Raw genomic sequence first — 133440 nt, 5'->3', positions numbered from 1 at the left:
AATGCCCGAGGCCCGCAGGTGACGCGGGCGAGGCAGGGGGCGGGGCCGTGGACGGGGTAGGGGACGAGGGAGGGGAAGAGGTCTTGATTACGGCACTGCTCCCTGAAGGGTTGGGCATTACTGACTGTGGAGGACTCCTCCATTGCATTCACATTGAGTGGGTGCTCTTGACACAGTCTTGGGGTAACTGTGCTGTATAGTATAGCTGTATGATTGAGTCTTCCAGGATTATTTATATATATATAAAATGATGCCAGTTTAAGCAATGAGATGCAATGAGTCATTGGTATACTCAAATCTGAGAAAAGTTTTTCGGAGGAAATTTTGATATTTTTGTACAAAGACAGTGAAAAGAGTGAGTGCTGTAATTGCTGAATGGTCTTTCTTGGTCTGTGCTATGTCCCAGTGTTTCAGTACCTCTGCTATGAAATGGCTGTGGTTTAAATATTGTCCCTAATGTTGTTGGGGTTTACTTACATCATGAATATTTCATGAAAATTATGAAATATTGTGCCTTAAATTATTTCAGTTGATTTAGTTCTAAAATATTTCCTTCTAATGCAATCATAGAGTTGGTGTATGAATTATAAGATTATGGTGGATACTTTTGTAAAAAGTTAAACCAGCTTACTTTCTCAGTTCAAGCCATATTTTAGGTTTTTATTTCACTATAACTACTCCAAGTACAAAAAAACAATTGAAGTACATACTTTAACTGTAGTTTTCTCAGTTATCCTAATTGTTACATGCATATTTTATAAATTTTTTCTTACTTATCATTTTTCTGATGTTAACCTACAAAAAATTTTACATTTTTGTTAACTTTATGATTTGTAAACAAGTCATCATCCCTTTCATGCAAAATGAGTTGGAAGTTGATGTTGGAAATTTGTAATAATTGAAAAGTTTCACCATATAATATGGATTCATATTAGATGTATGCTAACTCATACTATGCTTTAAGTGATCAATCTGACCACTTAATTATAGTTGAGGCTGTACATAGGCAAAATAGGTTATTTGCTGTAGTCTGGTTGTTGAAATATGTAAGTGGCTATAATTCAAGTTGACTCATGTACTTTCCTGTAGTAAAAACTGTTTGTACATAGCTTTACAAATACTCAGGGCAATCTGTGTAAACTTATGCTTCGAGATAAATGAATTTTCATGTCATTCGCCTCATCCATTCAATTGTTGTTCAGCCTTGCAGCAATCACTTAAATTATTTGTCAATACTCTGGTTTTTTCCTGTTGCCTTTGAAAAGTATTCTCTTTCCTTTGAAGAAGTGAATTATTAAGGTGTATTCTGAGGTAATTCTTCTCCAAGGCTGTGACTTATTTAAATTATTGGCTGCTAACTATAAAAGCCACTATTTTTATGGATTTAAAATACAGTCTGTGTGTTTTAATTGTATTTGCCCGACAAAATGTCAGTATCACAAAGGTTATAAATCACACTCATATAAGTCCAAGTATTGCAATGTGAAGAATGTGAATTTGCAGACTAATTACAGTCTTTTTCTATAAGCCATTACAAATATCAAATGAATCCCTTTGAAGTGATTGTTGTTTACTGAAAGTATTTTGAAATGGATCTATGCAGTGACTGACCGCATAAAATTCATGTTTTAGAAGTTGGTATTGATTGATCTAAGCTATTGTGACTCTGGACATTCTTTGCTCTATGATTGAACTGTAGTTTTTACAATATAACTGACTTACTGTCAGTGTGTCCAATACCAATTTTTGGTAGCCTACTGAAGTTTTCTAATTCTGCTATTAATAATTCTAATTATCTGTGTACATTGTCATCAAAATATTAGACATCTATACAATTTTCAAAGTAGTAGTAGTAAGAATTTTTTCGCCTTAGAATCATTGTGCGAGTGCTATTGAACGTAAATTGTCCTTAGTATTAAATTTCTTGTGATGTGATAAAGTTATTCTATTGAAGTAATAAACCATATTAAAATACCCTGCATGATTATTAGTAAATTAAATGTAACGGTAAGCCTTGAATAATGAGAATAAATATTCTCTGCAAGAAATTTTAGATTGATCAAGGGTTGCATTCACCCACCATTTGGTTACTGTAGTTTTAATTGTAATTTAATAGAACCATGACTAGAAAGTTGCATGGCATAGAATTTCAATAATTAATGTCTATGATATGAACACTATTTCTTAAATGGCTTAGTAAGTATTTTTTTGGAAAATGTGATCACCCTGTTGGTGACTTTAATATTGAGGCAATATTCCTTCTCAGTTGATGTTATTTAGTCTCCATTTAAATATCGTTTTGATAATGAACATATAAAGGATTTCAAGAAAGCCAAAAAGATCATTCCTGTTTGTGGGGCAATTGGGAAAAATGCTACGCCGTATTTACTGATGTAATACTTTGTACTATGTGTATCAGTGTGTGATTGTGTCTTTGAAAATTTAATTGCAAAAAATTAAACATCTCAGAGTTAAAACCTTCATTTTATTTTGACTGTACTTCTTGATTGGATGCATCTAATCTCAAAGCACATTTAATGCTCTTATATTGTCTTTCAGGTAACGGATGAAAATATGTACATAAGTACTCCATAACTCTATGAAAATGCATAAGAACTTAAACTGATGAGATTGCCGTTGAACGAAAAAATTGTAATTGCACAATTTAAGTCTTGAAGTAGGAACATGATTGCAGAAAAGGGAGGATAATAGAAGTATGTGTAAATATTTTTGGGTCATGTACAATGAACTCATGAGCTTGGCAATGAATTATTCCTGCAGGATGCAGCATTTCATGCCTAATTAATTTAAGTAATTACAGCTAAATTGTGATTCCCATAGCAATATCAATCCCATTGCATATAAGCAATCATTCCTTCTAATGTCATGGATTATTTTAGAGTTGAGGAATAATCTATGAAAGATATTGGCTTTGATGGGAAATCTTTTGTGTTTTCAACTCTGAAAACCATGGTGGAAACAACAACCACATATTATAACAATCCAATTACTAATCACAAAAATAGCTTATGATTTATTAGAATAGAACAGTGGCAAAGAAAGCCCCTGTGTACCTCATTCGCTCCACCCAAATTAGTAATCCTAGTGTCTGAAGCAAGTATAGGTTACTTTTTCATGCCTGCAGAACACATGTGCATTGGTGTGGTTGTTAGGGTGTAAATACCATTAGTTTTAGGAAATAATTTCATGACCAAGCAACTCAATCTTCTCTGATTAAATGAAAGGTTGGTTTGGAAAGGTGAGGATAGATCACATTCTGGAATAAGCATTAGGCATGAGATTTTACACATTCAGGGTTGGGAGGCTAGTTCCCTTCTGTGGACCATGATGGATACAGTGGATTTTTATAAAAGGGTGTCAGAAGGCTATATAGGAACTTTGGGCACTGTTATACAGCCTAACACACTACACATTAAGCCATCATGCTCCTGTATAAATTAACTAATCTTGTGAGTTTAACAATACATTCTATAACTAATCTCTCATGCCCCCTTGGGTTCTATTATAACAGCTAATTGTGCAGGCCATGCTAAAATGTATTTAGGATTAAACGCAGTCCTTGCCACACTGGTTTCTGACCTCTTAGGTAAGTTAACTATGTACATATTTGTATTGTGTAGGCTGCTCACTTAATTGAGTTATTATATTTTGTTGGCTGCTCACTTACATGTCTCCATAAAATTCAAGCAGTTATTTAATTATCAATATGAACTTGTGTGATCATTTTTTAAGGATGAGAGTGCTCCACATCATGGACCATTTATGCTAGGGCTGTGCGGTACAGAAGATGAAGACAAATTCGAAAATTACAATGTTATTAAGACACCCAAATCCTTTGCTTGATATGGTTGAGACTGGCTGGGTTCAAATGGAGATGGGAAGGTAGACAGCTATTCAGCCGAGCTGATTTCAATCATCAGAGCATTTTCCCCAGTGCACTAGTTCTGAACCTTGTCAAGGAAAAAGCCAGTGCCATGGTTCAGAACATTATTTGAGAAAAATCGGTCCGACAATTTGAAACGGTAATCTGATATTAATCACAATGGTGAACTGGTCTGCCAGTTCTATGAAGAAAAAACAAAATGCAGAACCAGCGCACTGGAATACTGCCCAGCCCTACTTGTTCCTGACTAGTCCGAATGGTGGAAATTTTTGTAATTGTGGATGGTCGCAGATTTTTTCTTCGGCTTCTAATACAAATAGCTTTGTTGTGACCGTGGTTAAAATTTCTCTAAACCCTTCAATGTCTTTTTATTTTTCTATATGGAAGAAAAAAATTAATGTAAAAATAATTTCTATTGCCTCAAGTAAATGATAAACCTTGAAATATTGTATTTTACACAGAGTATAAACCCGAAAAATGGAAGTACATATTTGACAAAGTAGAAAAAGTTCAACATATCTTTGATTCATTAAGTTCGGAATTAAACTTTGATTCCTTAATTTTTTCTTGATTCAGTTGAGGTTGATAACTAGTACGGTGTGTTGCTGACTATCCGTGCATGATTTTCACACTACTTCAATGTTATCTACCATGTAATTTCATAATTGTCTAGTTACAGGTATGCAAACATGACAAACTTTCTAAGAGAGTAGAAAGCCTGGGTCCACAGAATTTTTCAAAGCACCGAAGGTCCAAGGTTCAATGCAATGAATATTTTCTCATATGGATTTCCCATGGAAGCAGAGGGGTTGAAAATAATTATGCCCACATCTGTTCCCTCTAGCCTATATATGAGCAAGTTCTAACGCTAGAAACATTACCTCTGGGTTAAAGTGAAGCAGTGGCAGATACTAAAAAAAACTCAAGGGGGCACATAAGGGATAGGTTCGTCCATTAATAGGGTGGTTCCCTATTATTTTTTTATTGCCTAAATCGAAAGACTATTACTTCTGGAGTGCATACTTCGCTCTTTTAGATTTTTAAATGACGATATCCATTTTTCGCGATAAAATGAAATGTGAAAATTTTCAACGTCCCAGTGACGTCACGTGGCATCGCATGGGCGCCAATCTGGCCTTTTTCAAATGAGGTTAAAATTGACCATTAATATTCGTCTGTACTGGGATTTCTAAAACCAAATTATTTGTATATTGTGAATACACTAATGGTAGGTAACGAATCGCAATCAATGCCTTTCGTTTTCTTTGATGGAGGAAACTGTCCTACTACGTAGAGCGTTTAGGGGAGAGAGGGTCAAGACCCAATCTCACGTGGGGGGCAAAGAAGGATCCTGGAAAGTATCGCGTAATTTTTTTCCGCAAGAAACAGAGTAAAATTGGGTTGAATTGAGCAGAACGTGTTTCTCTATTAAAATATGACTAAATTCTGCAGAATAATATTAATCGTGGTTATGCGAGCGTCACAAATTAGCACAGTAGTTCATCAATTGCTTATAGCTACCGGCCAGCCAAGGAGGGTCCACCTTTGCGACATTCTATTTTGACATGGCTTCAAATTATTTAATTTTAATTAAAAATTGTTTCTTTTTATCAATCAAACTCAATGAAGGATAGAGTAACGTATTTACTCCGAAAATACGCACTTTGAACAATCTCACGTTAGATTAGAGGGAGAAGGTCGAGCCAAATCTCACGATTTCTCCCTAAGGAGGGAGGGGGTGCAAAAATGGCCAAAATCACCTCACGCAATCAATGGACGTCCTTGGTATTTCGAAATTCTATGATCAAGCTGTAAAACATAAAAAAAAGCATTAATACATAAAATCTTTCATCGTTTTCCATTGGTCAAATTCACATTCAACGTCAGTATTTTTTAAGTGAAATAGCGGAAATTTAAATTCATTTGAAGTATTCATAAATACCGTTAACAATATCAATGAATGTATTAAAATATTCGGAAAAAAAAAACGTTTCCTTTCGTATTGTTTCGCTGCGGTATGTTCCTCTCCGAGCCCACATCCCGACCTGTGTTGGACAGTGGCGCAGCGAGGGGGGTTTTGGGGGATAAACCCAAAACGTGGCGCCCATATACGCGTGTCAAGAAACAGTTTGATCCATATTTGTGTATAAAAAAGGATGTCTGTTTGCAGGGGAGGATCCAGGATTTTTTTCTGGGGGGCATAAGGCATAAGGGTCTGAAAGGCAAATGATCTTCCCGTACTTGAGATTAAAAACAAGATAAAACAATTACTGTACGAAATATCCTCACACAAAAAAACGAACGTAATGATAACCGTATAAAAAATTTTGTCAATTTTTTTAAGCGTCTGGAGGGGACACGTGCCCCCATTTCTGTAATTACAGCTTTAAATACAAGCTTCCAAAAAGAAGAGGGTGGTCCGCTCAAAAAAATAAAAGTATTTTGTTGAATTGAAGCGATAACACTGAAGACTCACAGGGCAAGGAGCACATCCATACATTGACCTCAGTATAATGAACTTGCGAACTTCAAATAGCCTTAAACATACCATCCGTTTTCTTGAATGAGAATAAATACACGGACATACCAGAATGCTACTTAGACAATCAGAAGAGAGTTGACGTCAATCGATCACAGCGGAAATTAAATATCCAAAGTTTCGGAAAAAGTTCTTCATCCTTTGAAACGGAAGCAATTCCAATGAACAGGAGATTTAAATAAAATATTTAAATGGAAAGATAAAATTCCATTTAAAATTATTTTTACTCCCTCAGGAGGGAATAGGGTGGTTTCCTATTCTTTTTTTATTGCCTAAATCGAAAGATTATTACTCCTGGAGTACCTACGTATTTCACGCTTTTAGATTTTTAAATGACGATATCTATTTTTCGCGATTAAATGAAAAGTGAAAAATTTCAAGCACGCGAAAACGCGACGCGTAAGTAGGAATGATGGGAAAAAGTCCGTGCGACTCACTTCTGGTTCCCCCTCCCGCCTTGTGAGGTGACCTTGATCGAGGCTCTGAGCGCTGATAGGATGCAGGATGCTAGCGGGTAGCTGAGTACCTTGCTGGCTGGTAGCGCTTGGCTTAAAAAAGGTTTATTAATACCTTATCAAACGAAGGAAACTTTCCGACCATAGGCAGTTTTAATAGGTGATTATTAAGGGACGTTTCCCTGAGCTCTGTGCCTCATGCATGCATTGGTAACCTCAGACGATGTATAACTCCTATCCTCTCGTGTAGAAACTAGGTCCCTGTGACGTCACGTGGAGTGGAATCGCATGGGCGCCAATCTGGCCTTTTTCAAATGAGGATAAAATTTGACCCTTGCCATTCGTCTAAACCGGTATTTCAAAAACCAAATAATTTGTGTATTATGAATACACTAATGGTGGGTAACGAATCGCAATCAATGCCTTTCGTTTTCTTTGATGAAGTAAACTACCCTATCAATACTATTGTAACCTTTTCGAAGAGGGCGTGACTTTTTAATGAGCGAGAATTTAGGACTACAGCTTCATTCTATCGCTCTATTTTTTTTGTTGAATGTCATATATGAGACTAATGAAAGATGTAGTTATGTAAATCGATTACTCGATAAGCAATAAGATGTAATATTAAACGCGAGTAACATCCCTTCGAAAGCATTATTGGTGTTTTTTTTAGAAATAACACCGCTAAAGTACTCCCATTTCTTGTCTTTTTATTGTAATCCGACTTCGTCTAGTGTAATCTATTAATGTATGAATCTTGAATACTCGAGTTCGAATACAAATAGCTAATGGAAAAGGATTCACAGAACCACTTAAAGCAAAAATGCTTTTTTTTATTTAAATATACTTTTACACTTTTTATTTTGAGAGCGCGACATTTACAGCGAAAAGGCCTGAGCGAAATTAGTAAATACCAATTATTGAGTGTGTTGGAGTTGAACATCTCATAACTCGAAAAAAAAATAATTAAAATTAATTGTTGAGCTCAGTGTCTAAATGAAAATTTTTATAAGACGCCACATATTAATTCCCAATAAGAATTATACTTACCATGGATTTCTTTCTGTTGTACACAGTTATAGTGAAAAGATGGTATTATCAAATGCGCGCATGTCGACTGAACTTACTTCTCTGTTTAACTTCGGATGCTATGTTAAGTAGAATAATTAAGTTTCTCTCCCTTATCAAAAAAGTTGTCTAATGAAGTTAAATAATAACATCAGAATATTCGAATAATTAATTCATGGATAACGTTCTACCTCAAGATTCTGGTCAGGTTAGGATTATGCTCTAAAGAGTCAAACCCTTTTTTTATCAATTTATAAATGCATACAGATGCATATTGAGATGATTTTAAACGTCACAACTTGGAACGAAGTGCTTTTTTATGTTTTAATTGACTTCAGCCTCGAGCGGTCATTAAATACTCATTCGTATTATTTGCCAGCAAATATCCTCTTTATAGGGGATTCACTCAATGACTCAACAAATCCAACCATTCCAGTGACACGTAGTTTCCGAAGCCCCGCGGAAACCAATTAAGATCATAAAGATTAAATGTCTGTATTTAAGCAAATGATGTACAAAAAGGAATCCCACTCCTGAGGAAGAATTAGATCGCGGTGAATACATTGCGTAAAGGCCGCTTTACACGGGGCACATCATAGCGCAATCTGACGTATGTAAAAAGGCGCAATCAAAACTGCGTCGTGTAAAGCGGTGAATACGGGACGACAAAATAGCCCCTGATTTAATTCCAAGCTCGCATCCTCGGAATTTCAACATGTTTCCAGTGCTAACCTGCGCAATGACGTTCCCCTTGTAAAACAGCCTCAACAAGCTCTGAGTGCTCCCCTCAGGTATGGGAATTGGTGTCTATCTATATCTGGCGTGACTTCATGGAGCCGATTCTTCACGTAAATCATAATACTGACTTTGTTGTTCTCAAAATAAGAAAACTTTATTGAAACGACCCTGGTTTCCAATTAACACTTCGTCGTCAGGCGAACCTCCCGCAAGAGCAGTACTTTTATATTTCTTTTATAAATTGTTTCCTCTATAATATTATAATCTTTTTATAATATGTTGGCATGCGTAACATTTTTATGTCTGTGTGGTGCGCATGTGGTAATCGTCTTGCATGCTGCATGTTGATCACCCCTTGCCAAACACCCTAGAGGTTGCTCGCAGGGCACCTGACGACGTCGCACAGCGACGGAACTGGTCGTTAGTAAAAAAAACATGTGAAATTTACAAAGTTTTTTATTTAAAATGAAGCAATTTCGCCAAGTCACGCCGCAAACCATCAATTTTATACCAATCTTACGTTTGCCATGTCGTGATGATGACTACCGAAAGATATATAAATTTTCATGCAACCACATCTTCGGCAGTATACAAGCCGACGGAAGATTGCAGATGAGGTCGTACACTAGATGTGCGGAAATCTGCATATGTTTCACTTCGCTCGATGTCCCTCACCAAAGCGTCGTACTGATCCTTCCTCAACGGCCGGCACCTCCGCCTGCGGAAATAGCGGCATGGGGGCTCCGTCGTGCGGTAGTAGTTAACTCGTCTGCCATTGACGATACCGGCCACACAACCTCTAAAAACTGTACGGAAGACCACGGTGGGTCGTCTCTCTGGGTAGCCGTATAGGCCATCTCGATAGTAGCGAATTGTGCCAATGCCATGGTGGCACTTCACCTCTGACCGGATCAAGTCGTAAAAGTCAACTTCGCCACTAGTCGCTGTTTCTGTCCAAATTTTGGGCAATCCATTCCTTCGCACAGCTGACCTTTCGCACCACGTCCTGACGTCCTCGTGCGATGGCCACCTCACGTGACAGACAGTGTTGGGTCTCGAGGGATGCTGGAAATCAAGCGAGGCTTCCCAGATTCGGGCGTTTGCGAAAGTGCTGTTCACCAAAGACAAGACGCGAACCTTGCACGACGACTGGTCTCGCGGAATGGTGGAGTCGAGGCAAAAGTAGTCGTCCAAAATGAATGGACCGCTGTGATTGGAAGCTTCTTCTTCTGTTAAAAGGACTAAGAAGACATTTCCCAGCTCTTCAACACTGGCGCAGGCGAGCTGCAGGGAAAGTGCTTGGAGCACATAGAACCACGCTGAGGTCTTCATCCTTCTCTCCCTCGATCTACACTGAAGAAAATGAGTTTTTTCTCGGAAAACGGGTGTTTTCGTTATCTCCATCTCGGTAACCTCGACCCGGGTGGATAAGGACGTTGTTTACGTCGGAAGCGTGGCAAGGATGCGGTATGTTGGGCATGTATGAGTCACCCTTCTCTCGTCCACTGCTACGGTGGACGCGCCGATAAAAAGTTTTGTTATAATACAAGGAAAATATAACTTTTGGGCTATGTCCCCGAATAAAATTTTGGGTGGCCACAACGTTTCCCGACTGATGCTGGTCGCTTTTTCAAAGGAATCTGATGTTACGAGTTCTCGCGACAGTTTCTACGAAGAATTTCGAGGAGGATATTCTTAACGCTGAAATTTAAGATGCGATTCTAGAATTTTGAGGGTCTGTGTTGACGGGATACCCAAGGGTAGGACTACATCCCCCGTAACGATTAATAATAATTAATGAACTCACATAACGATTAATGATGTGGACCTGGGTATAAGCCGTGCGTAGTATACGGAAATCGTTTTTTCAATTTTTTGCTGTTCAGCGTCTTCCGCTCACCACCGTCTTATTTCAATTTTGAGTCAACCGTGGGATAACATTGGAGTCATTTCAACTTAACTTAAAGCTTAAGTTTAACTTTTAGCAGATGCAGTCCTTATGTGTCAAACAATAGACAATAGTTTTAAGTACTATTTTTATATTTCTGAAGTGTTTTGGGAGGATCTATACCCCTCACACCCCCATAGTTACAACACCGCTCTTGTCCGGTCTATCCAGACTCTCAAAACTAGAATCGCATCTTATATTTCATAGCTTTTTGAACATTTTCTTCGAAATTCTTCGTATAAACTGTCGCGGGTACTCGTCATCCTGGTTAAAATCCTTTTTAGTTCCATCAAAATCTCTTATTCTGTACGTACGTATATCACCACCATACCTGCCTTGTTCCTTTGCCTAAAAATCCTGCTACGTTAAAATGAATTCCAACTTTCCCACTTCTCTGGTTACTAACCTTTTCGTGCAACGCCAGGTGGCTTGCTAGTTTAATAATATTTTCTTAAGGCTACAATTTTAGTGGGATCCACTCTCAAATTAAGGAATTATGGTGAGTTACAATTCAAGAGTGGGAGCCTCTCGATTTTAGAAAACCTTTTTTTTAAGTGCTGTTCCTCGGTGACGGGATCTGCTAAAGAGAAAGAAGGTACACCTACACCCGTGGCGTGACTAGGAAAGTTACAAATCCGTGTAACATATTTCGCGTAACACAGTGTTATAAAACAAAAATTCGTGTTATACAACAAGTTTTTGGATTCCCGCTTCGTATGGGAAACCAAAAACTTGTTGTATAACACGATATTTCGTTTCATAAAACAATGCTACATGTAACGTGTTACACGGATTTGTAACTTTTCCGTAAAACATGTTGTAAGTATTTAACTTGTTCCATATAACATGCTTACACAGTGTAAACGCATCTTAAGGCTACTTATGCATCATTACATTTCTCACGGAAGCGCAGTCACTGATCTTCCGTCAAATTTTACCCTGCCGAAGATGTGATTCAATGGTATATTTTCTTTTCCAATGGGGCTATTCGGTCGTTATCGTCATGGTATCTGCAAACCATACGATAGGCACACCACACCCCTACATTGTTCTCTATCTCTAAGCGTTTCCTTGAGGGACAAAATATATTTCCTCTACTGGTCTTCCTTGATCTGCTCCAAGTATTCATCTCTTGGCAGTCATCTGGGCGCTTATGCTTCTGCTATTCCCTCGGTTATGTTCATCTCGAAATCGCCGTGTCCTATGACCTATGTGTGAAATGACCTATCCTCTGGGTCTTTCCCTGGCGTATGTTGCGCCGCTCTGCTATTTCTTCTGCTGTCTTCTGTTGATCTTATCGTTTTGCACTTATTTTTTTCTTTTAAATTTCAGGGAGTTTTAATATAAATAATGAAGCTCTGCGCAAGAAATGGCAAGAAGAAGATCAATTTTGCGTGTGTAGGGGGACAAAATATGAGACAGGAAATTTAAAAAAATATGGTTCCACAAAAGGATAGGTCCAATCAAGTATCACAAAAGTGTGCGCTTGAAATAAGTGTTCAATCACGCTCGCTCCTGCCACATGACCACTTTTAAATACCCTTACAATTGGGAACTACCACTCAATCGCACCAATTAGTAACTTTAATCGCCAATTTGAATCATTATTGAGACTGCAAATATATGTATACAGTATAAGTTACTCTAGTTGATAGTTGGTTTTTGATTCACTATCGGTATAACATAAATATTATGTAAATATTGTTGATATGGAAGTAACATGTAAATGTACCCACATACTGATTTGAAATGAATTTTATGTGAGTGGTTAATGCTTTTTAAAATGAAATTTGATACATGAATAACAAAATAAAACTACTAAGTAGCCTAAAAATTTGCGTAAAAATTCTGTACCCACATTATCGGAGCGAAGGGGCTAGAGTCAGTGGCGTAGCGAGGGGGGGGGGGTGGTTAGAGGGATAACCCCCCACCCCCCCCAGAGGTCAGAGAAATTTTTAAGTTTAATCCATTTTACTTAATGGATTAGTATTGCTAATTGAATAGTGTTAGGATTAATCAAATTTCCCTCAGAAGGCCGTGAAACTCGCCATTTTGAACCATTAGTGTTAAAATTATTCCTGAGGAGGGCCCACGCAAGTCCCACTTACCCTGGCGGGTTTGCAATAGCCCCACTCCCCAAAGTATTAGTTGCGCCTAAACCCCCCTCCCTTAATTCATAGCTGCGCCCCTGGCTAGAGCTGTCCCTCGACATTATTATTATAGTATTCTACCGATTAAGGTAGGTTTCCATGGAGTATTTAAGAAGTGATCTGGGAGCCTCCCTTTCCTTCCAGCATTGCCTTCTTTAATTCATTGTAAGGCCTACTCCCTTTCAATCTATCTAAACATCCTATTCTTTTCCTTCCCCTGCCTCGTTTCCCTAACATTCTACCCTCCAACACCATTTCCAACATCCCCTCACCGCTAAGTACTCGCTCCATCCATACCTTCTGTCCCCTGCGTATCTCATCTAAAAGCTGCCTCTCCTCGCCAACCATATCCAACACTTCGTCGTTCCTTTTCCTCTCCGTCCATTTCACCCTCTCCATTCTTCTCCATACCCACAACTCGAATGCCTCCAATCTTCTCTCGTCTTCTTTCCTCAGTGTCCACGTTTCCGCACCGTAGAGAGCTACACTCCAAATCAAACTCTTCACTAACCTTTTCTTTAAACTTTTACACAACGACCTCTCAGAAGCTCCTTCCTGTCCATGAACGCCTCCTGGACATAGATGGAAAAAAATGATCGCGTGATACAGGCTTTAGTCGTTGGCCGAATTGGTCATCGGTCGGAGAGGACATACAAGTAGGTATTGTAGGTACATACATAAAATCATTCCAATCAAAAACCTAGCCTAAAATGTTGCTAAGACGACTGATGTGGATTCAAGAAGTATGCGCACTTTTTTCTCCCGATCTTTTAATCTAAACATTTCACATAGTCGCCGATGATTTGAGTAACGAAATCTACTACTATCAAATAGATACTGTTTACTGCGACTTCTCAAAGGCCTCTGACAGAGTGAATCACTCTCTCCTAATTTCCAAATCTGAGGCTTATGGTATTTTTTGGTCTTTTATTGTCATGGCTAAAAAGCTACATTTCAGACAGAATTCTCAGAGTAAAGATTTGTAACTCACAATCTTTTGATTTCGTTGCAACAAGCATGATGTCAGTAACTACAGACCCATAGTAATACAGTCTGCATTGGCTAAAGTCATTGAAAGCCTAGTCACTGATAAGCTAAGACCTTTAATAGAAAACTAACTAATGAACAGCACGGATTCACGAAGGGACGCTCAAGAGCAACCAACTTAGCTCTATTCCAGCATGATATTACCATGTCTTTACAGAACTACTATCAAATAGATACTGTTTACTGCGACTTCTCAAAAGCCTTTGACAGAGTGAATCACTATCCTAATTTCCAAATCTGAGGCTTATGGTATTTTTGGTCTTTTATTGTCATGGCTAAAAAGCTACATTTCAGACAGAATTCTCAGAGTAAAGATTTGTAACTCACAATCTTTTGATTTCGTTGCAACTTCGGGTATACCTTTAGGATCCCACCTTGGACCATTATTTTTTCTCTTATTTATTTACGATGTTTGTCCTTTTATTCACCCGGCAAAATGTCTGTTGTATGCTGACGATCTTAAAATTTACCACCCTATTCATTGCACTGAGAATTTCAAGGAGCTACAACAATACCTCAACAATTTACTCATTTGGTGTGGTTCTAACCATGTGCAATTGAATATCAATAAGTGCAAGGTAATGACCTTTTGCAAAAATAATGCCCCTTTTCTTTGTAATTATGTTTTAGCTGGTACCCCCTTGAAAAGAGTAAATTGCTTCTCTGACTTAGGAATATTATTTGAAAATAATTTAAGCTTTAGAATGCATATTGAACATATAACTATCAAGGCATACAAAATGTTGGGGGTTTTTGTTGGGGTTTATAACCGAATTTGTAGGGACTTTAAAAATGTAAATTGCTTATTACTACTTTATACTACCCTAGTGAGATCTATTCTGGAATATGGCACTGTGATATGGAATCCATATTATGAGAATAATATTAATGCTCTGGAAGGGATTCAGAAGAAATTTCTCAAGTTACTTGAATATAATCTTAAGAAATTTAATTCCCTGGAAAATCAGAGTATAAACATGGAAAAATCAAAAAAATATCTTGTTGGAAAAATTAGGGTAATCTAAATACATTCCCGCCTTTAGTTTTATGCAACCAAATTAGTGTGATGAATGATACAGTCGTTTTGACTTTAAATTTTCATTAAAATCGGGTTCGAGATTAGATGAGCCAGTTGAAAGAACTGATTTCAAATTGGTCATCAAACAAATTTTCCCCAAAGACTAATTCCCCAGCTTTGAATAACTAAGCGGAACCAGCCGTGCGATAGTCATGTTTTCAAGGCCAGCACGCAGGGATTTTTTTGGCGGTCCGGGTGGGGCCCGCGGGCCAAAGTTTGAAGACCCTGCCCAAACAGTAGTCCTCAGAATTTTCCTCCATATCCTCTCATCCTCGGTGATGGCCGAGTACAGATGTTCGAATCGTTGGCGAACGCTGAATTGGTCACCTTTTTTTTAGAAAGCATGAGTAGGTATACTTGTCGAATGAAATTTATAATTTTAGGCTGTTATCGTGTAAAATGCTTTGATTTCCTTTCGATGCTGCTATTCATCTGTGGTAGCTTGAATTAGCAAAAATACTCACCATGAAACGAGTGTTGTAATACAGAACACAGGTTCTCCTCGGCCGATGAATAGGATACATTTCAACGACTTAAGTCTGAATCACATCATCATTTTTTTCCGTCCTTCAGATTCACAGCTCCTGCAATAGGTTTTCAGGGATAACAACAGTGATCGCTGGACCAATCATCATTGAATCACAAGGCCACTCCCACAGTCCCGTTTTTCATCGTTTATTCCGTCATATTCCGTATTTAAAGCAGTCATTCAATTATTAACCTACAAGCGTGGCGTTACTATCGAGGGCGGATCCAGATTTTTTCTGGGGGAAGGTTTGGGGGTCGGGGGGACACAAAGGTCTTCTCATATTTGAGAATAAAAACAGCATAAAATAATTACTGTGCGCAATACTCTCTTTATTTACAGATGTAGGTCATTAATGTGCAATTAAATTGTTGAGGATCCGTAATGCACAAAGAGAAACGAACGCAATTATAATAATAATAAATAAAAAACATGGCAGTCGTGGAACTGCCGTTGGAAGTGAGAATTTTTTATTTTAAAAATTTTGAACGTTTGTTGATGTTAACAATGTACAAGAAGACTATGCTAATAACTGGATGAGGAATATAAACTTGGAAAAGCAAAGTTACTAGCCGAAATACAAGAAAATATTTTTTATAACTTTTGCTGTGAACGAAATCAACTTACTATTGTCAACACTAAACGTAGCGATCCTTTCTGCTTCAGAATATATTTTCATCCATGAGGAACGAGCTCTTTCTCTTTTTATTTCCCTCTCCTTCGTTAACAGCGAGGCGGTGACGATTTTGAGGAGACGGTCACGCGAGTTCCGAGTTTTTTTTTACCAATCTGAAAAAAGTGCCTAACGCGCCATAAGAAGTTTTCACTTCAAAAATGTTTCTCCACGTGTTTCCTTTTTTATATTTCTACAATATATAATTGTAAACACTTCACATTTATAAATTAATTTTATGGCACAACATTCGAATAAGCTACTCAAATTGAACGTATAAAAAGAAATTGAGTTATATAGTACCAACCTTCACTATTCTTGTATCGAGTACACTCTCCTGTACGAGACGGTGATGCGAGTCTAATGGTTTGTACCCCTCCACAAGCACTGTGTATATAGCGAGTATATATTGTGTTTATGTAGAATATACACAATTATACATATATGTAGTAGCGGTGACGGTGACGCGAGTCTTTTACGCATCTACGAAAGTGCTCAACGCGCCATAAGAAGTTTTCTATTCAAAATCTCGTCTATTTTTAAGTGTCGGGGGTGGGAACGTGCCCTCTTACCCAAATTTCGCCTATGGTTACAATAGCTGTTAACGGTCGAGAGCTGTGATTGACTGAAGGACGGTGCTAACGATGGTTTCAGCGACGAGAAAGGAGACGTGCCGATTGATGGACAAAGGGATGGGATTTCCATCCCTCGAGCCATCGCGGAAATTGATCACGAGAAACGGCCATTTTTTCCGCCATAACTGGAGCGATCGCTGGAGCCGTCCCTCGAAAAGGATAGAAAAAAATGATAGGGTGATTCAGGGTCGTCTGTCGGAAAGGACATACATGTAGGTTCACGTATAAAGTCTTCGACTGGCAAAAATATGACCAAAAGGCCGTTTTACACGGGGCATGTCATTGCGCAGGTCAGCACTGAAAACATTTTTGAAATTGCGAGAATGCGAGCTTGGAATTAGAGTAGGGGCTCTTTTGCCATCTCGTACCTAGCATTCTAGCAATACACCGCTTTACGTGACGAAATTTTGACTGCGCCTTCGTACATAAGTCCGATTGAGCAAAGACGTAGCCCATGTAAAACGGCCCTAAAACTGTGCTAAGACGGCTGATGTGTATTCACTCCGTGATAGTCATAGTAGACGCACTTTTTACGCCAGATTTTTAATCTAAATATTTCACACAGCCGCCGATGATGTTATAGCGAATATCAATCTTGTTAAGAGCGTGTAAGGAACGTAGGGAAGTTCATATACCAAACGTTTTTTGGCCCTCTACCCTGATTATAAAGGTATCCGCAAACTTTAAACCGTCCATGCCAGGTGTGTCGCGAATTTCGAAAATTGGCGCGTTGGAACTCGACGTAAAAGTGTTAAAAATTGGCAATAAGCGATTGAATATACCTTAACTGATTTGGGTGCTGTGACTATAACTAGGACAAGTTACTTAAAAATTAGCTTGTGTGAATGATGATTTGCTATGGCATGCACAAAGGGTGGTAATATTGAAAATATTTGGTTTGCTAGTCACAAAGCAGTTTAAGGCGAGTATTGGCTGGTGGCGCAGGTGAACCCCTCATTAGCATACTTACCTGGCGTAGAGGTGTAACGGTGATCTCCAAGGCCGTTCCTCCGGGACGAGGCTTGCCCATTGCACTCCGGGCATGCTGACTCCTGCGATTGCCCCAAATGTGGGTAACTCGGGCGCGTAATTTTTGGTAGTAGGGACTGCGTTCGCGCCGTCCCTCAATAATTGGTAACCACGACTAGTACTATTGGCAATCATCGCTATGGGGTGACTCCAAGCATGCTGCAATCATTCTCGCCTGTATCAGAAACGCGCTCGCTTGCCGGGGACAGGGCAAGCACATTAGACAACGATTTATTACAATAAACTATTTACTTCTTTATTAATACTTTACTTAACATCAGTCAGTATTAGTCATTCCAATTGTAGGAAGTCAATAAGAAAAGTACATCTACATAATACCGTGCGAGCCACCTCTAGGGTGTTTGGCAGGGGGTGATCAATCACCAGCATGCAATTGGACTCCCACATGCACACCACACGGTCCAAAACGTCACGCATACTAACAAATTATACTACCACATGCTGTTAGAAATAATAATAAAATTAAGAAACATGCATTAATTTTTACATAGGTTAGTAGGCTACATCTACATCTACAAATTACCCTGCGAGCCACCTCTAGGGTGTTTGGCAGGGGGTGATCAATCACCAGCATGCAGCATGCATTTGGACTCCCACATGCACACCACACCGTCCAAGAAACGTCCCGTATAATAACAAACTATACTACTATATGCTGTTAGAAATAGAATATAGAATAGAAATTCAGAAACATGCATTATGTTTTACATAGGTTAGTAGGCTACACTACAAGTCATGCAATCTATTTACGCGTTCTATTGCTGCCGTTATAATCTCTTATTCTAGATTGCAGAACAGACAGATTCCGAATGTCATTTTTTCCACGATCAATAAGGGACCGTGTGGTGTGCATGTGGGAGTCCAATTGCATGCTGGTGATTGATCACCCCCTGCCAAACACCCTAGAGGTGGCTCGCACGGTATTATGTAGATGTACTTTTCTTATTGACTTCCTACAATTGGAATGACTAATACTGACTGATGTTAAGTAAAGTATTAATAAAGAAGTAAATAGTTTATTGTAATAAATCGTTGTCTAATGTGCTTGCCCTGTCCCCGGCAAGCGAGCGCGTTTCTGATACAGGCGAGAATGATTGCAGCATGCTTGGAGTCACCCCATAGCGATGATTGCCAATAGTACTAGTCGTGGTTACCAATTATTGAGGGACGGCGCGAACGCAGTCCCTACTACCAAAAATTACGCGCCCGAGTTACCCACATTTGGGGCAATCGCAGGAGTCAGCATGCCCGGAGTGCAATGGGCAAGCCTCGTCCCGGAGGAACGGCCTTGGAGATCACCGTTACACCTCTACGCCAGGTAAGTATGCTAATGAGGGGTTCACCTGCGCCACCAGCCAATACTCGCCTTAAACTGCTTTGTGACTAGCAAACCAAATATTTTCAATATTACCACCCTTTGTGCATGCCATAGCAAATCATCATTCACACAAGCTAATTTTTAAGTAACTTGTCCTAGTTATAGTCACAGCACCCAAATCAGTTAAGGTATATTCAATCGCTTATTGCCAATTTTTAACACTTTTACGTCGAGTTCCAACGCGCCAATTTTCGAAATTCGCGACACACCTGGCATGGACGGTTTAAAGTTTGCGGATACCTTTATAATCAGGGTAGAGGGCCAAAAAACGTTTGGTATATGAACTTCCCTACGTTCCTTACACGCTCTTAACAAGATTGATATTCGCTATAACATCATCGGCGGCTGTGTGAAATATTTAGATTAAAAATCTGGCGTAAAAAGTGCGTCTACTATGACTATCACGGAGTGAATACACATCAGCCGTCTTAGCACAGTTTTAGGGCCGTTTTACATGGGCTACGTCTTTGCTCAATCGGACTTATGTACGAAGGCGCAGTCAAAATTTCGTCACGTAAAGCGGTGTATTGCTAGAATGCTAGGTACGAGATGGCAAAAGAGCCCCTACTCTAATTCCAAGCTCGCATTCTCGCAATTTCAAAAATGTTTTCAGTGCTGACCTGCGCAATGACATGCCCCGTGTAAAACGGCCTTTTGGTCATATTTTTGCCAGTCGAAGACTTTATACGTGAACCTACATGTATGTCCTTTCCGACAGACGACCCTGAATCACCCTATCATTTTTTTCTATCCTTTTCGAGGGACGGCTCCAGCGATCGCTCCAGTTATGGCGGAAAAAATGGCCGTTTCTCGTGATCAATTTCCGCGATGGCTCGAGGGATGGAAATCCCATCCCTTTGTCCATCAATCGGCACGTCTCCTTTCTCGTCGCTGAAACCATCGTTAGCACCGTCCTTCAGTCAATCACAGCTCTCGACCGTTAACAGCTATTGTAACCATAGGCGAAATTTGGGTAAGAGGGCACGTTCCCACCCCCGACACTTAAAAATAGACGAGATTTTGAATAGAAAACTTCTTATGGCGCGTTGAGCACTTTCGTAGATGCGTAAAAGACTCGCGTCACCGTCACCGCTACTACATATATGTATAATTGTGTATATTCTACATAAACACAATATATACTCGCTATATACACAGTGCTTGTGGAGGGGTACAAACCATTAGACTCGCATCACCGTCTCGTACAGGAGAGTGTACTCGATACAAGAATAGTGAAGGTTGGTACTATATAACTCAATTTCTTTTTATACGTTCAATTTGAGTAGCTTATTCGAATGTTGTGCCATAAAATTAATTTATAAATGTGAAGTGTTTACAATTATATATTGTAGAAATATAAAAAAGGAAACACGTGGAGAAACATTTTTGAAGTGAAAACTTCTTATGGCGCGTTAGGCACTTTTTTCAGATTGGTAAAAAAAAACTCGGAACTCGCGTGACCGTCTCCTCAAAATCGTCACCGCCTCGCTGTTAACGAAGGAGAGGGAAATAAAAAGAGAAAGAGCTCGTTCCTCATGGATGAAAATATATTCTGAAGCAGAAAGGATCGCTACGTTTAGTGTTGACAATAGTAAGTTGATTTCGTTCACAGCAAAAGTTATAAAAAATATTTTCTTGTATTTCGGCTAGTAACTTTGCTTTTCCAAGTTTATATTCCTCATCCAGTTATTAGCATAGTCTTCTTGTACATTGTTAACATCAACAAACGTTCAAAATTTTTAAAATAAAAAATTCTCACTTCCAACGGCAGTTCCACGACTGCCATGTTTTTTATTTATTATTATTATAATTGCGTTCGTTTCTCTTTGTGCATTACGGATCCTCAACAATTTAATTGCACATTAATGACCTACATCTGTAAATAAAGAGAGTATTGCGCACAGTAATTATTTTATGCTGTTTTTATTCTCAAATATGAGAAGACCTTTGTGTCCCCCCGACCCCCAAACCTTCCCCCAGAAAAAATCTGGATCCGCCCTCGATAGTAACGCCACGCTTGTAGGTTAATAATTGAATGACTGCTTTAAATACGGAATATGACGGAATAAACGATGAAAAACGGGACTGTGGGAGTGGCCTTGTGATTCAATGATGATTGGTCCAGCGATCACTGTTGTTATCCCTGAAAACCTATTGCAGGAGCTGTGAATCTGAAGGACGGAAAAAAATGATGATGTGATTCAGACTTAAGTCGTTGAAATGTATCCTATTCATCGGCCGAGGAGAACCTGTGTTCTGTATTACAACACTCGTTTCATGGTGAGTATTTTTGCTAATTCAAGCTACCACAGATGAATAGCAGCATCGAAAGGAAATCAAAGCATTTTACACGATAACAGCCTAAAATTATAAATTTCATTCGACAAGTATACCTACTCATGCTTTCTAAAAAAAAGGTGACCAATTCAGCGTTCGCCAACGATTCGAACATCTGTACTCGGCCATCACCGAGGATGAGAGGATATGGAGGAAAATTCTGAGGACTACTGTTTGGGCAGGGTCTTCAAACTTTGGCCCGCGGGCCCCACCCGGACCGCCAAAAAAATCCCTGCGTGCTGGCCTTGAAAACATGACTATCGCACGGCTGGTTCCGCTTAGTTATTCAAAGCTGGGGAATTAGTCTTTGGGGAAAATTTGTTTGATGACCAATTTGAAATCAGTTCTTTCAACTGGCTCATCTAATCTCGAACCCGATTTTAATGAAAATTTAAAGTCAAAACGACTGTATCATTCGTCACACTTATTTGGTTGCATAAAAATAAATGCAGGGATCTATTTAGTTTACTCTGATTTTTCCAACAAGATATTTTCTTATTTTTCCATGTTCATACTCTAATTTTCGAGGAAATTAAATTTCTGGCACTGATTTATTTTTTTCATTCCCTCATCCCGCATATATAAATACATAATGTGGCCCTTCTATTGAAAGGTTTGAAAACCTCTGGTATACGGTCATGGCTAGGAGTGCGGGTTAAGGGTGGCGCCCTGCGCCGCAATAACTAGAAAAATATAAAATATGATGAGTCGTCAAGGTGGCTCCGGTGGCTCTCCAATGCAATTTTTTATTACTCCACGTCAAAGAACAATGTTTGAAGACAATTGGAGAATATCCAAAAGCCACTGGTATCAGCAGACGCATTGACGCCGAGAGGTATTGCATACCACCAAGGAGCAGTGGAAAACGGTGACTGCCCCCCGCCCCCCAAAAAACGAACACCTTTGTCTGCCCCTGGTATTGGTCCTCTCAGGCTACGTCAAACCACACATGCACGAGTTTCCATGATTGAAATCCTAGATTTTAGCTTCACCTATCCAAATAATGCAACCATTATTTTTTAGTTGTCCAGCTTATTATAAGTACACAGAGCAAAACACAATATCAAGATATTTATTATAACAGGGGTCTCAAAACTTTTCAAGTTAAGGGCCACGTTATATATTTCCCACATTAATGAGGGCCCAATGAATAAAAAATTAAAATAAAACAAACAAATCAGCAATTTAATATCCTCAAAAATTAGAGTACAAACATGGAAAAATCAAATAATATATTGTTGGAAAAAAATCAGGGTGAACTAAATAAATTCCTGCCTTTACTTTTATGCAACCAAATTAGTGTGACGAATTATACTGTCGTTTTCACTTTAAAATTTCATTATCATCGGGTTCCACATTAGATGAGTCATAATTAGTCATTAAGAATTTATTTCAAATTGGTCATCGGACAAATTTGCTCGATATTTATATTTCACATTGGTCCGAATAATTCCCCAGCTATGAATAATTCAGCGATGCAATAATTATTTTTTCATTGCCAACGCAGGGATTCGTTTGGCGGCCGGGGTGAAATTATGTGTCGGGCCAGATGTGACCCCCGGGCCATAGATGTGACCCATGTATTAAATAGTATGCATTACAGACAAGCTCAATTAGGAAATCAAAGTGTCGCTCAAGGAAATTGGCCTGTTGTGACACCATCGTAACACAAATCCCTAGTGTATAGGTGAGATTTCCCGATGTATAAGGGAACTGTATTTGAAATTAAACAAGAAAGTCGTTCACTCAGAGGCGAAATTTCATATCATCAAAAGAATTCGCGAGACGGTAGTGAAAGATAAGTTACGAAGGAAAAACAATCTTCTTCATTCAGCTTTTCGCCTTTAAAATTAAGATAAAAAGACGGAAAAGATATGGGTCTCTTCACTTGACAAAATCTATCACAGCCGAAAATTGAAAATAAAATTCGTATGCCGTGACGTTAACTGACGGCATTCACGTCACCGGTGACGTAAGGAGAGTCAGCGAACTCTGGCGACCATCTCAAAGCATTTAAGGGATACCTTACGTCACTTCTATAAAATACATGCTCCAATATAAAGGGAAAGGTGAATTCATCGATATTCTAATCGATGCATACTCATAGTATAGGGAAGAAATAAGGAATCCTTTATTTCCAATAAATATTTTATTTCCACAGATACGATGAAAACTGACAAATCAATATTTTTATTAAAACAAGGAGGCGAGTATATGATGTTCCAATATTATTTCTTGCATTCCGCTGTAGAGATCACATCATGTCTGCTCTCAGAAATGAAATATTTGATTTTCCTTGAACAAGCAGGCTTTAAAACTTGACATCAGCCATGCTCAGTCGAAGTACATCGGTTTTCCAAAATATGGGCATTCCCGATGCCATATTGCGCTGACTTCACCATCCTGAGCCATACATTCGTTGGCGCATTTCACCAGGAACATTCCCTGAAATAATAACAAAAAACCTTTTTTAGCATTTTGCATTTTTAAAAAAATTCATCGATCATAGCAAGAATGAAAAACAAGAATGCACATAATAATTGCACGAGAAATACGCCGATAATCTGCATTTTATATTCATATGGATAATAAATCCATTTCAGATTCGTTCCAGTCGTAGTCCATGAAATACCCTTAAATCCAATTAGATAGTATATTCGCGGAACAACAAGTGTCATTAATTTTTCTAAACAGTTCTGACTTCATTGATAAAAGACAACCTAAACAGAATATTACATATAGAGTACTAATAATTGAAAACAGAATAATACATATAGTGTAATGTTAATTGAAAACAAAATGTCACATACAGAGACTAACAACATCAGAGAGTTCAAACACAGACGCAGAGGAGTATCAAGAAAATTTACTTTCAGGGTCCGACCGGCATCATCTACAACGAGTTTTTTTTAAACGCCACGAAAGGGTCTAAGCACATTAGGCTCTTCAGCCTTCGGGTCATAAATGGAGGTGCCATGAGAATCACATAACCTTAATTGCAATATTAAAAATATGCCATTTAATCACGATGAGAAGGATCGGATAGTTAAATTGGAAGGATTCTCGCCAAAGCGGGGCCAAGTGGCCAACCCCTAAATCCCCGCCTGATTGGACAAGGCACTCTGACGTTCAAGGTAATAATTTAAAAAAAGAGGTGAGCTTGCATATGAAAACTTAGTTTGGTAGGCTTCCGAACTCATTTTACCCATCATAGTCATGAGAACACTTCTTCCGTTCAGAGTTAAACTAATGTATAGAATTCGAAGATCCCAACGAGATGCAGAGTAGTTTGAACGTACTGAAACATGGGCGTACCATACATACACATACTTTGGATTATATATGTAAAACATACTTTTTTCACGTATGTATACGTTACATATACATACATAACGTATACATACGTAAAACATACTTTTGCTTGTCGGGGGGGCAGCTGCCTCCCCCCTATAAGCAAAAGTAAATTTAGTTCAAAACGATAGTTTAGAACAAATTTTATTTATAACCAAGGAAATTGATATTAAAATAAAAATGTTTTTTTCCAGCAAATAATTTTAAAACTAATAAGGCGCTAGAGTAAATTTAGTTGAAAACGAAAAAAAAAAACTGTTGAAAAATTTTTCTTTACAACAAGTTTTTTAGAAAGTGTTTCAGCAGCCCTGAGGATGAGCCCCAAGTCGGAGTTTGAAACGTTGACCGTTATGGATAAAGTAACCCGGTGGGAATCCCGAGAAGAGTTTACCCACATCATTCGCCGGGAATGCATAAAATCATATTTAATAAAGCGCTTTCATAATTTTCTTGAAATTTTGGTTTCCTTAATCTTTTCTGGGTTACAACTTGAACGACCACGGCTTGCCACCCTCGAGTTTTGATCCTGAGTACGCCCTTGTACTGAAATAATGAGGTCCAATGAGGGAAGACAGTACAAAGTGCATAAGTTAAAAGGACAGAAATTAAACCCCCGAATCGAGTAATTTCACAAGAGAAATCCATTTCCTAAGAAAGATTACCCGAAAACCCCTCCAATTTTTGTCGAACTGAGCCCAAATACGGCGAATACTGTTTTGTCGCGTCTGCAATGTAGGGTAGATATTAATGTTTGCTTAATCTGGTCTCAAGTGCGTTTCAGGTATTAGCAATGCCTTTAGTTTACGTATTAAGTAGTCAAAATTGCATTATTATTATTAGTATTGCCAATAACAGCCAAAAAGTAGTGAAAATGTCCATTAATTCAACCCTAAACATTTACCACAGTAATGCTAAAATTTATTGAACTTAATTGACTTCCCAAGTAACATTGACCGTTGGGCCTCGGTTGGGGAACCGTAGTCACGGTTGGCTCATTGTGGGTGGATATGCCTACCAAATTCCACTGTTGGCCCAACGCAGATATTGTTCGTCGGCCCAACGAAAGGGTTTATGCTGTTGGCCCAACGGAAATCCCCAACGATGGCCCTACGAAATGAATTATCATTGGGCCACCGTTGGGACATCATAACATTATAGTACGATTGCATACGTTGCAGGATACGGTTCACATGGTTCTCTAGCAACCTAACAACCAAAACTTGTTTGGTTGTTAGGGATTGCTTTTATATGTTAATCATTCACTATGTCTTTGTGATAGCAGTTAAATAAAATAATTCGAGTGCTTCTAACAAAAATAAGTCATTGACCTCATTTGGTAAGTCTTACAAAACTGGCATTCCTAAAATCATGTTACCTTAAACAGATAGTTTCGTGGAATTTTAAACTTTTCATCATTAATTTAGAGAGATCGATATGTATATTTTTTTCAGATTGTGGCATATCTAGTATCAGTGGAAGTTTTAATGAAAACAGTGTTTCAATGGACAAAGTGAGTGATGTAGACCTCTCTGAAGAGAATGAGATTGAATTTGTATGAGTATAAACCTAAATAACATCTGCACAGTTATTATTTTATGGAAAATACATCAACTATTATACTCAATCAGTGTTTCTGTGACTCCTATTAATATCCCTAAATCTTGCACTCATTGTTAGCCATATTCTACATATCCTTTTCTCCACAATGGCATCAAATTCCATTTTGCTTTATTTATTTCTTTCATTATCTATCCAAATCTGCATGTAGAGGTCTCATCTCTCTGGTATCTTAAATAAACATTGCTCATATGCATTTGATTTATCAAATTTTACTTTTCCTTCCCATATAATTTCTTGAAGTACCTATCCCCAGTCGAACTTGAATTTTATTTCATTTGCTTCTTTAATTTTCCAGGTTAAATCATATTCCATATTGTGATTCCTGTATCTTTCATTGCGTAGTGATTGCCAAAGTCGTATTCAATTATCAGTCCATCATTTTAGGCTATCGTTGGTTTCAATGATTTTAGTTTCTTTTAGCATGTGAGGACGTTAACCCTATACAGAACCCATGCCCTGAAAGACCTCTATGGTACATCGCCTTGTCTGGCCAGTCAGGTGACCTTTGCAGAGCTTGAGTGTCCTTTTTGATGTACACCAATGATAGACATCTACATTTGGTTCATGGGAAATCATTAGGTTTGCTGTATACCAGATATAGGCGTCTACATTTGGATCGAATTTGGTATAACGCTAACTTTGTACTCTCAGTAGGGATGTATATCTTATGTAGCTTTTTATAGAAGTTTGCCCAAGTGTTTTAAGCATGTTGATATGATATTTATAATAAATATTTCCATCAGAAAATTTCTTATTAATAACATTTTGTAGCTGATAGTTGTAAGAATTTTTCTTATAGAAAAATTTTATAAGAAATTTTCTTATGTAAGAACAAATTATTGGACATATTTCTCATAAGAAATATGTCCAATTTCTAATAAGAAATTTTCTTATAAGAATTTTCCAATAGGGGGGGGGGGGTTTAGGCGCAAGTAATACTTAGCAGTGTGGGAGTATTGCATACCCGCCAGGGAAAGCAGGAGTTGCGGGGTCGTCCTCCAGGAAAGTTTTAAGAACAATGGTTCAAAATGGCGAGTTTTACGGCTTTCTGGGGGATATTTGATTAATCCTAACACTATGCTATAATTAATCTAGCATTGTGTTAGGATTAATTAATTTATAACTGATCCAATTAAGTAAAATGGACTAAACTTAAAAATTTCGTTACCGAAGACCAGAGAATAGGAATTGTGAAGGCAATTGAATCAAATAACTCAGGGGTGTACATCTTGCAGTGTGACAAGGAGGGTTTCTTTGAATTACCTCTTAGAAGTGGTACCATTGGTATATTTGTAGTAAAAAAATTAGTACCTGGATGCAAATTTCAGTCCACCCAGATTTTATCTAAGTGTGTTCTGTTGCCCTATGAAGAAGATGGACAGTTTTTGTGTGTGCCAAATTGTAATATAGAAAGGTGCTGATGAAATTTTCCTAATTTTGTCCTAATAAAAATTGTCCTAATTTGTGAAAATAAAAGCTGGGGACCTTCTGAACTGATATTGATTTTTTGTTTTCCACTTTTAACCACTGTAACCTTACTTTGTCCCATAGCATTGATTGTTAATGTATTTAATTTCATTTTGATTTATAGGGAGTTAAAGGTAAAGATTCTATCTACCGGTATCGTATCAAGTGAGAAAGTAAATTAATTTAACTTTCATTCTATAAAAATGAGAAATGCCAGTAAAATATAGCTTTTGTTGGGAAACGGATGGCAGAATGTAAAAGGGCCAACGGTATATCGTTGGAGATTTGTTGGCCTTGGGTTGGGAATACGAAGGCCCGACTGTAATGCTCTGTTGGCCCATCGTTGGGGAATCGTTGGTTGGGATACGGTTGGCGAGGTGGCCAAATCATACCATGGGCCAACCGCTGTGTCCCACCATCTGCCAACAGAGGGCCAACCAAAAATGTTACTTGGGTTTAATCTCTTATACTTCTACATTAACACTTTAATTTGAATTGAATCAAGCGTTTTTTATTATATATTCAAATTGTTTTACCCCAAACAATCTGAACTATTTTAATAAGATAATTAATTGATAGAGCAACCCTTGGACGGACAACCAGGCAACGAGACGCTTCCCACTCCGGCATCTCCAGCTTCAATGATTAAATGATGACCAGCGAAAGAACTTCCGTGAATTTCATAACTCAACGGCTTAATTACTTGGACGGGCTTTACCCTCGCAACTTAAATTAGCATTCAGGATGAGGGAAATTACATGGTGAATTGAAAGGATTCAATTACAAAATATTTGACACTATTATACCGTTAAATTAGAAAAAGGGACATCGGTAACATTGCAAGTCGAAAAAGAAGGGGTCTGTCGTAGTGACGGAAATTGTTTCAAATTAATATTCACTACAAATGCTTTCCTAGATATTAATCTATTCTACTGATTTATGTTTCAGCTAAACAAGTAAAACGAAGTACCTCACATGACATGGACTGGATCGATAAGTCAGCAGCAAAGGCCATTAAGTACTATTAATTACACTTCCACGCTAGGGAAGAAGTATTTCGCAAAGCTCACCGCCATCCTGATTCCCATTTACGCTGTTCCCCACCATGTTATTCACGATCGCCCATGCAAGGGCGTTCCCAGGATCATAGATAGGGGAGGGGTAAGGCATGGTCTAGGTGGGGGGGCAAACCAAGTTGTGACATTAGTTTATGAGATTAATTCCTTGAAAAAAATAGTTTTATTTTAGTTACATACCTTGTAATACATAAGGTTTTTCGTGGGTTTAAAGGAAATTTGTTGAATGCTTTCGTTTCAATGCAGTACCTACTGATTTTGCTTAAAGACTTTTGCGATTTTTGCTTCTGAGGGAGGCAGCTGCTCCCCCCCCCCCCCCCCCCCCCCCCTGCCCTTCGCTGGGTACGCCCATGCGCCCATGAACAAGGTGCAGTCAATTTGGCCAGTAAAAAACTTACCTTATAGCAATAATCACAGGTAAAGATACAGATGTCTACGGGATCCAGATCAGGGTGAGAATTCGCTGGTTTGCCTTCACAAGTCAGTATCCCACCGCAGACCAGAAGGAAGAGTGACGCGAAGGCGACATGTTTGGACGACGTTGCGGCTGTAACTAAAGCGGAGAAAGGAATGAGTACAAGCATAGAGTAGTAAGTGCTACTCTGTGGTATAAGTAAGAAACATCTTAACAAAAATACGGATCGATAGTAAACACAATCAACTTAATTAATAGTGGAAAATTTCCCCACAGAGGTTAGGCTCCTTGCACACACACCGATTTCAGACGGCTGCACGGTAAAAAAACCGGCCGATATCGGTGGAACGCAGCTTGCACATACGCCGGATTTGAACCGGTCAAATGATCACTTGCTTGACTTTCGTGATCCATGGTGGCAATGTATGGCCGCTAGCCGGCTTTTTAATCGGTGGCGGTGCGTGGGTGGTCAGTGCGCAATCTCCCCTGCCCTCCCATTGTTCACTATCGGAATGTGGAAGGCTAACATTTTACCGCCCATCCTAAATAGGCGTGTATGCAAGGAGCCTTACACAATTTTTTTGGTTAAGATATATTGGATTCATCCCTGAAAATAATTCAGGATGCTAACCTTTCTCCATCCATTAATGTAATGCTAACGTAATAAAGGCAATTTAATCGGCAAAATCATGAGTAATGATGGCCTGACGAAAACAACTGTCGAAAGACAAGAGGACGGGAAGAAAGGCAAAGAACGGTCCCCAATGAGTTACATACGAAAAGAAATTAAAGATGTTAGAGAGAAGAAATAGGTAAACATGAAAAGTTTAGCAGACCGGAAAGCGAAGAGACTACGTCCACGAATATTGCAAAAAAGCATCCTCAATATTTCTTCTTATTGTGTTGTCGCCCACCGCGCATTTAAATGGGTTTATAAAAGTCGCCACTAGCGTCGCTGACAGACAGAGTGATCCGACTTTCACGGGTAAATAAGGTAAAATTAAGGGTGTCAACCGAAATTTATATGCGTGATGATGTTATTTTTCAAATTCATAACTCTTCAATGCCATTCCTCGCAATCACAAATATTTTACTGCGAACTATTGGAAAAAAGTGGATCGCATAGCACTCATCGCCGAGCCGCGGACATTTTTGAAAAGCGATTAAAATGCGACCGAAGTGGCAACAGAAATTGGCCTTCTATGAGAGGGAATTGGGCCTCAAATATGCAGTCCATTGCTACGTCTAACCAATCATAATATTGATGACTCATAGTGATGATGTCTGGAATCACACGCCATTGTAATCATAAGAACTTCGGCGCATATGAGCAGAGGATAGGTGCACATCTCAAAGTCTCTTTACCACAACTTCCTCGTAACTATGCCTCCCGGAGAACAGCAAAGAAACCTTTTTTAACCGCAGAGAAAGTCACCAAAATGGAATAATACATTTTTACGATTATTCCAAACATTGCATAAAAATGAAATTTCATTACTTTTCTTTCTGCATTACTTGATAATGTAGCATCTCAGGAATTCGGAGCCCATACATTTAAACAAAGGTAATAATTAGTCGATGAGGTGTATTTGATGTATTCTTTCACTCACTAAATATTTTATCAAAAGTTAATTGCTTAAAATAATTACTTTGTTCGCAAATAAAAATCGTTAGGATCGTACATGTAATATTTTACGGGGACAGCCTTATCAATTTGCTGAATTAAATTACTCCGTTACCTACACGAATACAAAACAATACATGCCTAATGAATGTGAGAAAAATTAAACTGTGGCAGACAATCTCGCACAGGTCTAATTCCAAAATGGATCATATAAACTGACGGCAGATTTACGTCTTGGAGAAATCCGCATTCTCACTTTGATCCAGACGAGAGAAGCCTTTTACTCTAGTGTGCACCTACTTCATTCACAACACTTCATAACTGTAAACCAGCATTCAATTAGGACACTCATTTCACGCACCTCACATTTTCGACGCGAGTAAGAACTAGTTCACGGTTGCCTTTGACTCATAGCCTCCGTTCTTGGATAAGCACAACGAAGAATTTGCAAATACCTTTACTTAAATGGCATGAGACCATGCTAATTTTCTCAGTAGGCTATGAATGAAGGTTACGAAGTAAGCACTGCGTACGAGTATAGGAATCTTCCGCGCCCATCATAAGTCTTCGGAAGCCACCAGATGGCGTATTTACCGAGAAAGAATCTTGGAATAATAACATGTTGATACCTTGTATAGCGAAAATGAAAGAAATGCAAAATAAGTTATCTTATAAAATAATTTTCAAGTGCATGGAAACTATGCAAATCCGAATTTCAAGAGCAAAACACGCAATGGTTACAATGTTTCTTTCACGAACACGCCGGCTGACATAGAAATTTTCAAATTTTTCTACACGAAGGGGCTAAGTGAAACAGTAACATCCAAAGTTGATTGAATGTGAACAGAAAAGGACTCGATCATATACGGTGATGGAGGATATTTTATTCTCGTGCGGACGGAGTACTTATTCTCCTATCGAAATGAGGGTGGCTATCAGGCTTTGACAATGTGCGGATAGTAGCAACCACTACGTCTCACCGGTAGTTCGCGAGACAGGATATCAAGGAAAAGAAAAATAGGCACAACGGATGAAAAAAAAATTAAGGCAGATAAAATAATTTTTGAACGAAGGACTAAAGCGATTATCTGAAAAAAGGTACCCGTACACGCAGAAAAATGATGCTTGGACTGATGAATGAGAAACCAAAGTTCTTTTGCCTCATTAATAAGAAAAATCAAACTTATCGTAGACATTATCCAAAAGGAGAATTTGAGCAATGATGAAAAAAATTGTGGAATTTTCATCAGATGAAAATGATTATCGATACCTGATCCAAATGATAGAGCGACTGAACAATTAGTTTGAAGAGCCACTATTTGTGGCATAATTAAGGACCCTGGAAGCAAAGGGGAATACATAGAATTTTTTCAGGTAAGTGGAGATAACGGCTGATGGGGTACACGATATTGTTGTAACCAAGAGATATATGTAAATCACTGAATGTAAATGTAAATGCTTATCATTGATTCACTTGTATCCCTTTCCCACCACGGTATTTTGTACCCCACCAACCATTTATCTGTACTTGCGGAAAAGTTTCTCGGGTTTTCCACCGGCTGATGTTTTCCATGTCTCCCACGCTTCGAGCAGCGACTTGCTGTTCGTCATCAATAGGATCTTCTGAATCTTCTTCAGGGGGGGTTCAGGAGATCCCCTAAAGATGAACAGCAAGTCGCTGCTCGAAACGTCGGTAGACATGGAAAACATCAACCGGTGGAAAATCCGGAAAATATTTCTGCACCTAATACGCCGGGAAAACCTAAGATCATACATTATCTGTACTTATATAAAAAAATAAAAAATCGCACTTATCCTCCTAGCCTCCTAAGATCCTCAATTGTTTATTGCGAGTCTAGTAAGCTCTACCGCTAACGGACTAGTAAGGAAGAACGACTTGCCAATTATGGGAAGAAAGGAGAATTAATCAAAAGCTTGAAGCAAGCCCAGGCTGGCTCTTGATTACCGAGGGCGAATGGATAATGCCGCTTGTAATTACACGCCAATCAGCTCCAGGCAAGCACATACCTGAAATCGATTTCCGCGAGAAGGAAATTTCTCTCCAGGGAACGCAGGCGCTTGATCTTAAGGGAGAGGTTCCATATTTAGTGCAATCCTTCCTAACCAAGGTCTTACCTCGCATCCAAACCAAATGATTAACATCCTCATCTTCGGAAGATGGGATATTTAAGGCGTTCAATGCTCATGAGGATAATGTTATGATAGGAATATCGCAAAAGAGACATCTCCCACAGTCACCGACAGAACTTAGGGACAAATGAGAGAAAAATAACATCCTCTAGCAAACATTCCGTTCCGGGCCTCGGCAGCGAACAATTTCTAAAATTAATCCCCGAGATACTTAAAAAATATTTACAATTATTGAATACCACCGAACGCATTATTAAGGAAATAAAATTCGAACTGCATTCAATTAGGAGGGCAGTTATCATCTTCCCGAAAAAAGTCATTTATAAGGGGAAATTGAGAGAAAAATATGCAGAGTAATTCGATCTCAATTAAACAATTTGTAATACTCAAGGTATTCGAGAGAAGAATGAAAAGAAGACAGATGAAGGAGCATTATAGACGAGGTAAGGTAACTGATAAGACAAATAGGAAGTTGAAGTGCACGCAGAATGTCTTAACTCGCAAAACGAGAAAACTTAAACGATAAATGAATTGGCGAATACCTTTAGAAGTTATGAAAGTAAGTAGTGAGAAAATACTAATGCGAAGAGTGAGAAGTACTCTTTTTCAACGAATCGCGTTACAATAATTATTGTTGTAAAATCTACCGGAACCCATCAGATCAGTTCCATGGAATGTTTCTTCAGGGAACGAATTTGCATAATGACGTCGCATACGCTCAGAGTCGTCCGCGTGGCGAAATGGGCCGCGTGAAAACTTTCGTGGTGCGTGATGGGCCATTTGACGACTTAGAGAGACATTCGCCGGATGAAAATGAAATGCCGGCGCTAGGTCTTCTTGGACCCCGGGCATCAGTCACCTTAGGGTAGGTCCTCCATTTACACATTAACATCAGTCGAGCCAAAGGATCAAAATCACACTGAATTCGAAGCATTAAAAGAATCATGAAAAAAATTATTACTGATAGTCTCGATCCGAGACCCCCGTACAGCAGTCGCATTTTTATAACAACTAGACTACGGCGTAAGTTTTTGTATTTACGTTCAAAAGTCAGTTAAATACAGCAATAATGATTGAATTTTGGTTACCATTTTAGGAACTCCAAATTTGATTTTTATTCATAAATATTACACGAAATACTATTAGTGGTAAAAGAGTAATAAAATTGTATTGTCATCAAGTTCTGACCTATCCTGTAAATTTCAGCGCTCTAGGTAATCAAGAAGTGGTCGAAATTTGAGTTGCAAGATTTTCCCGGACAGACAAACAAGAAAGCGAGTATAATTTAACGTGGTAAAATGAATTTTACTGTAGAAATTCGACAGAACGACCAAAAATTCCAATAAGCAGGAGAGTAGTGGAACAAGAACTGCATGGAGAAAAATAAAAACATAAAATGCACATGGAGTATGGAAGTCTGGACTGAAAACAATTTTCTAAGGATCTAGGTATGGTATAGGAAACCTGAGCCGTCACATCGTGGAAGTCCTTTCCGCTAGAAAAAAGTAGAATTTGTACCATTCCACAATGTTTCTTTTTAAGATTAGGGAATGGGAAAAATCGCCGAAAGATACCACAGGTGGTTGGCGGATTAAATAGCATGACAACTTCAAGAAAACAATAAATTTAAGGCAATTTTACACGGCAGTAGATAATAAGTGAAATGAAACTCCAAATTAAGAAGATAATGAGTTAGCTGTAATTAATGGAAACTTATTTTGATGGAACAAAACGTTACCCTTAAAGAGCGCATCGCATAAAGTTTTCGATGAATGCTCGATTTAAAGTTTTTAACCTACGCCAAGAAATATATGAACAGGTGGTTATCTGAAATGAATTCTAGCGGAGGAGCTACTCTCAACCGAAGTTGGGATGGACGACTGCCGCTCAATTGCAAGTAAACGTTGAAAAATGACTGAGTAGTCGCGATGTAATGGTGGATAATAATAAAATTTATCACGGACCAAGTCAAAAAAATCTACAAAGGGAGAAGATTCATTTGTGGCTCATAAAACACCTGGTGGGAATGCAAAAGGTACGAGTTCGAATTCCGATCAAGTCAAATGATTTTTCGTCTTTGAAATTTTCATACTTTGATGAGTTTTTTCACAGACTCATTTTTTGTGATAATACAGGACATCAATTTGAAGAGATAAATTTAGAATTTAACCCTTAGACTGCGGGAACTTTTTTTTATGCGTTTTGTGCGGTGACTGCGAAAAAATGTTTTTTAAACGTTTGACCATTGCTCGACTACCTTTTTCAGTATCCCAACACATTTATTGCTACCAGGGTAGAGCCCAGCTACACATTTCTACACCGTAGGGGTCGCTATTGAAGCTTAACTCTCCCTGACCATCCCAAAAATAAAAAACGTTTAAAATCGTTCCCGCAGCGTAAGGGTAAAAATAACCACAAAAAAGATCTTGTAAGTTTGACAAAAAAACTTATTCACTGTACGACGCGTTTCAATGCATTCACATAATTATCAAACGCTTTTGGCAGCATTAAGTGTTTCCATCGCAGAGTGAATTAAATTTTTCAGAGGAAATTGCAAGGTCTCCAATATTTATGACGGCCCGTTTCCATCACGTCTCACCCGAATAAAACAGTTTCAAAGAAACGACCATAATCAGAAATCCGCGGACGCACCCATTTTACCAAAGGCATTTCTACGCTCTTTCACATGATTTTCAAACGCTTTTAGCAGCTCCAAGTGTTTCATTCGTATTGTGAATAAAATTTCCAGAGGAAATCGAAAGATCTCTCACATCAATGATGGATCGGTTCAATCAGATCTCACCTGAAACCACCAGCTTCAAAGAAACAACCATGATCACAAATTCGTGAACTTACCCATTTTTCCAAAGGTGCTGCTCTGCTCTCGTGACTGATGTAATCCAGGAGGAAGTGAAACTTGCGCTTCGAGAGGTGTTGTTGCGGCCGACGGTTAATGAATGGGAGACTTGCTCGAGGGAGACGGTTCGCTTCTACGGATGTGGCACCCCGGTGTAAGGTTTTTATACCCGGCGCCCGTCCTCGCCCACTCGTGGGGTTCGCCGAGGGTCCTCACGGCTCCAGAGCACGAAATACAAGGGACGCATGCGCCAGGATCTAATGACACCGTTGGGGAATCAATCTCCCCCAACCCTCGCAAACTCCAGCCGGCAGAAGTGATCGTTTACCACTTCCAGCCCTCTCGAGGGGATGGGCGAGAAAAGAAATATACGCCTCCGGAGCCATCAAAAGTTCTGCCGCCATTACTTTTCAGTTTGTTTGTTACGGAGCTAATCAATCAGTCGGCAATCATGACCAGTTGATCGGATGAGGTGGGGGGGGATGATTTGGGGGGTTAGAGGGGGCCGAAAAATTGACATACCCCTCGATGCCTTCCCTTTAAGGTGGGCGAATACGGAGTGATAGAATGGAAAATAATTAATTTCACATTTTCAGTGCGAGTCTACATTTATACAGGAAAAGGAGGTCGATCAAAGTATCAATGAAAGAAAGAATGGTTTTATTTATACTCTGGGAAACCCATAAGAGCAAAAAAAACATCCCCTTAAATTGTGCTCAAAATACATTAATTATGAAATAAGCATACCACAAACACAGGAGTAATTGAATACAAAGGTTAAACAAATCAAATTAATCAGCACAAAGATTCTTACACTTTCAAACAACAGTGCTACTGTTTTAACAATTCGTAAATATTCTCTTAAAAGATTACGGCGTGGAGGAGCATTTTATTGATGGGGGTAATGAATTCTAAAACTAGGACGCTATAATCAGGAAGGAATTTAGGTAGAAGTTGGTACGGGCTTGGTGCGTGTGGAGAAGGGTTAAGGTCTGCCCGGGTTTTTCTGACGGAAGCAATAGTTCTGGGGGTTCTGGGTGTGAAAGGTTGTAGAGGTATTCAGGAATATAAGTTTCAAAGAGAGAGGGCAGAAAAGATCCCATGAAATAATTCCTTCGGGAGCCAAAAGGTACAGGCAACTTCTTTTACTTCAGGGCAACAAAGTACTCAGAAACGTGATCATCTATGCGGAGATCGAATATAAATCTAATGCAGCTTTTCCACTTACAAAATACACACTTTTCATTAAAAACAAGATATCATTAAATGTGAACTAGTTTTTCGCTATTTGAGGTCGTTATTACATGGCCACAGTCTTATTTTTTCGCATAGCACACATTACTTCTCTCCCTAAACCAGGAGTAGATGATAATTGTTGGTTTTGATGATTTATGGGAACGGTTCATTACTGTTCGCGGCGACTTGGTTTGAATGCAATACCACTCGGCGACAATACTTTTAACGTCTGATATACGTTGTCAAGGTGCTTTTAAATATTTAATAATTTATTGTAAGAGTTCTCAATTAAAGTGGTGAAATAAAAACTTTAATTTAAGAACCTCCTTAAAAATTACAATTCAATTCAATTTTCCCAGAAATAAAAAGGGGGCGGCCGACCCATAAATACGCCACTGCTATCGTATCCTACTCCAAGACCTCAAAGAGTGAGGTCTTTCGATGCACATGCAAATCCGAATACTAGTCGTCTTCCTCAGAATTCTCAACGTGGAATAAGAAAAAAAAACTTTATTATTTGCATCATTCGATTTTCTCAGGAACTAATCCAAAATCAAGGAGTCTTCTAATTAAGTTTGAAAAGTTTACCATCCACCAAATTCGATTGACGAAATTTGTACAGCATAATAACGATGCAATATTCAATGAAGTACCTTTCGTTGCCTACCCTTGTTTTCGCGTGGGTTTTTGGTTGGTTATTCTCTTCCAGATGTAAATTTTCACTGAAATTACGCTACAAGGGCTTCCACTTATCTTTGACTGATAAGTCAAAACATCACTGTTTTACCAGAACCTAAATTTTTCCCGCGGTAAAAAAGTAAAGAAGCATTACTTTTTACGAAAATACGGTATTTATAAATTCAACGCATAATTTTAAGTCACCCCATACCTCTTTCAGGGGCATATATAACGGGTGGCCATAGGGGCCCGCCCCAGAAATGAGGAAATTTATTTGTGTCAACGCATTTTGCCACCCGCCGCTTATGATGCAACTTAGAACTTCTATACATCTGCTAGAACCGTCGCACTTGCTTAATTATTAAAATTCACATTCATTTTAAGCATCAATTATCATAATGTGCTCTTGATTCAAATTACTTAATGTAACCTTATTAATCTTGCCCCCTCGCGCAAGATAAGTATGATCCAAAAATGCTGCTTGTTTTCAAATAAATCTATATCCAATGAAGTACAATTGTTTATTGATCACCTTACAATACAATTTCTTTCTACCTGAAGCGATTTAATATCTAATATTAGTAGCTAATATTAGTAAAATGGGTAGAAAAAACTTACCGAATAATCTTAGAAAATCACGCCAAGCCTACATTCAGCAGCAGCTTTTATCTCTAATTAGACACGACTAATTAGATAAAAATAAACTGGTAGCGTGAAAGCATTAGATTACATATTACAATATGTAAGAGATGAAATCAGTAAGATTTTAGCATAAACTGATAGAACTAATAAAAGAAGTTGGCCTAATAACCTAATTCGCCCATAACACAAGACCGCCATACTTGGCCTATGAATCGGCTCTAGAGCCTTAACTGTCACCAAAGAGGGTGATTGCAACGGCAATGAAGCTTTCTTGGGTCAGCCACGCTAAATAGATCGAAGACTCGGTGCTAGACTATAAGCTGCCTATCAAGCACCAATGTGGACTTTTCCGAGGCGCCTGCAAATCATTTAATCTCAGCGGTAATATTGTCCTATTAAGGCGGCTTTATATGGGCAACTAATACCAAGTAGATAAAAAAAGTAAAGGAGGCACAGCCAATTCATCGCACTAGCCTTTTGACAAGTATCGCTCGAGAAAAAAGAAAAAGAACGCTAAATTGTGAAATGTGGTGCAATTGATAGTATGGAAAATGAACAAGAAGAAAAAAAGAAGATAAGTAATTTATAAATATCGGTCCTTCAAAAAAAATTCCACACAAAACATGCTGTAACCTCCAGCTATGTTCGGAATAATTTCGAGGTGTATAAATAAATAATGGAATATTCAGAAGGCTTCTCTTGCTGTCTCTATAACTAAGATATTAGCAAGCACTAGAGGAGAGGCACGATTAAAATTTAAATAATAATAATTTCGTCTTTATTTTTCAAGAAAATTTAGGACAACATTGACCTCCCTTACAATTAACTTGATTGACAATCACAAACGTCCATGCCCTGGGTGGTGGTCAATCCACTCAGGCGGCATCCGAACCCGCGACCTCTATTTTAGCAGTCGGGGACTTTACCCCGGCGCCACCGAGGCTGGCAAATACACAAACAAAAACTAGTAAAGGTGGACGAATCCTGTTATTTGGAAGCAGGATGGCTAGCGAAGGGAGAATCAAGACAGAAATTACCAGAATAGCCCAGGCGAAGAGAGCATTCCACCATTAGAAAGATCTACTTACACCAGGAAAACTAAACACAGAAGTAAGGAAATAATTCATCGGAACTTACATTTGAAGTGCGCTTCTCTATAGAAGTGATGCATGGACAATGAGAGCCGAGGAGAAATCAAGGGCAGAGGCTTTCGAAATGTGGTGCTACAATAGAATGATGAGGATCAAATGGATCAACCGAGTTAGAAATTGGGTGTTTCTAAGAAGGGTAGGAGAGATGTAAAGCCTCATGAAAACCTTGATAAGAAGACGGAATAACCTTATAAACCATTTCTTGAGACATGATGGCCTGATATAGACAATGTCCGAAGGACGAGTAGATGGCAAGAACGGAAAAGGAAGACCTCAAAAAAATATATGGAACGGGAATAGAAGAATGTGAAAGAGAAGAAATATGTAGGTGTGAAAAGATTAGCGGATAGAACTGAGCGGAGAGTTCAATATTAGGATTGATTTGACGCACTTCTTCAGAGGATTGACCAGTGACAATGAACTTGTCACTATGCTCACTAGAAACGATACCCGAAAGAATAGGGTGGTTTCCTATTATTTTTTTATTGCCTAAATCGAAAGATTATTACTCCTTGAGTACGTATTTCACGTTTTTAGATTTTTAAATGACGATATCTATTTTTCGCGATTAAATGAAAAGTGAAAATTTTCAAGCGCGCGAAAACGCGGCGCTTAAGTATGAATGTCGGGAAGTCTCTCCGCGTGACGTATTTCTGGTTCCCCCTCCCGCCCTGCGAGGTGACCTTGAGGCGAGGCTTAGCGCTGATACGACGCAGGCTGCTAGCGGCTAGCCTAGTACCCTGCTGGCTGGTAGCTCTTGGCTTAAATAAGGATTATTAATAACTTATCAAACGAGGAAAACTTTCCGACCTTAGCCAGTTTTAATAAGTGATTGTTAAGACATGTTTCCCTGAGCTCTGTGACTCATGCATGCATTGGTAGCCTCTGACGATGCATAACTCCTATCCTCTCGTGTAGAAACTAGGTCCCTGTGACGTCACGTGGAGTGGAATCGCATGGGCGCCAATCTGGCCTTTTTCAAATGAGGATAAAATTTGACCCTTGCCATTCGTCTAAACCGGTATTTCAAAAACCAAATAATTTGTGTATTATGAATACACTAATGGTGGGTAACGAATCGCAATCAATGCCTTTCGTTTTCTTTGATGAAGGAAACCACCCTATTATTCAAGAGGACTGCCAAATTCCGAGTTCTCCAGCCGTGTCTATCGTTTTTGATGAACTGCAGTTTCTAAATCCATTATGCTTTTCTTCAGGACGAAGGTGAGAATTCGACGACAACGACTCTCAAAAATCGCCCGGCTTACATAGCCGGAAAAGGGCCAGCTGCCGGTGTGTATATATTGCCACCTCTTCAGCGGCAGCGAATGTGTACAAAGTGCACACGCAGGGAATATATGGCAACAAGTGTAAAGGGACCAGTGTAACCTTTCCAGTGTTAGTGAAGGTGAGAAGTCTTAATAGTCACGTCCTGGTCGCGCCGAAGGCGCGATTTAAAGCTGTACCGGTGAGCCTTGGCTCACCCCAACCAGCCATTTTACAATGATTAATTTTAAAATGGCGCACGTGTTCTGTTGTGGGTATATTGTGTTGTTTGTGTGAAATAGAAACCTATAGCGACCTCACATTAAATGTCGCGCCGAAGGCGCGTTTACGCCGTACCAGTAAACCATGTTTACCACAACCAGCCAGATTACATTACAATTTTATTTTGCGCATTTGTTTGTGTTGTTTGGGGTAGTGTGGTGTTTGTGGTAGCAGAAACTTACATACTAAACAGTTGTTGAATTTTTAAAAAGTATTCCAGAGAAAGTAACCTATATATTTTTTTCCGTTTATTATTTTGATAAAATTTTATTATTTTTTATTTGTTTTGTTCTTTTTTCCATTGATTTGTTTTCATTTTTTCATCATTTTTTAAAATTATTTTTTCAGGATATATCATTTTTCCCATTAACAATATTGATCGGCACAGTTATATTTGAATAAAAAAACTAAATGTAGAAGAAGGAAAGACGGAGGACAGACTCATAGAACAGTAATATTTTCGCCGCCTTATATAGCACTGACCCAAGGTTCATAGAGTAAAGAACCTTGGCACTGACCGTCCTTCCTCCGAGCGCTGATTGGTCAGTATTCCCTTTCATTGGATAATCGGTGAAGGCCCAGCCTCTTGGTGGTGAATTCACTCCCCCAAGAGTGGTTCGCTATTTACTTGGCTGCATAGTGTTCAGGTGATGCTTCGCTTTCACACACGATGGTGATGTGTTGGTGTCTTAGGAAACGGAAACTTAGGAGGAAAGCAAGGGAGGAGAGTAACTTCCCCTTCGTCTTCCTTAACTTCTCATACCTCTTGGACTTGCTGAGAATTTTCTCCCCGTAGAGGATAGCGATATTCATGCGTAGGCTTTCCGTGGTTTTCGAAACTGTAGTCCATCAAAAATGACAGACGCGGCTGAAGAAACCGGAATTTGGCAGTCATCGCGAACAACGCCGCGGAGACCTAGGCACAAATTTCAGAATTATGCAATTTTAAGTCATAATCAGTTTTCACTCCACTGTAACAGAAAAATATCTTCAAATTCGAGACTATATAACCTTGACGAGGATCTGGTACGAAAAAATGAAAGGTACTATTCGGACTAACTGGGAAAGATTAAAATGTATTGAACATAAAACTGAAATAACAATCGTATAAGAAAAATACGATCAGTGGTGAATGAAGGCGAGTTCTGCAAATAGTCTCGCGAACATCATTAGGAGATTTAAAAACGAGAAAATACTCAAGGTAACTCAAATAGTAGAATGAAGCAACAGCGTGAGTTCGAAAAAATGTCAACACAAAGTATCAAAAACGCTATTGCAAAAATTAGGGCTGCAAATATCGCGTAATTCGGAGTACCAAAATAAAGTAAAGTAAAACTGGACTTCTTTCACCAATTCCTGTGAATTCTCCAGTGGTAGCCAAAATTTCACACAAAAACTAAACCTTGGGGTACATTTGAAAGGATGTTACCATTTTAATGGCGCATGCAAAAAGAAAACTGTCAATGCATATCCCACGGATTTAAAACTGCTTAGGCCAAGTAAGAGTTCAGCTAAGGCGAACAAGGAAATTTAATTCTAAAAAAATGGGGAACTTGGATTTAAATCCTGTAAAATAAAAGTAATACGTAATAATAGCCAGTCACAAAATTTAAAAGATGCAAAGATATCTACGCTCAGTATCGCGCAGTGGTATCAAAGTTATACATATACACCTGTGATTCGAAATAAATCGGTGCCATTTCATAAACTTACAATCAAATGTGGCTAATCAACTATTTTCGAAGGATAGGGATACAATTTATTATCAAAACGAGATAGAACTAAGGGTATTCAGAGGAAGTCAGACCTGAAGAACTTATGACAAGTAAAATGATATTTTCTATGCTATTAAAAAATATAAATTTCTCATTTTGGGATAGCGTGCGAGATATTATGTATTTCTGAATTTTACTTTTTCTGTTCAAAATAGAAATACTTTAGAAAGCTTTCATTCATATGATTAAAGACCGTTTCTTATTGTAAATAATTCATTTCACAAAAAAGATTAACACAACCAATGAATACACAGAGCACCTCAAAATAATACTCACTCTGGACATTTTTTCACAGAAGTAACAATTATTCTTCTCAGAATAATGACAAGATATTTGTGACGTGCGTATAAGAATTTAGCCTATTTTAAGCCAAGAGGTACTTCCCGTTGAACGCAAAGATTTTTTTTCGCAATTTACCATTGCCCTGAAAACAGAATCCTTCGCAAGATAAACGGTGCATATAATCTGACTAAAAACAAATTTTAAATAAAAAGGAGGTTTATATATGATTTTGTTCTTTCCCGGCGCATGATACAGGTGAAATCATCTCGGATTTTTCATCGGGTGAGTTTCTTGTACGCAGAGGTAGCTATCGAAACGTCTGCCTACAAGCAGCTCATCCGGTGGAAAACCCGAGAAGATATCACCAAAAGGTGGTTTGTGCTTTGGGATAGGAAAATTTGGAAATTTGTCATTGGAATTAAGGAAGGCAAAATGGGCATCAAAAATAAGATAAATGACAATTACAAAAGAGAAGGCATTGGAAAAAATATTATTTTGCGGATCTAATGCTTATGAACTTGAACGATAACCTCCTGCGCTAACAACATTCTCATTCATGTGAGTGCACGCTCGAGATGAAATGCAAACACTTCAGAGAGAGAAATGTTCACACACTTCTCGATATCTACCTTAATATTTACAATGCTTGTCCACTTCCTCAATGCTCGCATACGATTCAAGTACATGAAGCCCATTACAGAGGGGGTCAGGCACGCATTTCGACGAAATGGGAAACGTCCACCATGACCATGAGATAATGGCTTACGGAGAAGGGGGATGGCTCAAAGCTTCCGTAGGTCAAACCAATTGGAGGCGAAGCAAATTTAGCGGTACTAAAGCAACCGAACTTTTTGAATTAAAGCTGCTCAGCGCAGCGAAATTGGTGGCAACGACTATAAAAATCGTCATATACAAAAATCGTTCCCAGAAGAGCCTCTTTCCCTAATAGGATGTCATGAATCCGTTCACTCACAAGCGTTCTAAAGTATTACATTGTTGACCTCTACCCCATGTAAGCAAAATTAAGCATTTCCCTTGCCCCAAAAGTAAGCAAACTCTTTAAAACCCACCCCAAAGAGTAGCAACGACTAGAAAAATCGTAAAATACAAAAATCGTTCCCAGAAGAGCTTCTTCTTCCGAAGGTTTGCAACGGGAAGGCATGGATTCGTTCACTAAGAAGCGTTCTATAGTAATACATTTTTGACCTTTCCCCCATGAAAGCAATTTTCCTTACCCCAAAAGTAAGCAAACTCTTTAAAACCCACCCCCAAAGAGTGCTTACGCAATGCATTTAAGTAGCCCTAGTTCCAATCACTTATTCAAAACTTCTGCGTATCGATGAAAACATTTTTATCGCGTAATATTAAACAAAAAGAAATATACATCAATCGCAGTCATATTTTTATGCTTATAATTTTTTCCCTCGTATGTTAGGATGAACAGTATACATACATAATTCTTGAAAAGAGTATTAATGAATTTAAATTGTCCGGCAATTTTCCACAAATACTTGAATTTTGTGAATAAAAAATTTAAGTGTTTGAGCAAATTTTCCAGCAACTTATATTTTGAAGTTAGCGAACGAAAAATAAAGTCAACTTGACGGAAGGAAACAATTGTATTTAACACATAGCGGGAGTACTTAATTTCAGCGGATGTACTGAGCTTATGTAGCGTATAACAATTGACATAAAAAACTTGGGATGTATACTAGTGAAGAGGCGCTAACTTCATTCAGCACTTAAATTTACAAATAGATATGTTAGAATTCCACCGCATTAGGCCCGAAACCACTATATCGAAAAAAGTAGTTCATAGAAGACGATAATGAGTTTTCAAGAATGAATGAAATCACATTAAAAGTGTCGCCAATAACGATGTCTGAGTGAGCGAGATAAAAAGTACATTTGTTGAAGATTCTGGTAAATTCAAATATTCCATTCAAATGAACACATTTTGGGAAAAAATATCTCCCTTACCAAAGTAAAACAAAGTTTCAATTTGTTACATCATATATTGACGCATCATCACGTAGAGCAAAGAGGACGTACAACACCCTCTCAACCGGACGTATTTCCTCTTATTTCGCGACGGATTGCTCACCTCAAACGCATGAACTAGTAAATGTTTAGGAAATATATAGTAGAACTCCGCCAATACCTGCGTGTTTAAAAAAAAATCATCCGAGAAATACATACTTTCGCGAATATGTTTTTCAAATTTAAGGATTGCGTTGAAAAGGGTCTATATTATACGCCCGGAAAATTCAAGACGATAAATGGTATCATTCAATTTCCAAACACACCAATTATAATTGTTATTACTGCAAATGAAATATAAACAACGGCGTGTCAGTGACAACTAAAATATAAATTTGATAATCGTAAACTTTAAATTATTCGTCGCGAGGAAAGATCTGTGGAGTGGGAGAGATGCGTCCTCTTCAATCCATCATTTGGCGTTGATCGAGATTATGTAAAAATTCCACGGAGCCTACGATGATTAAAAATGCACAGAACATTAGGCTACTTCAGAATGATAGGAGTTTGCTTTAAAAATTCAAAGACATATTAAGCAATTCTTTTTCCAAATGTTTGCAACGGGATGGCATGGATTCGTTCACTAAGAAGCGTGGTGGTCCTCTTTAAAATCCGCCGTTGGAATCGACATTTTTGCCGCACTAAATTGACGAGCAAAACACCCTGAGAGTGGGCGTACTGCTAAAACACCTATGTGATTCTACGTCCGCGTCATTACATAAGCAAACAGAGCACAGCGTGGCGTCCCGTCCTGCCGTTCTCATATGTCCATGAACGGTGTGGAAATAACTGCCGCGATTAGCGATTTCAAGGGTCGGAGGAAATGAGAACGCTTTGGTGACGATGGAACCATGGAACAGTTGAAATTGGAGCGTCGTGCGCGTTCATTGATGACACTGATTTCCTTCCGACACCATGAGAGCAAAGTTTGTTTTCGTGGCGAGGAAAAAGTGATCGCCATATCTTGTTTCATTAATCGATGAATGGGAAATCCGGATTGAGAGGTTCTTGAGGAGACGAAGATCAATCATATTTTCCTTTCCGAATCTGCAATTCTGCCGTCAGGGTATTCGAGTGATATTTTTGATCGTAATATTATTATGCGAAAAAATGTCAACCATCTTATTCCCTTGACAAAAATCTACTGATAGAATATTTATTAAAAAATATAAATTTTACTCCAAATTATCAGAGGAAAATCAAAGGGGAAAGTATTTGATACGGAAGAGAAATGACGGTAATGATGTCATATAAATTAATGTTGCGATCAAAAAAACTATAAACAAAGCAAATCTTTTTGGCGAACGAGATAACAAGAAATAAACGAATCGCCTCATTGTGGAATTTGAATGATCATTAGCAGAGCGTGGAAAGAAATTATATTCATTTAAATGCCTCATATCACGAAAATTAACTAATTTACCTCCATAATTAAAAGAAGCTATCACAAATAAATAAGCCTCAATTAGATATGCAGTCACGAATACTTCGGAGAATTAAGCATTCTCTTTCCTTTAGCTGCAGGCATGATGGGCATCAGGGGCACAGCTAGGAGTTAAGGCTGGTTGGGAGGGGGGTTTAGGTGCAACTAATACCGGTGTGTATGGGGGTATGGAATACCCACCAGGATAAGCGATAGGTGCGAGGTTAATAAACTGCGGAATTTTAAGTTAAATGGTTTAAAATTGCGAGTTTTACGGCTTTCTGAGGTATATTTTATTAATCCTTACACTATTATATTAGTAATATCAATCCAAATAAGTAAAATGGATTAAACTTAAAATTTCTCTGAGCTCTGGGAGGGTTTTATCCCCCAAACCCCCCCCCCCCCCCCTCGCGGCGCCATTGATGGGCATTACGTCGATGGATCCAATAGGGGCATAATCAACAGCTCAAGTGAAATCGTGCGGTTTCTTCAGTTCCTACTTTATCTCATGTAGCATCCAAATAATTTTCAAAACTACCGAATTAAAAAGTCAAAACTAGTTTGACTTCTCGAGGGTAATGATGATAATACATAATTTCAATTCCCACTTACATACGATGCATCAGCTACCCACCTAACCATTGTTTTCAGTGGCATGCAATACCTATTAAAGCGACAAGAAACGGAAAAATAAAATAGCATAGCGATACAGACGGTCCACAACATATATTTGTAATTATGTATTCCCGATGAGCAAAAAGAACATCTACCTACACGATCCAACGTACAACGGGATTAACTGGGCACAAAGGCATTTGCAATAATAAGTCACCCCGCCTAATCAAAAGACCCTCCACTTATAAACCTTCATTTTTTCCGTCCAACTCTGTCATAATTAGTTTCTAGAAGGCTGACTGAAAGTTTCTCTAAGCCGGCTTTTGGAATTTAATGAACTTCCCCTGATCCCCATTGGCTCTCGACAATTCCTACAAACGAGAGACCTTTCACTAAAGACTGATTTTGACTTCCAGCCTTAAGGTTTTTCTGCCGGAATGATATTAATGTTAAATGACCATCAATTTATTTATCGAAAAGTCATAAAGCACCGAATATCATAATAATTATTAGGTTTATTGTTCTTGGACATTGTCCATTTAGAATATTTGGGGTACCATACGATGGAGCTCAAAATACACAAATTAAAGAATTCGCAATGGGAAAATACCAGGATAAAGGGATATATTACAATGAATATAATATGAAAATATAAAACTGAAGAAGTAGCAAAAGAGGTTATACACTTTAACAGTGGCGTCACTAGGAGTATGCTTTGGGGGGATGAAGGGGCATGGGAGGGGGACCCCCCAGGTAACGGGGGTTCCGGGAAATTTTTGAAAAATGATATGCCAGGAAATACATTTTACATCATTTTGATGCTTAAAATCTAATTTTAAGCAAATTCAGTTACTATAAGTAAAAAATATACAATAGCTTGAAATAATTTTTTTATTTGTCTGAGGCTTTGTGGGGGGGATCAATCCCCTCGCTCCCGTTCCCCCATAGTTACCCCACTACACTTTCAAGGGATAGCAGTAAACGAAAAAATCTTTGCTGGAAAAAAGACAAAGAGACAGAATCTTTTACATCCTTTGTAACACTGTTCCATAATCGTATGACAATAGGGTGGTTTCCTATTATTTTTTTATTGCCTAAATCGAAAGATTATTACTCCTGGAGTACGTATTTCAGGCTTTTAGATTTTTAAATGACAATATCTATTTTTCGCGATTAAATGAAAAGTGAAAATTTTCAAGCGCGCGAAAACGCGACGCGAAGCATGAATGCCGGGAAATCTCTCTCCGTGTGACGTATTTCTGGTTCCCGCTGCCGCCCTGTGAGGTGACCTTGAGGCGAGTTGAGCGCTGATACGACGCAGGCTGCTAGCACCCTAGCAGCCTGCGTCGTATCAGCGCAGCAGCCGTAGTAGCTGAGTACCCTGCTGGCTGGTAGCGCTTGGCTTAAATAAGGATTATTAATACCTTATCAAATGAAGAAAACTTTCCGACCTTAGCCAGTTTTAATAAGTGATTATTAAGACATGTTTCCCTGAGCTCTGCGCCTCATGCATGCATTGGTAACCTCAGACGATGTATAACTCCTATCTTCTCGTATAGAAACTAGGTCCCTGTGACGTCACGTGGAGTGGCATCGCATGGGCGCCAATCTGGCCCTTTTCAAATGAGGATAAATATGGACCATTGCCATTCGTCTAAACCGGTATTTCTAAAACGAAATAATTTGTATATTATGAATACAGTAATGGTGGGTAGCGAATCGCAATCAATGCCTTTCGTTTTCTTTGATGAAGGAAACTACCCTATTATCTTAGATCAGGACATACAGCATCATAATGCATGAGCATACGAAAAGTTACAAAGTTTTTAATAAAAACTCGAATCATGGAATTTCACTCCTACATCACGCTTGCTGTCCGAGCAATAAAAATCCGAACGACAGGGTAGCCACAATCCACATTTTACTCTTGACTAAATATAACAATTTCCAGCGTAAGCATGATTTCTAAAATCTCAAAATGATTTTTTTTTAAATTCACTAAATCGTTCTTAACTGTGTGGTATCCCAGAAATCATCACTATCTAACAAGGGCGCATCCAGGTTTTTTTTCTGGGGGGCACAAGGGTCTGGAGGGCAACGGTCTTCTCATGATTGAGATTAAAAACTACATACGACAATTACTTTACGAATTGTTCTCTTTATTCTAATATGAAAGTTATTAATATGAAAATATTAATAAGTTACATAAATAATAACGACAGTTTTTGAGTCCCTTTCCTACTTGAGCGATGCTATTTTTTCGAGCGCATATTAGCTAATGACCAATGACCGTAAAATCTTCCTTCTTGACTTGTGTTTAAGTCTTAAATGACAGAGGCTCTGTTATACACAAAACAAAAAGAACGTAATGATAACCGTCTTAAAAACCTTGTCAATTTTTCAAGCGTCTGGGGGGCACGTGCTCCCGTGCCCTACCCTACATCCGCCCCCCCCCCCCCTACATCCGCCAATGCTATCAAACACATTGCTTCAGCCAACGGATATTCCCAAAATTTAATACACAAATTGATACTCAATAAACAGAGATGATAGGCCGACCAAATGTTTTCGGCGGAAGAGAACAAAAAAGAAGCAGTGGTGCACTGCAGTGAGGTACCTCGATGCAGTTTCTCTGAAAATGGCTCATCAGAGACAAATTCCGCATGGCTTTTAAACCTAATGCCACTTAAAGAAGACTGCTTGTAAAATGTTAGGATCAAATACATCAATAAGACGGATGTGGAGTGTACTAGTGCAAATGCAGCGATTGCAATGGTATATACGTGGGGTAGAAAGGAAGAATATTCGATGTCAGAAATAAAGAACATTTAAGTGCTGTCAGAAATAACAAGAAGATGAAAAAAGTACTTTTTGTAAACACTTACTGTACTGTACACAAACAAATATAAACTGCCATAGGAGTGATTTTAAAATTAATTTTAAAATCACTCCGCCGTCCTTTTCCCATATTCTGGCGTCCGTTTCAAAATTCATCTCTTCCTCGGTTAGGCAACTAGGTTACAATAATAAGATAAATACACAATAATTTACTCCAGATGATGATGATTACTCATCAAAATCATGGTCACTTTATGTAAAAAAATGTACTGGTATAAGTAAAAGTCAACTAACCGAGAAACTTGACTCGAAAAAATATTTTTAAACGGAAAAAAAACATTCGATGCAAAAATTTACGCCATATCATCGGATCGCCCCCGACGGACGGTTTGGTCGATGAAAGAGAAATTAAAACGTGAAAAGCGAAGTAAATACCACAAAATAGTAGATGGTAAGCTTCACGAAATTACCAAAAGAATATCGGGAGATACGAAAGGAAGGCTGCTCGTTTGAGATTAATATTGTACTCAAGTGGTACAAGTAAGGGAAGATGCCGACTCGGAGAGCGCAAAACTTGTGACTGAGGCAAGACCAAGCGAAAGACTGGGGTAAAACTTCTCACTGAACCCTCCCAAGGCTTATACTGTAAGCTTTCCAGAGCATTTTTCCATCACATAGTGATTGCATGCATAGTTAAATTGTCATTGACGTTTCATTTTAACCAACTCGCTTGAAAATTTTGGGATACAAAATAAATGGATTGAAAATTTTGGGGTTAAATCTAACACCACGCCCGGATTGTTGCTATGCAGGTATACTGACGAGTGACTAGTAGAAAAGAGTTAGAAAAAGCTTGGTTAAGAACTTGGGTGTGGCAACGTAGGAGAGATCGAAGGTAAGGAAGCAGATAATACGAAAAGAAGATGAAAACGGCATTCCAAAAGTGAATGGGGATGAGGTAGGTAAAGTGAAATGGACATAAAGGAAGACAAGAGTGCCCCAAATGGCCGATATAAGAAGGCACTTCAAGGAGAGATATGGATGAGTGAGAGTAGATGCCGTATACGAGATTATGATAACAGCTGAAAGGGTAGGGGTCGGGCTGGTGCAGTGCATAGTTTTGGCTTCCCACCCTGCGAGTCCGGGTTCGCATTCTATCGGTGGCGAAGATTTTTTTCAGAGACTGCCCTGTCCCTGCTGGAATGCTATATATGGAGGGCACTTCCAGCTCAGCACTCCATCCGTCGCAAGGGGCTATAAGTCTTTTTGCCCTGGGAGCATTTCGTGGCTCAGGGCAGGCTGACTCTGGCGTCTCTCTACCATTCATTCCCAACCATTTCCTATAACGCCAATGATCTCAGTTATTGGACCTCTCTTCCAAATACTTAACCACACCATAAGAGCTAGGAGTAGTCGAAGACAGCAGTCGAACGAATACTGTTTGGCAAGTGGAATTGCGAAGGATAACAGGCTTTCAAGATATTAAGAAGAGGGTAAAGGCCTGTTTACACGATACATTAACACGTACGAGTTAATGTACGTTTGCGCGAATGATTTTTGTGGACCGGAACAGAACATGTACGAATGCATAAACCAAATGAGAACAGGTTCTATTTTCTGTGCATGCATTCACACAAGTTGGGTGGTTACAAGGTGCATTTTGGCATTCATTCTCGCGTTCATACATTTAGACATCAACCCGTACATGTTAATGTACCGTGTAAACAGGCAATAAGAGGAGAATAGAATTAAAGAATGAATTCGGGCGCAAATACAACAGCTAGCAAACATTGAAAACACATACCATTGAGAGACTTTTCTGAAAATCTAATTGAGCCATATCCATAGTTGTGTATATTAGAGAAGATTTTTTATGATTTTTGGAGGAAAATTGACTGAGTTTTACTGACGGCTCCCTCGAAGACAGCACACGTTCGTAAAATTCTGAACGGGCAGATAGCGCTGAAGGACAATTTATACTGCCACTAAAAATTTTACGAGCATCAACCATCAAATCCACGATAAGAACAATAGAATCGCTTCAGCCATAACTAATGTAGTGCCACGTCTCAGGCAACGATGAAACTCCCTTCTCCACTTCAACCCCCAAAGGACAACTGGATATTCAACTTCCTCAATGTAACTTCTTATGCTGTTTCGAAAAAGGACTCCTTACTAATATCATTTCGAAGCAAGCAAGCATTCCTACATTTCTCTCACATCGCGGAAGAGTCGAGGGACGACTCTCCTCAGAAAATATAAATAATGGAAAAGATTCCTTTTTTCAGCATTATTCACCATACAGTTCACTATGAATGAGTCTTCTGATAAATATCTTTAAATGCATGCGAGCTTTTTTTGTGGAATTTGCTAATTTAATTAAATACGTGGATCACATTGCCTATTCCACACACTATTTGGAACAATTCGACCGGTTTAAGCACTACTGGGCCATTTTCTAGAAGAAATAATAGATTTAATTTAGGAAATAAAACATTTCCTTTCAAAAATGACACGGAGGTGGCTACTCCTACGATATTACCAAACCTCTGGCTTATCTATTCAATTTTTCCCTTTTTTTCAATTTTTTTCTCCGATCAATCTTTTTAGAGTAAAACTAATACCAAGGGTTGCGTTTGCAGCTTCTAAATGGGACTCCATACAGTGGACAATCGGGATAATAGGGTAGTTTCCTTCGTCAGAGGAAACGAAAGGCATTGATTGCGATTCGTTACCGACCATTAGTGTAATCATAATATAAAAATTATTTGGTTTTAGAATTCCCAGTTTAGACGAATGTTAATGGTCAATTTTAACCTTATTTGAAAAAGGCCAGATTGGCGCCCATGCGATGCCAATCCACGTGACGTCGCAGGGACCTAGTTTATATACGAGTAGATAGGAGTTTTACATCGTCTGAGATTACCATTGCATGCATACTTCCTACTTTTAGGAGTTAGACTCAATAATGATCTATCGTGGAATAACCGGTAAAGCTAATAGGTATGAGATAGGAGTTTTAAATCGTCTGAGATTATCAATGCATGCATGTGACACAGAGCTCAGGGAAACACCTCTTAATAATCCTAATTTAAGGCAAGTGCTACCTGCTAGCTGGGTACTCAGCCGAATTTTAAATTGAATGCCGATTTATGAAAATAATAATGTTAAGATTTAAAAAAAGATAAATTCGTGTATTCAGGTGCTATAATGTAAGTGATGAAATGGGAGGGTGTGCGAGATAATTCCGTGTCCACACTTCCTTCCCGTAACTCTCAAAGTAACTGTTTTCTTTGCTACTTCCGCAATATAATTTTGACTTAGATTAAAATGGCTGGGAGGAAATACGAAAAAAAACGAATAAGTTGCTTCAAAAAATTACAGTTCCGCCACTTTTGAAATAGAAATTATGCTCGTTTTCATTCCTCGCCGGGATTTGAAAACATATAAGATAAAGAAAATTATGCAAGAGGGCATTGAAATCCTTTACTTCAATGGGAAGAAAAAAATAAGCATATATTTAGTGAAAAGAATAGCAAATTTACCGTTATTACCATTTTCAAATCATTCGTAATAGGAATTCAATGAGATCATCTGTTAAGCAATAAATCATACAGATGAAACGGAACTAACTTCAACATTATGCTGAGAGAAATAAGAATTGGACGGTAAAATAATTTCTAGAAATGGAAAATGAACCCCGCCGCGGCGCGCCGTTATCAAAACAGCATCATTGCCCGCTTCGAATCAGAGGACTCTTCTCCATCTTAAATCCCACAGAAAGTTTCCACTGTAGCATTTGGCCAAAAATACTAAAAGAAAAATGTTTCATGGCACCAAGCAGCACCGCAGGAAACAAATTCGATAATTTTAATGAAACAAAAACTTACACTAATGCATATCAGCTATTAGGTCGATCATAAGTATGTTGTAGAAATTTAACTCCACCGTCAAGGTTCATTTTGAAGAAGGTATAAATAATAAGACTCAAGAAGTTGTTAATTATTAACAGTCTAAGAACCTTGCCCAGTGCCTTGTTCTTCGGAGAAATTCAAATACGACGTGTCCCGCCGACTTCTTTCCCAGTTCGAGGTGCAACTATCGATTCCATGAATCGACAGAATCGCGACCAAACAATCGATTAATTTCGTCCATTCAAATAATATTACGTAACTGAGAGACATCAGCTGTTCGAGAGAATCATCGGAGTGGTGCGATTGAGGAAATTGCGAAGGAGGTTACGACACGGCGAAGGATTTCATCTTAATCTTAAAGAGAAATAGATAGCAAAGTCACGAACTTGTTCCCGAATAGAGATAATCGTATGCATTTTTAAATTTAGAATTCCATTATCCTTGATTGTGAATTACACCCACATTCGTGATTACAACAGGTGACAGGAATACGATCTGCGCACAGTCATTTGGATACGTTCAATTTCACGCCCGGTATTTGGTGATTTCAAGGTGAATTGGTGCGAAGATTAGCGCGAGCAAGAGATTTAACATGAGCAGCCTCAAAGACAAAGTTGTCATTATAACCGGTGAGTGGGACACCCAGAGCTGATTGCGGACCGATATTCCAAATATAATGTGTAAAGCTATCTTTTACTCTCATTGTCAGGTGCTAGTTCCGGAATTGGTGCCGGGACTGCCTTGCATTTCGCTTCTCTTGGATGTCAACTCGTTCTTTGTGGGAGAAATGAAGAAAATTTAACGGCTGTTCGCAGCCAATGCATCGGAAAAGGACTTGCAGATGATAAAGTATACTAAGTACATTTACCCCTCTGCATCGTAAGTCGCACACTTAAAATTAATATATATCGCTTACTTTTATTTCATCGCAGGTGATCATTTCAGTTGGAGATGTCACAAATGAAAATTTTTGTCAAGCTTTGATAAATCATGCAATTGAAAAATTTGGAAGGATTGACGTCTTGGTTTGTATCCGTGTACTTGTACTGATTCGTGAATTACTTTTAATCAAATGCTAAGCTATCTCAATTTTGAGATAATTTTTCCTTCTCACTTCATTTATATTAATAGGTTAATTCGGCTGGTATTTTGGTCTCCGGAGGTATAGAAAAAGTCACGTTACAGGATTATGATCGGCAAATGGATGTGAATGTCCGTTCGGTCTTTATTTTAACCAAATTAGCAGTGCCACATCTCCTTGAGTCCAAGGGAAATATTGTTAACGTCTCCAGCGTGACTGGGATGAGATCAGTAAGTGTCGCAATGGTCACCCACAATGGAATCTGTGTCATGTTTGTAACTCTGAACAATATTATGATTGATTTCTTCAGTTCCCTGGAGTGGTGGCGTACAACATGAGTAAAGCAGCAGTTGATCACTTAACCCGAAGTGTGGCTTTAGAGGTAGCATCGCGGGGTGTCAGAGTCAATGCTGTCAACCCAGGAGTAATAATCACAGAATGCCATAAAAGAGCAGGAATGAGTGAAGCAGATTACGCTAAGGTAATATAGGACTTAATTATAATGTAATTCTGCTTTTCATGGTAATCAGTTTAAAAAAATGGTACATAATATCTCCATTCTTTAATTGCTCAGGAGCAATAACACCATTGAAACAGCATAATAGCAGGACCCTTATCTAGATTTTCCAAGGAGATGGATAACTTTGAAGATCTTGGAGAGTAAAATTAGTCATTTTTCCCAATTTTATTAAAAAATCCTGTTAGTCTTCACAATTTAATTTGAAACACCCAACACAATGGTGGAGATGAAACTCAGCATTACAAATTGAGAATGTAAACTTCCTCATTATGAATGTATCTAAAGCCTGAATCACAAAATCATTTCTCTGTCCCTCTGAGTGATGTGTCCAGCAATAGATTTCATTCTGTCATATTTATTACTGTCATTCCATTGAAAGCTAAATGTGATGTTCGAATTGCTGTTGAAGATTTTTTTAATGATTGGCAAAAAAATGGTGCCCGTAATGGCTTCAATGTTGGAAACAGGGAAGTGCCTAGTGGAATTTTCATCCCTTGTGTGATTCATGAGGCTTTATGGCAAAGAAATGAAACCGGAAATATTAATTTATATAATCAAATTATGTTTTGATCAAAATGTTCACTGAGGAGTGACCCTCTGGTGAATCACTCTGGATTCGGATGTACTTTCTACTTCGCAAACTTACAAACTATCTAATTAGATTAGAATATCCCTCAGAGTAAAATATAATGCTAAATTTTAGATAACATATTGCTGACCAGATATTCTACTTTAATCACGATCCTTACTCCTTGGACTAGGAATTTAATAGCATTATCTAAGTCAATTTGACTGCACTACTAATAGATTTTAGGAATTGTTTTGCCCTCTTTTCATGACCATTATTTTACTCAAGAGAGTTGGGTGTTTCTTTCATGAATGAGCATTGGCCCTTTTTAGGTATAGCAACTTTACAGAACATGCAGATATGCATATCCTTGCAGATCCAACCTGGCACTATCGTAATGGATATTTTCCTTCTCCTTCCTATCAGTCTTCCTACGTGTGCTCATTTATCACCCATAGCTCTTACAGATAATCATAAAATGAGTAACATTTCTGTATCCAAATTGTTGTCTTCATTTCTGGGCAAAGAATGTCTTTATCAATCTCAGCACCATCTTTCAATACCTCCACTGCAAAAACGCTCAACAATCGCCCACCGAATCAAATCCGCTCATCTATAGTAGCCCTACAATACAAATCAGCTCAGCTGGCAGTGTCCAGAGCATAAACGCTCATGTCCTATTCTCCAAGATTGGAGGTGAGTGTTTATGTTCCGGACACTGCCAGCGGAGTGGATTTGTATTGTTGGGCTACTTAGATGAGCGGATTTGATCCAATGGGCTATTGTTGAGCATTTTGCAGAGGAGGTATCGCTTTGCTTACTTCAATTAAATTCACACAGGGGACCTAAACTAGAATTTGAATACAGAAATGATGTGATGAATATTTGTAATGGAGTGAGTATTAACATTTTTATTTTTTTTCCAACTTTGGTCACGCCTGAATACATAATATTTTTTTTCTTTTAGTTTTTAGAGCATTCAAAAGAAACTCATGCCCTTGGACGACCTGGGACAGTGGAAGAAGTGGCCCGAGCTATTGCATTCTTAGCTTCTGATGATGCCTCTTATATTACTGGGCATACCCTTCCAGTTGACGGTGGAAGAAATATTATGTGCCCAAGATAATATTGAATTTCTTCAGGATAAAATTGAAGTTCTTCTTCACTGGTCTTTAATGCCTTCCTATTTTTAAACTTATATTTTCAACTATTAAGCTAAAATAAAAGTCTTTTAAGAATAATAAGCTATGACCTTAAATGAATATTCAAACACTCAAGCCCTGTAAGGTTCCTCAATTACCTACACCCTGTAGTAACTTTATGAGAAAAACTTACGTTTGGCACAGTCATCTCCATCTTGACTTGATAGGAGTTTTGAATATTTAAAGGAAGGAATAACTGTTTCAATGCACAGAATTCGCTAAATAAGGCATTGGTGCAGCACTCAGATCTGCCATAATAATCGAAACAATAGCATTTTTTACTATTATAACCAAGATCTGTGGGTAGAAAATATACCCCGTCAGCATAAAATATAGGGGGATTACGGTACCTACTCAGCGTTGGAATTCGGACGTCAATGTGCTTGAAATGGAAGTACATAATCTTGGAACTCACTGATTTCATTCCCTTGTATTATGTACATGAGCATACATAGTCATGGAGATTCAGCTTCTCCTACCATGCAGACAGATATCTTTAATAAACTTCACATCTGTCGCACCAGGGAATGAGGTGATGATTATTACTGATCTGTGGTCTAGACACTGATCCTCACATGTTTTACAATGCTAACCTATTAACTCAAAATTCGATTTGATAGAAGAAATGGTTACCTAAATCGGTCGCAGATTTCAGGTCATAATGTAGGGTGTCGATATTGTTTCTTTAATCGATAGTAAACATAGGATGAAGAGGTCTCGGGTTTCCAGCCGGGTTCAGGGTTCACCCTGAAGACGATGGCAGATGGCCTTCGAAACGTCGGTGCAGAAAAACCCTTGGACCCGGCTGGAAACCCGAGAACTCTTCCTCTGGTCTATTCGCCGGGAAAACCTTAGATACTTCGGTAGTAAACATAGTTCAATAACGCATGTCACATATACTGGTCAATGAACATATAAATTGGAAATAATGCTCAACGACAAAGAATAATTACTTTAAAATATTATTGGATGTTCTCGGCGTTATATACAACAGGTAAAATTCTAATATGGAAGGCATATTCTAAAGAGAGTGACAAGCTCAGGTGAAAATATTCTAGTAACTTACTAATTCATCGAACTAAACTCCCGCGCGGATCCTCGCCGATAGCGATCTCTGCGTGACGCAGAAGACGTCTCGTGTGTGTCGCAAACTGACTGAAAACCAGCCACGACAAATTTTAAACTATTTTTGAGGAAGACGCTACACGTTAAAAGTTAATAATTTCGCTCCCTAAGAAACTGCAAGAGAATCGCTCTTCAGTGAGTTTTCCTGACTTATATGCTTATATTTAATATTCTTATCACATTCAAAACACGGACTACAAATTCGATGTTGCGATGTTTTTTTAGTTAAGTTTCGTAGTTGTGCTATGCTAACCCATGCTAACCTTTCTTCTTTAGAGCAATAAAGTTCAGAAGCAGGAGAGATAATTGTTCCTAAATGAAACGAACGATGTAAACCTGGAACCATTTCAGTGAAGAGCATCTGAAAACGATTCCCGTTTGGCCGACGTTACGACCCTACCGACTTAACATAATAATATCCAAAATGGTAAACTTGTCGCATAAAGTAGCAATTATAACTGGTAAGTGTGGGTCTAAAATTACCTTTAAATGATAAAATGACGAATATCAACACACATTACTCTTGTTTCAGGTGCAAGTTCAGGAATCGGCGAAGGAACTGCCCTGCATTTTGCGAAACTCGGATGTCGTTTGTTACTATGTGGTCGAAATGAGGGAAACTTGAATATGGTGAAGGAAAAATGCGAAGGATTAGGATTAAGTAAGAAAGAGGTAATGAAAATTCTGCTGTAAAATAGTATTTATTGTTGAAATATTCACCTTATTTAAATTTTCCGTTATTTTTTCGCAGGTTTACATTTCAGTTGGCGACGTATGCAAAGATGATGATCGCGACTCTTTAGTGAAATGTGCTATTGAACGATTTGGCAAGATAGACGTATTGGTAGGTTGCACAACTTTTTTCCCACTGTAACTTGAATTGTTGAGTAGGGAGTTGAAAATATTCAAAGGAAACTTATCTCGTAGAATATTTCGCCCTCCTCCTTACCAACTCAATGGTGTCATTGACAGTGTCTGACATAACTTCATGGAACCGATTCATCTTATGAATGAAAATATTTACTTCGTTAAAACTTTCGCGGGTGCTCGTCATGTTGAATTAAAACTTTTGGGCTATGTCGCCGCGTCAGATTTTGGGTGGCCCCAACGTTTCCCGACCGATGGTGGTCGCTTTCTCAAGGGAATCTGGATTCCCTTGAGAAAGCGACCTTGAATGCGACCGTGAATGACTTCAGATTCCCTTGAGAAAGCGACCAGCATCGGTCGGGAAACGTTGGGGCCACCCAAAATCTGACGCGGCGACATAGCCCAAAAGATTTAATTCAACATGAAAATATTTACTTTGTTATTCCCCATAAAAACAGCGTAGTCAGTATTATCATATACATACCCAATAGTGAATAGGTTTATAAAAAGACCTAACCTCGACGACGCAAGGATACCTCGTAATACAAAACGAATGTAATGATGATGGACCGTATTAAAAATCTTGCATATTTTTTAAGGATCTGGGGAGGGGTACGTGCACGTTTATTACTGGAAATGTTTAACATAAAGTTTTTCAAGTGTATGGTAGGGTGATTTGGAGGAGGTGGTCAACAGCTAAGCTCATTATTTGTGTCATGAGGAAAGGGTTGAGAGAAGCCCAGCATTGGCTTTAGCCTGCTCTCAGCGAAAAGTTCCAAGAGGACCATAGCCATCCTACCGATGGAGTGATGTGTATGAATTGCACTCCGTAAAGCACGAAATATAGGCTACAACACACTCACCAAGAGTAGACAAATGAAATAATACCCTATTCCAAATAACTGGAGTGTGATAAACCATCTAAAAGTATTCAACCCAGCAAAGAAGGTGTCAATAGTAAATAAATAAATAAAATTATTTAAGAAACCTGTTTGTGGACAATAAAACATTTATAGACAAAAAAACGGCCAGTATTGCAGCAACACATATAATTTTACATTTGAATTGTTTCACTTGTGATCCTGGTGGAGCATGTGCAAAAACATTTTGCCCAATATCAGAAATACCGAGTTCAAGATTGCATGCGACTGAATTGCTCCTATTTTCTTGACACAAATGCTCCCATCTTACAGCATTGATAAACCTGACTGCATACAGCCTGATTACTGTAGACTATTTGAAACCAGGGGAGTGAATGGCAGTTCTTTTACCACTTCTCTTTTGGCTTCACAATGCAGATAATAAGGAGGACAACTTATCTGGAATAGCCAGACTTTAATCCTTCAAGGATTTCTGGATGCTCCTAAATGACATTTTTCCCCTGGATCCACTCATACTCCCTCCTTTTTCTTGGCTGATACAGCAGCCGTCTGCTCTATCATCTATCTGCTGCATTAATTAAAGCATAAATCTAAGAACTGAATATGAGCACCACTTCCGATATCTTCAGCTTATGTGAAACAATATGCTTTTATCCATGAATTCCACAGGTCAATTCGGCTGGTATCTTGATAGGTTCTGGGATTGAGAACCAAACCCTGGAGGACTATGACTTGCAGATGGATATCAACTGTAGATCGGCATTTTGCCTAATCAAATTAGCGCTGCCGCATTTGGTACAATCGAAAGGGAACATAGTGAATGTCTCTAGTGTTACAGGACTTCGAGCTGTAAGTAAACTGGGCAGTTACTTACTTTAAGCACCGAACGTGCAAGATCATTAGCTATGGGTCCATGATTAATGTTTAGGTATTCATTGCCAACTTATTGCTGTTTCTAAAAGGAAAAAGTCTTCATTGAATTAAACTATCTATTGGCAAAATGTATTTGTATTGTCTAAATGTGGGGAATTCAAGTTCCCAACATTATCAATGATGAAATTAAGGTTCTATTAAATTCATATTCAGTATTCTAAATTCCAAATATAACTTTACAGCTCCACCAAATATCACTAGACATTTCTGAGGTCTCTTCAATCACATTACGGTTTTTGACATAAATAGTTTTGCAAATAGTGTGTTAAGACCTCAACTTCTGTTTACACTTCTATTAAGATAACCATCCATCTTGTGGTGGAGAGCTAGCCTATTTTTCTTGAAGAAGATTTGATATAGGTAGCATGCCATAATTTCAACATTCAAGTTGAGATGTAGCAAATACTATGCTGTCTTGTACTTTCCTAGCTAAGGAATATTAAGTATTTTTCTTTCGAAGGATATTACGTAATTCGTACAACTGCAGAAAATGACAACTGTGGTTTTGATGACTATCTTTAAAAGCATAATGAAAACTATCCTCTCACTTTTGCCTCACCTCACGGTGAAAGTGGAAATGGCATTTTTCCATTTTATAGTTAGCTTTATAATTTTATGGAAGAATCAATCCATAAAATCATTGTTTTGCTTGTGTAGGAATTCCATAGAGTTAATGTACTCTATCATGATGATTTTTAACACCACTGGTGAAACTAAATTGGTTAAGATGTTAAAAAGTAGGTGCATATTTTGCATAGTTATATTGTTATCATTTTATCCCAGGCAGAAATAGCACGCAGGCAGAAATACCACCACATCCCTACAAAAGTGTTTATTTAGATAACTATGTAATGCTCCAAAGTGATCTCTAATGATCAAAGCACCTCAAGATGCTTTGATCCAAAAAAATAAATTATGCTAAGTGAAATAGGTGCATTCAATTCCCTTTTAATTAACTTTACTATTACATAATACTGAACTAAGGACCAGCTAACTCTACAACAAAAAATACTTCAGTTTCCAGGAGTTGTAGGATACAACGTCAGTAAAGCTGCAATGGACCATTTGACACGCTGTGTGGCATTAGAGGTTGCATCACGTGGGGTAAGAGTGAATGCTGTTAATCCTGGTGTGATTGTTACAAATTTGCACAGGCGTGGGGGTATGGATGAGGAATCGCATAAAAAGGTACAAAAACTGCTTTTGAATCTGAGCTGGTTTTAGCTATATTCGTTCAATTTTATCCCAAGGAGGTTTTCATTCCCCAGTATTTTTCATTTGCTTCTGTGAATGATGTATGATTGAAAATTTTATCAATTATATTCTTATGTGCATGAATAAAACTGTGAAGTTCTTCAGAAAATTTTGAGAAACTTCGATCACTCAATTTTCACGTACATTTCAGATTCTTGTGCATTTAAAAACAAAATCACTATTTTTCAAATACATATGTTAGCGATCACTAATTTCCTCAGCATTAACCTTATGAATGGGTGCTGTGGCTACGGTAAACTCTACAATAGGGTAGTTTCCTTCATCAAAGAAAACCAAAGGCATTGATTGCGATTCGTTACCTACCATTAGTGTATTCATAGTATACAAGTTATGTATTTGGTTTTACAAATCCCAGTTTAGACGAACTTTAATGCTCAATTTTAACCAAATTTGAAAATGGCGGGATTGGTGGCCATGCAATCCCACTTCACGTGACGTCACAGGGACCTAGATGCTATACAAGTAGATGGGAGTTTTACATCGTCTGAGATTACCAATGCATGCATGAGGCACAGAGCTCAGGGAAATATGTCTTAATAATCACCTGTTAAAATTGCCTATGGTCGGAAGATTTCCTACTTTTGATAGGGTATTAATTATCCTAATTTAAACCGAGTGCTACCTGCTAGCAGCCTGCATCGTCGCGGTGCTCATAGCCTCACACCAAAGTGGCCTCACACGGTGGCAGCCAGAACCAGAATGACGTCACACGGGCTTTTCCTAGCATTCATACTTAGCTGTCGCGTTTTCGCGTGCTTGAAAATTTTCACTTTTCATTTAATTGCGATAAATAGATATTGTCATTTAAAAATCTAAAAGCGTGAATTACATACTCCAGGAGTAATAATCTTTCGATTTAGGCCATTAAAAAAAATAGTAAACCACCCTATTGGCAACTAAGGGTCAATGTGAACGAACTTTGGTTTACTGCTCCACACTGAATCATCAACCAAATAGCTATCTTGAGGACCGACTTTCCATGCTGTATTATGAAAAGAACTGAGCCCTAGCATAGATAAATGGAGATTCCTGTTTAAATTCATTAGGTGACCTTAATGTCTATGCATTTTGGGTTTAAAATTAACTTTCAATAAATATACTTATCACACTGGATGAATTCTCTTTTAGTAATTTTAGATGGAATGGTGAAGAGTAATGTAGGCAGAATGAGACATGCTGAGGTGAAGTTTTACAGTATTAGTTGCTCTAAGCAGAAATTTCATATGGAAAGAAATGAAAAATGTATATATGTGTGCTACAGTTAATTACTGTATATGTCTGAATATAGTCCCCCCTTTTTTCCCAAAATGCCAGTGGTAAAAGGTAAACGAGCATCTTTTACCACGGGCTTAATGGCTCGAGGTTAATGTGTAATGGGCTATTTTACATTATGCAATTTTTGATGCCTCATGAGAAAATTGCAAGAAAAGGCCAGGGAAACTCTCAGAGCCCCTCTTGAAGTTCATTGGTATCTGCCTACATTACCTTCTGGCATGGATTGTTTAGTATTGTATTAGGCATGCCGCAAGGGAAAATGTTTTGCATTTTCTCGGCATCGCAAGTCTATCTACTGAAGAGTTAAAAAGGATTACTTTCACTTTTTCTTGCAGTTTCTAGAGCACTCCAAAGAGACACATGCCCTTGGGAGACCAGGAACAGTGGAAGAGGTTGCCAAAGTCATTGCATTTTTAGCATCAGATGATGCTTCTTTCATAACTGGTGCAACTCTACCAGTCGATGGTGGCAGAAATATTATGTGCCCTCGATAAGACGTTAGCCCTGGATTTTTTGTGTTTGATTTATTTCCTGATTGTAGATAAAAATAAACCATCCATATTGTATATGCAGGAGTGATTATGTAAGGAGTGTATTCATTTCAAAGAGAATTAAAGGATTTTAGTATTATATAGTTAATTATAGTTTCATTTATATATAGTCAAGAATAATTGGGCAGCCAGGAGATAAGAACTGTATTTTGAATAGTCGTATTGACCGTCCTCAAGAAATATGGATCATAGTTTAAAATCAACCCATGGAAGCCTTAATGAGAAACCATTTACTCTGCCTAATAATGGCATTACAATATAATTTTATCTAAAGCTAATTATGTAACTATCTTCACAGATTAAGATAAAATCAAGGATGCTGTTTATCTCTTAGTTCAAAGTAAAGGCTCCCCCGCAATATCTCAAATCAGCTTTCCCTTATAAAAATTCAGAAATATACTACATGACATAACGTGTAGTCAATTTAACATGTGATTAAGTCTTGTACCGATAATATTGCTAGGGTTTAAGACAGATAATTATAAATATGACACAATCAGGAAGGACTCTGAATCAGAGGCACTATTTCCATAAACGATTAAAAAAATACTATTTGTAAGTCTTTAACATTGTAAATTATATTTTTAAATGCAAGATGTAAACATATTTCATAAGATTACCTTTTATGTATAGCAATTGATTACATATATTTCTTGGTGAGTAAAATTAATAGTAAGGGCTTTCCTCGATGGACCCCCAAATCTTTGAACTGTCAAGCAATGAACTTTCCACAGGGAAAAATATAGTCTTTGACATTGAAATACTTAAGGGAATGAAACAGCATTAAAGGAAATAGAAGAAGCAAAAAGTTAAAGTAGTAGAGAACCTTCAGCAAATTTACGAGCTCAGAATTAAATCCCAATCAAGGCAAATGATTTATCCTCCATGTAATTTTGGCACTAATCATTTTACAGTCCCACAAGGAAGTAATTGGTTTCTGTTTTTGGAGAAAGCTTCTGCAGTCTGGCTGCTTCATTTCGTTGCTTTCACAATAAATTCTATGTTGAGTCACTTTTCTCATGCTCACGAAACTGAAGTAATAAATAATGCTCAATTTTGGAGTTAACCTAAAAGGAACAGATTTAGAAAGGGGTTTAGGTTTTCTGCAGTTCATACAACAAAAAAGCTAACAACCACTTAATTAGGAAGGTTGTTGCACCTAGTACAACTTTATTATGTATCAGGGGAATATTTATTGAAAGTCTAATGGTATCTAAGATGTTTCGCTAAAGAAAAGAGGATGCATTAAAAACTGACACTTCATTTTTCATTATAAATACATATATAACTATAAAGAGAATAATTCTATAAATTGGTAAAAACAATTGTAAATATAGGTCTCATAACAAATTGCACATTGAATGATTTCATTTCAAATTCAACTTTGTGTTCAACATAAAATTTATAACAAATAAGTGTTCTGAACCTCACTCAAATTATGTTGGTCACGACCAGCTATAGTAAATCAATATAGCATCTTCATCTGTTCCATAACTTTTCCTAGCCTCATCCATCATTTCAAAAGACATAATGCATATCCCTGTAAAAAACATCCTCCATTAATTTTAGACAACAATACAAACAGAAGACAGGTAATATATTAATTATGACACACTCACTATTTCTGAAGGCAGGATTTCGGTAAGAAAACTTTTGTCTTGTATAATCATACCCACACAGAACTATGTAATGACCTGAAAAATAAAAAAGCTATCAACTTTGAAGCAACAAAGAAAAGTTTATGCTTAATTAAAAACATGTACATTTTAATTAGGGATGAGTCGATTCCACTTTTTTTCGATTCCGATTCCAATTCCTTCAAATTGATTCTCAATTCTGATTCCATCGATTCTTATTCCTTCTAATAGGTGGGATATTGATTTATCTGCCCGCCTTGCTGTCATTAAAATTTAAGAATTGAATGGAATAAAATAACAATAGCCACAGTGGCTACATTTTCGATTGGCCGCGGTGGCTACACAATAATGTAGCGTTCATTGCATCCATACATACCAGAGCAGCCTGGCGGATGTGCGGTGGCGGGCGAACGCAACCTGTAGAGTCCGCCCGGAGGCCGCGGCGGTTTATGCCAAGCAAGTATCAACTTTCTCAAGGGTTGCATTGATGAAACTGGGCTATATAAATGCGAATGTGTCTAAATTTTTATTATTGACGCAGATGCGTGTTAGTCTATGAAAAAAAGTTACATAAAAAAACCCGCTCTCTTCGCGTATTTATAAGAAACTTTTTTTTTTCACAGGAAAACTCGCTCTCTGCACGTTTTTATTATCATCAGACTTCAAGTATCATTCGAAAATAAAAATAGATATGTAGTATATTTCGATCTATTATATGTTAAAATTGGTGGTCCAGATGAATTCTCCGATGGTGATTCATATTCGTAATATGTAATTTGATTTGCCGCGACCAGCGGTTAATAAAAGAACGAAAAACGCATGCATTGCTTCCCTATCCCGTGGTTTCCAATTTATTCTCTGAGAGTTGCTCATGAACAAGCGCTATTTCAGGGATCGTCGGTTTGTCGCTCTTGCCGACATTTTCATGTTTTCGAGGCCGCTTAGGTATGTTCGTCGCAGCACCCATGTGCCGGGCGTATCCTCCGCGCGGGCAAGGCTGACACAGCGGCCACTTGGGTGTGTGGCAGCATTTATGCCCCAAGATTATAGTCTATGCTCAAAACATTTATCTTCCTGGAATCGGAATCGACTTTAGGCGATCGATTACGATTCCATGCCCAAGAATCGGTGGAATCGAGAATCGACATTTGGAATCGACTCATCCCTAATTTTAATGTACATCAGCTAAAAATACAGGATAAAGTATCCCATAATTACTTATCTTGGGAGAAATGTAATTCATAAACGCCAAAGGCAAGGACAATTTTTACTATTTATGCTGGGCAGTAACAACCATTAGGAATGGGTGCTAGGAATTCAAGGACTCGTGGATTCTTTCAAAGTTCTTCCTATTAAAAATATTGGGACAAGGCATGGGTAGATTCTGGAATGACATAACTTCTACCAAAATTTGACTTTTATCAGCAACGTTTTTAGAAAAGTAAAGTTTCATTTTCATCCAGTGACTGAACTTCAAATTTGTAACACGTTGCGTACCGGGGTATTTAAATTCCTAGGAACGCCGATTCTGGAAATGTGCCTATTAGGGCGTAATGCCTTCGGTTTAAACATGGTTAAAAAGCTAATGTTTAGAATATATAACTTTACCCAATCAAACGTTATGATGATTTAATTCATTATGAATAACGAACAACAACTGAAAACGTACTAACAAATACGTATTCTACGCTTTAAAATTGTTTAGGTTGACGCGCCTAAATGACGACAATCTTCGTCATCCCTCCGGAATGGTCGGGAAAAAAATGACTAGAATTCTCGCCATCCGTATGCTACGTGCTAATTTCCCTGTTAAATACTGGGATGGGGGGGGAGGTTCACTAGCGTGTGAGGAAGTGAATCTCACCCCCCAGTTGTACAACTTCACAGCACTATCATTCTTGGCCTCAAAGATCAAAGTGAGCTGCAAAAGGATAAGCATATAATTCACTAATGTCAAAAAATGTGGACAAGTTCGACAATTTAGGCATGCTAGGGATATGCCATGCATTTGAAATTAGATTCATAACTTCATGAACTGATGTAGCACATTAAGAGAGTATTATTGCATTGTAAACTTGTTCATTAAATTTACAGTAGGTGAAATTTTTGAAATAATTACCATGTAAGTGTGATTTTGATGAAAATAGTGCACCTTGAGAAGCATTCATTTCTTATGTGTGCTAGCTCACTTAAGAAATGGGATGTAGTATGTAAAGAGAGGTTAAACATTCCTCTCCAACATTTCATTGATCATGAATACCAGTAGTGTAACTAGGGATAGGCTCTGGGGGGGATGGGATGGTCTGGAGTGGCAACCCCCCCAGATCCCAGGCAATGGGGTACAGGAAAATTATTTTAAAATGGCAAACCTGGAAATACATTTTACACCATTTTGTCACTAAAGATTTAACTTTAAGCAGATACAGTTATTACATGACAAAACTACATAATAGTTTCAAATAATTTTTAAATTTCTCTGAGGCTTTGGGGGGGATGCGTCCCCTAATCGCCCCCCCCCCCCCCCCACTGATGAATACATAAGCATGCACTAGCTTGCTTTTATAAGTGAAAAGCCTTACCATGATAGGAAATGGACCAAGGAAAACAATTTCTGAGCTCCATAGCCAGTCTGTTCCCTTTGCAGACTTCACAATTGAGTAAATTGTTGTTGGTGAGTAGTATTATGGGCCCAGATTTAGCTAAATGCCTAACTATATCCTCTGTGGTTATTTTCATTTGACGTACTCGGATACCATATTTATCTGCCTCAGCAAATCGTCGTTTAACTCGATCTTCATCCTAAAAAAGAGGGGCATTTAGACATGATAAATACTACACAAAATTAATAGAACAAGCACAACCAACCTTATCCAAGAGTTTATCATAGAAGGCCTGGCCACGGTATCCTGGGTGAACTCCTAATGTTATAGTGCAATATAAATGCTGAATTTCATAGCGCTTAAGCAAGTAACATAAATCAATAGTCCATGTGCTGCAATTAAAAAAGACTTAAATTAAAACACACATTAAAAATATAATGTAACCTTAATAAATATAGAATTATATTCAATACCTTTTTCCAAATCCCTCCTCAGAACACACATCATGGAAGTTTGTCAACAATTGGGCCCGCTTTTGTGGAGGTAAAATCATCATCACGCATGAAATTCCACAATCCCAACTGAACCTTTGACTTTGGTGGAATAGTTGCATTTCAAAGATGGGAGGCACTCCTACAAGACAAAACAACGTTGCTTTACGATGTCCTAATTTGCTTATGTGGAATAGAGAAAGTGTAAGAGAGTTCTTAATATTAATACAAATTTGGCACAAAATTAAATTTTCATAAACTTTTAGCGAAAGATTAACACAACCTACAAATCACAACATTGTCGAGAGAACCTTGTATCCATTCTATGTGGTTGCTATAATGGTGAAATTTGCATGGTAATTTTATAAATCCATATATAGGATATATTTCCCTCTTCGGAACAAACATCTGGAAGTTTGTTATCAATTATCCCCACTTCTATGATGGTAAAATCATGCATGAAATCCCACAATCCCAACTGTACCTTGGACAAGTACCACATTGCCATTCGTATAAAGTAAGGAGTCGAAGAGAGACAATTAATCATTTATACTACCTTGGGTATCAAAGCTGAATTAAACAATCAAAACACTTTCTTAATCGTGAGATTAGGAAAAAAAGAATGAGCTTTCTAATATAACCGACTTTTGGGAACAAGACGATTCATTCCTTGCATTCTCTTCTCATACATGCAATTTCATGCAAATTTAAGTACGAAATCCGTGCTTATGTGGCACTGCACAGATCGTAAATATGGAAAAAAATCTTACTTGACTCTGTTTCAACACCTTGTTCAGCCATTTTCCCAGGAATGATACAACATTCAATGTCTTGCCCTGTACGCTAAACAGATGATTTATGGAATGGATTGACGTGGTTTGAGATTTTAGTATAAATTTTGCTCCTCACGCCTTCATGTACCAACAATACCCTGCTTTTTCTTCTTCACTGACCCCAAACCCCACAAACAGAAGGTCGAAAACCTCCATTACCAAAGATAAACATCATGATGCGCCCGCGGAGGTTTTAGACGTCATTTGTCGTGTATTTCACAATAGCACAAAACAAGGCCGATAGATGTCTTTGCAATAGCCGGTGCGGGAATTGGTTGGCGTCCGTCACGTTGTAGTATTGTTTTGTGCATAAACCGTCAATTTTACTGTTTATGAAGTTTCGTGGCATCTTTACGACTTTAATTCGGTTCTAACGGCCACACCATGTCCATTGGCGTGCCCATAAAAGTGCTGCACGAAGCGGAGGGTCACATTGTGACATGTGAAACCAACACCGGTGAAGTCTATCGTGGGAAGTTAATTGAGGCCGAGGACAACATGAACTGCCAAATGATAAATATCACCGTCACATATAGAGATGGGAGGGTTGCTCAGCTGGAAAATGTTTACATTAGAGGATCCAAAATAAGATTTTTAATTCTGCCTGACATGCTTAAGAATGCTCCCATGTTCAAGCGACAAGGCCAGAAAGGCACCGGCGGTGCTGGAAGAGGGAAATCTGCTATTCTAAGGGCACAAGGTAAGCATATCTCTACCTTCCTCGAACTATTGATGAAGAATGGAACCATTTGTTTTTCTGTTGTTTTATTTTAAATTGTGTGTCTCTTATTTACAGCCGCTCGGGGCAGAGGCCGAGGTCGTGGTAGAGGAGGATGGTCACAAGGTGGTGGCGGTGGAGGCGGAGGTGGTGGTGGAGGAGGCGGTGGAGGTGGTGGTGGCGGCGGTGGTGGAGGTGGTGGCGGAGGAGGTCGTCGCTAGTGGTTGTAAATGTTTGTTTGAGAGAAAATAAGTGGACAAGTGAACCTTTTAGTGATTCGTAATGAGGGACAGGAGTGATGAAAATTGTGGATGACATTCAAGTGTATGTTCATTTTGTATGTATTCTGTATCCCGAGTCACCTACTTTTAAGGTGAATAAAGGCAAGCAAAGGAAACATGTGATTTGCTGGTGACTTTACCTCCTTCATGTCTGAGTGAAACTATTGGATGTAAGATTTGTAAGAAGAGTCATTGCCTTGGTTGAAAGCCTTTTATATCGTAATGTTAATAAAGAGTTGATTTGCTTTGAAGTAGTGGAGTTGATTCTAATTCACTTTACATAAGCCCATCTATTATACAACTAAATGGGTACCCACTTACAAGTAAATCACTACTAATATTGCGTGCGGATTTCGTATTGCAATAACTAAACATTGACCATGGAATAACTTTGACAACATTTTCCATTAACAGTTATCTGTCAATTGAATATCTTTGACAACATTTACCATTAACAGATATCTGTCAAATTTGGTTCAAGAATTATTTTTCAGTTTGATTGTAAATTCGCATGTATATATATAAAACATACCGTCACAGTCAAGTATCACATTGTCTATTGAAAACCTTGACTTGCTCAGCATTTGAAGAATATATATACATAGAGTATATGCAATAATGTGGAATTCTACGTTAGGCATTTTCAACCACTAATTCACAGCTGTGTTGCATTTTGCAGTGCTTACGCCTTGCAGCCATCAGCTCGTATAAGCAGACATTTTGACCCGGGAGAGATCAATGATATGGCGCTGGTATTCCCTCTTTAGTCTTGCGGAAACAACTTGTGTTACTAGCCGAGGCCTTCAAAGCTTGAGGCCAAGGCTTTTCAAACGTTGAATAATTTGATCTATTTCATTTATTCTAATTGCGTAACTTAAAGCAGAGCCTTGTTTGAGGTATGACGTACGCGATTGAAGTCAGTATGTCTGCCTAGATAGAATTCTTTAGTAGCAGTCAACAGGTTGAGCCGTAGCCCTACATTAAACGTATTATCAAATGGAGTCCGAATCTTATGCTGTGAAGGAAAATGTGGTGAGTTTCAATTCCTTACAATTAATATGTTTGATAGGCCTTCAGGTGGAATTCGGGAGTTTACGGTACATATATGGGAAATTGAGCATTACGTCAATGGTTTCCGTAATTGTTAGTATTCCTTGATGCATATAGTACTTGCATGAACATTATTGTTATCCATTTGTCAGAAGTGTTGCCACCATTGCATTTGGAAGAGAAGTCAACCTAGCATCAGAAATGTCATGTCGCGCTCGCGTACGCCACAGTAATTCCCTAGTATTCATTTTGTTTCTCTTCCTCTCCTACGTGCGATAGAATGATATCCAATTGCGTGTTTTTCTTATAAGGATTAAGTAGATGTTCTTTTTACTTTTCCATAGTACACGTAAGTTCAATGTCAAAGTTCTGTTGCATTTTGGCAAGGTCACGTCGCTAGGGTATGCGAAACGATGGACAAGCGTAATAGATTGCAACAATCCTCGTATTAAATGTTTGTAAACAGTATTTTCACGTTTGTTGAATCTTTCCATAGTATTTATATGCTTCGGGCACTTATTAAATGGCAAGTACATAAGTAGTTCTTACTTACATCCTCTCTTGTGCAGATTTGTATTATTTTATCTTTTATTACAGATGCTAAGAAAACAGGGAAGAGGTGGCTGTATGGCTCCAGCGGGGTCATTGTTATTGGCCACCGTCTTAGGATCTTTAGGTACCGCTGCTGGTTCCATTCTAGTTCTGAACCCTGAGGACAGAATCTCAGTTACTCGCGGTGTTTGGCTATCCTTATTGGGCTTGGTATTCTTCGTATCTCTATATGATCTAGTGAATTACATAGCTTTAAAAACTTCTCCTGGCCATCGTTTTCAGAAGAAGTACCAGCTGACTGTGTTCGAAGTGTTAGATATATCTAACAAGTAAGTTAATGAAAAGGGTGTCACTAAATTGATGTTTGATATTTTGTCATTCTGGTATAAAATCTGTGCATTTGGTTCATTGTTTTGCATAGTAATGGATGGACTAATGATCAAAGATGCCTATAAATGCATCACGGTATTTTATTTCATCATCATCAGTGATCAATGTGCAATCCTATAATTATAGCTTATTATTTATGTAGGATCAAGCCAATTTTTTTTTACCTTTTCAGGTTTGTTTCTGCGGTTCAAGCATGTTTGTCATGTGTTACGGGAGCTGTTGTGTGCTGGTGGTCTTGTCCCAGAAATTTCCTGCGTTCGTCTCACTATATGTCTGAAGCATATGCCTGGTTTGGTATGGCTTACTTCTTCTATGATATATGGTCAATGTACCATGTTTATACTCATGATGTGGGAGCTATCACTGGTGGTGTTGATGCTGAAATGAAAGGAATGGCCCCGGCCAGAATCCATGGAGCTGGATCCCTCGAAGGATTTTTGTCCTACTTTGTCAGGCAGCCAGTCATTGTGCTTCATCACCTTTTTATTGGGTCATTTGGCTTCTTAGTAATTGTGGTAAGTATCATTGTTGACATTTTTTGTTTCTATATTAATTTCATCACCATTGTGCAAAGCAGCTTTGTGTTTAGTATTTACTTATAATAATAATAATATAATTTTATTTCTGTTGGTTACATTATGCAACATAGAAATCGTCAGGTATACATACATACATAAATATATACAAGGCATAAAATAGAGGGTCACATTTTACAACAATCACAGTCATTATCAAAATATTCTGCTAAGGTGTAGTATGCTTTCTTAATTAGGAGCTCCTTTAGACATTTTTTAAAATTGGATATGGATGTAATGGATTTTATGTTCGGTGGTAAGCTATTGTAGATGACTGAAGCTGAGTGAAGTGGACCGTGCTGAGATGAGGACAGAGAATAATGGGGCAGGTGAATGTTATTATGATTACGAGTGTGGTAGGAGTGTACTTTGTGGTGAGCTGGGAAATCTTCTGGGTTTTGCTTTACAAATAGGGCACAGCTTAGAATGTAGAGGGATGGAACAGTAAGAATTGACAGTTTTTTGAATGGGGGTCTGCCAGGGGTACGTGAGGGAAGGCGAAGCATAGCTTTTAGGGCTTGCTTTTGGAGAGAGAAGATCTTTCTGGAGAGAGAGTCATTTCCCCAGAACAATATCCCATAAGTGATGTGGGATTGGAATTTACCATGAAAAAGTAATTTCAAGGTGTCTAAGGTGACGATTGGAGGTAATCTTATACCATTGTTATGTTGTTATCATAGGAATCGTTCTTGGTGTGGATGTGATGATACTCTCTAGGCAATGTGGATGTAAGGTTATGTTTCTGTGCCATGACTAGGCTCTTGATGACCTAATGTTGAATCCATCAATACTTACATGCCTATTTTTATCCAATGTTTTAATTTTCACTATCTCAATCCTCTTGTCTATTTTGTGTTGAAGTTAGCAATCATTTTATTAGATGGAATTTGAGAAGGAAACCTGATGGGCATTAAGACATTCCCTGAAACAATAATAATATTAAGCTATCATCTTCATAATCTCTTAAAGCTATCGCTGGGTTTATCCGTCAGGTTGCCCGAGAAAGTGATTGTATGAGTCAGGCTTAATGGCATTTATGAGTTAGCACATACATTTTCAACCCAACTATTTTCTTGGTAATATTTGGTGGAAGTTGTTTTTAACAATGGAAAATGATCCATTAACTTCATTTGTGCTTTCTGAGTAAAACCTGGATGATACATATGTCTCAAGGGATCTTTACCCTATTGGAAAAATTCAATGGGAAAAAATTCAATTGAAATGTTCAATTGAAAAGTGACAAATTCATAAGTACATCCAATATGGTAAACTTATTATTAGGTAGGATATAATTAACATCTAAATTTCACGGATCCCGAATTCTGAATAAATAAAATATGTGAACAAAAATTAAAGTTGAAATATTTTTAGAAGCAGTGTCATAAAAACTTTAATTGGGGGTTTTCAACATCTTCCATCACTTCTCACAATTATGAATAGTTATCGAAAAGCTCTATAATTTTACCATGATTATCAGAACAACAACTATACCACTTTATCACCTTATCTTTTACCAGTTCAAATAACGTTGAATAGTTGTCGAAAAGCAAACGTTTTTCTGAGATTAGCGATAACAACTTTACCAACAAATATCTCACACGTCTTTATCTAAGAAAGGCTTCTTTAAAATACCAATTAATATAATTCTGAATGCGATGGTGGTTGGCATAACATGGTGAAACTCCTTCATGATGCACAAAGGTTAAGAAAAGACTTAGCTGTTTCACAAAATAAAATATATTTGCGGCCGGTTTCGATACAGCATATCATCATCTGGCATATATAATTCTGGTTTTGCATTAAGCCAACATAACTTGTTTTTCACAACAGAAACATGTCACTCATGTTTATACAAGAACACGGGAATTTCACTTCACACAAACAAACCTGTGTGATACATACTATTCCGACAATGCTAGTAGTTTTTTGGCGGCGACGTAATGCATGTACGCATAATTAATTTATATAAATATGCTTACATTTTCAACACAAACGTTAGTATAACCAGTCAAAAAACTGAAGGCAAACGATACATTACTAAATGAACACACTAAAGCACAACAATCACATCAAGACTTCCACTATATCACTGAAGAGACACAGGAATGACCTAACACAACGCTGTGGGGATCAAGCACAGGTTAAATAACAACGATATTAAATAGTCTTTTCTCCACAAGCAAAAAATTAACCACTATTGACCACAACCCAGTCAACCATGAGCACGTAAACATATGAATAACGGTATTTTTGATTTCAATTGAATATTGGAGAATTCAATTGAATATTTTAGAATTCAATTGAGTATTTGAGATTTCAATTGTATCTTTTCTTCAAATTCAATTGAATTTCCTAATATTCAATTGAATATTCGTATTTACAAGTGAAAATTTGAAAATTCAATTGTATTTTTGGATATTCAATTGAATACAAGGAAATTCAATTGAAAATTGGCATTTTCAATTGAATTCAATTGGAATTTTCAATTGAATCGGCTGATTTTTTCCAATAGGGTACTCACACTAGTTATGTATGTAGCTAGTTTTTGAACAGTGTGTTACATATATTCATTTTTCTTAAAGCAAGTAGTTGATGCATAATAGTTTATAGTCTCTCAATTTTCTCTATTATCTTTGCTCCTATGTCCCTTGCTCTCAAAAATTTATTTTTCCAAATTCTTAAAGTCCATGGAAGTTATTTTGTAGGATTTTTACCAGTATTTTCTTTTAATAAATTTTTAGATAATGCTTTTCTGTACGTCCACTTTACATGTAATGAGTGGGTCAACCTGATTCTGCAGGAATGAACATTATTATATGATGTTACATGCTAACTGAAGTATCTCCTACTGAAGAAATAATTATTTCTTAACGGTTGACCATAATTAAATATTAGGCTCTGTGAAAGAGGAGAGCATAAACATAGTGCAATGATTATAACGTAGCGAAGTATATATCCACCTAAATGCCGTTGATTGTTCGTGGAACTTGTAATAAAGTTCTTTTTGTAACCGCCAGGACCGGGACTAAGGTTAGTAATTTCGTGATAACGAAAATTTTGTAGCAATGTTTCTTTTGCTATAGATTGTATTGGTCTTTTTGTCGGGACCAAAAATTTGCTTCATAATTTTGATATGTTATCGTTATAAGAGAGTTCTGCTGTAGGTTCAAAACTGTTGGAAATTGTTTTTCTTTCCTGGTAAACTATTATTTCATTTAATTAGATGAAAATACTTACAACTGGATGTGTTGCAGTATTATAAGTAACTGGCAGCCTAAATATACATTTATTTCTCCTAGCATTAAACACATGCAAATCATTTTGTAAATGGACCAGAATGTGGAAGTGTTTTGCTAGTATTTGTTATAGATAGGATTTTTTCTATATTTTTATTGATTTAATAATAAAATTATATATTTTGTCTTGTTTTGCAGTACCTTCGTGGGGGATTGGGAGACTGTGTTTTTGGATTTGTGTATTTAATGGAGCTTAGCACACCATTTGTGTCACTCCGAGGTATCCTGAGCAAATTAAAGGTGAGGAGCAACATGTAATTGAATAGTTTTTGGTTTCAGTTTCTGTTCTATATTTTCATGGTTAGCAGATCTTAGAATTCAATGCCATTGAAAAGGATTTACATTGTCAGTCAATTACTTCTTTGGCTTTGAAGATTTTTAGAAATTCAAGAAAATATTTGAAAAAAAAGGTCTTTACTTTAAAGGTTTTCAACCTACAATCTGACCAATTTTACATTATACTTAGCACTCTGAATGAATTACATTGGACAATTTATTTATGAGGTAAAAGAGAAGAAATACATACATATGTACAGTCCCGGGACAAAAAATTACCACCACCCAAGAGCTGAAATTTTTCTCAATCCCAAATGATGCTGCATTGGTCATGCCACTGAGCCATGCCCTATGCTGCAAATATATCCAGCAAAGGCTTTCTTCCCTGCTGTTCAAAAAGAGTTCTGAAGCCCTTGGAGGAAGACATGTTGACCTGCAATTTTAATTATGGGATATAGGCCGAAACTCTCAGCTTCCGCATGAGTGAGAATTCGTCACCGAGTTGGGTAATGAAGTTTCTGAAACCATCCTTTCAGCATTTTTGAGGTAGCTCTCAGCAGAATATGTCTGAATCAAAAGCCATTGCCAAATTATAAAATACTACTTTCTCTTTTCTCACTCTTAGTTGCAGAAACACTGTTCAAATGATATCTATGATACCCTACCATGACTAGATGAAAGCATAATCCAACAGAACATAATAAGTATATCAAGTTGATCTGGTCAATACAGTCTGAAATCGGAAGCAATAGACATCATACATCATCTAAATGACCCCTCGCAATTTAAATTGTGCTAAATGTGGAAAGAAAAAATATATAAGCACAACTTCTTTTATTAGTAATTATTTCAATAAAATTGAAGGGAAGGCCAATAGGAAAGCAATTATGCCTAAACTGGATGATTTATTTAATTTTTCTCTGAATTTATCAACCTTGACAATAAAAGCCACTTATGGATTCAAAAATTCAAAATTATTTACAAATAATAGCTCCTTAAACGCAATATGTCAATGGCCTCAATCAATATAAGCCATCTACGCAAATAAGCCTAATTGAACTAAAGGACTTCGAATCTTTAGACTTCATTATTGAAACTAGCACATCAAATGCTGCCTTGTGCAACCTTAAGCTTCAGTCTTGAGAACAGCAGTATCAGCTTTATGGACTCCACCCCTTACAACCATGGCCATTTTCACTGCTGATGGAATTTCGACAATCTGAGAATTTTTATGTGGGGAACAGTGTTTTTTAGCCCACTGGTTTTTTTTTCAATTATGAAACAAGAGGACATATTATAATTGTTTTTATCTTTAATTATTAAATATTTAAATTGTTCTTTTTTCATTCTAGTTGAAGTCATCAATCCTGTATGTGGTGAATGGAATCACCATGCTAGTCACATTCTTCTTCTGTCGAGTACTCATGTTCCCCTATGTCTGCTACATGTATGGGCGTTTTGCAGGACTCCCATTTTGGAAGGTAACTAATTTTTTTACTTCCTTGTCTTTCTCCTTTAGTATATGAGAGAAGATTGCTAGCACCGAAATTGAATTTTTACCTCACTAATGGCCAGCACTCATTATCTATCAAGATTATCTGTGTGTAGTAATCTTGCTTCGCAAATAAGTATTTCTCAAATATAAAGGCTTGCAAGCTCATTATGCAGTAATAATAGTAATATGTATGTACAGTTTTAAGTAAAATCAATTGAAATGTATGTAATTATGTTGGTGTAAGTTTTTATATGTGAGGTAAAATGATTTGTGAGGTAGTAACCAGCATTTCCTTCTACAAAAAACTGATACGAGGCGTGTTTTTAAAGTAAGTACCGTTTTGACATCAAAAAAAAAACAACAAATTTTTTTCAAAAATAATTTATTCACTTGAAAGGCCATACTTTACTCTACTTTTCTACATAATGCCCATTACTATTGAGGCATTTATCGTATCTTGGTACCAGCATTTGCATGCCATCGTCAATGAAGCTTGCAGCCTGATTAGACAACCACTGCTTCACGGTCGTTTTCACTTCGTCATCATCGGAATGGCTCTGACCCGCCAGATGCTTCTTCAAGTGCATAAACAAATGGTAGTCGCTCGGCGCTAGATCGGGACTGTATGGAGGGTGGTTTAATTGTTCCCAGCCAAAAGAAGTGATAAGGTCTTGTGTTTGATTTGCTGTGTGTGGACGGGCATTATCGTGGAGCAAAACCGACACCTGCACTCAGCATGCCACGCCTTTTGTTTTGAATAACGGGCCGCAGTTTTTGTCAAGTCACACAGTACGCTGTTGCATTGATTGTGTTGCCGCAAGTCAACAAATCGACCAGCAACCCACCCTTAATGGTGGGTCAGCGCCATTCCGATGATGACGAAGTGAAAACGACCGTGAAGCAGTGGTTGTCTAATCAGGCGGCAAGCTTCTTTGACGATTGCATACAAAAGCTGGTCCCAAGATACGATAAATGCCTCAATAGTAATGGGCATTATGTAGAAAAGTAGAGTAAAGTATGGCCTTTCAAGTGAATAAATTATTTTTGAAAAAAAATTGTTGTTTTTTTATGTCAAAACGGTACTCACTTTTAAAACACGCCTCGTAACTTAGTTAAAAGTTCCATAATTTTGTGGATGACATTCCTGTTAATCATTTACAATCATGACATTGCTAAAGATATTTTTTGCAAAAGAATGTGCATTCCGTGATTTCAAACGTCAAAGGATTCAAAATTCAAACGTTTTTGTGATTTGTGTAAGCTTTCATGATACCTAGAGACTAAGCTTTTTCTATTGCCCCATTCACCCACTTTCATTCATTCACTTCTTGGCTACTTGCCTTGCTAATGAATTTGCCCCCAGGCTATTAATTATCAGTCACTTATTAGGTTCAGTCTTACCAAATGGAACATAGACATTGCTAACCTTATCATTCTACTAGTACCAGACGTTGCTTATAGGAAAGTAAATTGTAAAACAACCTGCTATTTTTTAAGCCTCGTTTTGTTGATTCATGATGTAGACTATCAGAAGAACAGAGTGATATACATTACGTGAAAGTGAGCTGAACCTCTGCTTAAGTGGTAAAAACAAGGCTATAAAAGCTGAAGAAAATTCTGGTAATATGTTATTTGCATATATATGGTAAGCAACATGATTTTAGTTTTGAAAGAAAAGGAAACTCAATTTTGCTTTTGTACCTGCTTCAAAGTGTGGTGAGATGTTGAGGCACAGAAGCAGTCAAGGATAAATGTGGGGACAATCAATCTGAGAAATCATTCACTTGAACATTTTTTTTCTTTTGAAAATTAAAAGTAAAATCAGCCTGCAACTTATTGGCCAAAGTTACATATTTTGTGATATCATGTGTAGCCATACCATTAGGGATGCCATATCTGCTTCATTCTCTACATGGACACAGGGGTCTTTCATGCACACCTGAAATCACTATTCCTTAGAAGAATTTGATAGGTTTAAGGGCTATTAGATTAGTCGCAACCAGATATGCCTTCAATTGGGCTAAAATTGTCTAACAAGGTAACACTCTGTAAGTGTCTTCTGCTTATGTAATTTAGTATACGGCAGACATATCTGCTATTTGCATCCTTTTGCCTCTTGGAAATATTTGTGTTTACATTTATTTTTTGGGACTTGCTTCAAGTGGTAGAATACATCTTAAATATATCAAAGGTTGAAGAAAAATTTCACTGCTATATAAGTGGAAGAAAGAACTCACTTCTGCTTTTAGCAACAGTAGCATAGCAGTGAATTGGTTTTATACCATAAATAAAAACTGGTTCCCCACTCTTGACTTGTGTTGCCCCTGTGAATTCAACTATAAAACATAATCTTGAATTGTCTATGTATGAACTGGAATTAATAGCCGATTTTGCATAAGTTATAGGAATATCATTTTGTATCAATAATTTTTATTCCAGGCTGTATCCTCATTGCCAACAACGTGTAAGGCAGGAATAGCTGTTTTGATGATGCCTCAAGTTTATTGGTTCACGCTAATGGTTCAGGGGGCAGTGAAGGTTCTTTGCTTTCGAAAGGAGAGTGACAAAAAAGATGGAGACGTTATGGTTAGTTGATTGGCTCAATTGTGAATTCAGTCACCATGTGAATAACAGAAGACATCAGTTGTAATCACCCACACATCCAAGGATAATCAAAATGTAAGGGTATAATTTTTGCTACTTTTCTGTTAAAATTTCTAATGTTTTTAAGAAATTAAAGGAGACTTCCTAGCATAGTATAATTTTTACATACAACACACTAGCTTCAAAACCTAATGAAGTTAGCATACATTGGTGAAATTACTTATTTTTACGTTGTCTCTTATCTTTTCATACTCTATTTATGTATTTAATACTATTTCAATTTTGTAATTATATTTAAAAAGAAGCTAAGTCACCATAAGTCAAAACTAGTTTTGGGATTCCCTGTTGATTCCTGTGATAGCAGTTAATGAACGGGTTCCTGATTCACGTAGTAGTTATAAGTTATTGTGAATGGTTGTTAGATACCAAACTTCATTATCAGTTTAAAAGATTATGCATGTGCTAAGTGTCACTGGACAGGGATTTGTTAGATGTTTAGTGTACAATTTGTAGTATGATTCAGAGTATACCATTGCCAAGAGTTGTTTAGCCATTGGTCATGCTCTTCGAGCACAGTTTACTTTTAGGGAATAGGCAGCTATGGATAATGTTTATCCAGTATTTTTTTTAGTGTTATTTGGGAATTGATTGAAACAGTTTTATACAAAGTAATGTGAGGTTAAATGCATTTTGATGATAGCACAGTCTCAAATTTAAAATACTGCCCTTGTTTTGTGAGTTGTGGCGTAAAAGATGTGCTTGGATGTAAAATGTCTACTATAAGCCAAAGCCAGAGAAACTGATCAGTCATGAATATGTTCCTAATATTTTATGTATCACTTGATGTCTCTTAGATTCCTTTGAACAGCGTTGAATTTCATGTTTTGATTGTTGGATCTGATATTTTTTGTTGGGGATTGCATTCTGCTCATCAAAGTATTAAATTTGGCTAAGATAAAATTACAGTTTTTTGTACAGTTCAATTGAGCTAAAACAAGGAATGCATTTAATGCTAAACTCATTTTATTAGTGTAAGAAATCACTTCTATTGGTCTTCCAGTTACAGGATTGCATTTTTATTTCTTGAAATGTTTTTTATTGATTGGATAGGTATATTCAGGATCTCAAAAAAACAGTCGCACAGAATTGATCTTATTTTTGACCTGCTGTTATCAGGAAATTTTGTCTTTTTAAATGTGCAATTTCTTTTAATTGCAATTTTTATTGTAAGGTTTGCACCTGCATTATAGTCAGATTTAAGCTATTTCAGTCTCACATTGCATAAAGAAAGGGGTTTTTATCTCTGTGGTTGTAATAAGAAATTGGATCTGGTAGATGAAGAGACATCTAAAGAAGAAACATGCTAAGACTGAATTTTACTTACATTGGTCAGGAGGGTGCAACATTTAGTCAAGCCAAGTTTGTAGCGACAAACTTGTGGAAATCCCCATGTATGAATAGTATACTGATTGCTTAAGTAAATTATTATTTACTGGCATTTGATAGGAATAAAAGTAATTTTTGTAGGAGGCTTTACTAATGAAAATAAGTTATGATTTATCCAGTTGTATGCCACACATTTCTTTAAAAAAATCAATGAAGGCGACTGCATAGTGGGAGCCAGCTTTTAAAAACTGGTGCCTTCATAATTCCTATTTACGTTAAAAAATTGAGCCTATGAAGTAGCTCCTCAAGGAAAATGTGTTCAAAAATGTCAAATGTTTAGAAAGATGTTGTAACTAATGTTATTATCCTTGGTAAGAGCTACATAATGAACTTGTAGGCCTGTGGTAGCTTCTGGATTATAGTTGAGGATCAAGATTTAATGTATTTGTATAGATGTTATTTTCTCTAAATGCATTGGTGGGCTATTTGTTGTTCTTTGTGATAGTGAAGAAATTCTTCATAATTTGCCTAAGTAGTGGTTAATCATGGTAATTGATGGACTTAAAAAATGTTTGTCCACAATTATTTTGCATTTATGTTTTTTTACAATTCTGTTAGTTATCTCTTATTTCAACTTTGCTTTTGATGAAGTTTCTAACTCTGAATTATGGGGTATTGATGAGATTTGTGTGGATTACCAATGCTAAGAATGTTTCATTGAATATGGTGGCTGTGCGCATTGGTTAAAATTTTAAAGGGTAACTATTTCTTTCATGAAATTTAAAAGGAAAATTTCTATATTTGCTAAGAATTTTTGTGGTCATCAGTGTGAGCATATGCCTTAGAGCATTTATGATTAAGGCACTGAGGAAATTGAAGAGGTTATGGAAGAAAGATATTAATATACATATTTTATGAAAAAAATTAAATGAATCCAAGAGGAATTATTTTGTTTGCTGAAAGTTACACTGGAAAATTGTATGTTTATTCTGTTGAAAATTGTTGATAAGCTTTTTTGAAATGCCTATTTAATCATGAGTATGTAATTGTGGCAATGTTATGGATGGTTGTAATAGTGCTTAGGGCATTTGCTAGTTATGTAATATCTTGGTTTACGAAAATCATCGCTGTAAAATATTTAGTGTGCTGGCTGATTATTTACCAGAATCAATGGATCTCATTGGCAATAAAGTATTATGTGTTACACAATCTTTTATTTGATATTGATGCTGTATTAGGGGAGGCCTTAGACAGAGTGAGATGACGACTGTGATGTTTGGGACCTGCCAGTGGACGGCAGAAAATCAGCTATATTTGCCAAAGTTAACAGTTCCAGTAATGTTGAGGGTGCCTAATTCGTGAATAATATCAATTCATCCGTAAAAATATTCTGGTTTTTCTGAGGATAGGTAAAAATAAATACTTGGTCCGCAAGAAATGTCTGGCTCTTTGCACCATTTCTCTGACATTTACCATAGGATAGCTCTAAATACCTATAAGGTACCTATTTGGGCAGATTTAGTTCATTTTTATTGCAGCACAATATGCAAGTACATTTTTTTCTAAAAACTTGCACATGTGCCATTCTTGGTGTTACAGTCAGACAAGTTTAGGGTTGTTGATATCAGAAATGTGAGTAAACAAGAGCCAGGTATGTGTTTCTACTCATGGAATTACACGAAACATTTTTGTTTTACTCAAGAAAGTCATTAAGGCTATACACGACATGCACATAGTGTGATTCTTTGCCAAGAGATGGAACTACCAATCGGGAGAATCTCAGCACCATTGAATAGTAACTACGTCCCACATTTCCCAAAATCCACTATCCCCCACCCACCAGTCCACTCCGTTAACGTTTCCCTACCCTCCGTAGCCCCCCAACAAGCCTCTGGCACCCCAGATAATTGCTCACTCGGGTTACATGTTACAAGTATCATAAACCTTTCTAAATAAAATATGAAGTTACATAAGAATAATAGAAACTTGTTTCACCCTTTCTAGCATAGGCGTACCCAGCAGTAAGGGGTGGGGGAGGGGGCAACTGCCCCTCCCTTAGAAGTAAAAATAAATTTAGTTCAAAACATGAGTTATGAGCAAATTTTCCTTTTGAAGAAAAATGATATTAGTACAAGACATGGAACTATAATAAAAATCATTATTTTTTCAAGCAAATAATTATAAAAACTAAAAAATTGCTGTCCATAATTTCCTTAAAATTTTGGTTTCATTGGTCTTTTCTGGGCAAAAAAGTTACAACTTGAACGACCACAGCTAGTTTTGTCCCTCCCCCCCCCCCCTAGTTTTGATTCTGGGTACACCCATGCTGTCCTTTTTCAGCCAACCACCTTCAAAGCTCCTAGTTTCTGGAGGCCAAATAAATGAGTCACCTATTGGACCCAAAAGCATCTAACCATGACTTTAGGCAAATGATGAGTTATCTTGATTGGATTGAAATGTTTGTATTGTACACAAAATTCAAAAGAAAATGACACCAAACACTATATATTTTAAGCATGCAAGTAGTTCCCCTGTTAAAAATTAAAACCAAGTGGAATAGGGAGTAGCAATGGATTGAGCCCAGATTTCTATGGTAGGAAAAAATTTCACATAAGTCAAGTAAAAGTTTCAAGTTACCTGAGACCAATGGTAAGTGGTTTCCTTCAAATAGCTTCCCCCCTCTGCTTCTGGCCATCTCCCCTCTTTTCACGCGACCTGCCTTCTTGGTCCCCGATTTTCGAAACACCCTAATAGAATGAGTCACATATGTACAGTGCTCTTCTGTGACAACCACTAACTTTGTGGGATTAATGTTTTACCTCCGTATGATTTAAAGAATAGGAATGTTCACCAAATGTAAAAAGAGTCCAAATATGATGCATTTCTGACATAATTTAAATTTGTTAATCATGCTTCCGTCACTTTTACTTATCGATTTATCAACGAAGCACAAGGAGCACCTATATTAGACTGAACCCAAAATGGGATGAGAACTTTTTACTACAACAGCATAACTTTGCTTGAATTAGCATAACTGTATAAATATAATTTCCACTGATATATACAATGATGAAAGTAATAAGGGTTACACGCAACAAATAGAAAAGTAAGTACATACATATGTGCACATTATGCTGTATTTTACACGTTAGTACACATGTAATTGTGCGTCTTATATTTTCGATTACCTTCTAAATATGACAGTTTAGATATTGAAAGATGGTGAATTTTAAAAAAAGTTCTGACTCAATCCAGTAAAAATAAGACATTTCTCGGATTCAGGGCACAAATATAAATGGTACTCCATCAACAGAACTTGAAAAACATGGTAGAATCGTAAAAATGCAGGCCTGTGTTACTAGTATCAAACCCAAACCAGATGAGACAGACTGAAAATTCAAACTTCATAAATCTCTCAGCTCGCAGGTTTCTGCCTAGAAAAAAAAAGACTTCACAAAATTTCATGACCTTACAAGCTCCTCCCTTGCTCTCGTCCATATTCTCCCAGTGCCTCGCTGCAGGGAAGGCAGAGTTCCCGAACACCCAGAGAACACTCCAACCCCACCATGGCCCCTACCCTCCCATGCTTTCAGAGGCCCCCTCTTCTTCTCCCTGAGCGGATGAGTCGTTCTAGTTCCCCCAACTCGCCGCTGGCGACGCCCTCTATCCTCCATCGGTCGTGCTTATGTCATTATTATTATTTATTACTTTATACATGCATATTTCTTGATTTTAAAAGTCACATTGGACTATTAACTTGGCTAGAATTCTTTTGTTGTGACTTTTTTTTGCCAAAAATAATATATTCAATGAATTACAACATGTAAAACTTACAATTTCTAATTTATGTCAATTTAGATAAGCTAGACGGAAAAAATACAGAGACTGTTTTATATTAGCAAAGGTTTCACATCGATAGTATCGTACTCATCACTCCAATTAGAAAAATCACCTAACGGGGCAATGACCTACCTAGGGATGATTTACATTCATCTGAAGTCATAATGATTTTTTTTAAATGTAGGGTAGTTTATGCATGTATCCCAGATCTGCCAGCCATGACTATACATGTATTCTTTCCCCCTCCTCTGACAGGATCCTATGAAATCCTGCTGCAACATTTTTGTATCACGTATGCACTAATTACTAGAAATCAAAGCTAATATCTTCATATTTACAAGAGGACAAGTTCAATTTTAACCCTTTCAGGCCGAGCGTTGGGTGGAGCCGATGGGCATTTTCATACACAGGAGACATAATGTTGGGTATATGAACCTGTCGTGGATTTTTCAACACAAATGACCTGACATCAGCTCTAGCCGATGCAAGGGAAGAAGGGATGTGACTGCTGAAGTAGCCATTGTCGGATGCATTCAGGCCCGGCCTGAGAACCAGCTTAGCGAGTCCTTAGGGCCACTCCTCGGCAATTAAGCCCAATCTTCCCACTCATTTATGATCATCCTCACCACAGGAATCCTTTGTTATATTGCCAATGGTTTTTGAAATGATTTATTTTGTTGCATGTTAAAATTTTTTATACTTTGAAATAAATTTTTCATTTTGTTATGTTCGTAATTAATTTTTTAATTAAATTTAGAGTTAAAAATAACAGAGTTCTGTTCCTATAGTCTTAGTACCTTGTGTTCACCAACTCTGTTTCCAAGGCTGGAAATCCATTTCATACTCAACAATACTTAAAAAATTTTAGAAATACTGTAAGAAGAATATTGAAACCAAAATGCAATATTTAGTTGAAAAAAACTCTGGTAACGCAATAAACTGACCATGGATTCATGCTATGATAGGGTTAGAGGATCTAGTCCAGTGGCTAGGGTAAGGGACAGGCATCCCGTTGAGTTGAGCCACAAATCTCGGGGATGAAAATAGCAGGGTAACTACCCCCCCAAAAAAGAGCTCCGCACAGTGAGGGTTCAAATATTCTTACACTACTTGTAGCACAGAAAACATTTTCCAACAGAAGGTGCCGGCAGGAAAGGGATAAGAAGGGAAGATCAACTGGAGAAGCTTTAGCAGTTACATATGGCAACAATTGAAAGAAACCTTGTGAACAATTAAGACATGTTCTCTATTTCATTGATTTGAGGCAGTATATGATACACAGGGTGGCCACTCCATTATATGTAGGATCAGCATTGTCAGTATACAATTGCATTTTTTCCAGGTTACTGTCTCAAGTTTTAAAAATTTTCTGCAATGTAAATAACACAAGTAAAATATACCACATTCATTCTCTATAATTATTTTGAAATCTAGAATTCAATGGATAATTAGCATGCATGTGTAATTTGGTTTATGTAGGCAGTTCCTTGAGAGAAAAATTTCTCTGTACTTAAACTTGAACTTCTGTGATAGACCAATTAAGTTAAAAGGATCTGCCAATGGTGATATCTGCTTTGCTCCTACTTTTAATGTATGTTTAATAAGGTGTGCACTGAAATCAAGAAATCCCACAAGCTTTCCGAGTTAGATCTTTTAGCCTTAACACAAGGCCACGGCCAGAAAAACTTTTTGAGGGATGATGTTCAAATCGAGAGGGTACACTAATGTGTTGTCTCCACATACATTGGGCATAGAAGTAGAAGCTTGATCCGCCCCCCCACTTGCTATGACCTAGCCTTTGTATAAATATTTATACTGAAAGCCACTACAACTTACCAGGAAAACAAAGAAATAACATTTTGATCTAAGATAACCTAATGTATTGGAATGGATACGTAAAAATAAAAGAATACGAAAACAATTTCACTTATATGTAAACTGTAGAACCTTCACAGCATCTATTGAGCCAGGGAAAGGAGCTGGCCCTGGTACCCAGATTGTATGAACATAGTACTTACACTGAATAGGGACCAACGGAATCCCTTAGGTCCCTATTCTGTAGTACGTATTTGGCTTTTTTTGAGGTGAGTACAAAGTACCCTAAACTGTGTTGATGAAGAATAAAGGCAGGTTCCATAATTCATAATGGTGCTTTCAAACTGGTGACAAATCTGTACTAAGTCATACTCGTGTGCAAGCAGAAATCATAAAGAGTTTGAAAGTATTAAAGTTGGAAACTAGACTCACTGTAGTCCAGTTTGGGATAGGTTTTTAATTTGCATGGCAAAGCAGTCTACTCATTATTGTACGAACATATAAAATATAAGTTTTCTCAGAAACACAAGGAAATTTTATGATTTCTCCAGGCAGCTTTTAAAGCCTGTGTTATACGTAAAATGTTTCTCTCTTCCATTTTTCTCAAGAATATAGGTATACACTCAAGAGTAAGTAAAAACAGAGTGCTCAAGGTGACTACACAGCAACTAATAACTGATACACATTGAAAACTATAACTTCTCTTTCATTAGGATATTATTATCGGAGCAGAAAAAAAGTCTGCAAATAAAAAAGCCTTAAAAATATATTCTACTGTTCGGGGTGTGGGTTCAATGGTTAAATTTGTGCAGATTGTGAGGGATTACCAACCCAAAGGAGAACTATTAAATGCTGTGGACTGATGACATGAGCATGCAGTAAGGGGCCACCCTTAATTAACGTGAGGCACTTAGGGGGAAGGAGGTTAAGCAGATTCTCACCTAATCTCATGTGAGGAAGAGGGGGGTCTCAGCAAGTATCACGCAATTTTTTTTCACAAGAAACAGGGTACAATGTGATTCTAAACTACGATCTTAGTAATCTTAAATAAAAATAATCAAACAAGTTGTTTTTTAATAAATTCAACGCAATGATTAATTTGCTGGTACAATTCATATGTAAGTTAACATATTTACAATGAAAATATGCATTTTGTACAATCTAATGTGAAATTAGATGGAGGGGGAGCGGGTTGAGCCAAATTTCACTAGGAGGGGATGGGGGTCCAAAAATCACCTCACATAATTAATGGATGCTCCCTATGGAATGGGCTGCTGCACCTGTCCATGGGCCTTTAGTGAGCCCTTGCCAAGAGGATATGCCTTTGCTGATTTTGACTCTGAATTAAAACCTCACAATGGGATGCGCCATGCTTTAACAACAAGACTGCATTCTTTTCCGCTAATTTAGTGTTAATCCAGCGCTAACACTATTTAGGTAAAACCAGTAGCCCCCCTTCTTGGTAAGCTTTTAATTTAATACACACAAACTCAGAGCTACAAGTCAAACCATGCTACCAATGACATAAGTCAATAAGCAATCTTCCCCTGTAGTGGAAATAATGGGGTGGGAGTGGTGTGGGTGTTTTTTTTCTATTTCAACTTTGACCACATTCACAGATGCCAAAAATGGCTGAAACCTACCTTAACTTAGAGACTGCACATAGGATAGACAGAAAACTCGATCATAATTTAAAAAAAGGGATGGGATGGTCAACAGTAATTCAGAGTGGACCGCCAAAGAAGAAAGTTAGTTAGGGTGCTTATTTTTTATATCACTGTTCAATGTACGAACAGGCTGAGGAAACAATGGAAGGACAAGAATATGAGCTCGGATAGAACAAATTTTATGACATGTTTTAATTAACTTTAGAGAAAGCAAGCCATAAAAAATGATGGTAAGATTAAGGGTAAAGGGATATCCTCCACATTAGAATTTAATTGAAGATTTTAGCTTGAATACACATTAATCTCATTAAAATGTTCGATTTAATAAAATATATTTATGATATTTACAAGGCTATAATGATATTAAATACTTCCTGCACCCCAGATCTAAAAAAATGCAGAACACTAGTAGTCATTCACACGAATGTCTCACGTAGTTCACTGGATATTTTGTTTAGATTACCCTACATCAAAGTATTGAAGCTAAATTAATATCAAGCCAGTGAGGTTGAGTACATTTGTTACTTCACAAGGATATCGAGGAGCACACTAGGATGCCCCATTACTGTCTTCATTTTTGTCCTGATCTTTATCACCATCAAAGAATTCATTTGCTGGTTCAACTCTCCTGTCTTCATCGGCTTGGCTGACACGGACATCTGGATCAGCATTTTCCTCATCTTGATCATGGTCGGTTGACGCCAAAGTATCAGCAGGTACATCGTGCATCTGCACACTAGGTGAATGCTGTATCATTTTTAGATTATCGAAGACATGTTTCGTGATCCACTCCAGATACTGCTTGCTATTGGCATTTTCCTACAAAAGGAAAGTTAGTAAGATAAAATAACATCTCAATGAGTAGGCTACCAACAAATACTCTACGCTTTATTTACCTGTCTAGTGACTGCATCAGGATGAAGGGTGAAATCAGGGGCGAAATACTCCAAATACTCTGTGTACGGCAACTCATTGGAAATATGTTCATCGATTAGAAGGGATGTTTCATACGTCCAGCAGCGTGCAACATTACGAAGTGTATAGCCACCTCCTCCAACAGTCAATAGGGGTACATTCAGGTCTCGAACAAATCTCACGCATTCACCATGACCCTTAGTACTAAGGGAAAAGCAACCCAAGCGATCGTTTGCTAGCGAGTCGGCTCCACACTGAAGGACAATGGCGGTAGGTTGAAAAAACTGCATTACATATTGTATGACAGGTTTGAAAACCTGGACATAACTGGAATCGTCTATACCCTCCTTCAGAGGTACATTAACTGAGTAATATCGACCACTTTCCGCTCCAATTTCATACATATCTCCAGTCCCAGGAAAGAAATAATTGCCATATTTATGAAAAGATACAGTCATAACTCTGTCTGTGAGATAAAAGGCTTCTTGAACTCCGTCTCCATGATGCACATCTATGTCAATATACAAAACTCTAGCGTGGTATTTCAATAACTCTAATATAGCAATAACAATGTCATTCACATAGCAAAACCCGGATGCCTCAAATTTCTTGGCGTGATGTAGGCCACCAGACCAATTTATTGCGATATCACACGAATTATGGTTCAGTTTCATTGCGCCTTCTAAAGATGCGCCTGTATACATTGAACAGAAATCAAACAAACCCTCGAACACAGGACAATCATCGCCAACATTAAAATGACTTAAATACTTTGTATATCCTTGTAAGTTTTGGGGAGTAACTCGCTGAAGAAACTCTATGTACTCATCGGAATGAAAACGACACATGTCATGAGCACTTGCCCGGTACGGCCTGTAGATTTGCATCTTCTTGTAAAGTCCATAATTCATAACCAGACTATGTATGACAGATAGCCTATGAGGCTTCATAGGGTGACCTGGGCCATAGTGGAAATTTCCCACGTCTGGACTGTAAAAGTAAGACACCGTCTTTTTGGACATTTTTGCGTCTGACCTCACGGCGTCCAAGGAAATACGGAATAATAGTTGAAGAAAAACATCACTTGGTCAACACATAATAACAAGGGATTGGTTCCACAGAGTTTATAGACTTTATCACACTTCAATAAACTACGAGAATCACTACCAACGAGAAATGTTCATCAACAGTAAAACAAAAACAAATGGTACATTTACATTCACTAAAAATCACAAACGCACAATCGCCATCATACCTCGATTGTATCGAAACATCTGGATACATCGATAGTTTCCACATCGACATTAAACGATAGGAAGCGTATGCTGCGATATTTAAATCATGAATTTTAAAATACAAGCTGATTAGAAGGAAATAAATTCCTAAGTAAAAGAGAGGAAAAAAATTGGACCAGGTGATATCATCGGGAGCTCCGACATTCCCATGATAAAATATAGTTTTAAAGATTCAGCGGATAACTTTTTAAATATTACGATGGTGGTTTTTACTGCCTACCACCACTCTATAAACTACCTAATTAATCATCATCACACTTATTAGAAATACTTATTTAGTCACATGAGTGTTCTTTTTCTGCCTTTATATGTGTCTTCGTCTGCTGCTCAACAGATAATTCACTATTTCTCTTCATTTTTCAAAATGAGAAGTAAATGACATAAAACTTAGTGTGCCTATGGTCCCACTTTCGATGGTAACCTATCTGGTGCAACTCATGAGAAAAAAGTCATGGATTCCCATTTCATTTGTCTAGGCAGCAACCCACCAATGGGTCACGCTCTAGGCAGACTGGATGGCACTAGACAAAACAGCCAACCTTCCATAACTAAAAATCATAGCAAACCCAACGGCATGCTAATTTGTATCTTTTATTATTCATTTGCTATTTCTCTCTTCTCCTTCACTAAAACTGAAAAAGTTAAATTGTTCCCCAATTATTGTTTTGTCATTTTCACTTCAAGCATTGAAACTTTTAATTACTATTTTTATCATAACTGGTGAAAGGGGTGGAAAACTCAAGCAAGTATGTGGCCAAGTAGGGTGCCAAGCAAAAGGGGGCACCTAAGCCAATGCTCAGTACTAATCCTACTACCTCTCAGGTTATTCTTGAGGGGGCAGCCAGAATGTAGTTTGGTTACACTAGAAAAAGGTATAGGACTGCCCCTGGAAAACTTCATACAGAGACAGCACATCTCACTTCAGGCAAAGGGTCCTATCAATAAATTGTTGGATTGATGGATGCAATACAGGCAAAATAACTATCCAGGCCTACTACTGTTGTGCCGCCCCCTACTGAGAAGTTTGGTATTGAATACCCCCAATAAAACTGGTTTTTTCAGCTATTTGGTCACCCCCCTAGCTACGTCACCCCGGACAGTCCCCAGACCTGGATGCAATTGATTTACTTGGCTTTAAACGATTTTGAACTAGATTACCCTCTGTATGATACATTTTTTCTGATTTCTTTCATCACTTTCGATATTCAGTTAAGCCTGTGACCCATGTTTTCAATTGCTTAGAATTGATGTCTTTAGATTCCACTCATATTGATTTAATTGAATTTAATTCCTTTTTGCCCCACACCCAAAACTAGATCCGGCCATCCTCTTTTATGCATCAACTTCTTTGCTCCTACCACACTTCTCATACATCAACTATGAAGAGACAAATATCTTTAAAGTTCATTGATAATAACCTTTTTGTGATTATTTTAAGTCTTGGTGGGTACTAGGATAAAAAATATTACACATTGAATTGCCATCATTTCTCTGATGTGAATGTATAAAATTATGCGCGTCACCTACCTATGTAAACTAGCAACTAACGACACCTCAATGATCATATGCACTGTCTCACATTAATCCCACTTGGGAGAACACTTTCTAGAAGAACTCAGGAGTTTACACTACATTGGACTGTTTTAACAACCACACCCAGAGCTTTCTCTCAACCACATACCCAGACAACTTAGATCTACAACTTGTGTTCCTTTTCTCAACCAACGGAAGGCCTCACTCGGTCCTCTCATACTTTCCTCCCCTTACTGGCTATAATATGCTCCACTCAGAGATGAAGTATCCTTAACCCTTTCGCACAGAGTGTCGGGTGGAGCCGTTGCACATTTTCATACACAGATGACCTGACGACCGGTATAGCAGTAGCAATTTTTCAAAGGCAAACGACCGGACGTTGGCTGTGGGTGACACGAGGGAAGGGAAGTGACCGCTGAGGTAGCCATTGTCAGATGCGTTCAGGCCCGGCCTGAGACCCAGCTTGGCGAGTCCTTAGGGCCACTCCTCGGCAATTAAGCCCAGCCTTCCCACTCACTTATGATCATCCTCACCGCAGGAATCCATTGCAAAGTGGTTACATTGTCAACAGTTTTTTCAATGATACTTTTCGTTGCATACTACAATTTTATAGTGCTTAGAAATGAATTCTGTTTTTTCTGTGCATAAGCCAATTTTAAACGAAATTTTAGTGTTAAAATTAATGGACTTCCAGACTTATAGCCTTGTTAACTAACTTCGTTTTTTTTAATGCTAGAAACCTGTTTAAAATTCCACAATGCTTTAAAAAATGCATGTTAATCTTTCAGAAGAGTAAATTACTGAAAATCAAATGCAATATTTGGTTGAAAAAAAAATCACTCGTAACAAAATAAGTTGACTGTGGATTCGTGTTAAGATAGGGTTGGAGGGTCTAGTCCATTGGCTTAGGGTCGAGTCAGGTCCTAGATCTGAGGGATGAAAATACCAGCTTAACTCCACCCCGAAAAAGAGCTCCGTAATGAGAGGTTTAAAATATCCTCATGCCACTTGTAGCACGGAAAACATTTTCTACTTGTTGACGCTGACAGGAAAGGGTTAAACCTGGCACCCAATTTCACAAGTTTTTTGTAATTGCTGTTCATCATCATCAGTGGTCAACAATCCTAGGATTGGTTTGACGCAGCTCTCCACTCAGTTCTCCTATCAGCTAATTGCCATCTAGGAATTATGAACAAAGTCTAAATGTTGTAAAATGAATCATCTGTAAAAGCATTTTATGTAAGCTGCAAGTGAAATTAAACAGATAAATTCAATACAATCAGAATGGTCTATTCCTCATCATCACTGGTCAACAATCCTAGGATTGGTTTGACGCAGCTCTCCACTCAGTTCTCCTATCAGCTAATCTTTTCACACCTACGTATTTCTTCTCTTTCACATCTCTCTTTACTTGTTCCATATATTTTGTTCGAGGTCTTCCTTTTCCGTTCTTGCCTTCCGCTTGTCCTCCGACGATTGTCTTCATCAGGCCATCATGTCTCAAGATGTGGCCTATAAGGTTGTTCAGTCTTCTTATTAAGGTTTTCATGAGGCTTCTCTTCTCTCCTACCCTTCTTAGGACTTCCTCGTTACTAACTCGGTCGATCCATTTGATTTTCATCATTCTTCTGTAGCACCGCATTTCAAAGGCCTCTATCCTTGCTTTCTCCGCTGCGGTCATTGTCCATGCCTCACTTCCGTATAGGAGCTTACTCCAGATGTAGGTTCTTATAAATTGTTGATTATAAATTGCTGATAATTACATTTAAGTTCTTTTCATTTTCAATCAAAGTCTGATGTATACTCAAAACAAAATTCATTATTTTACAGGTTTCTTTTATTTCACAAAAATGTACACTGTCAAATGATCAAAAATATAACAGTGGATCAGTAAAACCAGGCCTTAAACTTTTGAGGTAGAATAAGGACAATGATGCTACTTGGCAACACAATAATTTCACTCACACAAGAGGGTTTATTCACAAAGAACTCATACTAATGAAAACCATTTGGCATTAAACTTAGATAATTAGCACAGAAAACTTCCCAACTGATAAGACATTCCATGAGAATTACGAGGGCTTTGGTCCAAAACTGCCAGATCATGAGCTAGTATGAATTTTATTTCCAGAAATACAGGTATCCCCCTGCTGAATACAAAACATATGTTCATAAAAATTGTATTGCTAAGCAAATTTTTTGTCAAGTGAGAGGTGTAATGCATTTGGTATAATTCACACTTAGGGCCACCATGGGCAGACTTTTCCGTTGATTCATTAACAAGTGCTCATTGAACCACACAGTCAATTCTGTGACTCTTCTCAAGGGGAGCCTGAATTATTCATAAAAGACTAAACATCCATCAGACTAAAGTCAGATTATTTTGAAATAATACTTTAGCCTGATGTCCAAGACTACTATAAATATAGTATCCTGTTCCTTTTTTAGTCCATTGAGTTTTTTCTTTACACCATCCTCAATTGAATTGTTCAGCCAATTGGAGTGTTATGATTCAATATTGTAAATGAAAATAAACATATTTAAAGGCCTGTTTACACGATACATTAACACGCACAAGTTAATGTACGTTTGCGTGAATGATTTTTGTGGACCGGAACGGAACATGTACGAATGCATGAACCAAATTAGAACAGGTTCTATTTTCTGTGCATGCATTCGCACAAGTTGGGTGGTTACACGGTGCATTTTGGCGTTCATTCTCGCGTTCATACATTTAGACATTAACCCGTATGTGTTAATGTACCGTGTAAACAGGCTTTAAGAAGTGAAAATATTGGAAACAGCAATGGTGAAAATGACTGAGAGGCAAACAATGGTATTACCCACAGTTATTGAAGTCTCTGAAAGCTAGAACTGAGCATGAAAACATGATTGCATAATGCAGGCACAGAGCTGAGGTTACTTTGCAGCGGGGCTCTAAATGGGAAGAAAAATCCCAAAAGATTTCTGGAATAAGGTGCTATCCTACATTCTGGGCAGCTCTAAGCTGCTTTGGTAAGAATCCATACGAAAAGAAATAGTCGGGGTGGAAGTTGATATTTCTGCTTCAGTGGTGGATTTGAGGACAAAACCTCTTATTAACTGAAGAAATTAAGAATTTTAAAGAATGAATGGTCCTCAAGTACACATAATGCTATATTACCTCAGAAATGTTAAAGGGAAACTTGGGAGTGATGATTATGGTGGTAATGTTAGACTCACGTAGCCTCTTGTTTAGCAACTCCATTCTACATATCTTGTATTTTGATACAATTTTCAGTTAATGTGACTTCATAATGTTACGAGACTTAAGTGACATGAATAAACTATTATGCACTTAAAGTATGATAACAATGCATTGCAGTAATTGTTTTTAACACAATTTAGCTTACTTCCACGCCCTTCAATGTTAGCAAATTGGCACAGCGATCAATGAATCAAAGCATAATTAATGACAAACTTTCTTTTTGTAATTCTCAATTAAATTACACAAGTAAAAGGGATAAGAGTTTTTCGTTGATTCAAAGTTCATTTAAAGCAGGAAATTTGCCTGAACTAAGTGAGAGCAATCTTTGAAATTCCATTGTGTAATAGAAAAACCCATGCTAGATGAATTCAAGAGTGGGATATCTTTATAACTATGGAGGCAGATATCTACTGGAGAAAAAACAAAAAAGCTGGCACTAATAAATTAACATTGAAAAATAGATCCATTCATAAAAAATGTTAATAGCTGCCATGTTAAAACATAAAAATGGAGGTTTCTGTGGCAATCGAAGACAACAGTAGAATATCTGATTTACTCCATTAAGTAATGCCAACATACAAACTACTCTCTCAGCCTTGACGTTATATAGTGGGAAAACAATGCAATATTAACTCATTATTATTCAATTTTTCATGTCTAAAAATGTTTACAGTGGCTCCAAGGAAACTGGGGATATATAATTTTACATGGGCATCGAGGAGTAATGATGCATTTCCAAAGTGACTGGCAAGATCATATTGGTTGACCTCTCATGACCTAGAGATTCTAACTTTTTTGGACTTTGACATTTAGACACTTTTTTCAATAGGAAAAGTTCCCCCTCCTCCCAAAAAAATGGCAATATTGAACATTTTGAAGTGATGATATTCAAGACAGGAACTTACCTAATGAAAAATGGGCTGAAGGAAGCCCATGGTTGGTAATCTGATTGTCGGATAATTTAATGCTTCATAGTCATCACTGTGATGAATTAGAATCAGCTGAGGCAATCAATGCTTCGGTAAATAGTTAAATGTTAAATCACAAGTGTAGTTTCAAAATACGATATATTTATCATTCATAAAGAGCATTGGCACCATATATGTTAATTTTGTCCCATTTTTACTCCAATAATTGCTATAAAAAGTGTGTGGGTGATACTTAAAAGTGTAATTAATTTCCTACAAGATGACTAATGAGTACAACCCGGAACACAGAAGGCTTAACTTCCCCTATACAAACCCTCTCATTCAATAAATTGAAAAATTCGTGTACATTACTCACTGTAAATTAGAGGCTCTACTTTAATCTATTGATCCTCATCTTCTCACCGTAAATTACTCAGCAATAATTTTATAACATCAGCAAATAGAAGTCCTTTCCCAATCTGACAGTCATGGACACAAATACTTTCAGTAGTCCAAAAAAATATAAGGGAGAAAGAAATTAAAGGTTCACAATTTCACAATGAATTTGATGTCTTTGTCCATTTAGTTGTAACATCTTTACATTGCATACAAATGGAAACTGAGCTAGTCAGAGGAAACTCTTCATTAAAAGCTAAAGGTATGAGTTGGGCTAGATATATCAACAGTTAAATGTCATGTTAAATATTGTTTACAACCCAGAATCTTGAAAAATGTCAAAATAATTATCAACAGCAAAAATTTCTGAATGCCTGTACACATTTAAGATAGTTTCAATGTTAACACAAATAATTCAAATCAGTCAAGAAAGTAAATTCAATTCAAAAGCAGTTAAATTATTTTACATTTAGCAAAGGTTACCAAAAGGCTGATTTTAACAGATAAAATAAGTTCACTCATTAGAACACCAATTCTTCAGCCCAAGAACTCATCTCACCATCTCTCAACAGGAGATACTGATACAGATAATACTGAATAACAATAAATGTATAGCATAAGGAGATGGCCATGAGAAATACATCAACACAATGAAATTTACATTAGTATTTTAGCCGCCTTTACTTTTATTTGTGTTGAAAAGGAATCCACGTATCTTATCACTCATACTTCTCTTTTATTGAAGAGGCATTGATATAAATAACATCAATAACTTAACACAATTACACATAGAAAATTCTTCTCAGCATACATTCAGGCCATATTGTTTGAAGTCAATTAAAATTGCAATACAAAAAAAGCATGCCATGAGAAAGTTTTCAAAACATGTTAATAAAATTCAATACTTATATAATTACGCCGACAAACCATCTCAATTCCTACCATTACCTATGCACCATTTAACATGGGAGCAAAAATCATGATTTTTACATATTCAATATCATAGCATGCAAACTTAACAGACAATCACCTTAAAACCATATCAAATAGAATTTAATACATTTTTATTAGATGAAAATCCACAGCCACAGACTTAGCAGCCACATAAACATTACACTGACAGCTGGAATGTTACTGCACATGAATTTATGCAGAACACAGTAAAGCACCATTGACTTTGAGTAACATTGGAATAAATACACCTGTGGTTCCCAACCAATGGATGACATTTCAAAATTTCAGAAACTAAACTCACTAGTTCATATCCATAATCAAGACAAGTGAAAAATATCATCCATTTAACAAGGATTGTTCACCAATGTCTTAATCTAGTGACATCATGTGAATCATATAGGGCTCTCAATTACATCCCCATTCTCTCAATCACAATCCCATTTATTTTAAAGCCATCAAAAGAGTTGTCAGTGTTCCTTTTCAGGCTGCAGTGATCTCCCAAACCACAACCTAAATATTTAGTTTTTAAAGATCCAGATCCATCAAACGACAATTTCTCATGCATATCTCTGAGCTAATATAGTAATCTTATATCATAGGCACATATAATTCATACTAAGGTACCGATGTACCTCTTTTTTACAGTCAATAACTTTTTTCTCACAGCCAAGTGACAATGGATACCAACCTGATGAGGCACAACCAACCCAGATAATGGCTCAATGGAATAAAAACGATGGGAGCTGCTTATGTCGACTTTAAAAGTGAATTATTATATTAATTTGACAATTGGAACATCTAAAGACATATCAGTCACAGGTCAACATTATTGAGATCAGCTCCTGATGATGACGGAAGATCAACATCATCAGGTGGAATGAATTTTCCTATCGGCTGAATAGCAACCTAAAACAAAAAAGGCCAATATCAACCACTGGTGTTACAGAAAATACTCAAAGCAGAGAAAATGGGCGAAATGAAACGACTACAGGCAGCATTAATGAAAAAATTACAATTATGATAATACATAACTGAATAAAAATTCTCCAGGAGGAGTCGACATTGACATTTCTTTCCTAGAGTTTTAATGCCAATGAAATCAATTATCCGCATCAATGAGGAAGAGCACCGCACAAATTGACCCATACACATTATTTATAAATAGGAAATAATATTGAGATATAAGTTTAACTTCCATCATGGTCATTAACTAGTCACAATACGAAGAACATTTTTGCATTTCTATAATAATTTTTTCTTCATAATACATGTAGGCTTTCCTTTATTTTTAACTTATTTTAAACAATTTCCTGAAAACAAAATTGTACTAAATAAACAATATGATTTACTATTCTTCAATATTTTACTGCTTTAAAATAACAGATAGAAATATACTATGCTTCTTGATTTCCAAATTTCTTTGGAGTTCCAGACGTAGCTTCATAGAGGCCAAGGATTACTATCGGCACAAATAAGGCAGAACACTGAAGTTTGAGCATTTGTATGAAATTCTGCATAAGCTTCATAGGGTCATGTAATATATGGTTTTCATTCAACTACAACAATGAATCATCAAACAGTGTTTGACACATTCAGTGCGGAGCACGTCAATTGACGCGCTCTACGGATCGGGCCGGGAGCCCTTTCTCTGCCTCTGTGCGTGACTAATATCGACTTCCGAGTCTTCCAGTCGTGTGTATGGTCTTCAGCAAGCTTCTCTCTTTCAAACCATGTGCACCATTTGTAAATAGCAGTATTAGAACGGAACTTATGGCACGGAAACCTCCCTTTATTTTTCTTTCTCATTTAAACGGACGATTTTGACGACTTAAATAAAAGTTGTGTTAAATGTAATTTTTTAGCTTCTACGGCCGAAAGAGTGAAGGAAAACATGCAAAAAACTATGAGAACAGCGAAATAGTCGTCTTCGTCATCTGGTCACAGGCAAAATATTCAATTGGTGTACCTTGTTGTTTTTTATAAAGAGATTGACATAATTGCATTACAAATAGCTTTCATTAAAGTTAAATTTTACCCATTATTTGACTTTTTAAATGGCCAAAAGGTACATTTCAATCTCAAGGGTGCAGAAAAGTACATGAATATCAAAGTTACCTTTGCCAGGGTTCCCACTCTAACTGAATTATAAAATTCACGGTTTTTTCCAGGTTTCCATGGTCTAAATGTCTTCAAATTCACGGTCTGTTGATAAGCCATTTTAGGAAGAAATATCGATCACGTAATCATCACTGGCCGCATTTTAACAAAAATTTAACAAACACGATAAACGCTGGGAGTGCAAATGCAGCAATGAAAGTGCTCTTATGACGATGACTTTCGATAGCAAAATTTAAGGCCGGCTAAAAGTTCTGAGTGGGAAAATAGAGGGTAGCAGGGAAGTGAAGAGATTTTTTTGCCAGGGTTAACGAACACTTTGGTCGCCAGTCTTCCAATCACAGGCTTAAGGCCAATGTGTCGTAATGGCACACGGATATTGCCCTTCGAATATATGTGAGCAGACAAATGCGTGAACAGTGTCTGTGCGTGACTGACATTGAAACATGATCGAAATATCGATTTTTCTTTTGATCAATCAATAGTAGTTCTACAATCAAGTTTGAGAGATTTTTAAGGTTTTATGGTGAAATTCGCAGCTATTTCCAGTTTTTTTTTTTTTTCGACAAAATTCACGACTTATTCACGGTTTTAAGGTTTTCATGGTTGAGTGGGAGCCCTGCTTTGCTATATGGAAAAAATATTTCCAAACATTTCATACGAGGAAATGTAGATATTGTTCCTCTTATTTAAAATAAACCACGAAGACGAAAATTGAATTATGAAGCATGAAGCTGATTTTATCTCAAATAAGAACTTCCATAACTATGAGACAAAAAGGTGTAATGATATGCATGTGCTGTCATCTACTCTTGCCATGTATTCAAAAGGACCTTGTCATATGTGTGTAAAATTGTACAACCACCTACCACAATTTATAAAAAAAGAAAAAACAATGGCTGTATTCAACAATTTAGTCTATAATTACCTATTGAGTTACTGTTTCTATAATGGAAATGACTACTTAAAACATCAGCAATGATTGTGTATGTCTTGCTAGTATTGATATGTTTTTTTTTTTTTGACGTGCCTCATATACTTGGAGCCTAGACTACAATGTATCCTTTGGGCAAATAAAAGTTATTATTATTATGATTTTAGTCTTTGTGGTTTATTCTAAGTCCAGCATTGCCATGCTGGTGACATCATAGGTGACTAGGCCCGATTGTTTAGGCATGGATCATTACCTAAGTGGTCATTATGGCTTCAGTACATACTTTATTAGTGGTCATTACTTCTTAGAACAATATGCAATTATATTTCCATGAGCCATGAACCAATAATACACAACTGATTTAAAAAAAAATTCATGGCATCACAAAAAATCTGAACTAAAATACCAGGGTGGTAAACATTAAAAAGTGAGCCACAAACTTTGATTTACAGGGAGGACCAATCCCCCCCCGCCCCACAATATTTTTGAGCAGGGCCAAGCCCACCCCTGCACTGAATGTTACTTAAAATTCCAACAGAGAAATGACGGGAATTGAATACTTACCCTCATGTCCCTCAGCTTTTTCATTTCCTGTTTTAATTTTGCAAGAATAGCAAAATTTGGCGAATTGACAGATGCTTTACTTTGAAGTAATGTTATTTCCTGCTCTTCCTGTTTCTTTTCTTTAATACTTTTAACAGATCTATTACCATACAGCCTTAGGAGAGATCCCCAGCTTGATACATGAGGATGAAGCACCTGATAGATTAAAAAAATATGAAACAAACAAATCATAAAGTTTAGTTTTTTTAAATAATATCACATGCATCCTCAAACATTGTTTTAAAGAGAATATTCCAGACCAAGATTTACATCTTTACAGAAGTATGTAGCAGTTTTTTACAGGCAAATTAATAGCAAGCCTGATTGGAATGCATCACAAAAAGACCTTGTGTTTTAAATATGTTAAAGACGTAGCACCTGGAAGTTAGTTTCATATTTTAACAAGGGTAAGGTGATGAATTTCTATGTAAAGGACATATAGCCAAGAAAAAGACCCACCATTAATAGGTCTTATTTATCAAAAGCTGAGTATGTGAAATATACACAGTGGAGCCGCATTAAAGTGAGTACAGGCTATTGTGAGACCCCCACCATTCCGAGAGATAGCTGGGACACTTATCAGGGTTCCCACTCTAACTAATTTATAAAATTCACGGTTTTTTCCAGGTTTTCACGGTCTAATTGCGTCAAATTCACGGTCTGTAGATAAGCCATTTTAGGCAGAAATATTGATGGCGTAAAAATCACTGCCCGCACGTTAACTAAAAATTTATCAACTGCGATAGGCGCCGTGAATTCAAACGTAGCAATGAAAGTGCTATTTCTGATGACGTCACCTATAATCGATATCAAAATTTAGGTTAAGCTTAAGGTTGTGAGTGGCAAAATGGAGGGAGGGAAGTAAAGAAGTGTCTGATTTTTTGCCAGGGTTAATGAACACTTTGTTTGCCGGTCTTCCAATCACAGGCTCAAGATCAAAGTGTCGCCATGGCACAAGGACCAATAATTGTACTTCGAATATACGTATGGAGATAAATGTGTGGACAGTGTCTGTATGTGGCTCGGCCTTGAAACACGATTGAAATATCTTTTCTTCTTTTGATCTGTCAATTGTAGTTCTTTTTCTATAAGTTTGAGAGATTTTTAAGGTTTCATTATGAGAAAGATCCACAGAGAAAAATCATTCGCCTTGACCGGGATTCGAACCGGATCCCCCGATTTCCGGTCGAGTGCTTTAGCCAGTTAAGCTACCGAGGCGTCATTCTTCCCTGTGGATATTTACGGACACTACCGGACAAGGTGTTGCTGGACTGCTGAGCATATGATGCCACAAGCAGTCCAAATCGTGCACACAGCGCCACAGCTGGAGAGCAGGCCCGGACATAGAACACAAGGGGTGTTCGCTCTAGACTAGTTTTAAGTGGCATCATATGCTCAGCAGTCCAGCAACACCTTGTCCGGTAGTGTCTGAAAATATCCACAGGGAAGAATGACGTCTCGGTAGCTTAACTGGCTAAAGCACTCGACCGGAAATCGGGGGATCTGGGTTCGAATCCCGGTCAAGGCGAATGATTTTTTCTCTGTGGATCTTTTGCAAGATTGTGCATTGCGGGTGACTCCCGTAAAAGTTATCACCGCGGCTAGTCCCGGTATACTTAAAACGTTTCATGATGAAATTCACAGCTATTTCCAGGTTTTTTCATGGTAGACGAAATTTACGGCTCATTCACGGTTGAGTGGGAACCCTGCTTATGATGTAGGACTGACATCAGAAATTCATAGAACACAGCAGAGAGCAGCCAGATTTGTAATGGATTGTTATGATGAATGGAACACCATATACAATATGCTATGAAAGTTATGCTGGGAATATTAACTTGAGCATGGAGCAAAATATAGGATGAACTTCCAGCCCAAAGTTTGAGTGGAATCTTTCTACGGTGAAGTGAGAAATATTCTGCCCTTCACTACACAACTGGAAAGTGGATCATGAGAGGAAGATAAGAAACTGCAGAACAAAGAGAGTTTTAACGTCCTTTCATTAGATTATCAGGAATAGTTAAGTTACAATCCATGAAATTAATTTCTTCAATTGCTAGGATCTTTGATCAACTTGTCATTTTTTAATTTTTTCTGCCCTTCATTTCTTTGGAGCATTTTGTTTGATAATAATAATTCATGGATAAATATATTTTAATTGCAGCCATAAAGCAATGTTAGCTTCCCATATAAGTTTATTCATGCTATAGTAATCAATTGCAAGGAGTGATATATGCAATTTAAAGAATCGTATCAATCCTGATAACATATCCGTGATAACTTCACTACACATAGTACCACAAGCAGCTACATAGGTGCATGGGTTTCGTAACGAGCACCAATAAGTTTTTTGTAATATCTCATAAGACAAGTTCTACACAAATATATAAGTTAAGACAACTACAGATCTTATTATTCTGTGAAATAAAACATACAAAATAAAATTAAAATTAAAGTTGAATTATGGTATTGAAGGGCTTCATTCCTCACCGTCAGATATAATGCACTAAATATTGTCAGTGATTTCCCATGAATAATAATCATGAATTAAACCGAGGTTCCACTGAATGTTGTTTGAAAGCTTTCACCATACTTAAATTCACTGTTTTGGAATTATTCATGAGTTATTTCTCCAAACTACTGAAAATTTTCTCCAGATTCTCCCAGAGAGCAAAAGAAATGTTGAGTAATGAAATATCCTATGCTGCAATGACCCAAAAAATGTTTAAGAAGCTTGCTTTTTAAGCAGTTGATGCATAATTTGAAGTTGAAAATTAAATAGATAAAATTTTAAGAAGGAGATAAATAGTTTACCATACACATATTGGATAAAAATAGTTCGCTATACATTAAAACAGATTTCAGTTAACGACTTTTAAACAGTTGTCGCCAGTTACACTATCCCCAAGGATTTACCTGCAATATAGCTTGAGATGCTCGCTGCTTACCATCCCTCTTGTTCTTACAAACAACTTTGGCAGTATGCTTATTTACAGTCATGGTGAATTCATTTTTTTGATGCCTCAATGTATTTACTTCATACTTGATCTGCATTTCTCCAAGACCAAAGTTTCTGGAATCGCAATTACAAAAATTAGCCATAAAAATCACATGCAGGTAACATGAATGATAAATTCAGTCTGTCGGCATAGGAATTACATATACCTTTGTATACAGGTAAGTAAAATAGCATATGGAGGTGGTTCATTGGTTTTTGCACACAACTCAGCAACTCTGGGATCCTCAATCTTGATTTCATCAAAAAGCTGGAAAATAAAAATTCTTCAAAAATGAGATCATCACTCTAATACACCATTTGGCAAGACTTCCATCAATATCATAAGATACCACAGGGATTTTAAATAAAAATTTTTACATACAGCATAAATTATCAACATGAAGTGAACACTACTGTGAAAATTTGTTTAAAAAAATCTCAATGTTTATTCCAATGGGACATAAAATGAACAAGGGTGGATACAAGTTTTCCACAATAGGTATACTACAACACAAATACCGTATAACTCCGAATATAGTCCCCCCTTTTTTTCCAAAAATGGCCGCGGAAAAGTAAGGGGGGGGGACTATAATCGAGTGTAATCCAATTTAGCATACTAAAGGTGACCATAAAGTAATAAATAACGGCATAATGGCTAATGTTCTCGTAGTCTTTCTATTTGAGTATATTTATGAGGATTATAATCGGAGATATTAGTAAATACTGCCACGTTTTACCGGAAATTAAGACAATTTTTACCACAAATGTTGTACAGATACGATTATTCCGATTCAAATAGCATATCGAATATGCGTTTTCACGGAATCCATCGGGTAGCCGCTAATTTTTCTTGGAAAAGTATTGTTAGAATAATTCAATCGACACTGATCACTTAATGACGCAAAACAGTAAATAATTAAAATGAAAACTAAACACACACTATCATTACATTAATCGAACACTAGAATTGAATCAATAGTATATGTACCCGTCGCTCATTTAATAACTACACGATTTAAATAATTGCGAAAAATAAACAGATAAAGTGAACCTTTCGTGACGATTTAGCATTTCATTGCGTCCGTAGCTACTATACGTCGGTGCGGTTCGTGTTTACAACCACTGCCTTTACCGCCTTCACAGAACAAGAATGCGCAATAGGTGATGCATTTGTTTCTGAAAAGGCGCAATAATCGACGACTTTAAACCAGAAGCACCGGCATTACTGCATTTGATCGAAATACAGCGACTCAGCATCGAAAGTGTAATCAATTTATTGAGGAATATCTTCAATTCGTCAGGGTAAATAGGATCGATAAATTACGTCGCATAACGTTTCGCAATTATTTCCGCGATATTTTCTTTATTAAAAATAATTTTACGTTCAACAGTGAGGTGATGGATCAAGTAGAAAGATGAGGATCAATCCTACCGCAGATTAGAGGCCTTCAAAGACGGAGTTTCGATGCCAATTTAAAAATAGCCGTTGCAGAATACGCCGTAAATCATAGTATTTACAGCGCTAGCAAAGCGCTAATACATCGCGGAAGTCATTTCGGGGGTCTCGATGCGGCAGATTCAAAGAATTAGAGGAAAATATCGTCGAATTTGTGCGCAAATGCAGAGCAGAAGCTCTTTGTGTAACTTATGCAATGATTCGCGACGAGGCATTGAAAATTGATATAATTTTTTTTCAGTTTTAATGTTTGTTGGAAAAAGTTTATTTCTTAATTTTATTACTTTGATATTTGTAAGTCCTGTAGTTTAATTGTTTTGCTTAGCAGGCATTTGATAGCAATATTTTTATAATATTTATAATTTATTTAACACAATTTTATTTAGATTTCCTAAATTCTTCAGGTCACTTGGATTTGTGATGACTTGATGGGTGTGTTACACTGGATCTAAGGAAGTTTCAGGGCCAAATGCAATACTGTTTATGGGCTTTAAGTTAAAGCTTATATATTGACATTGTCTGTAGTCATTTGGAAATCAAAAATATTAATAATTTGTGAAGGTTTAAAAAATACAATAGCCTTGGATACTTAAAAAAAATTCTCATTTCTTCATTACATCTGGTTAAGGAACTATAAATTACTGATACATGCAATGGATCACAACATGTTTTAGGTATAGTTATTTTAAATGATGAAAGAAAACACTCCAATGGCCGTAACAAGGGACCTCGTCACAGGTGTAAACCAAAACACTGTGTGGTATGCTGGAACGGGAAAATTCGCAGCAGTGACCAACCCCAGCCTCTCAACCGGAAACCCTTCACTAACACACGATCAACAGTGTAGAAACCTTCGCGAGGGTTTTGTGGGACCTCGCTAAGGCTGCTCACGTTGAAACCAATCACTCGCTTAACTATGAACGAACCTTCGCGAGGGTTTTGGGGGGCCTCGCTAAGGTTGCTCAAGTTAAGAAACACACACACACACAATCACACAAGCAACACTTACTCCGTGGGTATAAACTCCGGGAGAATATGCTCAAAACTGAGCGATGGAACTGCCACCTGGACGGGAAAAGCGGAAACCATCGCTCAGTTTTGAGCATATTCTCCCGGAGTTTATACCCACGGAGTAAGTGTTGCTTGTGTGATTGTGTGTGTGTGTGTTTCTTAACTTGAGCAACCTTAGCGAGGCCCCCCAAAACCCTCGCGAAGGTTCGTTCATAGTTAAGCGAGTGATTGGTTTCAACGTGAGCAGCCTTAGCGAGGTCCCACAAAACCCTCGCGAAGGTTTCTACACTGTTGATCGTGTGTTAGTGAAGGGTTTCCGGTTGAGAGGCTGGGGTTGGTCACTGCTGCGAATTTTCCCGTTCCAGCATACCACACAGTGTTTTGGTTTACACCTGTGACGAGGTCCCTTGTTACGGCCATTGGAGTGTTTTCTTTCATCATTTGACCTTGAGGCCGTAGAGCTCAACCTTTTTATCTATAGTTATTTTGTTGTGATGGAAAATATGTGAACAGATTTGTTCTTAATCTTCACAGAAAATAATAGTTTTTATCGAATCTAGAATCTTAACTTGCTAACCACAGAAAAATTGCCTTCCTTTACATTTAAAAATTTTTCCCAAAACTGAGGTCTCAAAATTGGGGGGGGGGGACTATATTCGGGGGGCGGACTATATTCGGAGATATACGGTAAGTATCCTATCAGATTTGTGCTGCCACATTTGGTCTACAAAGGGATCAAAGTCCCTTCTTATGCATGCTACAAAGTATGTTATTATTTTTCGGCATATGTCACAATGGGGTCATCCACTCAGATCCAAACTAACAGTAAATTTTTAAATAGTAAAATTAAAAGAAATAGGCACGTGGGAGGGAATGACAAGCTACAACAAAATAAGTATTCTAGTCTTCTCCACCATCTATTTTCTTGTACTTTGAATAAAAAAAGAAAAAAAAAAACCAGTAAGTTTCCCTCCGCTTTTCAGGAATTGGTTGTCATTAGAATTCATGAAATATTTTCACTCATTCGGACAGAACTGCTGATTTAGTGAAGGAACTGCCCATAACAGTGTAAACAGCAGCGAACTAAGTGAGGTCATTTTGCAAGGCTTACGTGCAGGGAGATGCAATGATCCTCTTAGAAAGAGTTAATGATGACATCAAATCATTTCCAAAAGGGTTAAGGCCAAAGATTTGTTGCCATGAGTCACTCGAGAAGTGGGCAACGGATCAAGTAAAAAAAAACATATTTGAAAATGCTTCATGGAAAATACTTTGCATGTACGTCATGCATAGAATAAGCCATCAAAACCATAAGATATGTTCAAGTACATACATTCATTTCAAGGCAATGACTTTAAAACTATCAGATAACTAGGATAGTATTAATTGATTAAATTAACCTTGGATTTATATGATCCCACTGGAATTTAAATCAGATATCAACCTAAAATTCTATCAAATCAGGACACTTGATTTTTTAATGAAGACTATTACAATAGGAGAGTTTCCTTCATCAAAGAAAACTAAGGGCATTGATTACGATTCATTACCTACGATTGGTGTATTCATAATATACAAATTACAGTAGAATCCTGATTTAAGGTTTTTCAGGGGGGACAAAATTTAAAACACTAAATGCGGACAAACACTAAATGAGGACCTGCCATTTTTTTCAGATTTTAGGGTCTGTAATGATTGGAATGGCTTTTTATGAATAAAAAATATTATTTAAAGTAACTGAAAGGTGCTGAATGCAGCAAAAAATTCGGAATTCTGCTAAAAAAATGGGTAGTAAAAATAAGTAATGAGAGGATGACAATTGTTTTAATGAAATATTTTAAGAAAATTCTAATAAACATCAACTCAAAAGCATTCCCACACGGATTATTATGTGGACATTAGTGATTCCATTTTTATGCATATTTCAGTGATCTCGATGAAATTTAGAATTTTTTCTGTAAAAGTGACCTGTAGGTGACTATAGCATTTCTAATATAATAAGAAAAGGTGTAAGTAGGTACTCGAAAAATCATGAGGAATGAGTGAAATAAAGGGACAGCAGAAGATCGCTAATCCCGAATTCTCAACTACCGAATATCTAGTAAAAGGGAGGTTTTCTGGAATTTTGCCAACTTAACGTTTTCTGTTGCCTCGGCGAAACAAGGGATTTATGAGCCTTTAAAAAGCCTCCTATGCGCACATTTTGGATTTCGAGGTCATCCAAAAAAGTAGAATCTTATTTTAGTATGCGTCAAGTCGATGGTGATTCAAATCGATGGTAACACCAGATTCGTTGTCATATATCCGCGGCCTTATGCAGGTCAAATGGAGCCGGGAGAAGTTGCTTACGCGGCGCGCTGATCACCTTGACTCCGACTCGCCTTGTTTCTCGGCAAGTTTTAATAAAATTTGGTTGGACCTTGAATGACGATTAGCTAAACTCTGTTAAGTGAAAAGGTTTGATCTTCAACAGAACTGGATTTCATCCGAAAAATTGTCAGTGCCTCTGGAGTTTGGCGATTTCGTCAGGGTTATGATGTCGAAGTCAACCACCAAGGGATACCTGCCGGATTTTCGTATTTTTCCACGCTCATCTATTCTACCGTGAGCATGCGGTGATTTTTTTCCAGCATGAGCGATTTATTTAGAGTCATGGACCGTGATAGTTCGTCAAAACTCCGATTGTCATTATCTTTTGACATTAATTAGCACAAGATAGATATTTTTGAATCGACATCGATATCAACCAGGCGCATGTCGATAAATTGGCTCCGGGATATCTAAATTACGATGTAAAATAATGTTGTTCCGTTGGAAAAGAATGCTCTCACTCACGGTCATGACAGGGGAAACACTTCCTCTGTTCTTTCGCTGTTCCTCCGTGGAAAGTGACCTTGGAATGGATATTAGAAAGAATCTTCTAGTGAACTGCGCAATTGATATTGGGCCTCCTCTTTTGGAAAGAGAAAGTAGCCGACTGAAAAAATATTGGGCTAATAATCGACTGCCCGTAGGTAGTAGAGTTGAAAGGGGCATAAGCCATCAATTGAAAACATAACGAGAAAACCATTATTGTAGCGGCCCTCGGAGGATAACTCGTGTCATCAGTCGTCACGTATCATCGAAGTCAAGTTCAAGAAGTGAAGGATAAGGTAGTTCGAGGTTATTAAGGGATGACTTTGCTCCATTAGATCGGATCTGATACAAAAAGTGCCTGGTGTTTGGATCAGAAGGGGAGCGAAACATTACGAGAAGACAAATCACCCAGCTTGCGAGTTGAAGGTGCTGCGCTCGCGGAAGAAAGCAGTTGAAGAAGCGTTCCCCGGTAGATTCTATCGACTCTTGGTAAACTTTCATGAGACTGTTCTTGTTGATGAGCATAAATTCGAAGATTTGGATGAACCGTCATAAAAAAAACGTTAAATCGGCCAAAAAAATCTTGAGCGGGACAAATTTTTACGACCATAAATGCGGAAAAACGCAAAATGCGGAAACACTAAATACGGATAATTTTTACATTGTCCTAAAAGGGAATGAATCGGGACCTAAAAAAATAAACGCTAAATGCGGAAAAACGTTAAATGCGAAGACGTTAAATCCGGATCCGACTGTATTTGGTTTTGGAAATCCCAGTTTAGATGAATGTTAATGCTCAATTTTAACCTCATTTGAAAAAGGCCAGATTGGCACCCATGTGATGCCACTCCATGTGACGTAACAGGGACCTAGATGCTATATGAGCAGTCAGGAGTTTTACATTGTCTGAGATTACCTATGTACGCATGAGGCACAGAGCTCAGGGAAAAATCTCTTAATAATCACTTACTAAAATTACCTACGGTCAGAAAGTGTCCTTCACTTGATAGGGTATTAATAATACTTATTAAAGGCAAGCGCTACCTGCTAGCTGGGTACTCTGCTACCTGCTAGCAGCCTGCATCGTAGCGGCGATCATAGCCTTGCACCAAGGTGGCCTCACACGGTGGCAGCTAGAACCAGAATGACGCCACACAGGCTTTTCCTAGCATTCATTCTTAGCCAGCACATTTTCACGAGCTTGAAAATTTTCACTTTTCATTTAATCCCGAAAAATAGGTATCGTCATTTAAAAATCTAAAAGCATGAAATATGTACTCCAGGAGTAATAATATTTCGATTTAGGCAATAAAAAAATAATAGGAAACCACCCTATTCTTTTTGATAGTTTTCATTGCAAAGATAAATATAAATAAATAAAATAAATACAAATGAAATAAAGAATTACTTACAGAAAGATCAGGCTCATCTAAGGAGTTACGCCTATTTGAGCCAACAATCCCAGTGTTTGCTACAGATCTGCCACCAGTTCCACCCTGAGATGTTACAGCAGCATCTTCTCTGATCTTATCCCTCATTTCTGGTATAAGAATTTCTAAAGTAGCTCTGGCAGCCTCCGATTTGGCTTGTTTCTTACTTGTTCCGTAACCCATACCATACTGCATCCCATTGATGATGACAGTGGCAGCATATGGAGTGCCTGCATTTTCTGCAAATGAAAAATATGTATATTTAGAGGGAAATTCTATGAATTGGTATCAAAAGTAAAAAAATGCTCCATTTTTAAAAATTGAAGCCAAATTTTGTGCTGATTGACAAGTGCTTAGTTAGAGATAGGTATGATCGATAATGATTTTTTTATTCATGCATTTCAAATCTTGTTAACAATGAAAAATAAAAAGAGCTTTTTCTTGATATGTATCTTAATATAGTCAATATTGGCCTTCTTAAAAATAGATATTAAATTGTTGCAGCAGACTACTCATCTTCATTAATCGTTTCCATTTGTTCAGTTCATACAAAGAAACAACCAAGTGAATCCAGAGGATGAATAAAAACTGGAAATGTTTTCAACTGGTGCCTTAAGTCTATGATTTGACACATTTACTGCCTTTTCGGTCACAATGATAAAAGAATGGGACATCTTGGCGCGAGTCACTTTGGCGTGAAAGTGGGCAGGCAGTCGTTACGCTTTCTTTTTGGTGAAATACGATGGTAGTTTGTACATTTGGATGATTACGCACGATGAAAATGTATTCAAATAATTTTATCGTGTATAAAGTAATAATTAATTAGCATATATCTCTAGCTTACCTTGTAAATGAAATGCTAGTGGGCGGAGGAATTTTTAAAGTATGTGTTCATACACAATATAATTACATAATTCCAATGTGGCTGTATACCGTTTTTTTACAAGATAGATAAGAGAAGAACTGTATTTCAGAAAATGTAACAACTGCGCGTCCACTTTTGCGCAGAAGTGGCTCGCGCCAAGATGTCCTGTGCCGAGATGGTCTCGCACCAATACAGCCACACCCAAATGGTCGCGCCAAGATGTCCTAGACCCCAAAGAATGAGTCACTCTCATTGCACACTGTTGGTCACAGCTATTTTGGTACCATATATATGATGTGACTGAGAAGGCGCAATAATAATAATAATAATAATAATAATAATAATAATACAATGCCTTTATTCGGGCGATTGAGACTAAGAAGTCCCCTCTTCCACCTAACCCCTCGATAGCGTCAATGCAAACATATTAAAAAATGGTAGACAAACGTTTACAATACAAAGGATATACAAAATACACTATTTGTGAAATGTCAAAAATATAAACAACTGTATGTGAAAATTTTGTGTAAAAAATATTTCTGTTTGTGGGAAAAAACATGAGGATAAGGGAGTACAGTAAACTCTTGATTTTACGAAGCAGGATTTTACGAAGTTTTCGATTATACGAAGTGATATTGCGGTCCCGGTGAAAAGCCTATGCTAAATACATGGCGCTATTCGATTATACGACGTTTCGATTATACGAAATTTTTTGAATTTACGAACCTCGGCTCGGTCCCTAGGAGCAAATGGCATTCGTTTATACGAACTACGGCGAAAAATTTGTCAACAAAACTAGTTACGCCGGCATAAGTAGCTAAAAAATCAGCGCTTCCAACTGTGGTCCATCAAAAGTGCAAAATCGTAAATGATAATGCAACTTTGGAGAGAAATGGGTCGCCAAAAACCTCACTGTGGGAATTTAGGGGGAGTAGTAGTTCAGTTAAAATATCGCGGCTGACATTATGCCCCTATTTACGTGCCTGTTCGTAAACATAGCATCGACAATAATTCGTAGTTTAACATGTCAGGAAGATCGCGCGGAGTATTTCGTACACCCCTAATTAACCCTTTGCACTGCTGTGAATGTACTTCGAAGACTACTTGACTACTTTTCGCCGAAGCACTTCGAAGGGTCCCTAATCCGGGACCCTTTCCTCGACGAGCTCACCCTCGCTGGCCCCTGAAACTGGGCTATTTTTTAATGCATTACCTGACGCAACCCTGGGTTTCAAAGGGCAAAGGTGCCATGGGGGGGAAAAAGAGTAAAGTGCGTGTTACTGTGGGGCTGTGCGTCAACCAAACGGGCACGGACAAAATAAGCCCGTTGTCATTGGGAAATTTGAAAGGCCACGGTGCTTAAAACATGTAAAATTGGAAGCCCTCCCCGTTTTTTACCATGCAAATAAAAACAGCTGGATGACCCGAGAAATTTTCCAGCAAACGGTTATACGTCTACACAGAAAAATTGCTGGAGAGAACAGCAAATTTGTTTTAATAATGGATAATGCCACCGTTCATAAATACGTGGAAGATCTAAAATTGGCTAATGTTCGAGTCCTCTTTTTACCCCCGAACTCGACCAGCAAGTCCCAGCCCTTGGACCAAGGCATTATCCAGGATTTTAAAGTCCTATACCGGAAGAAGCTTGAGCGGTATTACTTGCGATGGATCGGTATGTATACATTCATCTATTTTGCTCATGTGCGTTTGGATATCGATTTAGATATTTTTATTCATGATTATCATTCTTTCAAATCTATTTGCTACTTTTATAAATGGGAACAGAAATTAATAACATCCCGAAATGGACGTTGATACATGCAATCCGCGCCATAATATCTTCTCGTGTATATATTGGCCTTTGTGAATGAACAACTTAAATATCTTAAGTACTGGGCTCTATTTACCGCCAATTTATATTTCAGGCTTCTCGTAATGAAGACGCACTTCCAAGTCTAACCATGAACTTTCTTCTCACGCGCTTCCCCGTTCTCCCATGCTGGGGTTCTGTCTTTCCAAAGCCGTCCCTTCCCTCCTGCCGCCTTTGGCTGATCTTGCTGACACCCACCTTACGCATCCCAATTCATTCACTCCCTCCCTAAGGAGACTGTGCTTGTGTGCGTCGCAAAAAAATACGGCCACCAAAAGTAGACTGAGGCAGAGCTGAAGGCCATTTCCCCACCCTTCTTTGTCCTGCCCCCTTCACCAGTCCTTGTGCTGACCACACTTCTTCCCTCAGGCAATCCCCATCCCACTCTTATTCACCCCACCCACTGGGAACGTTCCCCGATTGTGGAGAAGGGCATGGTTCATCTTTACTTGCAACGGGGGGAAGTTATTAACCGGAGAGAGGCGGAAGAAGTATCTTCCACTATCGGGAAAATGGTGCCGCGCTTATAATTGTCTCTCTTCTTCTCAGCTGACTTTTCAATTGAAATTAATTTCTTTGCTCTTTCCACACTATATTTATTTACGATTATGGCGCGACTATTTTTTAGTGCTAAAACTAAGAAAATCTTTTCTCTATGTCAATGATCCTTTGCCTAACTTTCAATACGGCGGAGAAAGGAACACGAAAACTAAATGAGGTGACGGTACAGGTTTTTGCGTGTCATTTTTTGGGAATTCACGCTAGCGAACCAATGCTTAACCACGTTGAGAAATGATAAAACGTCTCTTGTAGGAAAACAATCAATGTGGATAATAACATTTCTATCTATATTTCTCCGATACTGTAAGATGTTTCTCCTGTCGTTTTCCGGTTGGAACCTTGCTCCAGTCGGCATAAAAGGAGAGAAACATACTATATGAACAGGTCACCTCACACCCGGTATGAAGAATACAGTCCTGATGAAGAATTAAGTCTTTTATGGCAACGTCTGCGAAGATGATGGAACACAGTAGTCGGACGGAGAACTCAAACAGAATTTACTTCAAATATTCACCAGAAGATAATCACATCCTACGTTATTTATGATCGTAATTGAATCTCAGTGAAAATAGAGCACATTCTGCTGAAAATACGAAGTAACTCGAAATATTAACTTACGAAGGTTATTTTGGAAACGGGCTAAGACCCTTGTTTTTCTTTTTTTCTCGTCACTGAGCGATAGAGGGCGACATAAATGGCAGTTAGGCCGGCTACTGCTAAAATTCCGTGGGTGTCAGAAACAAATATCTATCTTTTGCATACTTAATAGAAGCTATTGGCTCCTAACCACAAATTTATTACTGTTAATTCTTATAATAAACATTGCAATTCATTATTTGATTACGTTTTCTAAACTGGTCGGGAATTTCTTTAGCGATCGTTGATGTTGAAGTATGAACAAGAAATGGGAATTTTATGGTGGTATTTAACGATTTTTTACATCATAAATCGATAGCAAAAAGCCTTTTCTATGAATTATACCGAGAATAACCACCGAAAGCATTTAAATAAGACCACTAAAGACAAAAAACGGCGGAAGAAACAAAAGCGAACATTTTTTTCGTGACTTATGAAAAAGGTTTGAATTTACGAAACTCGATTTTACGAAGTGCCAATTTTCCGGTCCCACAGACTTCGTAAAATCAAGAGTTTACTGTAGTATCCTTCAGCGAAAAAAACCACTGCGTACACAGCCGAATGCACATGAAACTCAATGTAAACTAAAATGGAAAGGATCCATGTACAATAGGGCGGATCGGAAAAATCGATTTTTTTCAAATCCATCTGGCCCATTGAAAAAAAGTTGTGGGACCGATCAAAAATAAGGCCTGAAAAATTTGAGACCTGTAGGTGAACCCCTGACCCTCGCTCAAATGCAATTTAGGGGGGGAAGGTCGAAATTCGAAAAATATAGTATTTTATGGTCATTTCCTATAGATTTTGCCGAGTTACTGCCCTGCTAGGGCAAAAATTTCGTGCATTTTGACGTATCTGCCACCGTTTAGCCACAAAATGCCTAATTTGAGTCCGCGCCCAAGGAGATAATATTCCAACGCCCACGCAGCGTCGCGGATACAAGAGCCGCAGGCCGATCCCCTCCCCTCCCTGCTCACTTCTACCCCTCCCACGCCTCCAATACAGCAAAATGCATCCCGCGTATACTGCTAGGAGGTCATTTATCTTTGATAATATAAATCGGAAGATGGTAGAGGGTAATAAAGGAAGCTTAGTGAGACGACTTGTCCCTTATTAGGCGCCTCGTCGGGGTTAAACAAATCGATGTTACCAACTTTTAGAGAAGTGATGAAATATTTTTAGATCCGAGAACGCAGGAAAGGAGCCTACGGCCCATGAAAAGGCCTCTCGAGAGGCTATAAAGGTGTGCTACCTTCGGATATGCGCTCCAATTTCGGCTTTGTCCGACAGATATGATTAAATGGATTTTGGGCGAAAGCCGCTCGCGTCCCCTCCCCGCAAGCTTCTCCCACGCGCCAAATGCACCAAAATTCACACCAAGTGCGTCTTACTTCGTTAGTCTAAATATTTAATGTTTCAGTATCGTCTGTGGATGAACAATCACGAAAGAATTTTTCAATTACCTGCTTTCCAATCTGTATTTCTTATATCAGTGTCATTCCTCGTCTTTTGCTGTTGTCAACAAAATTTTTGTGAATATCTTCACGAATCTTTCGTCCGTATCTATAACAAAAAGAAATATTTAACTTCAAATCTGAAAGTTCATCAACAGATTTTTGAAAATCCACAGCCCTAAGGTCAGATGTAGCCGGAGGTACTGTGGTCTCTCTCCAATATGTCATCAGCGAGTAGTCCTAGAAGTTGATATTAAAATCCAGCACTTTAAAAAATCTCGGATCGGCCGCCAAACAAATACTTGCAACAACGCAAATTCGGTCCTTAGATTGCCCTCCCAATATTTATGCCGCAAATCTAAGTCAAATTAGTGGAATTAGCAAATAGACCTCTGTAAGGGATGAAATATGATTTGATACTTTCCCGGCGAATGATGTGGGTAAACTCTTCTCGGGATTCAACGAAATTTATCCCTGATGATGAGTCCCGAGTCGGAGCTTGAAACGTTTGCCATTATGGAAAAATTAACCCGGTGGGAATCCCGAGAAGAGTTTACTCACATAGCAAGGGATGTTGGAATTATGCTTGTAGCATAGGGATGATGCCTCCTTTTTGGGCGGTATTCACCATCGCATTCAAATCCTTTTTATTTTCGTGTATCTAATTTTCACTCGGAAAGGAATCGAGAATCGCAGATTTTATAACTTTTGCTAATCCTACGACTGGGGAGGCGAACCCAAAAGTGGGACCCTGTTTCTTCAACTAACATCACACATTCCCCTCTAAACGTGGATTGATAAGTGCTCTTGCCTTTTTTCATCAGACAAAAGTATAGTCTTTCACTCCACAAAAATGTAGCCCTTTGATGACACCCTTTGATACCTCTCTTTTCGTATTCACAATAATTAGCATCTTTTTCTGTCTACGTAAGTAATTCTTGCAAACTACCTTGGATGTTTCTTACGAAGTTATGATTTTTGCATCAACTAAAGTTGCGGGTACGATCATTGCTGTTTCTTGGTTCTTGCATATACCTCTATCACATTTGGCAGACGCATTTTCCTCGCAGAAGTTCCAGTTTGAGTTTAGTCCTGAATTTTTATTTGATGAGGAAAGTAGAGATAAAAATCGGATGATATCTCTTCAGTTTAATTTTCTTCGGATGAATTGATGAAGAAAATTTTTGATACTATTTTCCCATACAAGAATTGACGATGTCGACTCAACACTCTCCGGCGATTCTCTTTTTTTTCCTCAGTTGTCGAGTTTCTTTAGGACTCAATTCTGCAGCCATCATCTTTAGTTTCGTCCGCTGGTCTCTCAACATACTTATTCATTGGGGGGAACATTATGCTCCTTCTTGCACTTACACGCAAAAATATCGCATAATTTCAAATGTTCTTTCCAAAGTGCTTCAGGATTGTACTTAAGCAAAAACCCTACGTTTGGCCTATTCGCATTTTCCGTAAGTTTTAGTACTTCCTTTTGTACCGCTAAATCATTTAGTCACACACATAATGGAAGGGAAGGGTCACCATAGTTCGCACACCTTTATAGCCACTCGAGAGGCCTTTTCATGGGCCGTAGGCTCCTTTCCTGCGTTCTCGGATCTAAAAATATTTCATCACTTCTCTAAAAGTTGGTAACATCGATTTGTTTAACCCCGACGAGGCACCTAATAAGGGACAAGTCGTCTCACTAAGCTTCCTTTATTACCCTCTACCATCTTCCGATTTATATTATCAAAGATAAATGACCTCCTAGCAGTATACGCGGGATGCATTTTGCTGTATTGGAGGCGTGGGAGGGGTAGAAGTGAGCAGGGAGGGGAGGGGATCGGCCTGCGGCTCTTGTATCCGCGACGCTGCGTGGGCGTTGGAATATTATCTCCTTGGGCGCGGACTCAAATTAGGCATTTTGTGGCTAAACGGTGGCAGATACGTCAAAATGCACGAAATTTTTGCCCTAGCAGGGCAGTAACTCGGCAAAATCTATAGGAAATGACCATAAAATACTATATTTTTCGAATTTCGACCTTCCCCCCCTAAATTGCATTTGAGCGAGGGTCAGGGGTTCACCTACAGGTCTCAAATTTTTCAGGCCTTATTTTTGATCGGTCCCACAACTTTTTTTCAATGGGCCAGATGGATTTGAAAAAAATCGATTTTTCCGATCCGCCCTAATGTACAAGGGTAGCCTTTTAAGTATCGGGAATAGAATGTTCCTTATCGCCTAGCAACTATAAATGGTGTTTATAAACAACATTTTGAGTTGGTAAATGCCCATACAAAGTTTCATTAAGATTGGCCGGATAGTTTTAAAGCGGTGGCATGTCAAAGTTCCCAAGTTGCTGAGGGAGGGAATAATGTTTTTGTGGGCTTAGGTATGCTGCTAAGATTTTACCATGTTATACTGTTTTAATAATTTCAAAACATAAAATTTTTCAGAAAGTTGTACAAAATATGATAATTTAAATTATATTTTTGGGTAAAATAAGCATTGCAATCTAAATTTTTGTTCACAAACACTTAACTTTCATTCAATCAAATTCTTGAGTAGTAGTCAAAAAAATTTCCCCCAAAAAAAATTGTGTGGTGTGACATGAGAAATGAGGCCTCTGTAGCTGCATGTTATTCTAAGGGGACACAAACAAAATAAAAAATGAAGCATGGAGAGAAACTCATTTCCTAGCTTCCCAAACAGACATATCACTGTGATTATTCCTTATTATTAATCGTGACTTAGAAAAAATATATTATAGCTATGGATATCTTATTGATGCCTTTGCTTTCTCTTAAGACTCTAGAAAAAATTCTACCAGGTTGCTAAAATTCTACTGGATAAGCATTGCAATTTAATTCATTCTCCCTGATTGCGTCCTTGGAAAAACAGACAACAATAGATGGAGTCAAAGTTTGTCAAAGAACGTATGTGGTACCACTTTATTAGTTGGGATACTTTTTCGACCTATAGAACAGTCCTCGAAAAAAAGGATAACCATCGTGTGGTGAAAGGCAGAACTTCTCCGAAATTGAGTTCTTAAGTAACCTCGAGAATGACTGTTATCCATAGAAACCTAGACTATCTTGTGTGTTCTTCTATAATCACAAGGAAGAAATTTGTGAATACTGACAATTGATACTAGGTAAATATTAACAACCATTAATGAATTCCTTTCTTGCTTTACACCAAGTCAATTAGTTTCCTTCTGACTGCTAACGTTTCTATAGCTGAATCTGCCACTGTCTTCCGAGCACTATGTAATACTTTTTACTTAAGCACATTTGGTCAATAATATTAAAATATAAATACATATTAATAATCAATAAAACTGGCTTAACTAGTTTCAAGAAAGCCATGTACAGGGTTCCCACTCTAACTGAATTATAGAATTCACCGTTTTTTCCACGTTTTCACGGTCTTTTGATAAGCCATTTTAGGAAGAAATATTGATTACGTAACAATAACCGGCCGCACCTTAACTAAAAATTTAGCAAATGCAATAAATGCCAGGAATGCAAACGCAGCAATGAAAGTGCTCTTATGCCATCGCCAATTGTTACCAAAATTTAGAGCCGGCTAAAGGTTGTGAGTGGGAAAATGAAGGGTGGCAGGGAGGTCAATTTTTCGCCATGATTAATGAACACTTTGGCTGCCGGTCTTCCAATCACAGGCTTAAGATCTGTGTATCGTCACGCACACGGACCAATAATTTCGCTTCGAATATACGTGTGCAGATAAATGCTTGGACAGTGTCTCCGAGTGAATGAACTTGAAATAATGATCGACGTATCGATCTTTATTTTGGTCTGTCAATCACAGATCTATATCAAGTTCAAGAGTTTTTTAAGGTTTTACAGCGAAATTCACGGCTATTTCCAGGTTTTTTCACGGTAGATGAAATTCACGGGTTATTCACGGTTTTAAGGTTTCCATGGTTGAGTGGGAACCCTGCATGTAGCATCCTGAAGACAGAGACAGACTCGCCCACAAAAGCATTGAAACTCAGTTTGATCAGGTGTGAGGCCCAAGAAAACTTCATTAATACTAACTGCCAGGAAAGTACAACTTTATATATAAACTACCATGTCTCTCAATTAAGAAAATTTAGGATTATAATTTTGAAATAGAGTTATTACTATCTGAAAACACTCACCCAACTCTTTGAACTGGTAACAGGGCTGTTTCTTAAGGGCATGTTGCACATACTCATGGAGTATGCAAACATAACTCTTCCCACTAGGGTTCATGATCCACTCCTTTTTGGATCGTGTTCCGCTTGAAACACCATCTGCTTCACTACCTTTAAGGAGTAAATTAACATCAGAAAGAATTATTCATCAAATACCATGCGCAATTTGCATTGAACATGAAATGTACACAACCAACACCACCATTACAATGACCTATAAAATAGTAGTTATGTACATATTTTGACAAATATTTCTATGTATGAACTCACTCAATTTACAATATTTATCATCAAGATTTACTATGACTTCTACATCAAACAAAAGACTGGATTGCCTCCTCTGCTGGGAGTAGCTGTAGCAGAAATAAATTTGGAGTAGGAATGCATGAGAGAGATAACAAGCACTTCAGTCACAGTCAGTAAGTGCTATCTGTAATGCAATACTTACCCAGTATTTGTAATTTTCTCCATTAATAGAACTGTTCAGTCTCTCTTTAAATGAACCTGATTATTGACTACACATTTTCTAACAAGAATACAGGACACAGAAGATAAAAGCAACGAAAGATGAAATGGATGATAAAAATAAATTAATGTAAGGTGAAATAGGATAATAGCTTTTGCACAAGTAAATAAAACTTCTCTAAATGAATTAGTCTCACGTGAGTGCTCACTTTGTTACATATATGCATATTGAGAACACAAATGGCATAAGTGATCTTTTGGAAGGTAGTGCACAAAGACTTGTGATTCAAATTACAGTAGACTCATTATTACAAAGTTCATGGGACCGAAAAAACCAGAGGTTTGTAATAACAAAGTTTGTATGAACATTTCTTTGAGGAATCATCGAAAAAAAACCATACTTTGTCAAAATATCTAGTCTCTTCCATCTCCCATACTTGAAGTCACACTGCAAAACAGCTTCAGAGTGTGTATTTTGTGTATAATTTACACGATTAAATTATGATTAGACATATAAAACAAGCACATATTTTCGATTTTCTCAATTGAAGAATGTGTGTAACGCAATAATGTGGGTAGATAACTTCCCGAATACAAGAAGCCCTTGATATACGAACAAGATACGTTACAAGACCTAGCTCGCAAGTTGATAAACCTATGCAAGGCATCGAGGAGTGACGTTATCCTGCAGGATGCAGCACTGCATCACAATTTTGTGTAAACTTGTGAGTGTGATGAACTGATCTAGATGTGCGTGTGACATGGCGGGAGCCGAAAAAAATTGCTGTCCACAGGATGGAAGAATAGGTGACATGCTGAACAGTTCCTGACCTCACACCGGATTCAATGATGCTTTGTTCAGATTATGCCCGAAGTGTGAGATCCTCTACCGCCGCATCAGCCAACTTGAAAGGCACCAAATTTGAAGTTTTGGGCACGCTTGAATTTTTTGAATGTTCGTACGTCTGAAAGTTTGTGCATAGGAAGAGGACTAACTGTAGGTCCAATTTGCGAGTGGTAATGAGTGGGTCACCTTGATTCCACAGGAATAAAGCCAATTATATGATACTCAACATCAAGCATGCATGCTCATCATGCATACTCAAGTATCTCCTACTGAAAAAAGAACCATAATTGACACTTTTGGGCAGTGTACAGGAAAACTTAAACGTAGCACAATGATAATAACGTAGCGTAGTGTATATCCTAAATGCCATTGCTTATCAGTGGAACTTCGAAATAAAGTTCATTTTATGACCCCCAGGACTGAGGCTCATACTTTTGTATTAACATTTCCTTAACTATAGATTGGATAGGCCTTTTCATCAGGACCAATGATTTGCTTCGTAATAATGAGAACTTTGTAATAAGGGCGTTAGTATTAATGAGAGTCAACAACATTGCTAAAATATAATGAAAAATAACTATTAACAAAGTGAAGTTTTCAACCCTAAATATTTTCAACTAATAATTATAAAATGAATATTTTTCAGTCACAGTCTTCAGAAATCCTCTAGAAAGTTCAAGTAATGAAAGCTCACCAATCCCACTAAGCTACCTTGGAAATGAAACATACGTAGACCTGCCATTAAGAGCTGCTTTAAATGAACCTAATTTTGAACATAGATTTGTAAATAAACTAGAGTATCTTATCTTCAATCACTTCTTATAATTATTGAATTAATGGCAACATATAAGACACAATTTATGGATTCTGATTTTTTGATGAAAGAGTATGAAAATAGAGAAGAAAAAATTAATTACTAATTCAGTCATGGAATTAACTATCCTCCATTCCAAACATAATTTCAAATTTAGTGCCATTAACGATGTTGGATAGTGGATATTGGTATTGCAAAAATGAAACATTACCTCCAGTTTACAATTTCCCTCATTTAATAAGTTAGAATTATTGGCACCCTTAATATGGTAGATTACGGATTCTATGGTGCTCATAAAAAATGTAGATTGCGATTCTCAGGGAGACATTGTGGTTTGTTACTTGGAATAGTTAAAGGAGACTAGTACTAGTAATGGTTTGTAACACAATGTCCTCTTATTTTAATTAAAATAAAAACTTCAATTAACAATTTAACTGTCTACAATTGAAAAATTGTACCTGAACTCTGGATAGGAAATGTAATGAGCTTTGTCCCTTCAGGAAGAGTAGGCCTCTGCAGCTGCTTTGTCCGTTTTCGTTGTTTGGTGAATTTTCTTCTGGCAGACCATGATCTGAAAGATCAACCAGGTAAGAAAACAGTAACATATTATGAGGCAACTACACTAAACAATCTACAATTTATAGAGAACCACATCCCTCATGAGTAGAGGCTATAACAGTAAAAAATTCCAAGGAAGACAAAGGTTAAATAATTCACTGCACAACATTCATTGTTCAACATTTCCCTCTCATACTATCTTTACAATACAGATACTAATATCTTAAATGGAGAATAAAGGGAAACGCAAGAAATAATACTGCAATAAACCAACATAACAATACAAATAACTTTTAATGCCACATGGTAATGGGTAATTAGGGTAAGGCATTCAAAAGGAACTGGTTTAAGGACATGAAGTGCCAAGGACATGAGCCAAGAACATTAATTCCAAACCTATACATACATGCACTCCATTAAAATAACATCAAACTGAACTTTTAATATATAAAGTAGTACTTACTTGAAGCGTAAGACTTTAATTGTTTTGAAGTGAAAGAGTTTTTTACAATATTCTTGCACTTGAGCATAACTTAGAGATTGCTGCGCTTTATTCTCTTGAGCTGTCTCGATTCGAGCACTAGGTAGAGCTGGGGGTGAGGTCTGATCACCTGCAAGAATATTATGATGAATACTTATTATTTTTACAAAATAGTTTTCACAGAATCATAAATTCTGTTTAACCAATTTGCAGCAAAATCAACAGCAATATTTAAACAATTCCTATAATGAAAAGTAAAGAAAACTTTGTAATTCCACATAAATATTTAATGTAAAACCTAGATGTCGACATGGCATGTCTATTTCTTCCAAAAAAGATAATCCTTCTCAAACCACTGAGGTCATGTTCAATTCACAATGGTTCCCTTTGCTGAATATTAAAGTTTTCATTTTGCTTTCCTTGACTTTGACATTGAATTCCCCACAAAATGTCCTTCAAAATCCTCCTAACTACCCCACTAGTTTACTACACTAACCCAGTAGAAAATGAAATAACATATACACCATATAATGCATCCAAAATTATACAAATTTTAAGTAGGTTCATATACTTCTAACTTGAACGAGTACTAGGCTATAAATTATCTGAAGTATGAAGTAAATTACAAATTTAAATGCCAGGGAAGACATTAGTATTCGAAAAGAGAATTGCTGCAGTGTAAATAATGGTGGGGGATTCAGGGAGATAAAGCAATAGCTGAAAACTAACAAGAATTTCCCATTAAAGTTTATCTGATTCTCAAGAGAATATCTTGACTGACCCCACACTTCCATAAATTCAAAATTTGCTGGCAACAAGGGGTTCTCAGTTTTCCCCAATGACTACCATCCTAATTTCTCTCCCACTAGCAGAGCTGACTATTATCAGCTTGGTGTAATACTTTATGTAAATGAAGTGAAGTGCACAGCTCTCAAATACCACATAACTACCATCAGGAACAAAATACATTAAATATAAACATTACAACCCAGAAAATTTGAAACTAATAACAGAGCAACATTTTTATGCACTAGAAGTATAAACCTACCATTAGATCGCAATCCATTTTCACACGGTTCTTTGGGAGTTAGAAACTCATCTTTTATGTTTTTCCTCTTTTCAATTTGCTCCTTTTCCAAGGCTCTTCTATACTGAAGGCAGGGAATACCACTTAAAGGAACTTCGTGCTTCTGCAGTGCCACAATAAAAAAATATAGCATATTATTTTGGTAATTGCAGAAACTAGAACATTGCACATATAGTGGATACACAGGTAATGAAAAATGCATGCAAGAGGAAAATCGGCTAACATATTCTTCTTTAACATGCTTCACACGAGAAGGACCGGAGTTGCCCACGGACCAAGAGGTATCATTACTTATTATTTAGGCAGGTACTCTATACTACTGGTTATGACCAGTTATAGGCAATATTAGGCTAGAAGAAGTAATAAAACTTATCACCGTCTAAAGAGGGTAAAAAAGAGGTTTAATACACAATAAAAATTAAATGGAAGAGAATAATGCTGAACCCGAGAAATTTAGCCACACCGAAGCAGTCAACCAGTGAATTAACGGGTTCCATCCATTAAAAAATACAGCATGAAGTATATAATACACGCTTATATAACAACATTTATGTGTAAGTATTCTTAATGATTTTAACGGGGGAAATAACCAGTTATAGCAAAATACAATGCAGAATTCTGAAACTGTCATTTTGAAATTGTTATCCTTTTTGGTAAAAAGCAGGTGTAGAAAAGTTCATTCTTATCAGCTCAAAATAACTGATTTTAACATATGAATGGGATCACCAGAAATGATTAAGTCTGGAAAAATCGAGGTGATTAAACAACAGAAGTGTTGTTTAATCCATATATGTCATAATATATCCATATAATCCATATATGTCATAATATATCCATATAATCCATATATGTCATAATATATCCATATAATCCATATATGTCATAATATGAAGTCATTGTAATGAAAGACAGGGCTCCTAGATTGGGGTATATAAAAACTTTAATAAGTATGTAGAACAAAAAAGGGCAAAAAATGAGTAAAAAAAAGTCAGCATGTACAAAATGCAATTCGTGATAAAAGCAGTAAATAAAATAGTTCAATACAACCTGTTACTCGAACAAAATGAAAATTACAATGATTGAAATGCACTTCCAATGGCATAGGATAATTCAATAGATGCAGATAAGATGTACGAGTCATATCAGGTGGTGCAGGGTTGCAACCTCAGGGATAGGTAGATCTGATTATGGAGGACAATGTTTCACAAACATAAAGACATGTGCCAAAACAATAAAAAATTCTATCCTAAAGGCCCTTTATTTAATGTTTTTTGTAGATACGGTAATTTTTCAGTCCCAAAAAACTCAGTTCTGGGTCTCAGTCTCAAAACACTCAGTTCTGGCTCCATGGGTCTGGGTCCTATCATTGTTCCCAAACAAAATCTTAGCCTGTGAATATAAGCTCTGCTGTGATTATATGAAGAACAGGGAAACATATTCACTCAATGATTTAATCTGAAAATTGGTTTGGATTGGTAAGGTTAGAGCTCTCTTGGACTGAGCAACAGGCGAGAATATCACACGTTCAGAGATGGATCCTTTCCCAGGGAAACCTTGTCCCTTTAAAAGATTTTGATTTGGGGTGCCCGAAGGCTTCCCTGGGATTTGAAACTGGCACCCCTTGATCACCAGACATGCTCAACCCACATGGCTAACACGCTTCCCTTTTTGTACATAAATTTTACCAAAATTGAAATATATTGGACGACCTTATACATACTAATCATGAATATTTGCGAAAGCCTCTTAAAACAGGGTTTTTAATTTTTAAAAGTGGTATACCAGCCTTCATACAGGCATCATATCTTAGTTTGACTCCTCTCCAAACAGTGAGATGTCTTCAATTTTTGTAAAGAGTGCGGCAAAATCTGTTGTATAGACCATTCAGCTCTCAGCTCCTTGTGAGTATCCCTTACTTGTACTTACAGATTTGGACAGGTGATGCAAGCAAAAAACAGTAAATATGAATCCAGTCTATCCTAGTGTTACAGAAATTACTTTCTAACAAACTTATAAAACCCATAGTTAACACACTCGTCAACGAGAGAAAATGTGTTAATTTACGGCATTCCATTCACCAAAAACACATGCTTCCCCATTTGACTTTCACTTAAAACCCACGTCCGAACCTCTAGATTACCAAAACATCAAGAAATTGTTGTGCAATGTATAGCTGGCACAGCAGCAGATGATGGGAAAGGAACCCACGGAAAGTGTAGAGCACTGTGTCCATCTTAGAAAATAGTTAGAATAATGACGGGCTCCCTAGAAAAGCGAATTTAAATCTGAATATTTGTTGAGAGAGGGAGCAGCATGAGAACATTTGACTAGTAATATGACACCTTGCTCGGACGCAAGTGGACGCATGGAGCTGCTATCAGAACACTACAGCAGCAGCTGTGGAGTTACCCCCCAAATATTCAGTGAGTGCCAAGTCTTTTCTCAAAGTATTCTTTACGCTTTTGTATAGCTGGTAGAGAAAAAATAGGACCCATTATTGGCGGCATACTGATAGCTATCTTCTTCTTCTTCTTCCTTCCAGGATTAGGCTACTAAGCCTGTTCCGGCTCCACATCACCATCTTTTCCTTGGTTTTCCTATACTTCTCTTGCCAAATGGTTGATATTCCATTGCTTGCTTTGGAATTCTTTCATTTGGCATTCGAAGTAAATGTTCTTTCCATCTATGTTTGTATTCTTTTAATTTGTCAGTGACTGCTTGGACACCCAGTTCATCTCTTATTTGAGTGTTTCTTATTTTATCCAATATTGTGCAGCCTTTTACTGATCTTAAAAATTTCATTTCAGACGATTCTATCTGCCTTAATTCCTTCTTTTTTGGTACCCAACATTCTGATCCGTAGAGTACAGTAGGGACTGCCATCACTTTGTAAAATTTTATTTGCGTTTCTTTTCTTGTTTTGTTCTTTAGAGTTCTTCTGAACTGATAGCTATTGCCACCTCAATTGATGTGGAATTTTAAGATGACATAATGCAGAAGTATTAAGGAAGCTTTGAGCAGGCATGAAAAATATATCCTAAACCTTAACAAATTAGGAGCAAATAAAAGTGTGCACTCACCCTAGCACTACCAGGGCCAAGGAAATATGGCTTTGAAAGGGTACAAACACGAGTTGGCTTGTGCAAGTAAATGGGCATGCCACTGTTGTGTGTCACTTGAACCCAACCTTCAGGTAATACATCAAAATGGTTGTGTCCTTTCTCTGAAAATAAACCATGTAAAATTTAATTGAAGCATAATATAATTATATATTAAATAAATCCAATCAATATATTTCTTGGGAACACACTTCTAACTGAAAAAAGTCTAAATGTCCGATAAAGTATTGTGCCTATTAAACCATGCATTTTAGCAAAGAGCTAATTTTGAGGTAATTAAACTATCACATACCCTTATACCAGATAATGGATTTGATAATTGATGATAAAAAGAAGTGTACGTATTAGAGGAGTTGATTGATTGATTGATGAAATTCACTCATAAGATCACTTTAAACAGAAATCCATCAGTGATTTGCTAAAATTTCTCACAATAGGATGGTTTCCTATTATTTTTTTATTGCCTAAATCGAAAGATTATTACTCCTGGAGTACGTATTTCATGCTTTTAGATTTTTATATGACGATATCTATTTTTTGCAATTAAATGAAAAGGGAAAAATTTCAAGCACGCGAAAACGTGACGGGTAAGTATGAATGCCGGGAAAAACTCCGCGTGACGTCGTTCTGCTTCCTGCTGCCTCAAGTGAGGTGACCTTGGGTCTAAGGAAACTAAGGATCACCTTTATTTGATTTATTGGTATAACCTGGCTTATGGTCAGTATACAATTTGAAAAAAGCAATGCATACTGAGTGTACTAATCGTAGAGGCACCAAGCCACTTCACCACTTTAGTTCATATCTGTATCTACTACTACATGACCTACAAGTTCCATTTCAATAAGACTCAAGATTTTGCATGAGTTAACTTGAAATTCTTAGCAATATAGTAAGTGATGTTAATACAACAGTTTTCATTCTGAAAACTGCAAAAACTCAGCAAATACTCACCTTCCAATACCACTTTTTCACGTTCCTCATAAGGTGAGCTCTCAGAAGTTCCATAACTCTTTCCATCATTTGGCTGCTTTTTCCTGAATTCTTCATTTAAACCTATATGTAAAAAAAAAAGCCAAGCTTAATGACCTAAATACAGTTAAAAATTCATAAGCTACAGAATACAGTAAAATTTAAAAAGTGCAATCCACTATTTACTAAAATAGTGGAAACCAGATGAAAATTTCATTAATAATTCCTACAAACTTCACGCAAGAGAAATGAGAGAGAGATTTGAACAACCAGAAATTCCTAGGTCATTGTATTGGAAAGGTTAATAATATAAATCACGTCACTAATTGAAAGAACATAAAAATTTGCAATATGTCATGCTAAATGGGCCTATATTGATTAGCAAGGAATCTTTATAGACCACTAGCTGGGCAAATACATCAGATTGATGAGGATGGCTCAGGTACACAACCCATGGATATCTAATGACAACTAAGTACTTTCTAGATTTCAAAGTCATTTGTGGCAAAGATGAAATCAATTTAAAAATTCTACTAGAAGAAAATATTAATACCTATTATTAATATTGTAACTACCTGCATATCTTATCCATTTGTGCGCAATTTTGTTTTGATTTCTTTTTTAATTTTATTATTATGGGTTAGCTGTATTTTTCTGTTCATTATTTTCTATTGTATGGGAAACTATTTGTATGGCTATTGTTAATGGGTTTTTCCCGTGAATAAATTAAATGAAATATGATTATTTCTTAGCTAGATTTACGATTAGGCAGTTCGATAGCAATAAAAAATGTGTATGCTATTCTTTAGGACATACCTTCCTCTAGCATAGCCTCAATTTCTTCGTCAGGAATATCAGAGTCGAAACTGCCATCAAATGAAACATCAGTAACAGAATCATCTCCATCATCAACACCGTCCTCGTCGCCTTCATTATCGTTACCTTCATTGCACTCCCCATACTCATCTAATACATCAAATTCACGCGACATACATGTTCCCTCAGTAAAAGATTGCTGATTCGTTACTCTATCATCATCACTATCTTCTTCTTCCTCTTCTGGCAGATCGTCGCAAATTTCTCCATCTTCCATGCTCGGTTCACAAGAGTTTGTTTTAGATTCTGATACCACCACCTCTCCAACATTTTCTTCAGCCTGTGCCTCTTCTTTGACCATCGTATCACTTTCATCTGATGAATTGGACTTCATGGATTTGGATTTAGGTATGTGCTCGAAGTTCTCATCACCTTCATCAGGTTTGCGTTTGTGCACCATTGTTAAGATTCTGTAAGTCAGTTAATCAACTCCACAGGTCCCTTCTTCAAAAATAAACTGAAATAAATTAATCATTCGATTGATCCAACAAATTCAGATTCAAGTGAGAGAGATCAACGTTGAATTAACAAGAAAACATTAGCTTACCATTGCAAGTGATATCATAATATAATATCAGGATTCTGCAAGCATGATCACCACAAAATATTTAAATTATACGGCAAAGACAATGATTGAAGACAAAACAGTAAGTACGGCTCACCCACCACGGCCAATGACGTCAAAGTCCAACCCGTTTGTTTTTACTGATTGGACATATGCATTGGCGATGGCAGGAAAAAACCGAGGCTCAATCTGGGCCAAACATTGGCGTAGGTAGACATGTAAAACGATTTCATGTGTTGCCGAAGAGAACGTAGAACGTAAGGTGAAAAGGTCTGCATTGTCAAGAGTTCATGTAAAGAGAGTGCTCGTTCTAGAGACTGGCATCCCTCCTTATAAGGACTTTTGCAATGCAAGTCTATGATGACTGGCACCATATTCTGCATAACAGGTTATGCCTGAGGTTGTCGGTTATACACAGGAGACTTCAAACAAAGATTCTTGTCGTCATGTAAAACGCCGTCTTATACGTTGACTTAAATATAACCTATTTCAAGTCGTTAATACTAAACAAGCATGCATCCTTCTTAACATTAAAGAAAACAACCAACTACACTACAAAAGGCATTCGATAACATTATATAATATAACATTTAACGATGACATAACAATTATTGTACAACACAGGTCACACATGTGCAATTAACCTTTTTATAGAAAAATAACGCTGTCATTTACTTACGTGACGGTTGAGACTAAAAAACTCGTACGAAAGCGACCTCTGGTCATTTCTTCCCGCTAAAGTTCTCGAAAACTACCCACGAATTATGCAGGTCAATTTACCATTACTATTTCGGGTTGAATAGACTATTGTTTTCCCTAATTTCTTGGAGAAAAGAAAATTTGGATAATACCACTATTTCTCCTCAACTAATAAGTATTAAAATGGATTCCAAAGAGATCATTCTTCCCTTAAAACGAATCCTGGAAATATTTCACAAATTCAGGCCAATTATCATTTTAATCCGCTTCTTCCACTCCACTTTTTGGAATGTCACCTGCGCTACCTATCAATAACGGCCGTAACCTCGTGGGGTCACCTTTTAGCGGGAAGTACGTTTCGAACAAATCGTTTTTAGCCTGCTGGAAGGTGGTGGCAGGTATTCCACGAAGATTATATTTCTTCCATTTTTATTTCACCCACTATTTTCAAAAAAATCTATCAAATTTTCATGCTCGTATTTTGTTTTTTCTTTTCCATTGTTATTATATCTTCAGACAGTCAAACCCTAGCATTAATTTTCCTGAAACAGTGGCGTAGCCCGGAGGGTCTGGGGGTGGGGGGGGGGGATTCGGACCCCCCTATACATAATTTATAAAAACACAATTATTTTCCTTCATAAAAAATATTGGAAATCATAAATTTAAAAAATATTTCATCAACAAATGAAGTTTTTTCGGTTATGAAAAGTG

General features: G+C 37.5%; 8 protein-coding genes and 2 non-coding genes across 22 annotated transcripts in view; 6 read left to right on the top strand and 4 right to left on the bottom strand.

The window, feature by feature from the left end:
* The window catches only part of LOC124155839 (neurogenic protein mastermind-like), a 10154-nt gene extending 7677 nt beyond the window's left edge, over positions 1 to 2477 (top strand). The window contains exon 4 of the mRNA XM_046529986.1: positions 1 to 2477. This exon is cut by the window's left edge and continues 260 nt beyond it. Within this exon, the coding sequence (XP_046385942.1) occupies positions 1 to 22 (22 nt within the window). The 3' untranslated portion in view covers positions 23 to 2477.
* A 15246-nt stretch (positions 2478 to 17723) lies between these two features.
* Positions 17724 to 17887, top strand: LOC124156684. The gene has a single exon (XR_006864386.1). It is a non-coding gene; the product is annotated as a U1 spliceosomal RNA (small nuclear RNA).
* A 1086-nt stretch (positions 17888 to 18973) lies between these two features.
* LOC124156683 lies at positions 18974 to 19137 on the bottom strand. The gene has a single exon (XR_006864385.1). It is a non-coding gene; the product is annotated as a U1 spliceosomal RNA (small nuclear RNA).
* Positions 19138 to 54474: 35337 nt separating this feature from the next.
* On the top strand, positions 54475 to 57645 carry LOC124155837 (3-oxoacyl-[acyl-carrier-protein] reductase FabG-like). Of its 4 annotated transcripts, none has more exons than XM_046529978.1 (7): positions 54475 to 54555; positions 54712 to 54861; positions 54942 to 55081; positions 55165 to 55257; positions 55364 to 55543; positions 55624 to 55794; positions 57369 to 57645. In XM_046529978.1, exons 2-7 carry the CDS (start codon positions 54825 to 54827, stop codon positions 57525 to 57527), a joined length of 780 nt encoding a protein of 259 aa, XP_046385934.1. In that variant the 5' UTR covers positions 54475 to 54555; positions 54712 to 54824; the 3' UTR covers positions 57528 to 57645. The 4 variants fall into 4 exon arrangements, with proteins under 4 accessions (XP_046385934.1, XP_046385932.1, XP_046385931.1 ...); XM_046529976.1 differs by having other exon boundaries at positions 54499 to 54640; XM_046529977.1 differs by having other exon boundaries at positions 54504 to 54609.
* Positions 57646 to 58704: 1059 nt separating this feature from the next.
* On the top strand, positions 58705 to 64598 carry LOC124155838 (3-oxoacyl-[acyl-carrier-protein] reductase FabG-like). 5 transcript variants are annotated; one of them, XM_046529981.1, is made up of 7 exons: positions 58705 to 58863; positions 59080 to 59189; positions 59261 to 59400; positions 59480 to 59572; positions 61146 to 61325; positions 62427 to 62597; positions 64295 to 64598. In XM_046529981.1, exons 2-7 carry the CDS (start codon positions 59153 to 59155, stop codon positions 64451 to 64453), a joined length of 780 nt encoding a protein of 259 aa, XP_046385937.1. In that variant the 5' UTR covers positions 58705 to 58863; positions 59080 to 59152; the 3' UTR covers positions 64454 to 64598. The 5 variants fall into 5 exon arrangements, with proteins under 5 accessions (XP_046385937.1, XP_046385936.1, XP_046385938.1 ...); XM_046529980.1 differs by having other exon boundaries at positions 59005 to 59189; XM_046529982.1 differs by lacking the exon at positions 58705 to 58863 and having other exon boundaries at positions 58946 to 59189; positions 62427 to 62513.
* A 468-nt stretch (positions 64599 to 65066) lies between these two features.
* On the bottom strand, positions 65067 to 70250 carry LOC124155836 (protein GUCD1). 2 transcript variants are annotated; one of them, XM_046529973.1, is made up of 7 exons: positions 70009 to 70250; positions 69221 to 69380; positions 69013 to 69139; positions 68727 to 68946; positions 66130 to 66204; positions 65942 to 66050; positions 65067 to 65577 (listed from the first exon to the last, which is right to left on the bottom strand). In XM_046529973.1, exons 1-6 carry the CDS (start codon positions 70037 to 70039, stop codon positions 65956 to 65958), a joined length of 708 nt encoding a protein of 235 aa, XP_046385929.1. In that variant the 5' UTR covers positions 70040 to 70250; the 3' UTR covers positions 65067 to 65577; positions 65942 to 65955. The 2 variants fall into 2 exon arrangements, with proteins under 2 accessions (XP_046385929.1, XP_046385928.1); XM_046529972.1 differs by lacking the exon at positions 65067 to 65577 and having other exon boundaries at positions 65756 to 66050.
* An 80-nt stretch (positions 70251 to 70330) lies between these two features.
* On the top strand, positions 70331 to 71010 carry LOC124155183 (small nuclear ribonucleoprotein Sm D3). The gene is made up of 2 exons (XM_046528899.1): positions 70331 to 70771; positions 70868 to 71010. The coding sequence occupies exons 1-2, from the start codon at positions 70456 to 70458 to the stop codon at positions 71008 to 71010; spliced, it is 459 nt and encodes a 152-aa protein (XP_046384855.1). The 5' UTR covers positions 70331 to 70455.
* Positions 71011 to 71755: 745 nt separating this feature from the next.
* On the top strand, positions 71756 to 83898 carry LOC124155835 (TLC domain-containing protein 3A). 4 transcript variants are annotated; one of them, XM_046529968.1, is made up of 6 exons: positions 71756 to 72102; positions 72718 to 73001; positions 73235 to 73577; positions 77072 to 77173; positions 78562 to 78690; positions 81144 to 83898. In XM_046529968.1, exons 1-6 carry the CDS (start codon positions 72067 to 72069, stop codon positions 81297 to 81299), a joined length of 1050 nt encoding a protein of 349 aa, XP_046385924.1. In that variant the 5' UTR covers positions 71756 to 72066; the 3' UTR covers positions 81300 to 83898. The 4 variants fall into 4 exon arrangements, with proteins under 4 accessions (XP_046385924.1, XP_046385925.1, XP_046385927.1 ...); XM_046529969.1 differs by lacking the exon at positions 71756 to 72102 and adding an exon at positions 72184 to 72213; XM_046529971.1 differs by lacking the exon at positions 71756 to 72102 and adding an exon at positions 72319 to 72574.
* A 6371-nt stretch (positions 83899 to 90269) lies between these two features.
* LOC124155834 (histone deacetylase 3) lies at positions 90270 to 92197 on the bottom strand. Its single transcript, XM_046529967.1, has 2 exons — positions 90913 to 92197; positions 90270 to 90835 (listed from the first exon to the last, which is right to left on the bottom strand). The coding sequence occupies exons 1-2, from the start codon at positions 91951 to 91953 to the stop codon at positions 90566 to 90568; spliced, it is 1311 nt and encodes a 436-aa protein (XP_046385923.1). The 5' UTR covers positions 91954 to 92197; the 3' UTR covers positions 90270 to 90565.
* A 3381-nt stretch (positions 92198 to 95578) lies between these two features.
* Positions 95579 to 133053, bottom strand: LOC124155833 (microprocessor complex subunit DGCR8). Of its 2 annotated transcripts, none has more exons than XM_046529964.1 (13): positions 132710 to 133053; positions 131406 to 131922; positions 130572 to 130673; positions 129582 to 129724; positions 126463 to 126604; positions 125397 to 125544; positions 124834 to 124946; positions 122214 to 122360; positions 112650 to 112906; positions 106082 to 106182; positions 105833 to 105989; positions 102878 to 103072; positions 95579 to 100170 (listed from the first exon to the last, which is right to left on the bottom strand). In XM_046529964.1, the coding sequence occupies exons 2-13, from the start codon at positions 131863 to 131865 to the stop codon at positions 100078 to 100080; spliced, it is 2058 nt and encodes a 685-aa protein (XP_046385920.1). In that variant the 5' UTR covers positions 131866 to 131922; positions 132710 to 133053; the 3' UTR covers positions 95579 to 100077. The 2 variants fall into 2 exon arrangements, with proteins under 2 accessions (XP_046385920.1, XP_046385922.1); XM_046529966.1 differs by lacking the exon at positions 132710 to 133053 and adding an exon at positions 132013 to 132667.
* Positions 133054 to 133440: the final 387 nt, after the last annotated feature.

The sequence above is a fragment of the Ischnura elegans genome, chromosome 3 (assembly GCF_921293095.1).
Source record: "Ischnura elegans chromosome 3, ioIscEleg1.1, whole genome shotgun sequence".
NCBI lineage: Eukaryota > Metazoa > Arthropoda > Insecta > Odonata > Coenagrionidae > Ischnura > Ischnura elegans.
This window is presented reverse-complemented; position numbering and strand designations above follow the sequence as displayed.

Bases quoted from the DNA above. Each gene is read 5' to 3' on its own strand.
- LOC124155837 (XM_046529978.1), top strand. From the start codon at position 54,825: ATGAGCAGCCTCAAAGACAAAGTTGTCATTATAACCG. The intron at 54,862-54,941 runs GTGAGTGGGACA...TCTCATTGTCAG, and splicing joins CAAAGTTGTCATTATAACCG to GTGCTAGTTCCGGAATTGGT. The intron at 55,082-55,164 runs GTATACTAAGTA...ATTTCATCGCAG, and splicing joins AAGGACTTGCAGATGATAAA to GTGATCATTTCAGTTGGAGA.
- LOC124155838 (XM_046529981.1), top strand. From the start codon at position 59,153: ATGGTAAACTTGTCGCATAAAGTAGCAATTATAACTG. The intron at 59,573-61,145 runs GTAGGTTGCACA...TGAATTCCACAG, and splicing joins TTGGCAAGATAGACGTATTG to GTCAATTCGGCTGGTATCTT. The intron at 62,598-64,294 runs GTACAAAAACTG...TTTTTCTTGCAG, and splicing joins ATGAGGAATCGCATAAAAAG to TTTCTAGAGCACTCCAAAGA.
- LOC124155836 (XM_046529973.1), bottom strand. From the start codon at position 70,039: ATGGCTGAACAAGGTGTTGAAACAGAGTCAA. The intron at 68,947-69,012 runs GTTGGTTGTGCT...CCTCTTTTTTAG, and splicing joins ATGATAAACTCTTGGATAAG to GATGAAGATCGAGTTAAACG. The intron at 66,205-68,726 runs GTAAGGCTTTTC...TTTATTTTTCAG, and splicing joins TTGGTCCATTTCCTATCATG to GTCATTACATAGTTCTGTGT.
- LOC124155183 (XM_046528899.1), top strand. From the start codon at position 70,456: ATGTCCATTGGCGTGCCCATAAAAGTGCTGCACGAAGCGGAGGGTCAC. The intron at 70,772-70,867 runs GTAAGCATATCT...TCTTATTTACAG, and splicing joins TGCTATTCTAAGGGCACAAG to CCGCTCGGGGCAGAGGCCGA.
- LOC124155835 (XM_046529968.1), top strand. From the start codon at position 72,067: ATGGAGTCCGAATCTTATGCTGTGAAGGAAAATGTG. The intron at 73,002-73,234 runs GTAAGTTAATGA...TTACCTTTTCAG, and splicing joins GTGTTAGATATATCTAACAA to GTTTGTTTCTGCGGTTCAAG. The intron at 73,578-77,071 runs GTAAGTATCATT...CTTGTTTTGCAG, and splicing joins TTGGCTTCTTAGTAATTGTG to TACCTTCGTGGGGGATTGGG.
- LOC124155834 (XM_046529967.1), bottom strand. From the start codon at position 91,953: ATGTCCAAAAAGACGGTGTCTTACTTTTACAGTCCAGACGTGGGAAAT. The intron at 90,836-90,912 runs GTAAATAAAGCG...TTCCTTTTGTAG, and splicing joins CTGATGCAGTCACTAGACAG to GAAAATGCCAATAGCAAGCA.
- LOC124155833 (XM_046529964.1), bottom strand. From the start codon at position 131,865: ATGGTGCACAAACGCAAACCTGATGAAGGTGATGAGAACTTCGAGCAC. The intron at 124,947-125,396 runs GTAAGTACTACT...TTGATCTTTCAG, and splicing joins ATTAAAGTCTTACGCTTCAA to ATCATGGTCTGCCAGAAGAA. The intron at 122,361-124,833 runs GTACAATTTTTC...TACTCCTTAAAG, and splicing joins ATTTCCTATCCAGAGTTCAG to GTAGTGAAGCAGATGGTGTT.